The sequence below is a fragment of the Ranitomeya imitator genome, chromosome 7 (assembly GCF_032444005.1).
Source record: "Ranitomeya imitator isolate aRanImi1 chromosome 7, aRanImi1.pri, whole genome shotgun sequence".
Lineage (NCBI taxonomy): Eukaryota > Metazoa > Chordata > Amphibia > Anura > Dendrobatidae > Ranitomeya > Ranitomeya imitator.
The window spans coordinates 195,112,107-195,251,066 of record NC_091288.1 but is presented as its reverse complement, the minus strand read 5'-3'; the positions used below and the strand labels follow the sequence as shown (position 1 = coordinate 195,251,066).

Here is a 138,960-nt window from a genome sequence, read left to right as displayed (position 1 = left end):
AAATAATAACACATGGCTGTAGGCAATTTTAAATTGGTTCCAGGGGTACACGGGCAGCAGTGACCTGGTCAGTGTAGTAGTAGTTGAAAGAATGGACCGCAGACAGGCATCGAAGGCCTAAAATAAAAAAATTGGGTTGGCTGTAGGCAATTTTAAATTGGTTCCAGGGGTACACGGGCAGCAGTGACCTGGTCAGTGTAGTAGTAGTTGAAAGAATGGACCGCAGACAGGCATCGAAGGCCTAAAATAATAACACATGGCTGTAGGCAATTTTAAATTGGTTCCAGGGGTACACGGACAGCAGTGGTGTGGTCAGTGGAGGCCTAGTGGAAGGAGTGACCGCAGACAGGCATCGAAGGCCTAAAATAATAACACATGGCTGTAGGCAATTTTAAATTGGTTCCAGGGGTACACGGGCAGCAGTGACCTGGTCAGTGTAGTAGTAGTTGAAAGAATGGACCGCAGACAGGCATCGAAGGCCTAAAATAAAAAAATTGGGTTGGCTGTAGGCAATTTTAAATTGGTTCCAGGGGTACACGGGCAGCAGTGACCTGGTCAGTGTAGTAGTAGTTGAAAGAATGGACCGCAGACAGGCATCGAAGGCCTAAAATAATAACACATGGCTGTAGGCAATTTTAAATTGGTTCCAGGGGTACACGGACAGCAGTGGTGTGGTCAGTGGAGGCCTAGTGGAAGAAGTGACCGCAGACAGGCATCGAAGGCCTAAAATAATAACACATGGCTGTAGGCAATTTTAAATTGGTTCCAGGGGTACACGGGCAGCAGTGACCTGGTCAGTGTAGTAGTAGTTGAAAGAATGGACCGCAGACAGGCATCGAAGGCCTAAAATAAAAAAATTGGGTTGGCTGTAGGCAATTTTAAATTGGTTCCAGGGGTACACGGGCAGCAGTGACCTGGTCAGTGTAGTAGTAGTTGAAAGAATGGACCGCAGACAGGCATCGAAGGCCTAAAATAATAACACATGGCTGTAGGCAATTTTAAATTGGTTCCAGGGGTACACGGACAGCAGTGGTGTGGTCAGTGGAGGCCTAGTGGAAGGAGTGACCGCAGACAGGCATCGAAGGCCTAAAATAATAACACATGGCTGTAGGCAATTTTAAATTGGTTCCAGGGGTACACGGGCAGCAGTGACCTGGTCAGTGTAGTAGTAGTAGAAAGAATGGACCGCAGACAGGCATCGAAGGCCTAAAATAAAAAAATTGGGCTGGCTGTAGGCAATTTTAAATTGGTTCCAGGGGTACACGGGCAGCAGTGGTGTGGTCAGTGGAGGCCTAGTGGAAGGAGTGACCGCAGACAGGCATCGAAGGCCTAAAATAATAACACATGGCTGTAGGCAATTTTAAATTTGTTCCAGGGGTACACGGACAGCAGTGGTGTGGTCAGTGGAGGCCTAGTGGAAGGAGTGACCACAGACAGGCATCGAAGGCCTAACATAACAAAAATGTCAATACAATGGTATTGTCAGTGGCAGGCATTGAAGGATGTCAGCGCATAGACTAAACATTGGTGGAGCTGTGAGATAATTTTGCAAGTGGTAGAGCACTGTTTGAGCTGGGGTGGGGGGAAACTGTCTTGTGGCCGGCGGTACAGGCCCAGGGCCCCTCATATTACAACGGTGTGTCTGACGTTGGGTGCGCACCACCACCGCCAGAGACACTTTATTGTACTAGGAGGGACCCAGTGGCAGTGCCGTCGACCAAAAGCGGGCTCACCCACCTCTTCAGACAAACTGCACTCTCACGGGTGCTGTCGCCAAGTGTCGATACCACGGCCCCGTGTGGGGAGTTTGGCCATTTAGTGAGGTGTAAACATGTCGTATGCTGGACAATCAGGTGCTGAAAATTACGAGATTGGAAAAGGCATTCAGAATAGTCCACAGGCAAGACCTTTTCATAGGAAAGCTAGGTGTCAGCCGGGCAAGGTGGGGCAAAAGATTTCGAAATCCAGTTGTGGTTCATTTTAATGAAGGTTAGATCATCTACATTTTGGGTAGCCAGACGAGTCCTTTTTTCTGTTAGTATTGAACCTGCAGCACTGAATACTCTTTCTGATAGGACACTAGCTGCCGGGCAAGCAAGCTCCTGCAATGCATATTCTGCCAATTCTGGCCAGGTGTCTAATTTTGATGCCCAGTAATCAAATGGGAATGACGGTTGAGGGAGAACATCGATAAGGGATGAAAAATAGTTTGTAACCATACTGGACAAATGTTGTCTCCTGTCACTTTGAATTGATGCTGCAGTACCTGTCCTGTCTGCGGTCATAGCAAAATCACTCCACAACCTGGTCAGAAAACCCCTCTGGCCAACGCCACTTCTGATTTCTGCCCCTCTAACTCCTCTGGTCTGCTGGCCCCTGCAGCTCGTGTGAGAACGATCACGGGCGCTGTGTGCAGGGAATGCCAGAAGCAAACGGTCAACAAGAGTTGATTGTTTGGTTGCTAATATTAGTTCCAAGTTCTCATGTGGCATTATATTTTGCAATTTGCCTTTATAGCGAGGATCAAGGAGGCAGGCCAACCAGTAATCGTCATCATTCATCATTTTAGTTATGCGTGTGTCCCTTTTGAGGATACGTAAGGCATAATCCGCCATGTGGGCCAAAGTTCCAGTTCTCAAATCTGCGGTTGTGCTTGGTTGAGGGGCAGTTTCAGGCAAATCCACGTCACTTGTGTCCCTCAAAAAACCAGAACCCGGCCTTGCCGCGCCACCAATTTCCAGTGGCCCCGGAAAAGCTTCCTCATTAAAAATATAATCATCCCCATCATCCTCCTCGTCCTCCTCCTCCTCTTCGCCCGCTACCTCGTCCTGTACACTGCCCTGGCCAGACAATGGCTGACTGTCATCAAGGCTTTCCTCTTCCTCAGCTGCAGACGCCTGATCCTTTATGTGCGTCAAACTTTGCATCAGCAGACGCATTAGGGGGATGCTCATGCTTATTATGGCGTTGTCTGCACTAACCAGCCGTGTGCATTCCTCAAAACACTGAAGGACTTGACACATGTCTTGAATCTTCGACCACTGCACACCTGACAACTCCATGTCTGCCATCCTACTGCCTGCCCGTGTATGTGTATCCTCCCACAAAAACATAACAGCCCGCCTCTGTTCACACAGTCTCTGAAGCATGTGCAGTGTTGAGTTCCACCTTGTTGCAACGTCTATGATTAGGCGATGCTGGGGAAGGTTCAAAGAACGCTGATAGGTCTGCATACGGCTGGAGTGTACGGGCGAACGGCGGATATGTGAGCAAAGTCCACGCACTTTGAGGAGCAGGTCGGATAACCCCGGATAACTTTTCAGGAAGCACTGCACCACCAGGTTTAAGGTGTGAGCCAGGCAAGGAATGTGTTTCAGTTGGGAAAGGGAGATGGCAGCCATGAAATTCCTTCCGTTATCACTCACTACCTTGCCTGCCTCAAGATCTACAGTGCCCAGCCACGACTGCGTTTCTTTCTGCAAGAACTCGGACAGAACTTCCGCGGTGTGTCTGTTGTCGCCCAAACACTTCATAGCCAATACAGCCTGCTGACGTTTGCCAGTAGCTGCCCCATAATGGGAGACCTGGTGTGCAACAGTGGCAGCTGCGGATGGAGTGGTTGTGCGACTGCGGTCTGTGGACGAGCTCTCGCTTCTGCAGGAGGACGAAGAGGAGGAGGAGGGGGTGCGAACGGCTACAGCCAATTGTTTCCTAGACCGTGGGCTAGGCAGAACTGTCCCAAACTTGCTGTCCCCTGTGGACCCTGCATCCACCACATTTAACCAGTGTGCCGTGATGGACACGTAACGTCCCTGGCCATGCCTACTTTTCCATGCATCTGTTGTCAGGTGCACCTTTGTGCTCACAGATTGCCTGAGTGCATGGACGATGCGCTCTTTAACATGCTGGTGGAGGGCTGGGATGGCTTTTCTGGAAAAAAAGTGTTGACTGGGTAGCTCGTAGCGTGGTACAGCGTAGTCCATCAGGGCTTTGAAAGCTTCGCTTTCAACTAACCGGTAGGGCATCATCTCTAACGAGATTAGTCTAGCTATGTGTGCGTTCAAACCCTGTGTACGCGGATGCGAGGCTAAGTACTTCCTTTTTCTAACCATAGTCTCATGTAGGGTGAGCTGGACTGGAGAGCTGGAGATCGTGGAACTAGCGGGGGTGCCGGTGGACATGGCAGACTGAGAGACGGTGGGAGACGGTATTGTTGCCACCGGTGCCCTAGATGCAGTGTTTCCTACTACGAAACTGGTGATTCCCTGACCCTGACGGCTTTGGCCTGGCAAAGAAACCTGCACAGATACTGCAGGTGGTGCGGAAAATGGTGGCCCTACACTGCCGGAAGGGATGTTGCGTTGCTGACTAGCTTCATTGGCCGAGGGTGCTACAACCTTAAGGGACGTTTGGTAGTTAGTCCAGGCTTGCAAATGCATGGTGGTTAAATGTCTATGCATGCAACTTGTATTGAGACTTTTCAGATTCTGTCCTCTGCTTAAGGTAGTTGAACATTTTTGACAGATGACTTTGCGCTGATCAATTGGATGTTGTTTAAAAAAATGCCAGACTGCACTCTTTCTAGCATCGGATACCTTTTCAGGCATTGCAGACTGAGCTTTAACCGGATGGCCACGCTGTCCTCCAACAGGTTTTAGCTTTGCCACGCGTTTTGGGCAAGATACGGGCCCGGCAGATGGAACCTGTTGCGATGTTGATGCCTGCTGCGGCCCCTCCTCCTCCGCTTCAGAACTGCTGCCGCCTGCACCCTGTTCCCCCAATGGCTGCCAATCGGGGTCAAGAACTGGGTCATCTATTACCTCTTCTTGTAGCTCGTGTGCAACTTCGTCTGTGTCACCGTGGCGGTCGGTGGTATAGCGTTCGTGATGGGGCAACATAGTCTCATCAGGGTCTGATTCTTGATCAGCACCCTGCGATGGCAATGTTGTGGTCTGAGTCAAAGGACCAGGATAGTAGTCTGGCTGTGGCTGTGCATCAGTGCACTCCATGTCAGATTCAACTTGTAATGGGCATGGACTGTTAACTGCTTCACTTTCTAAGCCAGGGACGGTATGTGTAAAGAGCTCCATGGAGTAACCCGTTGTGTCGCCTGCTGCATTCTTCTCTGTTGTTGTTTTTGCTGAAGAGGACAAGGAAGCGACTTGTCCCTGACCGTGAACATCCACTAACGACGCGCTGCTTTGACATTTACCAGTTTCACGAGAGGAGGCAAAAGAGCTAGAGGCTGAGTCAGCAAGATAAGCCAAAACTTGCTCTTGCTGCTCAGACTTTAAAAGCGGTTTTCCTACTCCCAGAAAAGGGAGCGTTCGAGGCCTTGTGTAGCCAGACGACGAACCTGGCTCCACAGCTCCAGACTTAGGTGCAATATTTTTTTTCCCACGACCAGCTGATGCTCCACCACTACCACTACCCTCATTACCAGCTGACAATGAACGCCCCCGGCCACGACCTCCTCCACCAGACTTCCTCATTGTTTTAAAAACGTTACCAAACGAACGGTATTTGTTGCTGTCACACAACTTACACGGTGAGCTATAACTTCAGTATGATTTAGCTACCCCTTTACAGGTGGGTGAGACCACAACGAAAATCAGCCGCAATGTTACACACTCTGTTGTTGTTGGCAACAAATGAGATGGCACACACGCAGGACTGTCACTGAAGCGCAAATGTAAATATTTATCTCTCACTGATTTGTGTTTGTTTTTTTTAAAAGGGAGACTTCAGAAAAAAAAAAAAATTTAAAAAAAATTATTTTTTACAGAAGAATTTATAAAACAAATAAAATGAAATGATTGTTTCAGGGAGAATTTAGGAAAAAAAAAAAAAAAAAAGGCTTTGTAGGGCCCACTGAGTGAGAGAGGACGCACACAGGAGTCAGGAGTGGCACACAAGCCCAGAGGCCAATATTAATCTCCCACCGATTGATTTAGTTATTTTTTTTGGTAGATTTTGGAACCCAAATCAAGCAAAAAAATTAATAGGCTTTCTATGGCCCACAATTGGGGAGAGAGAGAGAGATGGCACACCCAGGAGTCAAGACTGGCACACAAGCAGAAGGGGCAATATGAATCTCCCATAGATTTTTTTTTTTTTTTTTTTTTTTCAGGGAGACTTGAGAGAAAAAAAAATACCAAAATAATGATTTTTTTCAGGAATAATTTAGAAACCAAAGAAAATAAAATGATTGTTTCAGGAAGAATTTAGAAAACAAATAAAACAAAAAATAGGCTTTCTAGGGCCCACTGAGTGACAGATGACGCACACAGGAGTCAGGAGTGGCACACAAGCCCAGAGGCCAATATTAATCTCCCACTGATTGATTTAGTGATTTTTTTCAGGTAGATTTTGGAACCCAAATCAAGCAAAAAAATTAATAGGCTTTCTATGGCCCACAATTGGGGAGAGAGAGAGAGATGGCACACCCAGGAGTCAAGACTGGCACACAAGCAGAAGGGGCAATATGAATCTCCCACAGATTTTTTTTTTTTTTTTTTTTCAGGTAGACTTGAGAGAAAAAAAAATACCAAAAAAATGATTTTTTTCAGGAATAATTTAGAAACCAAAGAAAACAAAATGATTGTTTCAGGGAGAATTTAGAAAACAAATAAAACAAAAAATAGGCTTTCTAGGGCCCACTGAGTGACAGATGACGCACACAGGAGTCAGGAGTGGCACACAAGCCCAGAGGCCAATATTAATCTCCCACTGATTGATTTAGTGATTTTTTTCGGTAGATTTTGGAACACAAATCAAGCAAAAAAATTAATAGGCTTTCTATGGCCCACAATTGGGGAGAGAGAGAGAGATGGCACACCCAGGAGTCAAGACTGGCACACAAGCAGAAGGGGCAATATGAATCTCCCACAGATTTTTTTTTTTTTTTTTTTTCAGGGAGACTTGAGAGAAAAAAAAATACAAAAAAAATGATTTTTTTCAGGAATAATTTAGAAACCAAAGAAAATAAAATGATTGTTTCAGGGAGAATTTAGAAAACAAATAAAACAAAAAATAGGCTTTCTAGGGCCCACTGAGTGACAGATGACGCACACAGGAGTCAGGAGTGGCACACAAGCCCAGAGGCCAATATTAATCTCCCACTGATTGATTTAGTGATTTTTGTCAGGTAGATTTTGGAACCCAAATCAAGCAAAAAAATTAATAGGCTTTCTATGGCCCACAATTGGGGAGAGAGAGAGAGATGGCACACCCAGGAGTCAAGACTGGCACACAAGCAGAAGGGGCAATATGAATCTCCCACAGATTTTTTATTTTTTTTTTTTCAGGGAGACTTGAGAGAAAAAAAAATACCAAAAAAATGATTTTTTTCAGGAATAATTTAGAAACCAAAGAAAACAAAATGATTGTTTCAGGGAGAATTTAGAAAACAAATAAAACAAAAAATAGGCTTTCTAGGGCCCACTGAGTGACAGATGACGCACACAGGAGTCAGGAGTGGCACACAAGCCCAGAGGCCAATATTAATCTCCCACTGATTGATTTAGTGATTTTTGTCAGGTAGATTTTGGAACCCAAATCAAGCAAAAAAATTAATAGGCTTTCTATGGCCCACTGAGTGAGAGATGGCACACACAGGAGTAAGGAGTGGCACACAAGCCCTGAGGCCAATATTTTTCTCCCACTGATTGATTGATTGATTTTTTCAGGTAGAATTAGGAACCCAAATCAACCCAAAAAATAAATAGGCTTTCTATGGCCCACTATTTGTGAGAGAGATGGCACGCTCAGGACTGGCACACAAGCCCAGAGGCCAATATTAATCTCCCACTTTTTTTTTTTTTCCAGGGAAAATTTATAAACCCAATAAAAAAAATAATAATAAATAGGCTTTCTATGGCCCACTATCTGAGAGAGAGAGATGGCACGCTTAGGACTGGCACACAAGCCCAAAGGCCAATATTAATCTCCCACTGATTGATTGATTGATTTTTTCAGGTAGAATTATGAACCCAAATCAACCAAAAAAATAAATAGGCTTTCTATGGCCCACTATTTGTGAGAGAGATGGCACGCTCAGGACTGGCACACAAGCCCAGAGGCCAATATTAATCTCCCACTTTTTTTTTTTTCCAGGGAAAATTTATAAACCCAATAAAATAATAAAAAAATAGGCTTTCTATGGCCCACTATCTGAGAGAGAGAGAGATGGCACGCTTAGGACTGGCACACAAGCCCAAAGGCCAATATTAATCTCCCACTGATTGATTTATTGATTTTTTCAGGTAGAATTTAGAACCCAAATCAAGCAAAAAAATTAATAGGCTTTCTATGGCCCACTGAGTGAGAGATGGCACACACAGGAGTAAGGAGTGGCACACAAGCCCTGAGGCCAATATTTTTCTCCCACTGATTGATGTTGTGATTTTTTCTGGTAGATTTTGGAACCCAAATCAAGCAAAAAAAATAAATAGGCTTTCTATGGCCCACTGAGTGAGAGATGACACAGACAGGGATGGCACTCTAGCAGAAATGTCAATCTTAATCTCCCACAAAAAAAAAAAAAAAAAAAAAGGGAACTGTCCTTCAATTACTATCTCCCTGCAGTAATCTCAGCCAGGTATGGCAGGCAGCAATAAGGAGTGGAGTGATGCACAAATTAAATAAAAAGTGTGGACAAACAAAAAAGATAGCTGTGCAGAAAGGAAGGAACAAGAGGATTTGTGCTTTGAAAAAAGCAGTTGGTTTGCACAGCGGCGTACACACAGCAATGCAGCTATCAGGGAGCCTTCTAGGGCAGCCCAATGAGCTACAGCGCTGAGGGGAAAAAAAAAAAAAAAAGGAGCTTCCACTGTCCCTGCACACCGAAGGTGGTGTTGGGCAGTGGAAATCGCTACAGAACAAGCGGTTTGGTGGTTAATGGACCCTGCCTAACGCTATCCCTGCTTCTGACGAAGCGGCAGCAACCTCTCCCTAAGCTCAGATCAGCAGCAGTAAGATGGCGGTCGGCGGGAACTCCCCTTTATAGCCCCTGTGACGCCGCAGACAGCAAGCCAATCACTGCAATGCCCTTCTCTAAGATGGTGGGGACCAGGACCTATGTCATCACGCTGCCCACACTCTGCGTTCACCTTCATTGGCTGAGAAATGGCGCTTTTCGCGTCATTGAAACGCGACTTTGGCGCGAAAGTCGCGTACCGCATGGCCGACCACGCACAGGGGTCGGATCGGGTTTCATGAAACTCGACTTCGCCAAAAGTCGGCGACTTTTGAAAATGTTCAACCCGTTTCGCTCAACCCTAGTAGTCAGCTGAGAAAGACAGATTAAAAAAAAGTTACAAACTTTCCTTTGAAGTGATGACATTCCGCCTGCTTGCAGCCACCACTAGAGGGAGCTAGATAGCTTGCTGCATACACTTCAGTCATTGAATGCAATAATAAAAGTGTATGCAGAGAATTTCTAAGCTCCCCCTAGTTGTGACCACAGGTCTACAAAATAATCTGTACGAAATCTGAACTCGTGGTACGCGGGATACAGAGAATAGAGTGGGTTGACTTAATGCCATAAAAACAGGTAAGGGCTCTCTTGGATTTTTGCTATAGGGTTCTCCTACATTTTGGGTTCATCTTATAATGCATGGAAATATATTTTCTGTGATGATGTAAATATATTAATGCGAGAAACTCCAAGGGGCACTAGATTCGTTCCTTACCTTACCAGGGGCGACAGTTGCACACATTTACGTTCCCAAATCTTTCTTTTGGTTCTGATGTTTTGGATTTAACCACATCACTTCCTGAAAAAAAAAAATATAAAAAATAATCATTGAGTCGTGCAGCTTTTAAGTTAGCAAAGCTTACCAAGAAGATAGGTTTTCTAACATTTCAATATATACCTCCGACTAATCCCCTTCGCTGCCGCATTCACGGGGTACAATCTGCGGCTTTGCAAAGTTGCGTTTCACTTGGAAGATTTTAATGAAATCCCCTTGCTTTTCCTTGCTTCCTTGCTCCCGAGAGATATCTCCCCTCTCTAGGAATACAGTTTCTTTATTTTTTTTTCCCTCATACTCAATTATTTTTAGCAAAATATAATCCAACCCAATTTTTCTTTTTTTTTTTCGCGGCACACATCTTTAAATCATGCCCCTTTTTTTTTTTTTTTACCAAAGGCTAATGCTTCAGCTAATGAAACCTGAAGATTATAACACAGAACTGTTGGAACTCTCAGCAACAATTAAGAATTTAATTAAAATACAATAAGATAGTTATTGCAGGGTAATTAAGATGGAATAATTGATAAACGTCCTATTAGCATTTAATAATTACAAATAGAACTGATAACATAAAAGTTATGAAGGAAAAATGACTCTCTTATATTCTACAGAAAATCATTTAAAAGCTAAGCTACAATAATAGATTCCCAAGAAGGTTTATAGACGCCCTTCAACGACTTGTCTGTGAGTGCATGTACGAAATAAGTGCCATGTGCTGCTAAGCCCCAGAATCGCTGCAAGGACAGTTCATTATTTCACATGGACGTTATTAACCTTGTCACTATGTCACCCCATCGGATTGTTTTGATCCTCAAAGTTTTGCTTTGTGGTTTTAAGACATATTCAAGGGGGATAGGCATGTCACGTGACTGCCAAAGACCACATGGCACGTGCAATTATACCTACTTGGCGCAATGCATAATCCAATGGCGGACATAGACAGACGAGGGCCCCTGTGCAATAACAGTGTCCAATAACTCATCATAATGCAAAATTCCACCTGTGTTGGATGTGAGAGTGGGCACCTTTACCTCTTGGGCCACTGTGCGGTTGCACCAAAGGTATGCCTGTCCCTGGCGTAATGTACATTCAGCACAGGAGCCAATAGAGGTAATCCATACTTGTCATGTCTCATTTTAGAGGTTCTTGGAAAAAGTGGAGACTGACTGGACATTGAGGAGGTTGGCAAAAGACCAACTGAACATTTAAGAGATTGTCAAGAGACCGATTGCACCTTGATGAGGTTGACAAAAGACCGACTGGACCTTGAAAGAGTTGTCAAGAAACCCATTGGATCTTGAAGAAGTTGGCAAATGACCGACTGGACCTTGAAAGAGTTGGCAATAGACCGACTGGACCTTGAAAGAGTTGGCAATAGACAGCCTGGACCTTCAAGAGGTTGGCAAGAGTCCGACTGGACCTTGAGGAGGTTGACAAAAGACCGACTGGACCTTGAAAGAGTTGTCAAGAAACCCATTGGATCTTGAAGAAGTTGGCAAATGACCGACTGGACCTTGAAAGAGTTGGCAAGAAACCGACTGGACCTTGAAGAGGTTGGCAGAAGACCGACTGGTCCTTGAAAGAGTTGTCAAGAAACCGATTGAATCTTAAAGGTGTTGGCAAAAGACTGACTGGACCTTGAAAGAGTTGGCAAGAGACCGACTGGACCTTGAAGAGGTTGGGAATAGACTGACTGGACCTTCAAGAGGTTGGCAAGAGTCCGACTGGACCTTGAGGAGGTTGGCAAAAGGCCCACTGGTCCTTGAAAGAGTTGTCATGGAACCGACGGGACCTTGAAGAGGTTGGCAATAGACCGACTAGACCTTGAAAGAGTTAGCAAGAGACTGACTAGAACTTGAAGAGGTTAGCAAGAGACCATCTGGACCTTGAAGAGATTAGCAAGAAACCGACTGGACCTTGAAGAGGTTGGCAGAAGACCGACTGGTCCTTGAAAGAGTTGTCAAGAAACCGATTGAATCCTAAAGGTGTTGGCAAAAGACAGGCTGGAGCTTGAAAGAGTTGGCAAGAGACCTACTGGACCTTGAAGAGGTTGGCAATAGTCCGACTGAACTTTGAAGTGGTTGGCAAGAGACCAACTGGACCTTGAAAGAGTTGGAAAAAACTGACTGGACTTTGAAAGAGTTGGCAAGAGACTGACTGGACCTTGAGGAGGTTGGCAAAAGACCCACTGGTCCTTGAAAGAGTTGTCAAGGAACCGACTGGACCTTGAAGAGGTTGGCAAGAGACCGACTGAACCTTCTTCATAGAAGATTACTGACACCGCTCACCTGTCTGTGTCCTGCACCCCGATTGTTGCCCCTGCACTCAATGGTATTTGTGTCTATTAGATGCTGCTGGGATCTCCAGCAGCATGCAGGCCGCTTCTGCACATATTTGGGGCTGGCTATAGTGTACATAAAAGGGCTGGCTTTATGGAACGCATGATGGGTTGGCTATGGGGGATATATAAGGGTGGTGGCTATGGGGGATGCATGTGGGGCTGGCTATGGGGGACTTATATGGGGCTGGCTATGGGGAAAGTATGGGGGACTGGCTATGGGGGACATGTAAGAGGGGTGGCTATGAGGAGCATATGTGAGGCTGGCTATGGGGGACGTATAAGTGGGGTGGATATGAGGAACGTATGTTGAGCTGGCTAGGGACACGTATGTGGGCCTGGCTATGGGTGACATATGAGAAAGTGGCTAGGGGGACACAAGAGGGGCTGGCTATGGAGGACATATGTGGGGCTGGCTATGGGGGTCATTAGAGTGGCTGGCTTTGTGTTGTGAGTTCTGTTTTTGGGCTCCCTCTGGTGGTTACTGATGGTACTGGGTGACTTGTCTTTCCTGGGTTTCTGGGTTCCACCTGTTCCATCAGCATATGGGAGTTTCCTATTTAACCTGGCCTTGCTGGCATTTCCTCGCCGGTTATCAATGTATCCAGTGTGTCTTGTTACCTCTGCTCCCTGCTCCTAGAACCTTCTGGTCAAGCTAAGTTTGGATTTTCCTGTTTTGGTGTTTTGCTTTATTTGGTTTTTAGTCCAGCCTGCAGATATGTGATTCTTGCTGCTGGTTGCTCTAGTGGGCTGAAATTGCTCCTCATGTACCATGAGTTGGCACATGAGTTCAAGTAATTTCAGGATGGTTTTTTTAAGGGTTTTTCGCTGACCGCGCAGTTCACTTTTGTATCCTCTGCTATCTAGCTTTAGCGGGCCTCATTTTGCTGAAACTGTTTTCATACTGCGTATGTGCTTTCCTCTCATTTCACCGTCAGTATATGTGGGGGGCTGCTATTTCTGTGGGGGATTTCTCTGGAGGCAAGAGAGGTCTGTGTTTCTACTAATAGGGGAAGTTAGATCTTCGGCTGGAGCGAGACGTCTAGGATCATCGTAGGCACGTTCCCCGGCTACTTTTATTTGTGTGTTAGGTTCAGGGTCGCGGTCAGCTCAGGTTCCATCGCCCTAGAGCTTGTTTGTATCTGTGCTTGTCCTTTGGTGATCCCCTGCCATTGGGATCATGACAGTATAACCGGCCCACAAAGTGTTAATTGTATTGGCTGAAGTAGGAGGATAAGTAGTCTGAGGAAGTTTTTTTTTTTTTTTTTCCTTCTCTTTCCCTCAGAGTTTGCTGCCTAGCCTTATTGCAGCCTGGCTACTTCCTCCTCCTCTTAATCTTTGAATGGCTCTGATCCCAGCTGTTTATCATGGACGTCCAGAGTTTGGCTTCCAGCCTGAATAATCTTGCCACTAAGGTTCAAAATATACAGGATTTTGTTGTACATGCTCCTATGTCTGAACCTAGAATTCCTGTCCCAGAGTTTTTTTCTGGAGATAGATCTCGTTTTCTGAATTTTAGGAACAATTGCAAGTTGTTTCTTTCTCTGAAATCTCGCTCCTCTGGAGACCCTGCTCAGCAAGTCAAGATAATTATATCTTTCCTGCGGGGTGACCCTCAGGATTGGGCATTTGCATTGGCACCAGGGGACCCTGCGTTGCTTAATGCGGATGCGTTTTTTCTGGCATTGGGTTTGCTCTATGAGGAACCTAACCAAGAGATTCAGGCTGAAAAAGCTTTGTTGGCCCTCTCTCAGGGGCAAGATGAAGCAGAAATTTATTGTCAAAAATTTCGGAAGTGGTCGGTGCTTACTCAGTGGAATGAGTGCGCTCTGGCTGCAAAGTTCAGAGATGGCCTTTCTGAGGCCATTAAAGATGTTATGGTGGGGTTCCCTGCGCCTGCTGGTCTGAATGAGTCTATGACTATGGCTGTTCAGATTGATCGGCGTTTACGGGAGCGCAAACCTGTGCATCATTTGGCGGTGTCGTCTGAACCGTCACCTGAGATAATGCAATGTGATAGAATTCAGTCCAGAAGTGAACGGCAAAAGTATAGGCGGAAAAAAGGGTTGTGCTTTTATTGTGGTGATTCAGCTCATGTTATATCAGCATGCTCTAAACGCACAAAAAAGGTTGATAAGTCTGTTGCCATTAGTACTTTACAGTCTAAGTTCATTCTGTCTGTGACTCTGATTTGTTCATTATCATCCATTTCCGTCGATGCCTATGTGGATTCAGGCGCTGCCCTGAGTCTTATGGATTGGTCATTTGCCAATCGCTGTGGGTTTAGTCTGGAGCCTCTGGAAGTCCCTATTCCTTTGAAGGGAATTGACTCTACACCTTTGGCTATGAATAAACCTCAGTACTGGACACAAGTGACCATGCGTATGACTCCCGTTCATCAGGAGGTGATTCGCTTCCTGGTACTGTATAATTTGCATGATGTTCTAGTACTTGGTCTGCCATGGTTACAAACTCATAATCCAGTCCTTGACTGGAAAAAAATGTCTGTGTTAAGCTGGGGTTGTCAGGGGGTTCATGATGATGCACCTCCGATTTCTATCGCTTCATCTACTCCTTCTGAGATTCCTGTGTTTTTGTCTGACTATCGGGATGTTTTTGAGGAGCCTAAGCTCAGTTCGCTTCCTCCTCACAGGGATTGCGATTGTGCTATAAATTTAATTCCAGGCAGTAAATTTCCTAAAGGTCGTTTGTTCAATCTGTCAGTGCCAGAGCATACTGCTATGCGGGATTATGTTAAGGAGTCCTTGGAAAAGGGACATATTCGTCCATCTTTGTCCCCTTTGGGAGCAGGTTTTTTTTTTCGTGGCCAAAAAAGATGGTTCCTTGAGGCCTTGTATAGATTATCGTCTTTTGAATAAGATTACCGTAAAATATCAGTATCCTTTGCCATTGTTGACTGATTTGTTTGCTCGCATTAAGGGGGCTAAATGGTTCACTAAGATTGATCTTCGGGGTGCGTATAATCTTATACGAATAAAGCAAGGTGATGAGTGGAAAACCGCATTTAATACGCCTGAGGGCCATTTTGAGTATTTGGTAATGCCTTTTGGACTTTCTAATGCTCCTTCAGTCTTCCAGTCCTTTATGCACGATATTTTCCGTGAATATCTGGATAAATTTATGATTGTGTATTTGGATGATATTTTGGTTTTTTCTGATGACTGGGAGTCTCATGTTCAGCAGGTCAGGAAGGTGTTTCAGGTCCTGCGGGCCAATTCCTTGTTTGTAAAAGGCTCAAAGTCTCTCTTTGGAGTCCAGAAGATTTCTTTCTTGGGGTATATTTTTTCCCCTTCTACTATTGAGATGGATCCCGTCAAGGTTCAGGCTATTTGTGACTGGACGCAGCCTACATCTCTTAAGAGTCTACAGAAGTTCTTGGGCTTTGCTAATTTCTATCGTCGTTTTATAACTAATTTTTCTAGTGTTGTTAAGCCTTTGACGGATTTGACTAAGAAGGGTGCTGATGTTGCTAATTGGTCTCCTGCGGCTGTGGAGGCCTTTCAGGAACTTAAGCGCCGGTTTTCTTCTGCTCCTGTGTTGCGTCAGCCAGATGTTTCGCTCCCTTTTCAGGTTGAGGTTGATGCTTCCGAGATTGGAGCGGGGGCGGTTTTGTCACAGAGAAGCTCCGATGGCTCAGTGATGAAGCCATGCGCGTTTTTTTCTAGAAAGTTTTCGCCGGCTGAGCGGAATTATGATGTTGGTAATCGGGAACTTTTGGCCATGAAGTGGGCATTTGAGGAGTGGCGTCATTGGCTAGAGGGTGCTAGACATCGTGTGGTGGTCTTGACTGATCACAAAAATTTGATTTACCTTGAGTCTGCCAGGCGTCTGAATCCTAGACAGGCTCGTTGGTCACTGTTTTTCTCTCGTTTCAATTTTGTGGTTTCATACCTGCCAGGTTCAAAGAATGTGAAGGCGGATGCTCTTTCTAGGAGTTTTGTGCCTGACTCCCTTGGAAATTCTGAGCCCTCTGGTATCCTTAGGGATGGGGTGATTTTGTCTGCTGTCTCCCCAGACTTGCGACGTGCTTTGCAGGAGTTTCAGGCGGGTAAACCTGATCGTTGTCCGCCTGAGAGACTGTTTGTTCCGGATAATTGGACCAGTAGAGTCATCTCCGAGGTCCATTCTTCTGCGTTGGCAGGTCATCCTGGAATATTTGGTACTAGAGACTTGGTGGCCAGGTCTTTTTGGTGGCCTTCCTTGTCGAGGGATGTGCGTTCTTTTGTGCAGTCTTGTGGGGTTTGTGCTCGGGCTAAGCCTTGCTGTTCTCGGGCCAGTGGATTGTTGTCACCTTTGCCTATCCCGAAGAGGCCTTGGACGCACATTTCCATGGACTTTATTTCGGATCTCCCTGTCTCTCAAAAAATGTCCGTCATCTGGGTTGTGTGTGATCGCTTTTCTAAAATGGTTCATCTGGTACCCTTGCCTAAGTTGCCTTCCTCCTCTGAGTTGGTCCCTCTGTTTTTTCAGAATGTGGTTCGTTTGCATGGGATTCCTGAGAACATCGTTTCTGACAGGGGATCCCAGTTTGTGTCTAGATTTTGGCGGACGTTCTGTGCTAAGATGGGCATTGATTTGTCCTTTTCGTCTGCATTCCATCCTCAGACGAATGGCCAGACTGAACGAACTAATCAGACCTTGGAAACTTATTTAAGGTGTTTTGTTTCTGCTGATCAGGATGACTGGGTTACCTTTTTGCCGCTGGCCGAGTTTGCCCTTAATAATCGGGCTAGTTCTGCTACCTTGGTTTCTCCTTTCTTTTGTAATTCGGGGTTTCATCCTCGTTTTTCCTCTGGTCAGGTGGAACCTTCTGATTGTCCTGGAGTGGACATGGTGGTGGATATATTGCACCGGATTTGGAGTCATGTGGTGGACAATTTGAAGTTGTCCCAGGAGAAGGCTCAGCAGTTTGCTAATCGCCGTCGCCGCGTGGGTCCTCGACTTCTTGTTGGTGACTTGGTGTGGTTGTCTTCTCGTTTTGTTCCTATGAAGGTCTCTTCTCCTAAGTTCAAGCCTCGGTTCATCGGTCCTTATAGGATCTTGGAAATTCTTAACCCTGTGTCGTTTCGTTTGGATCTCCCGGCATCGTTTGCTATTCATAATGTGTTCCATCGGTCGTTGTTGCGGAAGTATGAGGTACCTGTTGTTCCTTCGCTTGAGCCTCCTGCTCCAGTGCTGGTGGAGGGAGAATTGGAGTATGTTGTGGAGAAGATCTTGGATTCTCGTGTTTCCAGACGGAAACTCCAGTATTTGGTCAAGTGGAAGGGTTATGGTCAGGAGGATAATTCTTGGGTGGTTGCCTCGGATGTTCATGCTGATGATTTGGTTCGCGCTTTTCATAGGGCTCATCCTGGTCGCCCTGGTGGTTCTCGCGAGGGTTCGGTGACCCCTCCTTAAGGGGGGGGGTACTGTTGTGAGTTCTGTTTTTGGGCTCCCTCTGGTGGTTACTGATGGTACTGGGTGACTTGTCTTTCCTGGGTTTCTGGGTTCCACCTGTTCCATCAGCATATGGGAGTTTCCTATTTAACCTGGCCTTGCTGGCATTTCCTCGCCGGTTATCAATGTATCCAGTGTGTCTTGTTACCTCTGCTCCCTGCTCCTAGAACCTTCTGGTCAAGCTAAGTTTGGATTTTCCTGTTTTGGTGTTTTGCTTTATTTGGTTTTTAGTCCAGCCTGCAGATATGTGATTCTTGCTGCTGGTTGCTCTAGTGGGCTGAAATTGCTCCTCATGTACCATGAGTTGGCACATGAGTTCAAGTAATTTCAGGATGGTTTTTTGAAGGGTTTTTCGCTGACCGCGCAGTTCACTTTTGTATCCTCTGCTATCTAGCTTTAGCGGGCCTCATTTTGCTGAAACTGTTTTCATACTGCGTATGTGCTTTCCTCTCATTTCACCGTCATTATATGTGGGGGGCTGCTATTTCTGTGGGGGATTTCTCTGGAGGCAAGAGAGGTCTGTGTTTCTACTAATAGGGGAAGTTAGATCTTCGGCTGGAGCGAGACGTCTAGGATCATCGTAGGCACGTTCCCCGGCTACTTTTATTTGTGTGTTAGGTTCAGGGTCGCGGTCAGCTCAGGTTCCATCGCCCTAGAGCTTGTTTGTATCTGTGCTTGTCCTTTGGTGATCCCCTGCCATTGGGATCATGACAGCTTTGTGGGACGTATGAGTGGCTGTCTATGGGGGACGTATGTGGGGCTGACTATGAGGGACTTATAAGGAGCTGGCAATGGGTAATGTATGTGGGGCTGGCTATGGGGGACGTCTGGAGGCCTGGCTATGGGTGATGTATGTGTGGCTGGCTATGAGGACACAAGAGGGGCTGGCTGTGGGAGACATATATGGGGCTGGCTATGGGGACTTGAGAAGGGCTGGTTATCAGGGATGTTTGAAGGGCTGACAATGGGGGACATATGTGACGTTGACTATGGGGGACGTATGAAGGGCTGGATATCGAGGACATATGTAGGGCTGGCTATGGAGGATGTATGAGGGTCTGGTGATGGGAGACATACGTGGGGCTGGCTATGGGGGACATAAAAGGCGCTGGCTATGGAGGACGTATGAGGGTCTCACTATGGAGAACGTATGAGGGTCTGGCTATGGGGATGTATGAGGGTCTGGCTTTGGGGGATGTATGAGGGTGTGGCTATGGGGGATGTATGAGGGTCTGGCTATGGGGGATGTATGAGGGTCTGGCTATGGGGGATGTATGAGGGTCTGGCTATGGGGGATGTATGAGGGGCTGGCTATGGGGGATGTATGAGGGTCTGGCTATGGGGGTGTATGAGGGTCTGGCTATGGGGGATGTATGAGGGTCTGGCTATGGGGGATGTATGAGGGGCTGGCTATGGGGGATGTATGAGGGTCTGACTATGGGGGATGTATGAGGGTCTGGCTATGGGGGATGTATGAGGGGCTGGCTATGGGGGATGTATGAGGGTCTGACTATGGGGGATGTATGAGGGTCTGGCTATGGGGGATGTATGAGGGGCTGGCTTTTATTCTAAGGGTACCGTCACACAGTGGCATTTTGATCGCTATGACGGCACGATCCGTGACGCTCCAGCATCGTAACAATATCGCTCCAGCGTCGTAGACTGCTGTCACACTTTGCAATGTACGACGCTGGAGCGATAATTTCATGACGTATGTGCGATGTAGAATCTGTTGGTTACTATGCGCACATCGTATACAATATCGTGCACACCTTTGTTACACCATGCGATCATGCCGCCACAGCGGGACACTAGACGATGAAAGAAAGTTTCAAACGATCTGCTACGACGTACGATTCTCAGTGGGGTCCCTGATCGCAGGAGCGTGTCAGACACAGCGAGATCGCTGGAACGTCACGGATATATCGCTGGAACGTCACAAATCGTGCCGTGGTAGCGATCAAAATGCCACTGTGTGACGGTACCCTTAGTCATGTGGCAAAGCTCATTAAGGCTATATTCACACTTTGCGGATTTTGCTGCGGATCCGCAGCGGATTTGACCGCTGCGGATCCGCAGCAGTTTCCCATGAGTTTACATTTCAATGTAAACCTATGGGAAACAAAAAACGCTGTGCACATGCTGCAGAAAAATCCGCGCGGAAACGCTGCGGATTACATTCCGCAGCATGTCACTTCTTTTCTGCGGATTTTCAGCTGCTCCAATAGAAAACTGCAGTTGAAAATCCGCAGAAGAAAACGCAGTAAAAACCGCGATAAATCCACAGTAAAAACCGCGATGGGTTTTCACTGCGGATTTTGCAATTCCGCTGCGGAAAAATCCGCAGTGGAATCTGCAAAGTGTGCACATAGCCTAAAGGGTCGATATTGACTTTAGGATTGCTACTTGTTTATTGCAGTTTTTCACACCACTTTTGGAATGGGGCTCGTCCATATTATCCAGCAAGGCTTATATACGAAGAAGACTAATGCATACAACCCCTTTATATTTCCTATACTCCCTCCATATGTGAGGACCTCATGTAAAATCTTCCTACATACTACAGAAAACATGACGATCATGGTGATCAAAGATCACCTTGACTGGATTAGATAGTTTGCCGGTGGAAGCGAAGACACTAACTTCTTTCGTTTCACTTGCATACAATGGGCTCGGCCCACAAAGGCGCCGGCTTACAGGAATCCATTACACCGTTCCGTCTCATTAGTTATGCTGAGTGTGGACTGGGACCTGTTAATCAGTTTTGTGTAAGTTATACGGTAACTGAACCCCGGCGGTGAAATGTATACCGTCATCCGGGATGTATCATGATGCAGGTATACACTGATGATGGGAGGGGGAACATCGTCTCCAGCAAAAACAAAGTTATTTTATTGTAAGCAGTAACCTCTTCTTTTTTTTTTTTGTTTTACTCTGTTGGGTTCATACATACATTTGGGCAGCATGGTGGTTCCATGGTTAGCACTGTACGGTGGCTCAGTGGTTAGCACTGTACGGTGGCTCAGTGGTTAGCACTGTGTGGTGGCTCAGTGGTTAGCACTGTGTGGTGGCTCAGTGGTTGGCACTGTATGGTGGCTCAGTGGTTGGCACTGTATGGTGGCTCAGTGGTTAGCACTGTATGGTGGCTCAGTGGTTGGCACTGTATGGTGGCTCAGTGGTTAGCACTGTATGGTGGCTCAGTGGTTGGCACTGTATGGTGGCTCAGTGGTTAGCACTGTGTGGTGGCTCAGTGGTTGGCACTGTATGGTGGCTCAGTGGTTAGCACTGTATGGTGGCTCAGTGGTTGGCACTGTGTGGTGGCTCAGTGGTTGGCACTGTGTGGTGGCTCAGTGGTTGGCACTGTATGGTGGCTCAGTGGTTGGCACTGTATGGTGGCTCAGTGGTTAGCACTGTATGGTGGCTCAGTGGTTGGCACTGTATGGTGGCTCAGTGGTTAGCACTGTATGGTGGCTCAGTGGTTGGCACTGTATGGTGGCTCAGTGGTTAGTACTGTGTGGTGGCTCAGTGGTTGGCACTGTATGGTGGCTCAGTGGTTAGCACTGTATGGTGGCTCAGTGGTTGGCACTGTATGGTGGCTCAGTGGTTGGCACTGTATGGTGGCTCAGTGGTTAGCACTGTGTGGTGGCTCAGTGGTTAGCACTGTATGGTGGCTCAGTGGTTGGCACTGTGTGGTGGCTCAGTGGTTGGCACTGTATGGTGGCTCAGTGGTTGGCACTGTATGGTGGCTCAGTGGTTAGCACTGTGTGGTGGCTCAGTGGTTGGCACTGTGTGGTGGCTCAGTGGTTGGCACTGTATGGTGGCTCAGTGGTTAGCACTGTGTGGTGGCTCAGTGGTTATTACTGTATTGTGGCTCAGTGGTTAGCACTGTATGGTGGCTCAGTGGTTGGCACTGTATGGTGGCTCGGTGGTTATTACTGTATTGTGGCTCACTGGTTAGCACTCTATGGTGGCTCACTGGTTAGCACTGTTGCTTTGCAGAGCTGGGGTCCTGGGTACAAATCCCACCAAGGACAACATCTGCCATTAGTTTTTATGTTCTCCCCCTGTTTGCGTGGGTTTCCTCCGGGTTCGTCCCACACTCCAAAGACATATTGATAGGGAATCTAGATTGTGAGCCCCAATGGGACCAGTGATGATGATGTCTGTAAAAGTGAGAAAAATAAATAATCCATTGAATTCCCACCTGAATCATAACCAGGACACCCTTGGGTGCAGAGATAGCAGGACCATCATGCCCTGGTGCCATTGGGAATACTAGTATGAATCCAGGTGTAGTATCATAAATGGAAAAATACAGCATGTAAGTTGCTATAACTGGCATGTAGCGAGAAAATATGGGTATCATGACCTCTATTGTGACTGGCCACGTGCCCATGGGTACTGTACGTATGCCACGTAGCATCTTAGCTGGAGACGATTGGTGACATTGGCTGGAACAGAAGGACGCTGTTGGAATATGGCGAGTCCATCAGCTGGTAACGCCGGGCTAATGACCCCTTCCTGCTGTACCATTAGGGGGCGCCTCTGCCATATATCCTCGGACACTGATTTCATAAAGACAAACTGCTGCCCTATCTATCTACAGGAATGGAATACTAGTAGCCACTGCCGAGCAGACAATAGACTTGCTGATCTAATCAATTGCATGCCATAGGTATAGCCTTCAGCGAAAAATAATAATTACATTGGGACAATTATTTATATAAAAAAAACAAAAACAAATAAAAAAAAAGCAAGTTTCTACTATTTTCTATATAAATCTGGCCACCGCGGGGCGCTGTTCCATTGCAACCTAGGAGTCAATTACTACAAATATGAAAACTACACTACCCGATATTTGATGCTCGGAAATAGCACCAAATACAAATGTTAGATGGCTTTTATTTTCAGTCCTACAGCTCTGTTCAACTTTATCTTCCTGGTTCAGGAAGAGAACAGAACAGAAAGACAGTAAAGACTGACACACAGGCAGTGAAGTAGGAATAGAAGGTGTATAGCAATGCAGTATTCATGGAAAATGAGACAATGAGCCCAATAATGTCTGCCACGTCTCCTCACATCTGAATGCGATACTAAAGAAAACATGGAGATTTTTAAAGGGAATCGGTTTAAACGAACCCAAAACTTCCCCCATGACTGCAAGGCACTGGTATCACTTGTCTGCTGTTTCCTAACATCATCTCAGCTTCCTTTTACTCACTGGTCACAATACAATTGTGTCACCGCTATACAGGATGTTGGCAGTGTACGTGCTGCGGTAGCCGGTGACCCCGGGACACGGTATTCTTTTCTCTATATCATCTATATATAAATGTCAATACTGTAAAGGGGTTGTCTCAGAAAAAGGGTTATGAAGGAACTATGGAGGCTGAATTAGATAGATAATAGATAAATAATAGATAGATATAGATAGATACTAGATAGATAAATAGATAGATAGATAGATAGATAGATAGATAGATAGATAGATACAGTAGATGAACAGACAGGTCCAAGTGCAAATAGCCATAGGTCCCTTACCACCATCCATAGTTATAATACACGTTTCTGCCAATCTGACTCTTTTATTGTACCTGACATGGAGTTTGGGATGCAGTTTCTGACCATAGATCCATGATTACTTCCCTAATTCCCATGTGCTCAGTTTAGCACTACATACAGGACACTTATCATAGAATCATGGAATATTAGAGTTGGAAGGGACCTCAGTATTTCAGATGAGGCCTGACCAAGGAGATGTAGAGGGGGATAATTACTTCACATGATCTAGACTCTATGATTCTCTTAATACATCCTAGAACTCTGTTTGCCTTTTTTGCTGCTGCATCATACTGTTGACTCATGTGCAGTCTGTGATCTATTAGCATATCTAAGTCTTTTTCACACATGCTGTTGCTTAGTTCTCTTCCTCCCATTCCGTAGATGTAATTTTTGCTTTTCTTGCCCGGATGTAGAATCTTGCATTTCTCCCTGTTAAATACCATTCTATTCGTCTCTGCCCATTGTTCAAGCTTATCTAGATCCTCTGAATCATTTCTCTGTCTTCTCTAGTGTTAAGGTACCTTCACACATAACGATATTGTTAACGATATCGTTGCTATTTGTGACGTAGCAACGATATCGTTAATGAAATCGTTCTGTGTGACAGCGACCAACGATCAGGCCCCTGCTGGGAGATCGTTGGTCGCTGAATAAAGTCCAGAACTTTATTTCGTCGCTGGATCTCCCGTGGACATTGCTGGATCGGCGTGTGTGACACAGATCCAGCGATGTCTTCACTGGTAACCAGGGTAAACATCGGGTAACTAAGCGCAGGGCCGCGCTTAGTAACCCGATGTTTACCCTGGTTACCATGCTAAAAGTAAAAAAAAACAAACACTAGATACTTACCTACCGCTGTCTGTCCTCCAGCGCTGTGCTCTGCACTCCTCCTGTACTGTCTGTGAGCCGGAAAGCAGAGCGGTGACGTCACCGCTCTGCTTTCCGGCTCACAGACAGTACAGGAGGAGAGCAGAGAAGCAGAGCGCAGCGCTGGAGGACAGACAGCGGTAGGTAAGTATCTAGTGTTTGTTTTTTTTTACTTTTAGCATGGTATCCAGGGTAAACATCGGGTTACTAAGCGTGGCCCTGCGCTTAGTTACCCGATGTTTACCCTGGTTACCGGCATCGTTGGTCGCTGGAGAACGGTCTGTGTGACAGCTCTCCAGCGACCAAACAGCGACGCTGCAGCGGTCCGGATCGTTGTCGGTATCGCTGCAGCGTCGCTTAATGTGAAGGGGCCTTTAGCTATCCCTCCTAGGGAATCCTTTCGTCATGATCATGATTTTTTTTTAATGTCATGTTGCTTCTGTTGTGATTATGTATCTTATGATCAGATAGAAGCCTTCACTGGCTGATAAGTACATTACAATGACATATAGGTATTATGTAACATGCAGAACACGTTCCAAAGAGCCAACTTCTTGTGCATCAGACTAGCGATCCCCCCATGGAATATCCCCTCTAATGTAAATAACTGACTAGAAAATTTGTTAACAGCTTCTTTCATGATGCTCACCCCCCAGGGATAAAGGAACTGGAAGAACACTTCCCTCAATGAAATGTATACCTGTTTAGCAGCCACTTGTATGTTATAAAATCCCACTTTACCATGTTATTAGAAACAGTTCTAAGAAGGGTTTTATTCCCATAGGTGAGAAATCCTCTGAAGCTATGATCTATGATAATTCTATCTTAATACAATTGAGTTACTGTCTATTTCCTCCTAGTAGGTAATGGACATACCACTAATGTCGGCTCTGTGTGGCTCGCATTATTTGGGTTGCATTATTACATTTGGCAGCTGAGGGATTTGTAGTTTAGATGATCGAACATGGAAGGATTAAGTGGAAATTAGGTGTTTGTGTGTCTGCTCGTAGCACGAAGATTTAGCTGATTTATAGCTGGATGTGATATAAAGTATTGGGACACATGTCACTGAATCAATGAATGCAGGTTTTTCAATCGGTCCCATTGCCCTGGTGTATTACTTCCGGTCCCTCGACCGCTGGTGTATAAAATCCTGCCCCTCGCCCCTAGATATATAAAATCCTGCCCCTCACTCCCTGGTGTATAAAATCCTGCCCCTCATCCCCTGGGGTATAAAATCCTGCCCATCGCCCGCTGGTGTATAAAATCCTGCCTCTCACCCCCTAGTGTATAAAATCCTGCCCCTCACCCCCTGGTGTATAAAATCCTGCCCCTCATCCCCTGGGGTATAAAATCCTGCCCCTCACCCCCTGGTGTATAAAATCCTGCCCCTCACCCCCTGGTGTATAACATCCTGCCCCTCATCCCCTGGTTTATAAAATCCTGCCCCTCGCCCCCTGATGTATAAAATCCTGCCCCTCACAAACTGGTGTATAAAATCCTGCCCCTCACCCCCAAGTCTATAAAATCCTGCCCCTCACAACCTGGTGTATAAAATCCTGCCCCTCACCCCCTGGTGTATAAAATCCTGCCCCTCACCCACTGGTGTATAACTTCCGGACCCTCGCCCGCTGATTTTATAAAATCCTGCCCCTCACCCCCTGGTGTATAATATCCTGCCCCTCACCCCCTAGTGTGTGCAATCCTGCACCTCAAATACCTGGTGTATAAAATCCTGCCCCTCTCCCCCTGGTGCATAAAAACCTGCCCCTCACCCCCTAGTGTCTAAAATCCTGCCTCTCACTCCCTGGTGTATAAAATCCTCCCCCTCACCCCCGGGGTATAAAATCCTGCTCCCCACCCCCTGGTGTATAAAATCTGGCCCCCCACCTCTGGTGTATAAAATCTTGCCCCTCACCTCCGCATGTATAAAATGCCCCCCAAACACAGTATGACACCCGCACAGTGATTTCCTCCACAGTACCCTCCACATGCACGGTATGATGACCCTAGTGTACTCCACTCTCCCCCAACTCCTTTGGAAAACTATGGTGGCCGCCAACACAGTATGATGCCCCAACTGTGATTCCCACACTGCCATCCACACAGCATAATGGGCCCCACATAGTCTTCAAATTAGTATGATGGTGTTATGAACGTGTTTACACACTCACATGGGCAACGGTAGAAGGAAAGGACTTACAAAGCGAGACGCCGTACCCAAAACCCAACTGGTCCCAGTACAAACTAAGAAAGTCTCAAACTACACAACTAAAAAACATCTCCTCGGACCTGGCTTCCTTAAAGGCCATTGAGGGTTTTCTCGTACCTCCTGAGGAACCATAGGGGAGGCACAAATCCTTCAAAGGGAAAGGAGAGGGTGCAGGAGACATGAGAACCCAGGGTAAGAAACTAAACACGTACACACAGGATAGACAGGTAAAAATACACAGAATCAAAAAATAAATGGACTAAGGGAAAAACCTCCCAGGAAAACACCGGAAATGAAGCAAACCAAGAAAAGAAAAGAAAAGAAAGGACAAAAGAACCATCAGCATTTGGACTGAGACAAAACAGGCTCAGTCCGAAAGGGAAACAAACCACATGGCACAAGGTCATTGGATCGAGTCCAGAAACTGAGCCATGACAGGTGTGCTCCACATAGTATTCCATACAGTATCATGGGCCCACATGGTGCTTCATACAATATAATGGCTCCACATAGTCCATCATATAGAATAATGGGCCCCACATTGCCTTCCATACAGAATAATGTCCCCACATAGCACATAGTCCTCCATATAGTATAATGGACCCCACATAGTCCTCCATCTAGTATTATGGGCCCCACGTACTCCTCCAGACAAAATAAAGGGCCCCACATAAAAAAAATACCGCTGCTCCGGTCTTGGTAGTGAGCGCTCTAAAGTTCTTCACTGCTCGGCACATTGAGCTCGAAATAGTGACTTCGTGGTGCCCTTTGTGCTGAGACATTTGACGCAGAGGGAGAATAATTGGGGGAGGGAACAGACGGTTTCCCTTTTCCATCATTACTTTCCACTGTATCGGCATCCAGGTGCTTAGACCGTACATTTTTGTAGCTCCTATAACTATATTAATCAGATAGTTGTAACTATCCGCACATTCCTAAACCAAGAATCTGCAAAAACCCTAGTCCATACCCTCATCATCTCCCGCCTTGACTACTGTAACCTCCTGCTCTGTGGCCTCCCCTCTAACACTCTTGCACCCCTCCAATCTATTCTAAACTCTGCTGCCCGACTAATCCACCTGTCCCCCCGCTATTCCCCGGCCTCTCCCCTCTGTCAATCCCTGCACTGGCTCCCCATCACCCAGAGACTCCAGTACAAAAGCCTAACCATGACATATAAAGCCATCCACAACCTGTCTCCTCCATACATCTGTGACCTCGTCTCCCGGTACTTTCCTGCACGCAACCTCCGATCCTCACAAGATCTCCTTCTCTACTCCCCTATTATCTCCTCTTCCCACAATCGCATACAAGATTTCTCTCGTGCATCCCCCCTACTCTGGAATGCTCTACCACAACATATCAGACTCTCGCCTACCATCGAAACCTTCAAAAAGAACCTGAAGACCCACCTCTTCCGACAAGCCTACAACCTGCAGTAACCACCGATTGACCAAACCGCTGCACGGCCAGCTCTACCCTCACCTACTGTATCCTCACCCATCCCTTGTAGATTGTGAGCCCTCGCGGGCAGGGTCCTCTCTCCTCCTGTACCAGTTGTGACTTGTATTTTTCAAGATTATTGTACTTGTTTTATTATGTATACCCCTCCTCACATGTAAAGCGCCATGGAATAAATGGCGCTATAATAATAAATAATAATAATAATAATAATAACTATAAACATAGGTAGAGAACCCTTTTAGTATCTCCCAGAATAGCTCCAGTATTCTGTATGAGTAATGCCGGCTATGTACATGAAACCTTTTCTGCAGGGAAAATCCCTTCTAATGGCTTCCTATGATCATCAGTGACCAGGTGACTTGCGATGAGGAAATACTTGTGTGCTTATTTTCGAGTTTGGCAATGGCTCAGCAACAGCTGATTTCACAGTCTTGTAGTTACTAGAATTGTGTCTTCCCAGAAATAAGGAGTTGTTCCTTATTTACATGTAGGTGTCCTATACTGATGTCACATAATTCCATGTTTCACGTCTTGTTCTGCATAGTTTTTCTATGACATGCACATCGCATATCAAGGAGATATGACATTAAAGGGTCATTCCCATCATTCAAAGTAATCACCTATCCAAAGGATAGGTCTGACCACCGACCAAGAAAACGAGGCTCTAAAATGCTCCATCTGATGGTAATAGCTCCACACATTGTCTATGGGACGGCTGGACGTCCTCTCTGACGAAATATTAAGGACTAGTGATGAGCGAATATACTCGTTACTCAAGATTTCTCGAGCATGCTCGGGGGTCCTCCGAGTATCTTTTAGTGCTCGGAGATTTAGTTTTTCTTGCTGCAACTGAATGATTTACATCTGTTAGCCATCATAAGTACATGTGGGGATTCCCTAGCAACCGGGCAACCCCCACATTAACTTATGCTGGCTATCAGATGTAAATCAATCAGCTGCAGCAAGAAACACTAAATCTCCGAGCATTAAAAAATACTCGGAGGACCTCCGAGCATGCTCGAGAAATTTCGAGTAACGAGTATATTCGCTAATCACTAGTAAGGACCTGTTCACACTTGGTCTAATTTTCTTCTCATTTTTCCAGAGTAAAAAACGCAGCACATTACAGTTACAGCAAAATGAAAGAGATGGGAAATCTCGTGCACACACTGTTTATTTTTTTCCAATGCGGATTTGAACCACCAAAGCATTTCTTCAAATCTACATTGTGTCATTTCTATTAATGTTTGTTCCGTGTTTTTCAGCTATTCAAATGAATGAAAAATATAATACAAGTAAAAAAACACGTTGTAAACATTTTGGTGGAGATAAATCTGCTACAAATGCTCAATGCGTGCACGTAGTCTATGGGCTGCAGGCGACCAGCGCCGCTGATTGGCTACAGTAGACCCATGACACATGTTTTATTTTTTAATGGGGCCTGAAGTGATTAGTGATTAGTTTTTTTTCTTAAATAGCAAATAGAGCTACTCCAGAAAAAAATAAAAATAAGGATCTATGGCTATTTTTCCCCCAAAAGAAACATTAACAAAAGGTTTTTCCACTATTTTATATTGATGGCTTATCCTCAAGAAAGTGGGTCCGACACCCAGCACCGCTCCGATCAGCGTAAATAGTGTATGGAGCGGAGGACCACAAACTCTGACCAAAACATTTATTATTATTAATGGCCTTTAGCTCAATCCTGAGCCATGGCGACTTGATGGATGAACTCTCTGTAGGAAGATCGATCTTGTGCAAGTCTAGATAGGTCCACCAGGGTCTTCTCCGCTGTCTTGATAGTATCAACCCATTGGGTTGCTGGTCTTCCTCTTCGCCTTGTTCCTTCTATTCTTCCGACCATGATGTCCTTCTCCAGTCTTCGCTCTCTTCATATGATGTGTCCAAAATTGTCAAGTTGTAGCTTGGTGATCCTTGATTCCAGTGACATGTTTGGCTTGATTTGTTCCAAAATGTATATGTTTGTTCTTCTTGCCCTCCATGGTATTGATAGCATCCGTCTCCAGCACCACATTTTGAAGGCGTCAGTTCTTCTTCTGTCTTGTTTCTTTATCGTTCAGGTTTTGCATCCAAATCTTACTGCAGAAAAGATCAGACTATGCATGTACGAGCCGTGTCTTAATCGCCAGTGAAATGTTCCTCAATGTGAAGACCATGTCCAGTGACTTCATTGTTGATTTGCCCATAGCTATTGTCCTATTGACTTCCGGTGTCATCGCTGCATCTTCAATGATCATGGATCCCAGTAGCTTGAAGCCCTTTACAACTTCCAGTTCACCGCCGTCCATCTCAAATCATGTTCCTGTCATACCTGGCAGTAGTCGATATCTTTGTCTTCCTTGCATTGAGTAGGAGTCCAATGCTCGAGCTGTCCATCTTGGCTTTCTGTAATAAGTCCTTCATTCCATCTACGCTTGTTGCTATCAGTGTTATATCGTCTGTGTATTTAAGATTGTTGAAGATTCGTCCAGCAAACTTGATTCCTTCTTTTTCGGCAAGTCCAAGCTTCTTGAAAACAGTTTCTGCATATAAACCGAAGCGAAACGGTGACAGTATGTTGCCTTGTCTGCCGCCTCACTCTACTTGGAACCATGCTGCGTCGCCATGTTTTGTTCGACCGCAGCATTTATGTAGAGCAATCCCAATGGGACACTGATTTTGGAGCCCATCGCCCCTCGTCCTCCTGCTTCCACTGATGCCTTAGCAGGATGTCGATGGGTTGCCATGAAAGCCTTCTCAAGACCCCTCGTGGCCGTCATCTTTGTACTCCTCAGAAGCCTTTGCAGATTATGGCTGCCGTCACAGTAGCCGTATTTGGTCAGTATTTTACATCAGTATTTGTAAGCCAAAACCAGGAGTGGAACAATTAGAGGAAAAGTATAATAGAAACATATGCACCACTTCTGTATTTATCACACTCTCCTGGTTTTGGCTGAGAAATACTGATGTAAAATACTGACCAAATACTGATCGTGTGACGGCAGCCTATCAAATGTCACTTTATACACAATATTGAAGTTCTCCAGGACATAATACACGTGTAGGTTCACGTCCCCTATGGAGACTAAAAATAAAGTTTAAAAGAAAATAAAAGTTTGAATCGCCTCCTACTTCCAAAATAAATAAAAATAATAAAACTGCTTTCTATTTCTACATCTGTAAAAGATTCATCAAAATATATACGGTAATTATTTTTATCAAATCTTGAAAAGCAAAAAAATTCAAGAAGGAGTATTGCCATTTTTCCGTCACTACACCTCCCCCACAAGGAAAAGCAATAAAAATCGCTCACTACATTGTCTGCCCCCCACTACGGTACCAATGAAAACCATGGACTCGGCGTACAGAGAAAAAATCTTCCCTCACACGGCTACAAGGACGAATAACCCCCAAATATATATATATATATATATACATATATATATATATATATATATATATATATCATCTGATATCGCTGTAATCGGACTAATGGGGGGCAATTTTTACCTCACACTGAAAGCTGGAAAAAAAAAACCTGAAAAACAATGAAAATTTGATTCCCCCCCCATTTTCAGTACTTTATTAAAACTACAAAAAAAAAAACATAAAATCGAAAGTGTAAAAAAAAAAAAGGAAAATAAAAACTGACATGTTAATGTTTTGCTGCACACGTGCAGGCTACTTTACGGCCGTGACGTCACCAGTACGGCTATGATTACACGGAGCTTGTGCCGTGCCTAGCAACAGTCGCTAAGGAGCCGCAGTCAGTGTTTGTGGTGGGTGACGTCATCTTTATTCCCCGCCCACCGCTCTAATCCCCGCCCACAACCCACGTTCCAGCGCTGTTCTAGTGTAGCTGAAGCTTTTTCCCCGCCCACCCCGACACAAACCCCGCCCCTTGGCCGCGGACTCTGCGCCTTGGTCAGCGAGTCCTCGTCTCACACGCCGCACTCCGGGCGGACGGGCGGGAGGTGACAGCGCTTCTCCCGGGAGCCTATGGAGGACGCTGCCACATACGGGCACTGAGGAGAGCCGCGGAGAGGAGCCGTGCAGGGTGAGCTGCGGTCCCGTCTGTTGTGCCCGGTTCACACCGGAGCTCATAGACATTAACCCTTTAAGTGCAGAGACCAACATGTCTCTATATCTATACAGTGTAATGTGCTCTCTATATATTTGTGCTAAATATATATATATATATATATTTTTTTTTTTTTTTTTCTGTGTGCCTGGGTGCACTAACTTTTGCAATCCTTGATGCTGATTTGCATATCTGCCCCAAATATTTAATTTATTTCTTTATTTTCATAATGTTTGTTGCTGGCGCGTGAAGGGTTAAGGCCGCCGGGCTGCCGTCCAATATCCGCGGAGCTGCTGCTTTTATAACTTGTGGCGCTTATTACGGAGCAAAGTTCTCCCGAGTCGGCGTCTCTCCGCTTCCTGCATTGTTATTTTTTTTTTTTTCATAGGAAGGCAAAATAATTTTTTTTTTTTTATTTTTAAAAAAGTTGCCGGCGTTTTAAAAAAATGTTATTAAATGAATCAATGGTGCTGGTGGAAATCAGAAAGTTTCGTAATATATCTGATCGGAGATTTCTGCTTCTTTCTCCTCCTGGACTGATCGTTTACATTCATGAGATACGTGACGGTTGGTGCTTCTAAGATTCTATGGAGGGGGAGGAGCCGGACGCAGACATTCTGCTAGCTCCTCCCTCTCCGTAGAACCTTAGAAGCACCAACTGTCATCACATTTACAGCCCTTAAACCGCCGCCGCACCTTTTTCACAAGTGTTAGGTTTCTAAAGATGTCACTGAAATGTCTTGCGGTATAATAATAAACTTAAAGGTTCTGAATAGAGTCAAGTGGGCGTTCCCGGACCCCTGAGGGGGGTCTCATAGCCCAGAATATAAGTCGGCGTCATCAATGTATCAGGCTCATCTCCCTCTGCGCATGCGCCGGATCCCATTGGATCTGGCTCGTAATGAGGTATTGGATTTAACTTATGTGACTTCAGGGAGGACTGCATGACTACTGAAAAAGCAAGGACCGCCCACCGGACTCTTCACAGGTTGCCCTAGTTCTGAGAGGCTGTGGTTCCAATTTCTGCTTATTTTTCATCTAGAATAAATCCTAAGACCAATGCAAAACCTTTTTGTTAGTCGTTTACACTCTGCTGAATAGACAATCTTCTTCCCAAGTCCCTATAGGTCATTGGTGAACGACATTTCCTTTAATGTAGGTCTGTCAGCTGATTTCACTATACTGACTGCTTCCATTATTATATAGATCTTACGCTGATGTGTTAGCTCAGATTCAGTCCGATCTTCTAGGTTGTCCATTGGTGGATCCTCATGAGAAGGTGGGCTCTGCGGAGGTCCTATGGTGATTCAGTCCGATCTTCTAGGTTGTCCATTGGTGGATCCTCATGAGAAGGTGGGCTCTGCGGAGGTCCTATGGTGATTCAGTCCGATCTTTTAGGTTGTCCATTGGTGGATCCTCATGAGAAGGTGGGCTCTGCGGAGGTCCTATGGTGATTCAGTCCGATCTTTTTGGTTGTCCATTGGTGGATCCTCATGAGAAGGTGGGCTCTGCGGAGGTCCTATGGTGATTCAGTCCGATCTTCTAGGTTGTCCATTGGTGGATCCTCATGAGAAGGTGGGCTCTGCGGAGGTCCTATGGTGATTCAGTCCGATCTTCTAGGTTGTTCATTGGTGGGTGGATCCCATGAGAAGGTGGGCTCTGCGGAGGTCCTATGGTGATTCAGTCCGATCTTCTAGGTTGTCCATTGGTGGATCCTCATGAGAAGGTGGGCTCTGCGGAGGTCCTATGGTGATTCAGTCCGATCTTTTTGGTTGTCCATTGGTGGATCCTCATGAGAAGGTGGGCTCTGCGGAGGTCCTATGGTGATTCAGTCCGATCTTCTAGGTTGTCCATTGGTGGATCCTCATGAGAAGGTGGGCTCTGCGGAGGTCCTATGGTGATTCAGTCCGATCTTCTAGGTTGTTCATTGGTGGGTGGATCCCATGAGAAGGTGGGCTCTGCGGAGGTCCTATGGTGATTCAGTCCGATCTTCTAGGTTGTCCATTGGTGGATCCTCATGAGAAGGTGGGCTCTGCGGAGGTCCTATGGTGATTCAGTCTGATCTTCTAGGTTGTCCATTGGTGGATCCTCATGAGAAGGTGGGCTCTACAGAGGTCCTATGGTGAGTCAGTCCGATCTTGCTTTGGTTTCGTGGCACAGTTGGACTTTCTATGAAATTTCTTACGGTCTATTGGAGAGGTGTGATTCCTATTTTAGACTTTTTCGGTATATAATCGGTGTAGTGAATGTGGCCAGGCCTGACACCTACGTAGCGTAGACCTGATGTCTCTTGGGGCACCAATAACCATATTCTAAGGGCTGTCCGGTATTTTTGGTGGAATGTGAGAGGCGGATTTGAACATATCCCTTCTTGAATAATACCGGTGAATATCTCAAATTTGTCTCGTCATGATCTACAGAAGTGTAGGCTTAGCCCTCAGCTTATGTTGTCCACTACGTCTAGTTTCCGTGATTTAGGCTGACATGTCTGTGATGATCCCTGCACTTCCTCCAGTGGTGGTGAGATCCTCCTCAGCCTTTGTGTAGGTGTCATCCTAATCTTCCAGCCTGTGATCTTCTTGGAATTATCCTAATCTCCCAATTTGCTGCTGGTTCTCCACTCTTGTCATCTCTGGTCTGCCTAGACTTGTAGGACTAGGTATCTCCTGTAACCTGACCAGACACCCGCTCTTCTCCTCGTTCCTCTCTGAAGTCCTATTCTCATGTAACGTCTTCCAATTTGATCAGAAGATGAATCACTGACGTACGTGAGGACGATACATCTAGTTTAGGATGTCCTGTTTTTGTTGTGTGTCCCAATAAACCTTAGATGACTCGTCCCACCAACTTTTCTGGGATCTGTTCACACTGTGCTCATCAGATTATTGACAGGATCTACCAGTAAGTTTCCATCTTAAAGGGGTCCATTAGTCACTGCTGTGGACAGTGATTGGCTGCAGTGGTCTCATGTCCTCTACCTCCTGCTTTCTTTGTCACTTGCATGTGCCAGACCATCGGTGATGGGATCGGTGATGCCCCCACCACTGTAACGTTGCCTTAGCCGATTGCTCCTTTAGGCCATGTTCACACAGTGCGTTTTTTACCGCGGAACCGCCGCTGCGGTTCCGCAGCTGTTTTCCATGCAGGGTACAGTACACTGTACCCTATGGAAAACAGGACACACTGTGCACATGGTCCGGAAATTGTAAAAAAAAAAAGACGCGCTGAATAGCTCCCGGAAAAAAGAAGGAGCATGTCAATTCTTCTTCCTGAACCGCAGCGGTTCTGCACCCATAGACCTCCATTGTGAGGTTAAAATCGCAGTAAAACCCGCAGATCAAAAATATATCTGCGGGTTTTACTGCGATTTGATGTGCAGAACCGCTGCAGCAGGAAGTGCGGGGGAGCGGGCGGAAGTGCGTGGGCGGAGTGTGGCTGCCCCCCCGTGCTCCGATCCCGCCCCCCCGTGCTCCGATGCCCCCCCCCCGTGCTCCGATGCCCCCCCCAGTGCTCCGATGCCCCCCCCGTGCCCTAATCTCCCCCCCTTATACTTACCCGGCGTCCCGGTGTCCGTCCGGCCGTCTTCTCCCTGGGCGCCGCCATCTTGCAAAATGGCGGGCGCATGCGCAGTGCGCCCGCCGAATCTGCCGGCCGGCAGATTCGCTCCAAAGTGCATTTTGATCACTGAGATATAACCTATCTCAGTGATCAAAATAAAAAAATAGTAAATGACACCCCCCCACTTTGTCACCCCCATTGGTAGGGACAATAAAAAAAATTAAGAATTTTTTTTTTTTTTTTCACTAAGGTTAGAATAGGGGTAGGGTTAGGGGTAGGGTTAGGGTTAGGGGTAGGGGTAGGGTTAGGGGTAGGGTTAGGGGTAGGGTTAGGGGTAGGGTTAGGGTTAGGGGTAGGGTTAGGGGTAGGGTTAGGGGTAGGGTTAGGGTTAGGGTTAGGGGTAGGGTTAGGGGTAGGGTTAGGGGTAGGGTTAGGTATTTTCAGCCATTTTAGCCCTAAAAAGCTTCCTAGGAAACACACAGTAAAAAAAGGATAAAAAAACGGACAAAAAAAGGACCTGCGTTTTCTGCCAAGAGCTGCAGTTTTTTAAAAAAACTGTCCTGAAAAAAAAAGGATGGAAATCCTGAACGTGTGAACATACCCTTAAAGTTTCTTCTTTTCTTTATCATATTGTAACAATACATTTCCTTTGTGCTCCGCAGTGGCCTCCAGGATGGCCGCCATCAAGGCTCTCCAGCAGTGGTGCAAGATCCAGTGCGATGGATATCGTGACGTTAACATTACTAACATGACCACGTCATTCCGGGACGGGCTGGCGTTCTGCGCCATTCTTCATAAACACCGACCTGATCTCATGTGAGTATCTTCCAAGATCGTTGACAAACCTTGTGTTCAATACTTGTGTTGCCACAATGTAACCTCCTGGAGTCCAGACGGAATGGGTCAGAGCATCGCCCACCCTAGCACAGTGGTGCATGATGTCACGTTAAGGCCAGCCAATGGCGGGCTGCTGGCCTGTGATGTCACTAGCGCGCGCGCGCGCGCGCCTACTCCTGTGATGTGATTGGTCCTTAATTTGACCACTCAGAACTAAGGAGGAACAAATCCATTCATCAAGGGACTAGTGAAGAATGTTGTATTTCTTTATATAAAAGTCGTTCCCAAACTAGGGATTTATTATATTTGTTTATTTTCATTTTTGATTTTTACTCCCCTTATTCCAAGTGCTATAATTTGTTTTTTTTTTTTTTTTTTTTTTTTATTCCTGCCAACATAACCATATGAGGGCTTCTATTTTGCAGAATGAGTTATAGTTTTAAATGACCCCATTCATTCCAAGAGGGTGAAAGAGTGGAGAACCCAATTCCCCTCCCAATTCTGCCATTGGTTTTTACGTTTTTTTTACGTTTATTGTGCTGTAAAAATAGCCTAGCAATATGATTCTCCAGGTCAGTGCGATTACTACGATACCAAACTTCAAAGGTTTTCTATTGTTTATTATTATTATTATTATTGTTTTTATTTTTATTATTACCGGTATTTTTATTATTTTGTATTGTTTTTGTTTTTATTATTTTATTAATAATAATCGTAAAAATAATATAATATCATTATTATTTATTATACTGGTTAATACAATTGTAAATTTTGTGTCTCCATTTTGTAACTTTTATTTTACTTTTTTTTAACTAATTTTTTATTTTATTTTTTTTAAATTGATTTTTGGGATACATGCGACTTTCTGGATATTTTAGGATACGTTGCGGCGCCCAAAGAACCATCGATTCTGACATTTCAACTTTCTTTTCTAGATTTAACATTCGGTGTAAATAATTTTATATTTTGATGAATCGGACTTTAACAGACATGATACAAATATGTTTATACTTCTTAATTTTATTTTTCAACTAGGAACAGGGGGGCGGCTTTTAACCTTATAGATAATTTAATATTTAACATGTTGGTTTTTGTTGTTGTTTTTTTTTTTTCTTTTCACTTTTATTTCGTAGTCTCCCAGTTCTTTTTAAATGTCACTGTCAGCCATTGACAGCAGCCTGTAAATGATTAAATGGCAGTGATCGGAGCACGTTCCGGTCAATGCTGTAAGTGTAGATGCCTCCTGTCGGGTGCGGGCTCGCTTCCTCATCTTGCTCCCCGACGTAAGACGTACTATTACGTTCTTCTTCAAGAAGAGGATAAAGAGGATCCTGCCAGATTTCACAGCTGTATATACTATTTAACAGATCTCTTAAAGCTGATGAGGCTGGTGTACTTACTATGTAAATGTCAGAATGGCTGAAATAATCCATTGTGACACTTTCGCTAACTAATATTGAAATTAGTATTTTGTGAGTCTGTGGCTCCTGCTGGACTCATAAAATGCTCATTTTTTTAAAATGGATTTTAGTAATTACTCCAGCCTCATCAAGTCTTAAGTGCTTTTATATAATAGTTTATGCAGTTGATATTGTGAAATCTGGTGTCTGGTCCACGTTTTAGAGATTCTTGAATTCTTTTTTTTTTATCCCTGTAAAAACCCATTCAAGTTCCAATTTGTATATAATAAGGTTTCCATTCACTGACAGCAAGCTGGTAGAATTTTTTTTTTTAAATAAAGCGCTAAAGTTGTATAATATTTTATGAAGGGGTTATATAGGGTCAGAAAAAACGCGGCTACTGTGGTCCAAAGCGGAAATAAATGGGACTGAGCTGCAGTGTCACACACAGCCTGACGGCAGCTGTGGCGCTGTTATCAAGGAAGATGCCAGCATGCTTTTGGTAAAGGTATCAATGACGCTTTTTTAACATGTCGCCTGGGGAAATAAGCCATACCTTTCTGACATTGTCATTGTCACTGTTTGCCCTGAAGGAAGGGCGTCAATCGGCCTCAGAAGTAAAGTGAATGTGGCATTCATGAGTTATGATGAAAATGAACACTTTGTGTGGGCAGCGCTGGAAAATGTGAAAACAGGCTGCCATTGAGCCGAAGGATAAAGGTCCACCCTGTTACATGTTCCAGTGTATGTGTCCGGCCAAAATTCAGCTAATGAGGTCACTGATGAATATGTTCTCCGCTGATGACCTAAACACATGAGCTGGAAGTAAGGCAGGATGATAGCGGGAGTTTTATATTGTCACTTAGACGGTACTAATTCCAACATTCACCTATAAGCCCCTTCCCAGGGGATAGGAACTGTTATGGAGGTAACGATGCTACTGATCAGACTGATCGGTATTGGGCAGTTCGTTCTCCTCCGTCACAAGAAGATGCCTCTGGACTGTAAGGCTATATTCACATGTTGCATTTTTGCAGCGTTTTTTTTTTTTTCTGCAGTCAAATGCTGCTTTCAAAACGCTCATTTAACAGCGTTTTTTTTTCAGTGCGGATTACTTGTGATTTGCCTACAGTACATGTTTACCTTTTTGTAGATCAAAAACGCTAAAAGTATTGACACGCTACAGATTTAAAAAAAAACTAGCGTGAGCACTTGATTTCTGAAATCTCAAAGCTTTTGCTGGTACTGGAATAAAAAACCAGCTTTAATTTGCATAAATAAACGCAGCTAAAAGGCATCGTGTGAACGTAGCCTCAGACACTGGTTTTTAAGCAAGTTTTTTACCTTGCTAAAAAGTGCGTATTATAGTTAAAAAAAAAAAAAAAAAATACAGCAACTATTTCCTATACCTGTTGTGTAGGATGCAACATTGGTAATTGTTCTTTGTTTATTGAATAACGTTGGTTACCTTGGGGCAAGTTTAGAAATCCCTGAACATTCCTGTAAATATCACCTCTGTTTATTTAAGGAATGCTTGAAAACTTTCCCCCTAATCTTTTTTTTTTTTTTTTGCGCATAATCTCAGACCTTTTTAATAACCAACATTTTGTGCCACACAGGCTCTCTGCGGATCTATTACAGGTTTTCTGGGGATCTACTGTGTCTTTTCTAGACGATAGAATAGTTAGCATTTAAGTTTGTCATTATGTCAAGGGTTCTCAAAGTAAAGCAAGGGTTCTCCTAAAGAATAGGGGTCATGAGCGTGGTGGTCAAGCAAGTGCCCATTTAATTGTGTTGTCCATGATTGGGACAAAAGTCTACAGTCACTGTGTGACTGCTTAATCGTGACAATGTGCGGGGCACACGCTTGTTACAATTTCCCAATTGTGAGCGATCGAGATAGTATAGTGCTGTATTCAACTATCTCCGTCATACCAGAGTTACTTACAGGTGATGTTCAAGCTACCATATATACAATACTAGATCTCTTAGACCTGATGAGACTGGGATACTTGTCTTGAAACTCCATGTCAGAGTCCATGTCCATGGCTGTTTAATCTTTTATGAAACTTTATTTCCATCTCTTGTCACCCAGTTTGATTGACAGCCCCTCAATGTCCCTCCTTCCCGCTGTTCTCTCCCACTGCTCAGTACAAGCTGCAGCTGTCCGGCCGGACTGGGTGGGCAGATATTGACTGCACATGGTCTCCTGTTTTCTTTCATGTTATAGCTGGAATCTTAAAATGCTCATCAGGTCTAAACAGCGATTCTGAACGCGGATTTTCAAAGTAAATACACCAGCCTCATCAGGTATAAGAGATTGAATTAGTAATAATAATAATGCGTGCAGTATGTATCGGCCGTTATCCTCATTTGATTGGAGACTGAGTGAGACTTTCTTGGTGGATATTTAACAAGATAATTCCCCTTCAGAAAAATTCCTTCCGGTTTTCTTTCAGAGTCAGACTCCCGTCACCTGTTGATCCTTTATACACCTCCGTCTGCATAAAGTTTGTGTAGATAGTGATAGGAAGTGTTTGCTTTTTAGGTGTAGTGCATGTTGCTTGCGGACGTAGCGCACCGACGGCTGGTGATTACCTCACCTGTCACCATGCACGACTGCTGGTGATTACCTCACCTGTCACCATGCACGAGTGCAATAAATTCTTCTGCGCCATTGTCTATTGATGTATTAGACCTGTCAGTGGGAAATTCTCATGAATCATTTCTACAGTTGTTACTAGGAATCAGACTACAGGCAAGTCAGATCACCAAGGCGGATGGATGGGAGGCTTAAAGGGTTATTCCCAACATTTAGTAATCTCCAATCCCAAGATCGAGGCTCTGAAATTCCCCGTCAGAATAGCATGCGTGTCCACTGCCCTATTCCAGTGAGGCATTTTCGTGGTGGGACCAGTGAAAACATTTCCATGTTGGGAATAACCCCACGATGAGTATTTGGTAGCATTTTTTATTTCTGCACCAATTACCTAATTGAAGGTCACTTTCATGTTTTTTTTTTTTTTTTTTTTTATTGCATTTTTTGCATGAGTTTTTATGCAGCAATTACCTAACAAACAGGCAATCTCCACATGTGTTGCATCTGTCGAACAGCCGTAAGCCATGCAGCCGCGGGGACTCGGACATATTTTTTGAGCACTCCAAAGATACTCGGTATCACTCGAGCATTATCCGGTAACACCGTATCCCAGCACGTACGCTCACCACAAAAACAAAAACCTTTAAGGGCTCGTTCACACAACAGAGTTTCTCAGACGAGTGATATCTGTGGTTTTCACGGATTTCACTCTTCCCTATGATATTCTATGAGGCTGTGCACAGGTCCAATTTTTATAAAAGAATAATAAAAAAAAAATCTCAGAGTGGCCCGACGAGAAAATTTGAAAATTTTGATCCCATTGTCGGATCAACATCGGTAATACAAGTCTATGGGTCTGTGGAAAGAAAATTGGACCAATTTTCACAGAATGGAGATGTTGAACTTTTTTACAGTTTTTATTCAGGTATTTTGACAATGCACCAAAGTAAAGGGTTGTCCCATTGAAGATGTTCGATCGGTGGAAGTCCAGCCTCCAGGACTCGCTCTGATCTGTAGTAGGAAGGGTTGTCCCATTGAATAAGTGCGGTCAGTGGAGGTCCAGCCTCCAGGACTCGCTCTGATCTGTAGTAGGAAGGGTTGTCCCATTGAATAAGTGCGGTCGGTGGAGGTCCAGCCTCCAGCACTCGCTCTGATCTGTAGTAGGAAGGGTTGTCCCATTGAATATGTTTGATCAGTGGAGGTCCAGTCTCCAGGACTCGCTCTGATCTGTAGTAGGAAGGGTTGTCCCATTGAATATGTTCGATCGGTGGAGGTCCAGCCTCCAGCACTCGCTCTGATCTGTGGTAGGAAGGGTTGTCCCATTGAATATGTTCGATCGGTGGAGGTCCAGTCTCCAGGACTCGCTCTGATCTGTAGTAGGAAGGGTTGTCCCATTGAATATGTTCGATCGGTGGAGGTCCAGCCTCCAGGACTTGCTCTGATCTGTAGTAGGAAGGGTTGTCCCATTGAATATGTTCGATCGGTGGAGGTCCAGCCTCCAGGACTTGCTCTGATCTGTAGTAGGAAGGGTTGTCCCGTTGAATATCTTCGATCGGTGGAGGTCCAGCCTCCAGGACTTGCTCTGATCTGTAGGAGGAGATTTGTCCCATTGAAGATGTTCGATCGGTGGAGGTCCAGTCTCCAGGACTCGCTCTGATCTGTAGTAGGAGATTTGTCCCATTGAATATGTTCGATCAGTGGAGGTCCAGCCTCCAGGACTCGCTCTGATCTGTGGTAGGAAGGGTTGTCCCATTGAATATGTTCGATCGGTGGAGGTCCAGCCTCCAGGACTTGCTCTGATCTGTAGTAGGAAGGGTTGTCCCGTTGAATATCTTCGATCGGTGGAGGTCCAGCCTCCAGGACTTGCTCTGATCTGTAGGAGGAGATTTGTCCCATTGAAGATGTTCGATCAGTGGAGGTCCAGCCTCCAGGACTGGCTCTGATCTGTGGTAGGAAGGGTTGTGCCATTGTGCCTTCTTTCAGCCGATCAGTGGTGGTCCCGGTGATCGGATCTTATTGAGCAGGCCTTAGCATGGACCATGATTAGATACGGGCCCATTTTGCTAAGAAACTCCTTTTTTTTTTTCTTTTTTTTTTCCATGTACAGCCTATATTACAAAGAACAGTAGAGCAATAAATAGGATGGAATTAAACTCGAGTAGAAAGATATCTGGGCCCCGTCCAAATGAGGTTAAGAACCGCTGGGTCAGAAAATTGAACATACAGAGGCCCAGAGCTGGTGACGAGCGGAGAGGATGTGCGCTCTCATCCTTGTAAAGTCTGCTGTGCAGGGAAACTTCAGGAAGCCGGATGAAACAATCCTAATGCCTTCTATTTTGGGTGCGGGGGGTCTCGGAGTCACTGGGCCTTTCCTCCCGCTTTGTATTTTTTCCTGTGTCGTTCACTGAGGATGACTTGTTCTTCTACGTCTGGCTGATATCGCACAGCTGTACTCGGAGATAAAAGGATCTGTTTAGGAGATCTTCAGAAATGGTGCAAACAACAGACCCGTGGAGGAGAACATTTTGTCTGGTACAATATAGACCCGTCAGTTTTTTTGGGAGCTCGGAGAGCAGGTCTGCTTGTAGTCAAATCCTGACCCCCAAGTCCAAGAGACCTTTGCCCTACGTGGGAGGTGGGTACCAACAAGCCAGTCTGCCCTGGCCAGGACGTTGAGCTGGAGAAGGAAGGCTTAGCCACAACTTTGACATACTTACTATCAATTCCTGATATTTTGGGGCTGTTAAAATTTTCGAGACATTCTCTGATGTCTTGGGGTCAAAATGGAGCCGCGTTTCCATAAACCCCACCCAGCAAATGGGTAGTTCTGGGTGGTATTGAGGTTGGTCGCAGGTACGACCGGCGGTTAAGTCACTTTCCAGATCTCAGTTGGCCGCCGGTGAATGGAAACATGGAATTATCTTATACAGCCCATATCGACCAATCACCTGACAGCTTTCATTGTGTAAGAGCTATATATGAAATGAAAGCTGTGATGTGATTGGTTGCTATGGGCAACACAGACTTAATGTTTTTAGGCCAATTTTACAAATCTGCCCAAATTTTTTGTATGGCTAAGACTCCTGTTTATGACAGAGAAATGACGGAGGATTAGAAAAGCATGGCTGCTTTCTTCAACCACAGCGCCTCACTTGTCGATTAGGTTGTGCGCGGTATTGCATCTCTGATCCATTCACTTCAGGAGAGCTGTAATACATGACACAACCATCATCGGGAGTGGCGCGGATTCTGGATGAAAGCAGCCATTATTCTGTTCTCAGCTCAAAACCCAAGTAATGTGAGAGACTGGTGGCAAGGGATATGGTTCCTGACGACACTACTTAATATATGGTGGTTGTTAGGTAAAATATCCATAGCAACCAAGCTGTTTAGCTCCGAGCTGGAAGACGGCTGATATTCCAGTGGTGTCAGCTGTGATCCAAGTCCGTACGCTCGGTATGATGCTAACCAGATGTTGTACACAAATGTGGCGGCTGAGTCATTTACCCTTTAAATAGTTTGTGGTAACGAGGGGTCATTGGCCTGGGACTGTCGACTCGTGACAGCGCCAAGAAAGTGGAATTTGTGGTTAGTGACATATACCGCATTTACAGAGCGCCTGCCAGCAGTGATGTGGCACGCATGAGTCAACAATATTTTTTTTTTTTTTCCTAAGAAACCATTACTTTCCTACGAAAAAATGAATATTTCAGAATAAATATCCTATCCTTTTTTTCCCCCATTCTACCATTATAGAATATTTTACCAAAACATTTGATTAAATATGTGGCAAATTTACTATATATTTTTTTATTTTAATTTCTCACCATTTTGGTAATCTTCGATTGCCCTCAGTGAACCAAAATGTCATTATTTACCACCAATATGTTGTGATCGTCCATCTATAACATGTGTATAATATGTGCAAACTGTAAAGCGCTGCAGAAAACGTTAGCGCTATATAAAAATAAAGATTATTATTATAACATACAGAGGTAAATTTAAAGGGGTTGTCTCATCAGAGATGGCTCCTTGGGCGAACAGCTGATCAGCCCAATGCCGCCTTTGGCAAAAAGCTTTTTTTTTTTTTCCCCCCCTGTAGCTAATCAACCAATGGGAAATGTAGTACTAAATTGCAAAAAAATTAGATGAATGGTTATCTTGGTTAAAAAAAAAAAAATCCTTTCAGTCTAAGTATGATAAGAGGCTTCTCTTTCTGAGTGACTATCTGTTCTGGCTCGGAGACGGGAGTCCCTAGGGTTGACTAGTCGCGATCTCTCTGCTGTGTTTGATGCCCTACCCATATAGTGTCAGTCATTGCCTGCAATGTATAATGGACTTTTTAATGCAAGGAGACCATGACTAGTCACTCATCAGTTGCTTAGTAAGAAGTTTTTAGAAGAGTTTTGAATATTGGGAAGTCTGCCTAGTTGCAGGCTGTTAGACGTCCCCTGAGGAAGCATTCGGCTGCGAAACGTGTCTCCTAGTTCCAATATGGGTGAAACTTTTTTTAGTGGTGTTACTCATCTCTACATTAGTGTGATGAGTGGATTGGATTCGAGCTGCAGATAGGCGAATTGATTTAGAGTTAATGGTGCTTCATATATCACAGGAAAATTCCATTTACGGAATCCATTACTACTGTTTTGATAGGGTATAATGGTATGGTGGTATAATGGTTTAGCGCTTGTATATTGTGAAATTCCTTTTTGAGATTAATTATGATTGTGATATTGTTTTAAATATTAATTTATAATAAAGTGGATTATTTTTCCATTGATTTTAGTGGTTATTGACTATTTTGTTTGCGGCGTACCCAAGTCACATGCTGATAATCGCTCAGCTGCAATACCAGACACTGTCTATGGATAAACGTGGCGCTGTTTCTGGTAACAAAAAAAAAAATAAAATCCTAGAAATCCTGCAGAGAACTCAGAGATAAATCTGCTGTTGAAGGGTCAAATTTTCAGCTGATGAACGGAGAGGAGGAGATTATGGTATAAAGCAATGGTGGAAAGCAATATTGGTGTCCTAGTGAAGGCAAGGCAGAGGGGGAGAGGCTCCTGCTGCAGCCAGTTGTCTTACAGCCAGACGCAATAAAGTAAGGAGAAGGACCTGGTTTACTTCCTTGGACACACAGTGGAGAATTCCATGTCATTGTTTTATTTGAATTTTCATGAAATAGGTTAAAAGCAAGTGAGAAAATCAAGAGAATGACTGACTGAGGTTTTATTTTTTTTTTGTGTTCTTTTTAATGTGCGCGGCTTCTTATCGTCCCATTGTTGCATTGTTCTCCTGTCCTGTTTAATCAGCGAGGAGATCTTTATCTGTGAGCTGTGGTCCTCTCCTCTCACAGCTGGGTCCTGTCACTCCGGCATGGGGCGCTGTCATTGTGCGCGGGTTTACAGGAAGCACCGGGATTGATGATAAAGGTTAGTTCAGGATGTGACTGCGTCCACAGCAGGTTGTCTGCTCTAACAATCCCAACATGGGTAGAGGGATGGGGACATCTATATGACCTGACGGGGACGCCTATCGTTAATCACTCATCTTGTCATCACCACTGTTGTGCATCTTTATGGCACTGATTTAATGGACTGGGAAAGTATTGCTGGGAAATGTATAGGAAGGAGACCCGAGATCTAGAGCTGGTACTATCTGGTGGAAGAGCCGGTCATAGATGGTAGGATGTGTATTAGTGGTGCGTGCATGTGCCACCGCACTGCTCCTACAGGAGGTCTAATAATAAGATACATGTGTAATAACATTTGCCCCAACGTCCTGAGCATCTAATGTGCATGGTAGTGTCCTGATTGTCACCCATCAGCCGAAAGAAAAGGATCAGGCAAGTGCAATGTCAGCATCTCCATGATCTGAGGAGAGATTAGCAGCAGTGAGCGGCGTCTGGCAGTGGTTCTCCCATGCACGCTCGGCCAAGAAGAGGGTGCACGCAGATTGCGGATCTGCAAGAAATGGCGTGTATGGCCCACAGCTATCTAACGTGTATTGCCAACTCAAAGTTTTGTTAGTTTGTGGTTTCTTTTTTTTTTTTCTATTTATTCCTTGTTTCTTTTATTGTTTTTCTTTCATTCTCACTCTTTTTTTTTTTTTTTCTTTTTTTTTTTTCTTTTTTTCTTTCTACCTTTCTTTACCTTTCTTTCTTTTTCTTTCATTCTCTTTTGTTCGTTTTCTTTCTTTCTTTCTTTCTTTTTTCTCTATCTCTGTCTTTCTTTTTTTCTTTTTTTTCTTTCTTTCGTTCTTTTGTTCTTTCTCTACCTTTCTTTCTTGTTCTCTCATTCTCTTTTGTTCATTTTCTATCATTTTTTTCTTTTATTCTTTCCTCTTTTCTTTCATTTTTCTCTATCTTTCTCCTTTTCTTTCTCTTTTTCTACCTTTCTTTCTCTCTGTCTCTCTCTTTTCCTCTTTCTCTTTCTATCCCTCTTTCTTTTTCTCTCCCTCTTTCTTTCTTTTGCTCTCCCTCTTTCATTTTCTCTCTTTCTCTCTCTCTCTCCCTCTTTCCCTCTCTTTTTGTCCCTCTTTCTTTTTCTCTCCCTCTCTTTTTTTTTTTTTTTTTTTCTTCTCTTTTTCTTTCCCTCTCTCGCCCTCTCTTTACCTCTTTCTCTTTCTGTCCCTCTTTCTTTTTCTCTCCCTCTCTCTTTCTTTCTCACCCTCTTTTTTTTTTTTTTTTATTCCCTGGTAGCAAGGGATTTAAATCTAGTTTTCCCATCCCCTTTGATATTGCATTCTCTTCTGTCCTGTGTTGCGAGACCTGGTACAATAATATGGAGGGTCATTTTGGTCTTTGTGGGGTCTTCTGTTCTCTGTATGCTTCCTTCAGTTTGTTCCTGTGACGTATACCACCTGATTTATACTGGATATACTTCTTCTTTTATGTTTTATTTATAAATGAATAATGATAATAAAGTCCCTCTGTATTGGGCGCCTATTCCCTTAATGCATACTTTTCTCCAGACCTCCGATCCCCTGCCGTTACCCCTCTGATGTAGACCATCCTTTGAGAACGTGAAGCCGCTCATGGCATAGTATTACGTGAGACTTTCGCTGGGCCGTTCTCTTCTCCGGAAAGTTTTGTTTTTACATGTTTCATAAACAAACATGAACGGGCAAATCCGACAAGGCAAGAATGTGACAAGACGTTCTTCAGAAGCCTGCCTTCACTTTGGCTTTGTATTCTGCTATATGTATCTTTTCTGCGTGTGCCGATGTGTTCAGGATTGTTTGATGCCGCCGCGGTTCTTGGAACGTAACCGACAAACCTATATCACCTGCGGGTTGTTGTGCTCGGCCCTGTTCACATAACAACCCTGTCTGCCTCGCCAGCTCTGCTAATGGTGAGCAGATCGGCGTCCATCAGATAATCTGCAATTCTATACAAGGAACCTTTAAAGTCCATGATGGCCCATATTATACGTGGTACCTGCAACTACTCCAACTGGAGCTGCCCACTGAAGGGGCTTTGCCAAATAAAATGGGGTCCCGAACAAACATATTGGATGTGTTCTATCATGCCGGTTCATCTTGGTTGATCAGGCATGGGAAGTGGGCACTACGGTCAGCACAAGATGACTGTTCACACCAAGCACAGGCGCTCGGTGCACCCTCGGTGTGGTCGAGCCGTTCAGTGCACCTTCTCACCTACTTGTTTGCCTTCTAGCTCAACGCTTCCTAGCTCCCGTAAAGCCAGAGTTGTCAGTCAAGGAAGAGGATGGCAGAGATAAATGAAAAACAAGTAGTTTGGGCATGCCAAGGGTGCACCGAGAGCCTGAGCTTGGTTTGAACAGTCATATTTCCCTTTTAATACATCAGATGTTTGGAAACATCCGCCATCCCCTATAGACCTTAGAGCAGTTATCTAAAGCCCGCAGGCTTGTTTTTGTAAAATACAACTACAAAAATGAAATAATTTTTTAAGTAGGAAAAATAACATTTTTTTTTTAATCCAAACGTTTATTTGTATTTTCGCAGAAATTTCAACTCTCTTAGCAAGGAGAATATCTATGAGAACAATCACTTGGTAAGTTTATATTAATTTTTTTTCATGCCCTGCGACATTTCTGGGTGACATATAGACACCCATGTGCAATCATCCTAATCTTACGTTTGTTGGATACGTGTCTCACAATTTTTCAATATCACACATTATGTCAATTCTTGGCAATGGTGACCTTTCATTTCAATTTCCAAATGTATTAATTTGTATATCGAGTCCTCTACATACTTATATGTATATGTTAGCGGACTCAATACACAAATAAATACATCTGGAAATTGAAATATCACCATTGCCCAAAACGGGCATAACATGTGATACTGCAATATTGTGGGACACGTATGCCCCTCCTGGACTGATCTTTTATTCTCAAAATTCCCATTTCTTCAGTAAAATCTGTAATTGGTGAAGACAGATTTTCCCATTACTGAGATCGGAGATGACAGTTGGTGCCTATAAAATTCTATGGAGAACTGGCAGCAGAATGTCTGTTTCTGCTTCTATCTCCTCCCCTTACATAACATCATCAGCTCCTATCTCTGTAATGGGGAAATCTGTCTAATCTCTAATATAATAGAAGTATCTAGTTTCTCAAACCTGTTCCAGTTTTTCATTTAAAAAAACAATTACTAATTTTAATTTTTTGGGGGGATTGTCTGAGATTAGAGAAACCATGATTTACGGTACTTGTTCCAAAAACAGCACCACTTCAGTGCACAGGTCATTTGTGGAACTGCAACTAAGCCCCATTCACTTTAATCCCTTAACGGCAAACTCCCACACACGGCAGGTGCTGTATGTGTTATACAGCCGCCATTCACTGTAACGGCAGCGCACAAAGCTTCCTCTGCTCGCTGCTGATTGACAGCGGCATTTAAATAGCCAATCCGTCAAGAATAAAAATTAGGAGTCTCAAAAAAAAAAAAAAAAAAAAAAAAAAAAAGCGACCCAACTGAAAGTGGCAAAAAAAAAAAAGTTTGGTTCCTAAAGGAGTTAATAGATCGGAGCTGCAATACCGTACATGGACCGGTGGGGCGCTGTTTCTGGAAGACGGCAGTCATGTTTTTCTAATTTTCGTCCACCTCTTAAAATGTAAACTATAATTGCCGCTGCTTCTCTTATGACCAATTTTGGGTGGAAATCCTCTATAACTGGCAGTTTAATATATAGTATACGCGATTGTTAGGACAGGGATAACGTCCCTTGGAGACTCGCCTTTTACTAATATGTACAGATAAGCAGTCTCATTTGCATATATGTTAATGACTAATTTATCCAGCGGAAGAGATAACGCTGCTGATGGCGGCGGTCTTGGATAATGTCTTTACGCAGCATGCTCTTGGAGGTCCGTCCTCGTAACGTGAGGCCCGGTAATGCTGCGCTCATTGATATGATGTCTCCCGTGGGTCCCTTGTTATCCCCCATGTTACAGGCTTTCCGTGTGGCTGAGGAACAGCTTGGGATTCCTGCTCTCCTGGATGCAGAAGATATGGTCCAACTCAAGGTGCCCGACCGACTGAGCGTCCTGACTTACGTGTCCCAGTACTATAACTACTTCCATGGACGCTCGCCTAGTGAGTAACCCGCTTTAGTATCCTTCCATGTGTCGGTGATGTAGCTTTGGGTGGTGCAGAGGTAGCCATCACATACGGGCTCTTGGTTCCTTGGGGTGGAGAAATGGCCCCTCTGCAGTATCAAAAATCACCTGGTGGCTCGGAGCCAGATTCTGCCTTAGGAGCTTATGGCCATATTTCCTGTTAAGTCTTTATTTGCCTAAAGACAAATGCCGTAAGATAGGTAGAAAAAAAAAAAAGGCACAACTTACCCAATGAATTCCTTGTCGCTTCAACGCCGGTGATCTTTGGCTTTTGCCACTGTAGCGTTCCTGTGACTGCACAAAACCGCCGATGACATGTAGCTTTTGTTCTTCCCTCTACCATTGGTCAACACAACTCCATCTTCAGACGTATGCTCTCCCCATAGGGTAGGTGCTCACTTGCTGATCGGTGGGGGTCAGACCTCTAGGACTCCCACCAATTCTTGGAACAGGGCTAATTGGAGTTGAGGTCGGCCATGCACGCCTCTGCTTCATTCATTCTTGGTGGGGTGGCCAAGTACAGCCCTTAAGCTTTTTTGGGTAGCCCCTTAGAAAATGAATGGAGCCAAGGAGCACATTGTTGGCCCCGTTCTCTGGATTGGGGATTGGACCCGCCACGGATAAGCAAGTTATTACCTATCCTATAGAGAGGATAACTTCTAGTAGTGCTCTTGTTTCACCATCGCTCCAGTCAACATTTGACCAAAGTTCTCATAGATCAATAGAAGCAAAAAGAGTTGTCCACCACCCCATTCACACTGGACCCTTATTCTCATGATCAACCGGGGTCCCAGCAATCGGACTGTCACCGATCATACATGTATTACCTGTCCTGGGTTAACTACAGCAATTGTCTAACTTTCAAGATAGATTATTAAGGTTTTACTAGTGGACTTTAACCTCCTGGACCTCCATGATCTGCAGAATGGCAGCCATTGTCCTTCACTACGTGGCATGGTGACCTCAATTTGTGTTTAGCTATATTTAGCTACTGCTGCTCAGCTTTTTCCATCTGATTTCCCCATTGTGTTCGGCTAAATAAACTCCACAAACGATGCTTTCCACTTTAGCCTGTGACCCGAGTTGCGTGACCCATGTGGCCATAAAGTACCGTAAGGGACGACCAATGCAACAAATGTATTGTGGTGTGTGAAAAGTGTCATTAATTGGCCAAAACCTGACCCCTTGTAATTTCTGTCTTATATCATCTGCTGTTTTGTGTTGTTATTTATATGAAATAGTTGTTAATATAGGAAAATCCCTTGTGTTGTCGTCTTCTGATGGGGCAGGAGGCGTATCGTGGTGTTTTTACGATGTGTTTGAGGCTGTTTTCGGAGAAGGAGGCCCTGCTGCTCCCCCTCCTCTGTGGGAAAGCCCTCTTTAGTGAAAAAGGAATGAAAAGGATCAGTCTCCCGGGAGGATTGTTCAAAATGTTTTCAATCCTGCTTTTCTTATGAGGGTGAAACTTCTTTCCACTCGCAAGCGATGTGGAATGTGCCCTGATGGTAGGACCTCTGCCCCGGCTCCTTGCTTCTATACATAGAGTGTTACAAACTTCAAGTAGTTACACCATATTGAAACATCAAAAACATTGAGATAGAAACAAAAAAACAATAAAACTATATTTTCCTGTACAATTAAGTTTCAACTAAATGGGGTCTATCAGCAGAATTTCATCACCCAAGGTATTTAGATGCACATGTAGCCAGGGCCGTATTTAGAGTTTCTGCTGCCCTAGGCACCTTTAGTGCTGCCTCCCCCATTGTTGAGTATGACACTATCGGCAGTGACTTTGCCATAAATCGCTGATGTGAGAGTAGCCTTTTGCAGCAGATCCGGCAGTTTTTCCGCATCTGCCGTGTAACGGATCATTTACAGCAACACTTCGTTCGGCCTCATTCATCCCTATGGCACTTGCGGTTTTGCAGCGATCCGGCAAATGCAGTACTTACAGCAATGGAAAAAAAACGCTCCTAGCAGTGTTTTTTTTGTCTCACCGCCAGTGCAAAACCGCAAGTGCCGCACATGTCCGCAAGTAGATATCACTACCTGTCCCTGCACCTTGCTAGCTCATCCCTCCCTGACCTAAAACTACTCTATAAAGCTTTAGAAAAACAATTTATTAGCTGCCATATTCCTATGATAATGAGGGCTCCAGGCTACAGCGTAGACTGGCATGGGCAGTCTCCATTCTCTCTGTGCACACCCTCAGTCCCTGCCTCACTGCCAGTGCTGCACTGTGCACAGACCTCCCTCCACCGGACCCGGTAATCACCGCTTGCAGTAGCATGCCGGCAGAGGTGTATCTAGGGTTTCTGGCACCCGGGGCAAGAATTCATTTTGGCGCCCCCCCCAGCACATATGCGATTTTCACACTTAGTCATGTACCAACGAGCTCCTCTCCCTAATGCGCTCAATGTTCAGTGAAAACCAGAGAGAAGCAGAAGAGAAGCTCGTTGTGACAGGACCATAAGTATGAAAGTCGCATGTGAGAGAAGTGTCCATGTGATGACTACTGGAAGCTGCAGAGCTGAATCCTGACATCGCAGCTTCTGAATTCTCACAACGCATGCACTGCACACTTTCAGGATTCTCCCTTGCCGGTGGACAGTCATGTCAGCACAAGCATGTGATTTGTATACTTCTGACCACATTCCGACTAGACGTGCCCGGCCTCGCTCAGTTCATTTTCATTGGCTGAGGCCACACATGTCTAGTCAGCATGTGACCACATGTATGTAAATCGCCAGCACGAGAGAATCCTGACAGCGTGCAGTGTGCACTGTGAGAACTCAGAAGTCTGCAGTCACATAGAATGACTGCAGACTCATTACAAACCTGGACATCCCCTTTAATGCTCCGAACATAAATAAAAACATGAAAATTAGTCAGTATCACAAAAAACATTTACATCTAGGTACCTTATACATGACGTCATCTCTGGAGCTGTTCTTCTTTTCTTCATCATGAGTTTTCTCATTCACAGCCATCTCTGCAGACTTCCATCTTCTCCACTCTTTTGCAGAAAATCTCCACATGACGCCCTAAAAGATACAAGTGTCATTATAATGCTCCTGAATAAAAAATTGCCCCTCACTATATTGTCTACACAAAATATAACCCCCACACTGTCCCTCTTATGGTACATGCTCTTCACACTGACCTCTCCTTTCCATATCGGCCCTCTCTTCACACTGTCCTCTCATACTGTGTCCCCCTATAGGGCCCAGTCTCTATACTGTACTCTGTCATCACATTCCCCTCCTGGCTGTGCCCTTACACTGTCCCCCATGCTACGAACCAACTACTCAGTTTCTATTCTGTGCCCACTCACTTTTCTCCCCCCATACTGTCTCATCACACTATTCCCCTCCCTCCTCATACTGTCTCCTCTCACATCCCTCCTGTTCACCATATTGTCTCCACATATATTTACCCCCTCACTTTCTATACTGCCTGCTCATCTGACTCCCCATACTGTGTGTGTGCACACATCCCATCACCCTCACTCCCCGTACTCTGTCCACATACATTTTTCACATCGCTACTCCTAATGTGTCCGCATACATTCCCCCGTTCGCTCCTCATACTGTTTCCTCATATATGCCCCCCCATTCCCCAGTACTGTTTCCTCATACATACCCCCATTGCCCATACATGCCCCCCATTCCCCTGTACTGTTTCCCCATCTCCCCTTTGCTCTTCATTTTGTGTCCTCAAATATCCCCCCACACATTAAATCCCCCATCCCCACTCCAATTCTCCCCACACATAATAAATCCCCCTATCCTCACTCAAATTGTCCCCACACACAATAAATCTCTCCATCCCCACTCCAGTTGTCCCCACACATAATAAATCCCTCCCTCCCATCTTGTATGTATGGCTCAGCTACCCCCCCCTCCCATCTTGTATGAAAGGCTCAGCTTCCCCCCATCTTGTATGAATGGCTCACCCCCCCCCTACCATCTTGTATGAATGTCTCAGCTCCCCCCCTCTCATCTTGTATGAATGGCTCAGCTTCCCCCCCTCCCATCTTGTATGAATGACTCAGCTCCCCCCATCTTGTATGAATGGCTCAGCTTCCCTCCTGTTATGACCTGGTGGTAAGGACAATAATGGACCTGGTGGTTAAGAGCACACGGAATGACCTGATAGTTACTAATAATATAGGACGAACTCTGAGACGTGGGAACTCTGCTGACCGCAATCCCTAATCCTATCACACACACTAGAAATAGCCGTGGATTGCTCCTAACGCTCCCTATGCAACTCGATACAGCCTAAGAAACTAGCTAGCCCTAGAGATAGAAAAATAAAGCCTACCTTGCCTCAGAGAAATTCCCCAAAGGAAAAGGCAGCCCCCCACATATAATGACTGTGAGTAAAGATGAAAATTACAAACACAGAGATGAAATAGATTTAGCAAAGTGAGGCCCGACTTACTGAACAGACAGAGGATAGGAAAGGTAACTTTGCGGTCAGCACAAAAACCTACAAAAAGACCACGCAGAGGGCGCAAAAAGACCCTCCGCACCGACTCACGGTGCGGAGGCGCTCCCTCTGCGTCCCAGAGCTTCCAGCAAGCAAGACAAAAATCAAAATAGCAAGCTGGACAGAAAAATAGCAAACCAGAGAAAAACAAGCAGGAACTTAGCTTTTGCTGGGAAGACAGGTCACAAGAACGATCCAGGAGAGAACTAGACCAATACTGGAACATTGACAGGTGGCATGGAGCAAAGATCTAAGTGGAGTTAAATAGAGCAGCCAGCTAACGAATTAACCTCATCACCTGTGGAAGGAAACTCAGAAGCCGCAGCTCCACTCACAACCACCAGAGGAAGCCCACGGACAGAACCAGCCGAAGTACCATTCATGACCACAGGAGGGAGCTTGACAACAGAATTCACAACACCCCCCCTCCCATCTTGTATGTATGGCTCAGCTTCCCTCCCTCCCATCTTGTGTGTATGGCTCAGCTCCCCCCCCCCTCCCATCTTGTGTGTATGACTCAGCCTCCCCCCCATCTTGTATGAATGGCTCAGCTCCCCCCCCCCTCCCATCTTGTATGAATGACTCAGCTCCCCCCATCTTGTATGAATCGCTCAGCTTCCCCCCCTCCCATCTTGTATGTATGGCTCAGCTTCCCTCCCTCCCATCTTGTGTGTATGACTCAGCCTCCCCCCATCTTGTATGAATGGCTCAGCTCCCCCCCCCTCCCATCTTGTATGAATGGCTGAGCTTCCCTCCCATCTTGTGTATGGCTCAGTTTCCCCCCCCCTCCCATCTTGTATGTATGGCTCAGCTCCCCCCCCCACCCATCTTGTATGTATGGCTCAGCTTCCCCCCCCCTCCCATCTTGTATGTATGGCTCAGCTTCCCCCCCATCTTGTATGTATGGCTCAGCTTCCCCCCTCCCATCTTGTATGAATGGCTCAACTTCCCCCCTCCCATCTTGTATGAATGGCTCAGCTTCCCCCCTCCCATCTTGTATGAATGGCTCAGCTTCCCCCCTCCCATCTTGTATGTATGGCTCAGCTTCCCCCCCTCCCATCTTGTATGTATGGCTCAGCTTCCCCGCTCCTTTCTTGCATGCATGGCTCGCTCCCCCATCCTCCTCCCGTCCCCCCTCCGCCCTCCTTTATCCCCCCCCCCTGTCCTCCCTGGCTGTCGTACTCACCTTTCCCACACCGCGCCGAACATCCCTCCATCTCTGTCCTGATGCAGCAGCGTCTTCCTGCGTGAGTGGTCACGTGGTACCGCTCATTAAGGTAACGAATATGCGTCCATATTCATCACCTTAATGAGCGGTACCACGTGACCGCCCACACAGGAACACGCTGCAGGTGCTGAGACCAGGCATCACTGGAGTAGGGCGAGTATGATGTCCTCAAGCGGGCGGGCTCGCAGGGGGTGGGGTGAGGTTGTGGGCGGTTGAAGACCCCGGACTTTAATTTAAAAAAAAAAAAAAAAAAACAGAACAAAAAACTTGCTCAGGCGCCGCCCCCCGCATCGTCCCGCCCTAGGCACGTGCCCTCAAGTGCCTAGTGGCAAATACTGCCCTGCATGTAGCTCTTTCAAAGACAAGTCCAGCATTACCTTTACATGGCCAGTCCGTTCCTCTGTTACTGAGAAATCAACATTTGAATTGATATTCAAATGAAGCTGAAGCACTGTGGTAGATCTGAAGCCTCTGTCACTCCAGCTCTATTCCCCACCCGTTGCCGCTTCCTTCTTGACTGATGACTCGTTTTCCTGAAGTCACACAACATAGAGGCTGTCAGTTATGCAGGAGAAGGTGGCGCTGGGCCGGGAATAGAACTGGAGTGGCAGAGTCTTCAGATCTACCATAGTTCTTAAGCCTCATTTGCATATCAATTCAGACACACATTTCTCAGCTCACAACAAAAATGTAGGTCCTGAATGAAAGACCCTCATCATCAACTTTGAGCTTCCTAATGGGGAATTTGACTCTACGCTTTATATACACCCCCTTTTGAGCTTTTAAGCTTTTGCCAAAGGGCTCCTAGCTAACTCCATCCAATGTTTTTCTTAAAGCTGCTGGAACGTGAATTAGAGGTCATCCATGAGCGGTTTTGCGATAAATTGCTGCAGTTACTTTATGTAGGTTATGGGTCTTTAACTCAAGAAGATAAACAATGGAGAAATTCAGGACATGCAGTAACCCAGCAGACCTGGAAAGTGAAACCAGCTTTACCATCCACCCAGTCTGATTTAATTATCCTTGGAAAAGTCCCCGAAGTGCACAATAGTTTCACTCCCAGTTATGGGAAATATCTGGCTCTGATGATAAATGGCCACCATGCCGCTCTCATGCCCATGAGCTGGAGGCTCCTATGGCCGACACTTACGTGTGGACTCCGTTCTGCCAAACATGGCGGTGTTTTCACCGGGGTTGGAGAAATTATTATTTATTATTATTATTTATTGTTATAGCGCCATTTATTCCATGGCGCTTTACATGTGAGGAGGGGTATACATAATAAAAACAAGTACAATAATCTTAAACAATACAAGTCATAACTGGTACAGGAGGAATGAGGACCCTGCCCGCGAGGGCTCACAATCTACAAGGGATGGGTGAGAATACAGTAGGTGAGGGTAGAGCTGGTCATGCAGCGGTTTGGTCGATCGGTGGTAATAAGTCACTGCCAGACTCTAGATGAAAAATTGCCACCAATAAACATAGGGTTGGGCATGCTGATCCTTCTTTCCTTGAAAATGGCCACTGAGGGAGATTGGGGACCCAAATATACATGTTAGATTGTAGATGGTTAATGCGAATTACAACCAATATTATGGGAAACTTTTTGATATGTTATAGTCTTTTTTTGTAAGTGTTGATCGTTGGAGGGTCCATATTCTGAATCGATCTCTCAAATAAAAGGTCTAAAGCATTCAGCTTATCCTTGAACTGAGCGGTGTACCGGCTCTACGTGCATCTGAACACGGCACTCAGAAATGGTCTGAACGCTTCAGTCTCAGGACCAGAATCCCCCACTGATCAACACTAATAAACGGGTTAATACATATAAGAAAAAAAATGTCTAGTTACCCATTGGCCAGTTCTAGTCTATTAAAAGGCATTTAACCTGGCTATTTACACACAACAGCAAGCCATCGGCTGCTCAGCTAATTCTTCTAACTTTGCCATGGACATACTCTCTGCTCCAGTGGCAGCAGCTTTGGGCATGTTTCACTGCAGAAGTCTCTCTTTCGACTGTTCTTCAATAAACTATATTGATATAAAGCCTAAAAGAAGCGTTCTAATCTTCTGTCTCCAGGAGCACGTTGCCCCTCTGCCTCCTGCTTGCTGGGGGTAGTGCTCTCTTTAAATATGAGAGCTCTAACATTCTGCAAGCAGAAGCCACTTTGCCTCTGCAGCATAGGTGAAGCTCAGCGGTAACTGAAGCTGGCTTGGATCCAGCAATCCGTCCACCTTCAGAGCCGTGCTTGGAGATTGGAATGGAGACAGAGGGCGTTGTGCGCCTTATCTAGATAACCGGCCTCGCAACTTGGCGTTTAAGCGAGGCAACAAACTTTAAAACTAAAAATCCCTCAGTTCTTGAAAGTGGAGAGGATTTTTTTTAAAGAGGTAAATTGAAAAATTGCTTGTTTTGCAATTTTAACCATTTTCAGATAATCCATTAAAATCTTGACACTCCAGGACAATGTGACTATTATGGTTTGTGCATACATCTTTTTCAGGCAGTTTCACTCCAAAATCCCCCTGAAAAAGCACCTGGGAAACACTCAAAAGCCTGGACATACGTATTTCGATATAAAGATGACTTGCTGTTGTCCTTTGAGCGTCTTTTTGGTGTTTCCAAAGATGCCAAGCTGTTTATAGCAGTGAGCAGAGGATTCCCCAGGCATTTTACGCTCTATCCTTTACAATACAAGTCAACAGAAAGGCTCAAAAGAAGTCTGGTCGTCACTATTAAGTGTGTTGCCATCGTTTTTTTTGGGAAAGGATATTAGTTAGTTCATTGTTCTATGGATTTTAAAACAAAGTCCAAAAAGTGCTGTAAAAAACACTGTTAAAAAAAGAGGCTGAAAAATGGCTCCGAAAACCCCCAAAAGTGATACAATCGACGCTTTAGGGAATTTTCGCTGGTGTTTTCTGAAGAGTCTTCAAAAACTGGATGCGTTCGAAAAGACGCAATATTCATATACCCCAAAACTATTTTGAAGAGTCACAAAAAGTTGCACTGAAATCATTGCAGGATTTACCAAATTTGCCGTGTTTTTGGCTGCTATGTTTGCACTTGATTTTCTTCTGAATCGAGCTCGGGATTAAGGTGTGTTCATCAAATATTTCCCGAGTAAATACACAAGCTGTTTATATAGGAGTTGGCTGCCGTTCTGCCCTGAATCCGCCATGGAGGAGGCTTCAGCGGGTTCTGCTTAGGCTTTCCAGCAGGAGGAAAAGTTGTTTCTAAATGTGTTCCTTTCTGTTAGTTGTTTGCCCGGTAATGAAGGAAACAACATGGGTATTGTTTAGCTCCAGTCTGTAGGAAAGTCTCCTTGTGCGGTGTGATTTCATTATCCTCGTTAATGGATCGCTGGTTAGCGCTGCATACATGAATACGCTCGCTGTGATTTCTGGCTGAATAATAGAATTCATCTGTAGGGAACATTAAAGGAGCCTCATCTGCTGAAAAGATGCCAAAACCAACGTGATGCCTAAATACTCCAAGACGTAGGATCTGGGCCCCATTTATGTGATGATCAGGGACACTAGCTCACTACCTCCTGTCATTCACTTTACATTCGATTTGTTATGTTATTCCCTTCTCATGGATCTGTGGGTCCCCTACTACTTATTTATTGGGTGCGTAGTGTGGGAAAGCAGGAGACTAACTTTGGATTGTGGAGCATCACATGAATTAATAACAGGGCCATTGTGCAGGTGTCCCACGGGATGGCTTTTAGGTGGCAAAAATAAGCTGACGTATGGATGAGTTCATTTTCGACCAATTTGCTTCGGCACCCAACAACGGTACATTTTATTTAATTTCGAGCGCTGGTAGAGGGCGAAGGAGCAATCCATAAATGGACTAGATGCGGAGGGGCAGTGCCAGCCCAGATCAGCCAGGAGATCAATGTGAGACCAGGGTGTGAGGAGGAGCAATGTGAGTTCTCGTAAAAGTCAAAATCTGTTCGACCAGCCTTACTATCGCTTGCCCATCCAACAAGAACCTTGTTTTATGTTTTTTATAGCACTATAGGATTATTTGTGGTTAACACTCTTCATCTTCTTTACCAGTTGGAGGCATGGCAGGTGTGAAACGTCCACCTCCAGACACTATTGAGGAACCGGCTGGAAAGAAAGTAACCAATTATGTTCCTCAACCCACACCCATTACCAAATCGGCACATAAAGGCAGCCCAGCTGTTGTTGAGAATGCCCCAGTTAGAGCGGTAAGACCATATATGATTCAGATGCATCTGAGATCCTTCAGACCTTCACACCCTACTTCCAAAATCTGAGAAAAGGCCGATATCTAATGGCTCATTTTGTGACTTCTCGATTCTTACCCTTGGTTCTCTTTGCTAGCATTCTCGTATTCCTTACTGGTTAAGCTTTGGTATTGACAAGCGTTTCTTCTTTTACTTTTCTGTAGGGCATAAGAGAGATGAATCCTAACAATGCAGTAAACAGCATCTGTGCCATCTGCAGTCAACATGTCCACTTGGTTCAGAGACACATGGCCGATGGGAAGCTTTATCACAGGAATTGCTTCAGGTAGGTCTTGTTGACATCATGGTAGCCGAGACTGTGCATCATCTGAAGGACCTCTGTTATATTTGGACATTAAAAAAAATATTTTCAACCTTATTTTCAAGGTGTAAACGGTGTTCAAGAACATTACAGCAGGGCGGTTATAAAATAAGAGACTATCCGGGTACATTAGTCTGCACCAATCTCCATTGTAACAGTCCCTCCCCTACACCCACTAACGTTTCATTCATTGGACCAAATACGCCTATAGTAGCTTTTTCAGGAGTTAATCGGAGCAACCCTATTTCAACAAGTCAACCAAGCAGCTCCCCTCCCAGCAGATCTTGGAAAAGTACCACAAGTTCGTCTGTCCCAGAGCCAACTAACAGGACTGCTTCTGGCTTTGCCAACAAAAACACTACTGATGTCTCTAGTAAAACGGGAAAAGAGTCTGGATATAAGTCAACTTTTACTGGACAACCCACCGTCATTAAGGCTGTTCCTACTTCGCCAAACACAACCAAGCACGAATCCACAAACAGGACAGCACATGGCTTTTATGGTAGCCCAGAATTGAGAACCAATGTTTCTAGCCCATTGGGCCCCAATAAGGACAAGTTGGCTTCAAATATATCCAGCAGCCCAACAACTGGCTATTTACAGGCAAGCAAAGGGAACAAAGACATTAGTCACTCCTCTTCATCTAAGAAAGATGCCCCAAAAGATTTAGGACAGCCTGGTCAACAATCCAAAATCACTGGTGCCTCGGGAAATGTTATCACTGTGTCTTCTCTGTCTAATGGGAAATGGTCTTCCTCAGCTGCTAAAGATGACAAAAAGGAACCAAATTCCTCCTCAAAGAGTTCGGTTTCATCGACCGCCAAAAATAAGGAAGCCCGTGAGAAGTTTTTTCAGTCAAGTCCTGTTGCATCAGAGCCAACAACCAACCAATCTTCGAATGGACGAGAATCTCCAAAAATATCTGTGTCCAACGGGCCTGTAGGATCGGTGGTTGTTCACCTAACACCGCGTACATCTGAGGTCAGCACTGAAAAAGATAAAGCTAGGAACTTTCTCTTAAAAAATATTCCAGGTACAACGCCAGCTAAGTCTTCTCAACCAGCAGACACTTCCAGCAGTATATCCACTCCCCCAAAAAGGTACGTGTTCGCTTGTAAGGTCATTGGACCTGTTGACTTCCTATTGTATTTTTTGAGACTATATTGTAATTCTGCTTGGTAGGAGAATTTTTAACCAAAGACAGATGCTTGTTCGTCTGGTTTAACCAACTTTAAAGAAGACCCGTTACCAGGTCAGAAGTGGCAGACAGTTTTAGCTCTTATTTTTATTCCTGTGCTCCCCTGATTATTCAGCATTATTTCTTTCTTAAATATGCCATATGGTTCCAGAACTGTGAGCCTTTTTTTAACTCCGTGCCTAATTTTTATGATTTTTACAAGCTGATGTGGCTCACAGGATCCTCGGGGGCGTGTCTTTACGCTGCTCTACATTACCTGGTAAGCCACGCCCCATTGTGAGGACCATAAAAAGCCGCACCAAATAAAAAGTCCCATATCTCTGGAACCATCTGGTGCATTTAAAAAAAGAAAAAAGCAGAATGCTCGGGGGCAACGGGATTAAAATGAGAGCAGAAAATGAGCACTTTTTTTTTTTTTTTTTTGACCTGTTGACAGATTTTCTTTTAATGGATTTTCTGTGTTAGATGGGGATAACAGCAGGTAGGAGAAGGTTCTTAAGGCTCTGATCCAGCAGCCATGGAGTACCGGCGTGTCTGACTGACCAGGGTCCTGTTCGTTATTTTTATTTTTTTTTTTTGTTCATCTTTAGTCAGACGTGATCTTGAAAAACATGTTTTAATGTTTTTCGTCCCAATAAAAGAGGTCCACTCTGACCGCTAACCAAGCAGCCACATACAGCCAGTGATGGCCTAGGTAGGAACATATACTTAGGAGATGCCTCTGTGGTCACCAGCAATTTCTTTTTAACAATTATTTTCCAGGTCACCAGATCCACAGCCAACTATAACAGTGGTTTCTACTCCCAAAAGCGAACCTGAGAAACCTGTTCCGAAAGAAAGAAAAACTAAAGTGACAACATCCGTGTTAAGTCCCGAGCCTCCAAAAAGGACCCCATCACCGAGCATCAGCAAAGCTTCTGAAGCTCCTGTTCCAGCACCGCGTATACAACCAGCACAGCCTAGTGTGCCAAGTCCTGCCAGAGTCCCGAAGGTGGAGGAGTCTTCTTCAAAAGGTAGGTGTTCTTCCGTTACATGTCTTTAATTGGATCTCCTTGTGGGAGAGCTTTGCTGAGAACATGTTGACAACTTGGCTTCATCTGCACATTCCTTGCTCGGTGCTTTCCATCCTCCCTTCTGTATCTGATTGCTGTGAAGTCCATACCAAAGAGGTTCAACTTTTACTTTCTCTTATTTCACAATTCAGCACAACATTCTGACAATAAAGTGTCAAAATCTGAAGCTCCTGAGGACTGGAGGTCAATGCTGAAGTCTGTGGACAAGAAACCAGTGGTCAAACGGTAAGTTTCAGCAGGACGCTACTCACTGGTTGAGGGGTCTTAAGGTTAGACAAAGAGGCTTACTTTTTGCCTGAATTGGCGCCACTGTGCCTATGAGCTATTTCTTGATATTGTAATATCCACCTAAACTGCAGTACCAGATGCTTCTTATTGTCAAAAATGGTGCTAGTTATGGAATGAAAATGGACCCTGTTTTCTAACTCAGGTTACCCATTATCCATATTTTGGGTGCGTTGGTCTCATACCTTCTAACATTTACGTTTACAAAGTGGATGACACTATTGAGTACAGTTCTGGGCAAATCAGAGACAGGATTTTAAAGTGTCTCACAAGTGGGGATTTTCATGAACTTTCCCATGGTTCCCCCCACAATGGTCCAACACTAGAATTAGTTGGGAGATCTTACATAAGTTCGTATAACTTTCTTGCTTACCAGTGAGTTTGGGTGGTACCGACGCACCATAAGGAGACCAGCTGAGTATAGAGACTTATTGGCAATGCTTCATGGGGGAAAAATATGTATATTAGGACTCTATTAGAACTTTCTCTCCAGTTCCACCTATCAAAGGTGATCACCCAATAAGTCAGTGATGACTCTATAACAAGCTAGACACCATCTACAGACAATTTTTTGGGGGGTGATTGCCCTTCACCAGTGCACAGTAGAGGATTAATCATCCTTAATGCCGATTTCAAGGGACTGGCTTTCCTTAAAGAGACCAGCAGTGTACGGAAATGAATCAAGGGAAAAATATACTAATTTATTCTCTTCTCCAATAGTTCTCCTTTTTAAAGGAATTTTCATCTTCATAGATGGGGATTGTCATAGAGTTTTTGTAAAAACGAGTAGTTTTGGAACGTACCTTTTTATTAAAATGTTTCTGTTCTTGAGATATTAGCACTTTTCTTTGCCTAGGTGACCGACCACCACTGGTGCTTAGCAGCGGTGCCCCGAACATGCACATATTGTCTCTCTCCTCCAATGAGCAGCACTGGCGAGACTTTCATTTTTTTTAAATAAAAAATGGGATAATTTCATTTTTTTCCCCCCTATGGGGCATTGCCAAGACTCCTTACACATCTGGCCTTCTTAAGGAGGGACATTCCCCCATAAAAGCTACTTCCAAATCCCCGAATTTCTGGAAGAATTCTTTCCCGTCTCGCTCTCCTATATGGGCGACTTGGAATCGTTAAGACGTCTCTAAATAGAATCATTTACATGAATTACTGTGTCGCTGATTAACTCCAGGCTCCTTCCATGCAAGTGTCGGCTTTAGGATGTTTGCATGGCTTAAGACAGATGTGTGTTTACAGCGTATGCCTGGGAAAAATCCTGGGACCGCTGACCCCACTAGCTGCAGATCTGCCCCCTGCGTGCAGGAAAACACTTCATTACTAAGCCCCATTCATTCCTCTCCAGACCGCGGAGATCACACACATCTTCCCCCGGTGTCATCACTGTATATAGGCTGCTTCTAACTGCAGACGTTTCTCCATACCTTGTCATGTCTCTTATGTTCTTCCCAGGACTGTGCACGAGCCGAAGCCAACGACAAAAGAATCGGAGAGTACAACAACTCCCAAGAAACCAACAACTATCACCATCATCACTCCAAACCCTACTGACAAAGAGAATAAGCCGGTTCAGCCGCCTGCGCCCGTTACTACACCGAGCCCCGTAGTCACAGGTAAAAAAAAAAAACCCAAAACTTTATGGATAGGAGCAACACTACATAGGCACCGCTTATCTCTTCCGGCAGAGGCGGTCTGTAACGGATCATTCACCGATTTCGTAGGTTGGGGTTAAACGGCGACTGGGTCCCTGACACCGGTCACATGTTCAAAGACCACAGCGATGAGCAAGTTGGAAAAAGTCGGAATGAGTCGGACTTGCTTGTCGTGGTCGGGGCACCTTGTGAGACCCCATGCGTTATCACAGATAGAGATCTTTGGTGGCATGAACTGGGTCGCGGCCAACGTAGTCCTGTAGCCCGAACCCTTGTCTACACATGAACGTCTCTAAGAACAGGGAAAATGTGCAGATTGTAGGCAGATTCGCACCCAGGACCCCAGTGCCAGCCACCGAGTTACAAAGAGGGGAAAACCTATCACTTTGATAACCTTTACCATTGAATGGTATCAAAATTATTCGCCTGTAGGTCCCATTGACGTGAATATCCACCTCACTATTGGATTAGAAAAACATGGCTGCTCCATTCCAAAAATAACGTCTCACTTGTACAATGTGTCGTGCCTGGTGCTGCGTTACCACTCATCCCCTGTAGACAAGGGTGGCACCAATCATGGAGTGAAGTAGCCATGTTTTTCGAACCCTTTAAGTGTTATTATTGTTTTATATTCTTTGTTTTTTTACTTGCTCCATTAGGTTCTCATGCGTGAAGCTTTTAAGCCTTTGTTCGGAGGTATATAGGGAGGGTTACCCGATGTATACCGCTGTGCAGACCTGCAGCCGCTTATCTAAATTTCACAATCTCCCTTTTTTTTTTCTTTTTCTGTCCTTTTTTGACTTCTTCTCATACCTAGCTGAGAATGCAAACCGAGATCAGATCAGTTTCCCTAATGAGCAGCGCCTGTGGTGAGCCGGCCGCGCGGACCTTCGCACGGAGCGCCCCCGTCAGTGATCTGTGCATGTCCCGTGTGCCGTGCTTTGACCCTTGCATGTGTTTGCAGTTCAGCCATGTCCTACATTTCCAAGATCTGTTCCAGGAGGCCCCATAGATTGATAAACCCCGTATGTAGCATTGCGGACTGATCAGTATCACATGTTACGTCTGGAGACGATTTAAAAGGATCTCTCCGTGGAGACAACACTTTTTTAATCCCCCCTTGCTTCCCTTGAGTATTTTATATATATTTTTTCTAAATCCGCCATGTGATTCTAGAGATATGGGCTTTTTTATTTAGTGCTAATTTTTATGGTCTTTCTAAGGGGGCGTGGCTCACATGTTCCTCGGGGGCGTGTATTTAGGCAGCTCTGCATAATTACCCTTAGACACACCCCCTTAGTAAAGGCCATGAAAAGGAGCATTCATTAAAAACGCCCTTATCACTGGAACCATGTGGTGGATTTAAGAAAACAAACAAACCCAAAACTACGGATTACTCAGGGCAGCTGCAAGAATAAAACAAGAGCAAAACTGGACACTTTTAATATATCAACAGGTTCTCTTTAAAGTTGCCCGCTAGTCATTGTCGATCACTATTGGCACCCCTGAGAAACATTTTGATTCTCCCCAGTGAAGCCGAGGCCAGCCAGGCATTTCGCCTACAGCGTCCCCTGCAGGGGAAAAGTAGTATTACACGAGGAATAATCATTGATGTCCTCCATGGGTCCGTTCCTGCAGATAGGCTCTCAATTCTGTCTTGCAGAGTGGGGGTCCTGAGCGAACTAGTGCCCTAATAGTGTGTAGACAAGGGTTGACCCAGATGGGGTATATGGATTGGCGTTGTCTTCACAAGAGAGCCCCCCTTTTAAATCCACTATAACAATACTCATCCTGATCTTCCTGGTTCATAAATGCAATGCCACAGTGAAGACCGACACAAAAGAGTAAGTAGCTAGCAGGGTACACGGCTGGCAACCTGCTCGGACCATGTAATGGCAATTTATAAGTGACCCTTCCACTTGTTAGACCTTGACACAGAAACAGGCTGAGACTTTGCATCGGAGCGCGGCCATTACTCCTACACTGCGGTCAGTCTCCCAAATCACTCCTGCGTGTGACGGCATGCTCCACTTTTTACCTGGAATCCTGTTTTGACCCCTTTTTGTTTTAGGATGGCTTTTGAAAGACATGACAGCTGGCATGCCTGTGCATGAGGGCGGCCATTATGAGTGTGACGTGCCCGCAGAGCGTGGGGGTTTATCTCTACACACCACGATGGAATATATCATATCTACACAGATGTAGCAGAGTTGTTTGCGCCACAGCACATTTTCCATTGTGATATATATATATATATATATATATATATATATATATATATATATATATATATATATATATATATATATATATATATATATATATATATATATATATATAATATAATATATATTTTGTGACAGCATGTGTTATGTTTGCATCACTACAAAGGGGGATCTCGGGGGCTTAAAAAAAAAAAAAATTAAAGGGGTATTGTGGATTATAAAAACAACAAACAAAAAAAGCAAGATACATTCTAGTTCCATTAGAATTCTTTAGAATTTTTTTTCTTAATCAGTGTTTTTTTTTTTTCTTTCTGATTATGTCACAGGACCTTGTCATGTCAACATTGGAAATTGCTTAATATTTGGTGGACCGCCTATAAATTATTGGGGTCCATCAGGTGCTGTTGGTATCCATCCTGCCACGGATCCGCCAGGGCATGGAGGCGTCTAGTCAAAATGGAAACCACTAAGCAAATCTAAAAAAAAAAAGCCTAAAGGCCCCCTATACACCTTAGAGTAAAGTCAGGCAAACCCGACAATAACGGTGACATCTACCGGCGATCTAATTTGTATGGGGGTCTTCCGAATCTTCCATAGTATATATAGTAGATCCGGCATGTTGGATTTCCAGTGGCTGATCCTTTGTCTTCCAGGAGATGACCACTGCATTAGGAGAGATGGCTGTCTGCCGAACGATCCTTTAGCCGGCGGCTACTTAATGCGTATGGGCGGCCTTATAGGGGGCCATATCGCACGATGGCGGGGTCGCTGGTTTTTACCTATTGAGACTATGACCAGCTCTAATCTCTGCCATTCTTGCTGCCTTTCATTGCCCCCATTAAAGTCAATGGGGTCCATCGATGACTGTTCCATTATAACCGGAAGTTGGACTTCTTTTGCCCTATGGTGACGTCATTTCTCCGGACATCAGGGGCTTATTATTACAGAACATTTTTATATGGTTGATGTCTTGTTTTTTATCGTTTTTTTTTTTATTATTATTATTTCCCCCCCGAGTTCTTTCTTTGTATTATTTTAAGGTGATACATTTTGCATTTTCCATGACGTTCCTTGTAAGTGATTTATCTCATTGTCTGCCTAGAATCGGCTACAGTAGCGCCTGCCAAAAAGAAACTACTAGTTGCCAAAATAGACCTGATCAATGATTGGCCCAAACCTGAGCAAAAGTGGCAAGATGGCCCTGCGACCCGTGACGCGGAGGTGCCCAGTTGGCGCCCCCACTGGACATCCGACAAGACTCCTACAAATGACCCATCTGGTAAGGACGGAGTATACTGAGGGCTGGGGTGGAGAGTATTTTAGGAAAAACTACTATATTCTAGCCCTGTGGGGGCTCGGGTAAGAAACATAATGGATGTGTGACCCACCTCTCCAAGGCTCCAGAATGGTGGATTTACTCTTCCCATTATAGCAGGAGTATTTATTTTTTATCAGCATAGTTATTTTTTTATTTTATGCCTTTACATGTAGGGGTGCCTGTTCTTGTGCTGATATGAAGTACTGCCATATAGTGTGCTATACTATAGTGACAAATTGTGAAAACTCCATACAGTCATCCATCTGATAAATATCTATTGTCTAAATAATGCTGCAATAAAAGGTCCATGGTGGTCTTAGCCTATATGATGCTGCTATATGCAATCCATGGTGGTCTATGGTATAAATAATACTGTTCTACAAGATCTCTGGTCTAAATAATGCTGCTATATCAACTCCTTGGGGATCTATGGTCTAAATAATACCGCTATACAAGATCTGTGGTGGTGTTTAGTCTAAATAGTACCAGTAGACCAGATTTGTGGTGGTCTCTAGTATAAATAATGCTGCTATATCAGATCTTTGGGGTTCTAATAGCACTATACAAGATCTGTGGTGGTCTCTGGCACAAATAACTTTGCTATATTAGATCCTTGGGAGTCTGTGGTCTAAATAATACCGCTATACAAGATGTGTGGTGGTCTCTGGCATAAATAATGCTGCTATATCAGATCCTTGGGGATCTATAGTCTAAATAATACCGCTATACAAGATCTGTGGTGGTCTCTGGCATAAATAATGCTGCTATATCAGATCCTTGGGGATCTATAGTCTAAATAATTCCGCTATACAAGATCTGTGGTGGTGTTTAGTCTAAATAGTACCACTAGACCAGATTTGTGGTGGTCTCTAGTATAAATAATGCTGCTATATCAGATCTTTGGGGTTCTAATAGCACTATACAATATCTGTGGTGGTCATTGGCCTAAATGAAGCTGCTATGTCAGATCCTTGGGAGTCTATGGTCTAAATAATACCGCTATACAAGATCTGTGGTGGTCTCTGGCACAAATAACGTTGCTATATTAGATCCTTGGGAGTCTATGGTCTAAATAATACCGCTATACAAGATCTGTGGTGGTCTCTGGCATAAATAATGCTGCTATATCAGATCCTTAGGGATCTATAGTCTAAATAATACCACTATACAAGATGTGTGGTGGTCTCTGGCATAAATAATGCTGCTATATCAGATCCTTGGGGATCTATAGTCTAAATAATACCGCCATACAAGATCTGTGGTGGTCTCTGGGATATATAACGCTGCTATATTAGATCCTTGGGAGTCTATGGTCTAAATAATACCGCCATACAAGATCTGTGGTGGTCTCTGGTTTAAATAATGCTGCTATATCAGATCCTTGGGGATCTATAGTCTAAATAATACCGCTATACAAGATCTGTGGTGGTCTCTGGCATAAATAATGCTGCTATATCAGATCCTTGGGGATCTATAGTCTAAATAATACCGCTATACAAGATCTGTGGTGGTCTCTGGGATAAATAACGCTGCTATATTAGATCCTTGGGAGTCTATGGTCTAAATAATACCGCCATACAAGATCTGTGGTGGTCTCTGGTTTAAATAATGCTGCTATATCAGATCCTTGGGGATCTATGGTCTAAATAATACCGCTATACGTGATCCGTGGTTGTGTTTGGGCTAAATAATACTGCTAGGCAACAGCCGTGATGGTCTTTTTTAATGCCTATACACAAGATCCCTGGTGGTCTCTAACCTCAATGATGCCCCTTTCATCAGCACTGTTTGGCAGCACAATTCACACCAGTGTCTGGCCGCGTTTGTCACATAGGAGTTAATGTTATTTTTAACTTCCAAATGAAGCAGAATTGCTGTAAAGTTTGGGGCTTGTGAGCCGGCGATCAGTAATGTGACCAGTTGCACAAGTCTCGCCTCGCCCATATGAGTCACGTTAACGACATGGGTGGTAGGAAGTCAGTACTCCCATCAGGTGAGCACCCGGGACGCCTCCTTCCCCAGAGCTAAACTTAGAGGCAGATTTTAATGTATCCGACTTTATTAAAGGGATTAAAGGTAAACGCTCCTAATGATCCAGCAGTATGCAGCCATCTAAAAGTGCGCCCCAGTGTCCCGTGCTGGGGACGTCCTTACCATTAACCCTACTTCCTGCCTTTTAATCATTGCATCCGTTTGTCCTAGTGCAGACGTAGCAGAGCTGAAATTGTTTTTCAACACGCAAATTGTAATAACAATGACAAGCGCCAATCTGGAAATAAGGTGGTGCAGAAATAAACCTGCCAAACCGTGCCCTAGCATGACACCGCACAGCAGAAAACACTGTGGCCCGCATTCACCATTTTCAGGTTTTTTTTTTTGAGTCCCTTCTCTTTTTTTTGTCTTGGAATCTTAGTTGACATTTTTAGCACCAAATTCATCAAAATGGTGCACGGGGTTCATAAATTTGGTGTTTAAAAAAAAAAAAAAATAGTCCTTTTTTTTCCTGATTTGAACCTTTTTTTTGCAAACTTTGGGGCCAAAAAGTCATCAAAAACTGCGTCAAATATTGGACGAAGTATACCAGGGGGCGAGTGAAGTGGAGTTTGCGCCAAATTTTGAGAGATACAAAAGTTTCAATTGATATATCAGGCGAAAACATCTGGAATTGCTAAGTGCACCCACAAAGCACAAAGTAAAAAAAAACAAACAAACATGCGAGCACTTAAAAAGGGTGCAAATAGTACAATGAAATGGGTGCAAAACTAGACCAAAAAATAGGCTGTAATGATGAATCGGGGTGTGTATGAACTAGAAAAAATGCATTAAAATCTGCCCCCAAAAACTCATTAGGGGTATGTGCACACACAGACTTTTTTTTCTGAGTTTTTTTTTTTTGGAACAGAAACTGAGCGGAAAGTCAAAGTTTTTGAGGAGTTTTGGAGGGATATGTTGAGAATTTCTGCACTTTCTTGAAAAACTGTGTTTAAAATATGTAGAACAATCGCCGAGCTCAAGAAGATGGTGACCGTAATGGTTAATGATGAAGAAGAGATCAGCACGCCATCCGTTGTGGAACTACAACTCCCAGCATGTCCTGGGATATAGTGCAAATGTACTACCTGAGTGGGGGGCCTTTTAAGCACTCACAATATACGTGGGAAAATAGTGTGCCCCTTGTAAAAAAAAAATAAAATAAAAAAATAAATGAAAATTTTGGGGAGGTTTGGAAACTTCCCTCCTATCACATCAAGAGGGTAAAGGTTATAGGTCACAATAGGTCACATATGAAGGATACATGTATACCTGCTTACTGATGGTCTCCGTTTCTTCCAGGTACAAAATCCAATCCAAGTCTGTCAGAAAACAATAATGTGGCGTCTCCTAACAAGGTTTGTCATATTCAGTGACCATTATTCCCCCCAACTATTGTTGTGAGATTGTGGCGTAACCGGCTAACGGGGCAGGAGAAAGCTGTGGCCCCTCTTCCCCATTACATAGAAAAGGGGAGCGGTGTGTTGGGGCCAAACTAGCGGCGATTTTGCAGATGTTGTGCGCCACGTTCCTTTAAACTACCCAGTTCCTGCCTACTTAAAGGGGCTGTGCGCCACTCGCACCATGGCACCTTGGATCGAGTATTGGTGATAAGACTATTAATAAGAATCTGCAGTCACTGATGGGAATCGCCCCTGTGATCTGTTGCAGACCCGGCCTGAATATATTCCAGAAGAAGAGATCCAGAGGCAGCTGCAGATCATCGAGCAGGAGCTGGATTATTTGGAGCAGCAGGGAGTGGATTTGGAGAAGCAGCTGCGTAGTTGTGATGGAGGTAACTTTTTTTTTTTATAGGGATTGAGAATTTTAATTTTAAGCCTAAAACTTCTGGATCAATGAGTTTGTGGCATCTTATAGCCATAGTGAAGGCAGTGGGGCAGACTACAAAGATTTCATCATGATCGAGGCATCGCGGGTCAGTGATAAATAAGGCATAAATAAAAAGACCCGCCATCCCACCATGATAATGTCAGACTGATATGTCTGCCTATTTACCGTGGGCTGCCACTAGGGGGAGCTCACATTCAGTTCTATCTGTATAATCTACATGTTGTTAGCTCCCCCTAGTGGTGACTTTGTGTCGAGAGAAAAATATAAGTTTTAAAATACAAAAATGGGAGCTATGTAATGAATTAATGCAGAACTGAAGGCGAACAATGCTGGGATCTTCATTGATCTAGAGAATGGGGTTTAGAAGGCAACATGTCCTCTACCACTCCATTGTCTGAGACCGTCCCAGAAAGGAATAATAGTGATTTAAATTGTCGTGACTATTAAAAGTTCTGCTGCTGAGGTGGCTTGTCACAGTACCGGGGGATTCTCCAGACACAATAATGAGATCCACAGGACCCCAATTTGGAGGTGACTTTGCAGCCATACACTTACTAAAGAAATCTGGCTCCTTTTTTGCATAGACGATGGGGCCTTTAAAGGGGTTGTTTAGTGAAAACGAGTTATCACCCATCTACAGGACATTGGTGTTGGGGGGTCACACTGCTGGGACCCCACTGATCGCCAAGATGGGGCACTTTTAAGCTACTGCAAGTGGAGCAGCTCTGCTCCATTCATCCTCTATGGGGCCGAGCTCATCACTCGCAGTCCTATAGGGTATTAATAGAGCAGTAGTCGAGCATACCGCTCCACTCTAATGGGGTAATGTGGTCTGTTCTGTGCAGGTCGGACCCCCAGCGAGCTATGTTATCACCTCTCATGTGGATACAGGGGGCCATCCAGTGCATAGGAAACCTAGTAATGTCCTCCCTTATGTCTTGTAGATGAATCTGAGGACTCGCTTATGGTGGACTGGTTCAAGCTCATCCATGAGAAGCAGCTCCTGCTGAGGCAGGAGTCGGAGCTGAACTACATGTGAGTGCCGGATGCGTGACGTCCATAGTGATTTCCTCGTTCCATTGCCTCGTGCCCTGTGATGCCGATGAGACGTTTTTTTCTGTTGGCAGACGCCAGGCTTGGCAAACAAGCACTGATTGAATGATAGTAGCTCCTTCCACGCCTCAGCGTTTGCACGCGGCACACCGGCTCCTAATGGGTTTTGTCAATTCCTTCCAGATCCAAGCAGCAGGCTCTGGAGAGCGAACAGCAGGACGTGGAGACCGAGCTCCGCAACCTCATGAACAAGCCAGGTGAGACTAGGAAGTTGCAAGTCACCCATAAGATTGCCCTAAGGTGTGTGAGTCACAACGGTAAACTATTGTCAGACGGCCGGAGATAAGCGGGAAACCCCCGGGGACTAACGCTGATCTGTAGATAAGACACACCATAGAAAGGAATGGTAAGGAGCGGCCCGCAGGGTTACAGGAGCTGAATGAATGGGTGTCGGGTCGCGTGTCCCACACATGCTCCTACAATCAGCTGCTATATAAATTACAAAAAGTAGGGACAGAGATCTGTTATATCCAGTCTGTGCCTTCTATTTGTCCCTGTTACCAGCCCCAGGGCCCTTTACAAGAACTGTATCTGTAGCCCTTCTTTTCCAGTAAGAGTGACATGTTAGTGTAAGGAGACTTATAGGCCATGCAATGCTTCTCAGGGAAATTAAATATGCGAATTGCCTCTTCAGAGAGGAAGAGGACTCTAGTTACACCTATTGGAAGTAGCAATCCTAAAAGTCAATAACGACCCTTTAATGAGCTTTGCCACATGACTTTGGATAAAAGCCAAACCAGAATCTCAATTTGCAGACACAGTGTTTCGGGGTACTGCCCCTCTTCAGTGCAAAGCATGAGATCTGATTTTGCTGTATGAGAGGCCTCTGACTTGGATCTAAAGGATAACATTTCTCCTTGTGGAACGTAACATTCCTGACATCCTAGGGTAAGGAGACTTATAGGTCATGCAATGCTCTTCAAGAGAAGAGCTTCTAGAGGAGCCTTCTTATACTTTCATGTCACTCTGCACAAGGAACAACGTTACCGCTTAGACAGCAGTAATCGACCTCTCCTACAGCCAAATCAGATCTCATGCTTTACACTGAGGAGAGGTAAAGCCCCGAAACACATGTATGCAAATCAAAATCCTGGTCATGTGGCAAGGATCGTTAAAGGTCCAATAGTTTAGGATTGCTACCTCCAATAGGTGGCGCTAGTGTTCGAGGCCTCTTCTTCTCTCCAAAGGCAATGCGCATATTTAGAGAAGCATTGCATGGCCTATAAGTCTCCTTACACTAGCATGTCAGTCTCCATCCATAAGGAGAAATATTAATCCTTAGGTCCCTTGAATGGTGTCATTCAAAACTACAACTTGTCCCTCAATAAAATAAGCCCTTTTTGTCTATGTAGACAGAAGAATAAAAAAAGTATGGTTCTTGAAGAAGATGGGCGATACCTTCCGGAGTTATGAATATAACCTTACCCTGCCCAGACATCGGTGTGTCAGAAATGTCTTAGTCGCTTAGCTCATTACACAATGCTATAAACGGCCATATTTGGCTACTGCGACCAAACCGGGAAAAAGGGGTCATCTTTAGATTTTTGTCTCTTCTGATGTGGACGGCGTTCTGGCCGGATAGGATCTGCGCCTTCAGATGGTCCGTTGTCCCCTATAGTCGACCACACGTATCATCGTCTATATCCTGTACATCTTTTCAGAACATCTGAAATCTGAGCGGGAAAAAGCCAAAGAGAAGGAACTCCTGGATAAGTATCTGATCATAGTCAACGACCGGAGTGAGATTGTTGAGTGCCTGGATGAAGACCGGATACGGTAAGAAAGATGTTCCCGTATCGTCACTTACAGAGCAGGTTGTTCAGGATTAGAGAAGTTTCGCTGCTTCTTTATTAGAGGCAGCGCCGCACTTGTGCAGAGGTTGTGCCCGGGTATTGCTGCTTGGCTTCATTGAAGTCAATGGGTTCGAGCTGCATTACCACATACAACCTGTGGATAGGTGTGGTGCTGTTTCTGGAAGGAATCAACAGTTTTTGTCTATTTCTTGACAATCCCGATAACTTTATACTAATTTATAGCATGTTTTATAATACGTCCGTCCCCCATTATCTATAGAGAGGTGACTGAGTTATAGAAATCACTCCATTCGCGTCAATGGCCAACCCACCTGTGAGAGTGAAGCTGGGGAAAGATGCAGCAAAAGGCCAGGTTCAGATCCGCGTATTTCATGGTCTGACTGCAATGCCTGGCCTGATCGCGGGTCCCCAGACCCAAACTTACAACAGTGCCAGTCGTGAGATCCCCAGGTAGTCTGGGCGTTTTGATCTGTTTTGGGGCTGTGAAATACGCCTGAACTTGGCCTAAAGACCTCCAATACATAATTTGGGGGAGGCTGTCTGACATCCTATCTGTATGGGGGCCCGAATCTCCCTCCAATAGATGATGATGGAGGAAAGAAGGATCAGGAAGAGTGATGAGCGAGCGCGCTCACCGCTCAAGCGCCATGCTTTAGTCCCCGCCCTGTATGTTTTGCGGCAACACAAACCTGTCTATGGCATTAGCGTGTATGACGGGCAATCCCAGCATGTTTATTGGCTGTCTAACAGCCGCGAAACATACGGGGTGGGGACTCGGGCATGGCGTTCGAGCCCCCTGATGCATGATCGAGTGGCGAGCATGCTCGCTCATCACTAATCGGGAATGTTAGATAGCAGCAAAAATATCGGCATTGAAATTTGTCAGCGTCTTACTACCCTCTCTTTCCTGAACATATGCACTCTCAGATAAACCGAGCATACATGTGTGTGTATATAAGGGATCATTGGGGAAAAGGGCTGTCGACTGAAGCGTTTGGCCAACAACCATGGAAAGTGTATGGGCACCCAAAGGCCTGCAGAGGCGCTTCCTGTCTTTGACCCAGGAACACCCCTAAATGCCCCTTTCCGTTATACAGGGTGGGCCATGTATATGGATACACCTAAATAAAAGGGCAATGGTTGGTGATATCAACTTCTGTTTGTGGCACATTAGTATATGCGAGGAGGAAAACCTTTCAAGATGGGTGGTGACCATGGCGGCCATTTTGAAGTCGGCCATTTTTTTTATCCAACTTTTATTTTTTCCAATGGGAAGAGGGTCCCACAAACAGGAAGTCGATATCACCACCCATTCCCATATTATTTAGGTGTATCCGTATACATGGCCCACCCTGTAGTTGAGCACATACCCCACTATGCTTGTAGCATGTCCCACTTGATTATGCCATGGTTGACCATACCAAGACCAAAACAAATTCGGCACTTCTCCTCTCCGTCCCACAATTCCCTCCCAAAGAAAGGAATAACAAGTGATCACAACCCCTTATCTACCTCAAATTGGTACTAATAGACTATCAGGTCGGCACATGCAAAATAAAAAAAAAAACCCGACATTCAGTTATATTGACAGTAACATTAAAAAAGTTATGGGGTCTCAGAAAATTGCAACAAAAAAAATGAAAAATTTGAATTTCCAAAATGTAGAATTTTCTTTAGCCACTAAAATATTTCAAATGAACCCTTATATGCTCAATCGTACTGACGGAAACAATCATGCCGCCTTATCGTTGAACACCATTAAAGAACAAAATGCCCAAAAAAACAATGGCAGAATTGCTTTTTCTTTTTCAATTCCACCCCCTGACCTGTAATTTATTTCCAATTTTACCAGTATATTCTATGGAAAACTGAATGGTGTCATTTAAAACTACAACTTGTCCCTTTAAAAAAAACAATTGGTGGAAGAATTAAATAAAAAGTATGGCTTTTGGAAAAAAAAAGAAAAAAAAAAAAAAAGAAAAATTGCGCAGCTGGGAATGGGTTAGTTTTTTCCCCTTCTTTCCTGCCTGGCTCTATAACTCTCGATCCGTTTTTGATTTCTGCCCATTAAAGCGATTGTAACTGTATCCTCACGGCTGTTATGTGCCAGTGTCGTTATAAACCAGTATAAGAACGTGACCAGTAAAACCAGTAACACCAGATACCTAAAAATAGTGAGGCGGCAGATATAGGTTCTAATGCTGATCCCGGCCCTGCCGCTATTATATATCACTTACGCTGATTTTGCTTGTGATTTATAAGGGAATTGCACTTTTATCCTACTGGAGATTAAAAAAATAAATAAAAATAAATGAAAAAAAAAAAAAGATATAAAAGTAGTAGATAAAACAGAAAAAAAATTCCTTAAACAGCGCCACTCTGGTCCATAGGCGGTGTCTGGTATTGCAGCCCAGCCTCATTCACCGTAGACACTAATGGCGCAATTTTTTTTTTTTTTAAAGCCCTCTTGTCCGGTTCGATCTGACCTTAAACTAGTGCTTTATGGTGCGAAAGAGGCTATATCATTGGGATATCCTGTAGGTTCTGCATCCGGTAACCCTTTAATGGCTGGTCAGCATCGGTCCGGAAGGATTTCGTATTCTCGCCCCCCATTCTTACTCACAATACCGTCTAATTACAGGGAGAAAGAGGAGGATGAAATGATGGAAAATATGATCCGAAAACATTCTGGTAAGGTTGTTACACGCCTACGGAGGTTTTATATTTTCTTGAGTTTTCTTATTACAATCAAAATATAAAGGGTTAATAGACACCAGCCCCCGATTTTAAGAATTTTGGAATGTTCCATTCCGCTGGTTAACTCATTAACTGACCTTTTTTCCGTTTTCCATTTTTTTCCTCTCTGATTTTCAGCAGCCGTAGTTATGTTTTTTAGCTGACGTGTCTGAATGCAGCTTTGTTTTACGTGGTACAAAGTGCATTACATTTTTGCCACTTTTTTTGGGGGGGGGGAGGGTGGGTACATGTGAATTACTGTGTTTTATATGTCATTTTATTTTTTCAAAACCGAAAATAAAAAATAAATATATATAATACCAAGTGCAGTAAATTTACGGTGTTTGGTCATTGTCATGTTAAAAGATTCTATCATTTTTTTCTGTTTTAAAAATCGCCCCATTCTAGACTCTAGGTTGGGTCTGGGATTGCAGATCTGTTGCATTCGAATGAATGAAACTGAGCTGCAATACCACACATAGCCACAAGAAAAAAAAGTGGCGCTATTAAAAAAAAAAAAAAAAAAACACAAAAAAAAATGGTTGCTCTTTAAAAAAAATAAAATAATAAGCACCATAACTGTGCAAAGGTTATGAGTGGTATTGTAGCTCATCCCAATTCACGTCACTAGAGTTTGGGCTGCAGTACCAGACACAACCTGACTACAAGGGTGGTGCTGTTTATAAAAAAAAAAAAAAAGCCTTGATTTTGTGTTTTACTTTCCATTAAACCTAAACCCGTGGTTTCAGATTCCCAGCAGAAGCAGCCCAGTCCAGAGCCGAACATCAAGAGGAGATCCAGGTTCAGCTTTTCCGGCTGGTTAAAGCCGAAAGATAAGAACAAAACTTAGGAGCGTCTTGAAGGACTTGCAGTAATCCGCCATATCCCGCACGACTTCACATGCTGACCTCCTCCCCGGCGGTAGGACCAACGTTGGCCAATCTAATGCCACCATTATCTCTTTCTTCTCCGTCTTGGACCTTAGTTGTACCATCTGTCAGTGTTTTGCACTGTCCTATTATATGGAAGAAGTAAAGAACTGGTCTGGTTAGAAATTCTCAGTGTCACAGGATCTCGGTCTTCAGCCGGAGGTGGCGGTACTATACCGAATGCTTCGTGGAACGAGACTAGGTGAGAATTTCCCTCCATTGCCTCCTGATGCGGACTGTCAGCGCCACGCATTATTTATACCGCCCGCGCCATGACACTGCTGCAATCTGCACCTATTACCGGTCTACCAGGCTATGCGTAGGGATCAATAATTCCCGTCATGAAGGGCCGGGGAACCATGTCCTACAGGTGTGAAGAGCCAAATCCCTGCTGATCCAGGTCCAAAGTGCCTATCGTCTTGGGCCCGTGCGGAAAGTTTACACAGAGGACTACTAAGACTCTTCTCGGCAGTACTTGGCCGGCCCTTTGATGATTTATGTTTTTCTTTTGTTTCTTTTTTTTGTGCATATTTTGACTTTTGGAAAAAGGAGGGGGGGAAAAGCTAAAACTCCATTGTGTGCACTTGTATTTAATACGTTCCCATTTTGTAAGTAAAGTTTTGAGATGTCCTGAATAAACGTATTGTTTATTATAGGAGGGGTTGTTGTACATCTCGTCTGACCGTAATACTGTTATACAGTGACTTTTATACATTTGGTTGTCGGAAGTGGATGTGTGCTGGGCCCGTTCCCCTAGGGACCGAGGGCTTCATGTCGTCTACTAAACTTGGCAGAAAGTGATGACATATTGCTGCAACATGCTATCGCTTCATAGGGTTTAAAATTTGCCATACAATAGCAAAATTGTGATGTGTCCAAATAATACAGCCATACATTACCTAAGGAATATTGCCATACAGTGCCCAAATCAGTATATTGCTAAAGAACACTTCCCTATATTATCCAAAGAATGTAGCCATGTGCCGCTGATAAACTACTTACAAACAATAAAGCCATATACTACCTAAATAATACTAGGGCATAGAAGTACAAAGTGTTCTTTGCTCCGAGACAGGGCCGGGGTAAAGAAGGCAGAAAACGGACCACCACTGAGCAAGACACAGAAGTGCAAGGTGCTCAGAGACACGGCCGAGGTAAGGAAGGAAGAAACCGGACCACCATAGAGCAAGACACAGAAGTACAAGGTGCTCAGAGACATGGCCGAGGTAAGGAAGGATGAAACCCGACCACCACTGAGCAAGACACAGAAGTACAAGGTGCTCAGAGACATGGCCGAGGTAAGGAAGGAAGAAACCCGACCACCACTGAGCAAGACACAGAAGGACAAGATGCTCAGAGACACGGCCGAGGTAAGGAAGGATGAAACCCGACCACCACTGAGCAAGACACAGAAGTACAAGGTGCTCAGAGACATGGCCGAGGTAAGGAAGGAAGAAACCCGACCACCACTGAGCAAGACACAGAAGTACAAGGTGCTCAGAGACATGGCCGAGGTAAGGAAGGAAGAAACCCGACCACCACTGAGCAAGACACAGAAGTACAAGGTGCTCAGAGACATGGCCGAGGTAAGGAAGGAAGAAACCCGACCACCACTGAGCAAGACACAGAAGTACAAGGTGCTCAGAGACATGGCCGAGGTAAGGAAGGCAGAAACCGGACCACCACTGAGCAAGACACAGAAGTACAAGGTGCTCAGAGACATGGCCGAGGTAAGGAAGGCAGAAACCGGACCACCACTGAGCAAGACACAGAAGTACAAGGTGCTCAGAGACATGGCCGAGGTAAGGAAGGAAGAAACCCGACCACCACTGAGCAAGACACAGAAGTACAAGGTGCTCAGAGACATGGCCGAGGTAAGGAAGGCAGAAACCGGACCACCACTGAGCAAGACACAGAAGTACAAGGTGCTCAGAGACATGGCCGAGGTAAGGAAGGCAGAAACCCGACCACCACTGAGCAAGACACAGAAGTACAAGATGCTCAGAGACATGGCCGAGGTAAGGAAGGAAGAAACCCGACCACCACTGAGCAAGACACAGAAGTACAAGGTGCTCAGAGACATGGCCGAGGTAAGGAAGGAAGAAACCCGACCACCACTGAGCAAGACACAGAAGTAATAATAATAATAATAATCTTTCTTTTTATATAGCGCTAACATATTCCACAGCACTTTACAGACATTATCATCGCTGTCCCCAATGGAGCTCACAATCTAAATTCCCTATCAGTATGTCTTTGGAATGTGGGAGGAAACCGGAGAACCCGGAGGAAACCCACGCAAACACGGAGAGAACATACAAGGTGCTCAGTTCTCAGAAACACAGCCAAGGTAAAGATGGCAGAAACCCGACCACCACTGAACAAGACCAAAAAGGTGAAACGTCAAGAAATGACTAGCCTTTCAGTGGTGACTTCAATGTTGTGATGGAGCATTGTCCTACATATAAATCATGGTTTTCTTGAAACAAGCGGACTATATCCTATACTACTGCTTGTAGAAAGTGTCCTAAAAACTGGCAATAGGTTTGGGAGCTGATTTTGAGTTCGACATCAACCTGAAAAGGTCCCAGTAGCTCATCTTTACTGATACCAGCCCATAGCAATGCTCCACCTCCACCTCGCTGGCGTCTGAGTTGAAGCGGAGTATAGCTTGAGTATACGTCACTGTATAGTATTTGGTGCCTGGATAGATACCACTCCATGAACCAAATAAGGTAAAATCCGGCACTCTTGAAATTGAAAGAAAATTGTAACTTTAATGAGAAACGTAATCAAAAAAGAAAAAAGTAATATTTAGGTCAACAAAACCTTCAGACGGACAGCACTAAGGCTACGTTCACATCTGCGTTGTTGGGCGTTGCGTCGGTGACGCAACGCACAATGCATGCAAAACGCATGCAAAAACGCATTGTTTTGTGACGCATGCGTCCATTTTCGGCTTGATTTTGGACACAAAAAAAAAAGCAATATGTAGTGTCCTCTGCGCCCCGACGCTTGCGCCAAAAATGACACATGCGTCACAAAACGCAAGACAACGCATGTCCATGTGCCCCCATGTTAAATATAGGGCGCATGACGCATGCGTCGCTATGCGACGCCGAACCTGCGCCTGACGCAACGCAAATGTGAACGTAGCCTAAGATCATCGCAATAGACAAATGAAACCGCTCTCTGTTGTGCGCTCTGTGCAGCAGGCGGTGTGCGCTCTGTGCAGCAGTAGGTGTGCTCTCTGTGCAGCAGGTGGTGTGCGCTCTGTGCAGCAGTAGGTGTGCTCTCTGTGCAGCAGGCGGTGTGCGCTCTGTGCAGCAGTAGGTGTGCTCTCTGTGCAGCAGGTGGTGTGCGCTCTGTGCGGCAGGAGGTGTGCGCTCTGTGCGGCAGGAGGTGTGCGCTCTGTGCGGCAGGAGGTGTGCGCTCTGTGCGTCAGGAGGTGTGCGCTCTGTGCGGCAGGAGGTGTGCGCTCTGTGCGGCAGGCGGTGTGCGCTCTGTGCGTCTGGAGGTGTGCGCTCTGTGCGGCAGGAGGTGTGCGCTCTGTGCGTCAGGAGGTGTGCGCTCTGTGCGGCAGGAGGTGTGCTCTCTGTGCAGCAGGTGGTGTGCGCTCTGTGCGGCAGGAGGTGTGCGCTCTGTGCTGCAGGAGGTGTGCGCTCTGTGCGGCAGGAGGTGTGCGCTCTGTGCGGCAGGAGGTGTGCGCTCTGTGCGGCAGGAGGTGTGCGCTCTGTGCGGCAGGAGGTGTGCGCTCTGTGCGGCAGGCGGTGTGCGCTCTGTGCGTCAGGAGGTGTGCGCTCTGTGCGTCAGGAGGTGTGCGCTCTGTGCGTCAGGAGGTGTGCGCTCTGTGCGTCAGGAGGTGTGCGCTCTGTGCGTCAGGAGGTGTGCGCTCTGTGCGTCAGGAGGTGTGCGCTCTGTGCGGCAGGAGGTGTGCGCTCTGTGCGGCAGGGGGTGTGCGCTGTGTCGTTACTGATCCAGCCACGGCCCTTCCATCTGCTCCTCCAAGAATAACTCTAAAGGTACCTTCACACTGAGCGACTTTAGAACGATGGCGATCCGTGACGTTGCAGCGTCCTGGATAGCGATATCGTTGTGTTTGACACGCAGCAGCGATCAGGATCCTGCTGTGAGATCGTTGGTCGGAGCTAGAAGGCCAGAACTTTATTTCGCCGCTGGATCACCCGCTGACATCGCTGAGTCGGCGTGTGACGCCGATTCAGCGATGTCTTCACTTGTAACCAGGGTAAACATTGGGTTACTAAGCGCAGGGCCGCGCTTAGTAACACTATGTTTACCCTGGTTACCATTGTAAACGTTAAAAAAAAACACAGCATACTCACATTCCGATGTCTGTCACGTCCCCCTGCGTCAGCTTCCCTGCACTGACTGTCAGCGCCGGCCGTAAAGCAGAGCACAGCAGTGACGTCACCGATCTGCTTTACGGTCGGCGCTTACACAGTGCAGGGAAGCTGACGCCGGGGGACATGACAGACACCGGAATGTGAGTATGTAGTGTTTTTTTTTTACTTTTACAATGGTAGCCAGGGTAAATATCGGGTTACTAAGCGCGGCCCTGCACTTAGTAACCCGATGTTTACCCTGGTTACCTGGGGACTTCGGCATCGTTGAAGACAGTTTCAACGATGCCGAAGTCTTTCCCCTGATCGTTGGTCGCTGGAGAGAGCCGTCAGTGTGACAGCTCCCCAGCAACCACACAACAACTTGCCAACGATCACGGCCAGGTCGTATCGCTGGTCGTGATCGTTGTTAAATCGTTTAGTGTAACGGTACCTTTAGTCCAGTCTTGACATTTCATCTTGTCTCTTGTTCAGTGGTGGTCAGGTTTTGTTCGTTCTTCTCAAATCTTGGGCAGTCAGTGTGCCCCCAAAAGGCCACAACTGATCCCTTTTAGTACAGTAGGGACCAGTGCTGCGGCCATATCTCAAGTCTTCCTGGAGCAGTTTTTCAACATGACAACATCAGGTCACATGTTGCTGTTGCTACTGTGAGCAGCCTGCATGGCGTAGACATGCTACCATGGTCTACCGCATCTCTGGACTTGTTTCCCATCGAACACATGTAGCGTCCTGTCCTTTTGTCAATTCCAAAAGTAGCTGCCAGCAGCGGATCTTGATAATTTAACACGGTTAATTCAGCACGGCAGGACATTCAACAGACGACCGTTAATGACCTCTCTGATGACAACCAAGACTGTAAGTGCGGGGATTTCTGCGTGCAACACTCACACTCAATGGTGAAGAAATTGAATTTTTTTTTAAACATTTTTTTTTCTTCATCATTTTACAAATCGTTAACATGTCAACCCATCTTGGGATTTTCATAATTTCATAACCATCCCTTCTTGGTGTAATTTCAGAGTTGTTGAGGGTGTTCTAATGGGGTAGTACTATGTGCCAGAATGAGGTCGGGCAGGAACCCTCAGCCCCCTTGTGTTCAGTGACCGGATTCCTCAGCCCTTCCTCTTACATTTTATAATATTTCTTGGTTATAAAACACTTTCCATTTTACTTCCTTTCCCATTCAGCTAAATGCAACTTATTTTTCTGCTATTTCCTTAGTTCTCTTTGCAGTAAATTATTACAGTGCTCCTGACGGGTGCGTATATGAGACGTGACGTAGCCATCCAAATATGCTGAGAATCTAAGGAAATAATTTTTTTTTTTTTAAATATTTCAGGGCAATGCTTCCTGGGAAAAATTTATGCAAAATAGGTCTCTTCCTGCTGGAAGAAAACTCTTAGCGCCCCCTACTGGTGCCTAACCTGTAAGCCAATACCTCACAAGCTTTTGTTTGCATGCATTGATTCCAATCATTAGCAAAATTTAAGGTTTCCTTAAAGGGGTGTTCCAATCTCCCCAAGATCCTACCCCAACATGTAGTAGGAGTAATAATATTAGTACCTTCAATTAAAGATGTAGTATAATTTTTTTTATTTGTCTTTCCTCATGTGCAGGCATTGCAGGACCTTAGGTATCCATGGTTACGTCCACTGATATTATGACAGCTAGTTTCTACTGGTCGTAACCATGGATACCTAAGGTCCTGCAATGCCTGCGCATGAGGAAAGAGACATAGCGAATCAGAAGATCTATACTATCTAATTGGAGGTATTTGCTAATATTATTATTGCTCCTATTACATATTGGGATAGGTTCTTGGAGGTGTGAGTACCCCTTTAAGGAGGACCTGTCACTTGCCTTAACTGTGTCATTTTTCCCTGGTCTAAATGCCGCTGTTCTCCTGAATCCGGCGATGTTTTTCTTTTGTCGCTGCTCCTCCATTCCTGCGATATGGCCATCTTCTTTCCTATATATGTATTTAGTCAACTGGGTGTGGTCCTCAACAAGATGTCCATAGGCAAGAGTGGATAACCACACCCACTTAGAAACACCTGTGTCCCCAGGTGTTAGTTTTTTTTTATTTATTTTTTTAAAAAGGTTTATTTGCTGTCTCCATTGCTGCTCCCAGTGTCTGTTATTATTGTCTGCAGCGCTGAAATCACGTTGACACCGCTGCAGCCAACCAGTGCGCTCGGCGGCACTGAACGGTTTGTGCTGCTCACTAGGGCAGAGCTCAGAGATTGGCTGCAGTGCTGTGTGACAGACAGCGGGAGCAGCGGCAGAGCCTCAGTGCCGGACCTGGGGACGGTGAGTAAAGCACATGTTTTTTTTGTGTTTTTTTTAAACTGCAGCTGTTGAACGGGGTTTGTCTGAAACGGGGACAATCCCTTTAATATTGGGTGTTTCTTTAGTTGGAGTAGTAGTCAACAAGTTTATATCTCCGACATACGGGAGCTGTGAGTAATTTGATGACCCCCCAGGATAAGTAGGGGTGTCATAACTATTTGTGGAGTCCAAAAGCAAATTTTGCAATGGGGCCTCGATCCGTCAGGACATGAGATCTGTCCGTCAGACAAGTCCTGACGTGATTATAGTACGTTGGTATTTTGCGACTGCATAAGGTCACTTGTATATATAGTATAAAAAAAACCCAGTCATGTTGACCATGTTACACTGTAAGCTGGGAATTTAACGGTTAACACTAGAACTTGCACTCCTATAGAACCATTGAGTATTCACCTGGGTCACTTTACAGAAGCCAGAAGAGACTGATGGTAGCATGCAAACGTGGACCCACAGGGCATGCTGGGGGTTGTAGTTTTGCCACCAATTACACTTTAATCCTTTGCAGTGTATCCGCTCTCATTATCTTGTATTATGACAAAAGCCTGCCCCCTTGTGGCCACTATTGAGTAAGGCAGAAGATGGATTGTATTTCACCAGGTGCACAGTAAATAAATGCTGGAAAAAAAAAGTGCCATATTTAAAGCTAATTAATGAGATGAGGTAATTAAATGATCACACCCACTCAGTAATACACCTGTGTTCAGTCAAAAATAACTGCAACTGTGACATTCTGCTTGTAGGGGATTGACGCTGCTAAAAGTTTTAGGAAATCCATTGTATTGGAAATCTATTAACAATACTCGGAGATTCTAAGGTAGACCGATCATATCCGAAATTGTCTGACAGCCAATTTTCCCAATATTTAGATCACATCGTACAAAAATGTGTCCACTTTGCCAACCTTTATCAATGACGCAAAACAAGGGTATATCCATTGGGAACCACATTACATTATGGGGCCACTGGACATATCGTCTCACACTATATATATATATATATATATATATATATATATATATATATATATATATATATATATATATATATATATATATATATATATATATATATATATATATATATATATATATATATTTATATATATATATTTATAAATAAAATTATTTTAGTTTAAATTTTACTTTAACCACCGGAACCACATCCATTACCTTTCTGGACATTACAGTATTTATCGATGGAAACTATCCCGAGAGGACAATTTTTCAGTATTGCAAGAAATTGTACAAAAGAGGAAGATTATAATGAAGAATCACCAAAAATGATTGATAAGTTTGTCTTAAAAGGATATAATCAGGCCAAGTTAAAAAACAAATAAAAAAAAAAAAAATACAAAAATTAGACCCTACAGTGATTAGGGATACATGCACAGCAAAAACTAACTTAATGCAAAATAATGTTTTTTCTTTCCCTTGTCAAAACAGTACAGTGTGCAGAGTAATAATAATTAAAAAAATCATAATCCGATACATGTGCTTGAGACCCCATAGGGGGCATTTAGAATAAAACCCCCATATAACGTGCTACACTAAAGGAGTCACATTCTGTATAAAGTGCCAGTGCCAGAAATATTATATAGGCAGAACAAAGCGTGAACTACAAGTAAGAATTACAGAACATATTTATAATATCAAATGATAGTTCTCAGGGCACTGATTATCATATCATTATAAGATAACACATAATGGCAAATTAGTGGGATGTTCTTTCGGGGGGATAGAAAATGTAAAAAAAAGATTTGAAGGGAGGTGATTATATGCATCAAATGTCTAGAGCAGAAAGTAAAGGATATTCACACTAAATATATTGAGATCAGGGGTCTCAATAGTGAAATAGGCTTGTTTTACATGGTCGAATCAAGGCTGAAACACCTGGTCCTGTTCTCTTCTACGGGACTCAACGTGTTCTATGATAATGTAAGTTTGGTTCAGCAGAACTATGGACGGAGCTAGGGTTATGGACCTTAAAATGTGGCTTTCTCACGGCCATGTTAAATAGGGAAATAGGAAGGTGTGCTAGTCCCAGGTTAGGTGACCAAGTCCAATTTGTTTCTTGCTATGATCCCATCTATTTCTCTAGAAGGAAACCTCTCCAGCATTATCTCCAGCAGGGCACCAGCTGTGCAATTGAATGGCTGGGATGCATGGAATTGTGCTTCCCCTGAACCTTAAGCGCCTTTTAAATGCCCCTGTAATTTATTGACAGCAGCATTTAAGTGGTTGACAGCAGCATTTAAGTGGTTGATGGCAGCAATTGGAGCTCAGCTCTGATCCCTGCTGTTACAGGCAGATACTGACTGTATAACACAGACTGCATTTGCTGAGTATGGTGCATTCTCCGCTTCCAAGCCTGCCTCATAAATCAACAGTCATTGGAAGTAGCAGTATATCCAAAATCAGTAAGGGGTTAAGGTTTATTCAACACCTTCTATGGAAATTCAGTTTAATCTCTTATAATAGAAACCACAAGTCCAAAGAGTGTACTGTGACATCGGCATGTTGATCACAATGTCATCTGGTTCATATTCTATACTTCGCATCTCTATTCTTCTGCAAGGAGACATTCAGCTCATCTGTAAATTATATAAAAATTGAGCAATGATGGCATCTGTACAAATACTTGCACATGCGCCATCTTCCTGAGAACAGTTTGCAGACATCCTGATGTAGAAAAATACGTTAATGACAGCAAAAGCACGTACAGAACAATACTAAACAGTAATTATCCAGATGTAAATTCAGTAAGCCAGGATGAATAGACTGTTATCTATATGTTGACTTTTCAATTTATGCATTTGTTCTTCAGTTGGTCAAGAACCATACACTGTTGTCATATGAGTCTTAAACGCTGATTTTTTTATATTTTTGGCTGATGTTTGCCTCTTATATCAGATCCTACAGCTTATTGTTTGTTGTTTTTGCAAGACAGTGATGCAGGGCCATTGAACAATGGATGTTTGCATAATAGGTTAATTGACCATTGTTTGGGTCCTGTGGCTTGTTGACTTGCAAAACAGAGGAAGAACGCTATGCAAATTGGTTACATACTCAAACAAGGCAAGTTAATCTGACCACCCTTTCCCCTTGACCTGTTGATGATGGCTTGAAAGACAACAGTAGCAAACCATATAAAGGGGATTTGCCTCTGTAACAAGACATCCAAGATATCCAAAGAATCAGAGACTCTTTATAAAACCACAGCCAGGAACACTGCAGGATAGCTGCCAGATCATGGCTCCATGACGAAGGACACAGATTTCACATTCTACAGGATGTCCGCTTAGGGGACCACAGCTCCATCTGAAAAAATACAGATCTACTCCATTTTCCATCACTGAACCATGGATATGTCTGGGGAATCCTGGATTTGGACCCACCGTTCACCTGAGCCCCAAGAAACTCCAAGCACTGTTTAGACAAAAATGGGCGGTCATCAGTGAGGGTTTGGCCCAGAGGCTGATCTCCAGCTGCCAGAGGGTGAAGGGCAGAAGTCTTGGAAAATAAGGATCAATGGTGTAAATATTGAGTCTTTGCGTAAACTTGTGACCTATTTGGCAATAAAAATGTAATAACTTATGACATGCTGATAATTGTACTTCAGTAACATAGAAAAATCCAACTAAAAGAACTAAGAACACTGAAGCAGCAAAGAGTGAAAACAGAGACCATTGGGACCAGAGTGATGAAGGCTTAGAGGGGTGACAAATGTTTATTTTTGTTTATTACATCCTCTGCCTTTAGCCCTTTAAAAGACTGGACGATTTTTCTTTTTTGCACTTTAATTTTTTCCTACTCTTCTTCCAAGATCCGTAACTTTTTTTTTCTTCTCATGGGGATATAGTGACATGGCCTTATGAAGCCTTGTTTTTTTGCAAGGTGATTGTTTAGAATAGCACCATTCACTTTACTATATAAAGTATTAAAAAAAAGCCAAGTGGGTTGAAATGGAGAAAGAAAAATTACATTCCGCAATTGTTTTGTGGGTTCTGTTTTTACATATTACATTATGCCGCGAAAATCAACCAGATTCTTCAGGTCACAGAAATCCAAAACTTGTAAGGTTTTTTTTTTAAATATATTTTAGTGGTTACAAAAAAATTCAGCATTTTGTGAAGAAAAAAATTTGACTTGTGTCGCTATTTTCTAACACTCGTCACCATCTTTTTTTGCATTTATGAGGCTGTGTGCACACGTTGCGTTTTTTGTTGTTGTGAAAACACTTAAACGCTTACAAAACGCTTCCCATTATTTTTCATGGCATTTCACATCGTTCCCATGCAGCGTTTTTTTTCCATGAAAAAAACGCATTGCGAAAAAAATGCTGCATGTTCATTAATTTTGCGGAATTTTGGCAGATTTGCCGCTATATTATTGTATTGGGAAGCTCTGGAAAAAAACGCAAAAAAACACGAACGGATTTCCTGCGAAAGGAGTCTGGCTTTTATCAGGAAAATTCTGCAAACATTCTGCAATGTGGGCACATAGCCTTAGAGGACTGACAACAAGAAAATGGCAATTTTCAAATTTTTTTTTGCTTAACGACATATGCCATAAAATTATATTTTCATAGATTGGACTTTAAGGACACAATGATGCCAACTTTTTTTGGACATGTCTTTATATTAGAATTGGGAGAAGGGGGTGAAGTAAACTTTCATATTTTTTTACTATTATATTTTAAAAAAATGTCTTAAATATTTTTGAGTAAATAAGGCAGCACACTGCAGCGCTAAAACATGCAATCTTGAAAACACGAAATTTGAACTGCATTACTGCACTAGAAATATGAAAAATTAGAGCTTTTAGCGCATAAAAATGGCCAATTTTATGTGTACCTGGTAGCCCCTTTACGGCATCTCTCTACCTCGCTGAGAATAAACGTTTATTCTCAGCGAGGTAAGGCAAGCGTAGGACCTGGTATAAGAGAGATGCCGTAAAGAGGCTACCAGGTACACATAAAATTGGCCATTTTTATGCGCTAAAAGCTCTCATTTTTCATATTTCTATTGCAGTAATGCAGTTCAAATTTCGTGTTTTCAAGATTGCATGTTTTAGCACTGCAGTGTGCTGCCTTATTTACTTAACTATTTACGAGTTGGCGACTCTAGGTTCAGCACCTGTTCACACTGAGTCTATGTTTGGATGTGCAGGTCAGGTTTTTGAAATGTTAAATATTTTTGAAACCATTTTTATTTTTCAATTCCCACTTAAGCCTGCAATCATTTGATGGCTTGTACTTCGCCTGAGCAAGTGGCACAAAACGCGCGTTGGGGTGAGGGACATGGGACACGACGACACTTTTCTCGTTTTGGATTAAAATCTTGGTACCGTAATTATACATTTAATATAGACTATATAACTCCCGTAACAAGAACCTTACAAGTGTTCACTAGTTTTTTAAATGTCTGTGTCTCCTGAGTAAAATAAGAAAAGCTTGTACTAATTTAAGATAGGGTTGTCCAAGTAGTCTATGAAGATGGGTGTGGATATTAAAGGATATCTAGAGGTTACAGATTACGCACTGGGGTCCCGGATCATCAGGTGAGACCTCTGATCACTTCCTGACCGGATCTGCTAATAGTAATCCATATGAACACCTTAAATTTACACTTTTTGACAGAAATCCTAATAAATGGGTAAATCCTACACGTGATAAAATGTTATTAAAACCAGGAACCGTCTCCATTATTACTTACAGATTCCTATAACCAGGGTTCCTATCCGGGGAATGATCTCTGCGTAGCCTGAGGCGCCCACCCATGAAACCCCTCTACTATAATGTACATTAGGAGATAAATAGTTTATCATTATGGGACCTACCAATAATTTCAGAATGAAGAAACAGAATTTATGGCAGCCAATATAAGGCATGTTTTATTAATTATTCCAAACATTTTGATGACCCATCCCCCCCCCCTCCAATCTCGCTGGTTGAGTAAGCGTCCCCATTTTGACTTATTATGGAACATCTCCTGTCCCCGTGGACAAATTAGCATGAAAAATACCTATTTCTTCGGCTTTACCAAGCAATAACCTCTCGAGGAGCACAGTCAACAAAACATTTTCTTAATATAATGCCTCTCTCAAGGAAATTATACGCTGTTTATAAGGAGAGTGGATTTTCATGTGACTTTTTATGACCGTTCATTCGCAGACATATGAGGCATTAGACGCTGAAAAACTATTTACTCGTGTTAATATTTACTGGAATAAATGACTGATAAAACGGGCTCCTCTGAAGAAAATATCTACTACACTGTTACCGTTCCCCCATAAACAAATAAGAAAAAAATTAATAAAAAATGTGACTAGGCCCAAGGCAAAAGGACCAGTAAACCCCTATCAGGAAGGATTCCATGTACTAGGCCTCAGCCTGCCGTAGTAGTAGTGTGTGTTGCTGGCTTATGTTCTCTCCTCAGGCCCTGCCACTTCCTTCCTTGGCAATTGCCCATCTTTGCCCTCCCTGTTTATCATTTCTGTCTGCCCACTCTATCCCGACAGGCCACACTCTGCTCCTGTCCCCTAAACATGGCCTTTGGACAGCAGAATTTGTCGTCACGGTGATGAAAAGAAGTTTATGGGGGGCACCACTTTCTGTGTAGCTTCTGCGGCACTGGGGAGATTTGTCAATATTTCGAGAGTTTATCCTTTTTCTAGGACATATAAGGAGAGTTGAGAATGGCGGCGTAGCATGGGGATAGGCACAAGGGGGGGCAAAATATAAAAAACAAAGTAACCGAAGCATTACTAGCTCTGAAGATTTGGGGCAATGCACATATCCCGGACTTAAGAGTAACCATCGTTTCAATTTTTATTTCATAAATCAATAGTACACACAAAAATAAGCAACTTTTATCAGAAAAATGTGCTTCTTTCTCCTCCAGGACTGATCTTTCATTCTCAATTTAGGTGTAAAAATCTATAAAGTCAGATTTTCCCATTTCTGTGATAGATGACAGTTGTTGATTTTACAATTCTATGGAAAAGGACGGGGCTACGTCTCGCTGATAACATTAGTCAACGACAACTATATTGCGTTCCAAAATCAGGGAAAAAACTGGGAAACTGCATTTTCAGCTTTTGTCCAGCAGGTGGCAGCATAACACTCATATTTAGCATATGGATGTGATTTTATTCACCCCCCCCCCCCCCCTTCCCTGTGCAATTCAGCATTAAGTTGTTGCTATTACATAACATCCCAGATTGATCAGAAGTGTAACAAAGGCTATCGGTAATGTAAATACTAATCGTTAATTATATTTAAAGACTATTACGTGACTCGTGTAAGTTTGCTCCATTGGTCAGAGAGAGTATCCTTTTTTTTTTTTTTTTCCAAGAAAAATATAACATTAAAATATTACATTCTCAAAATCGGAATTAAAAAAAAAAGAAGAAACTATATAAATCTAAAAACAAAAGCATATGGAGTCCAACTATCAAAAGCCATCAAGATCAGTATTATATAAACATGCCTGTCTTCCTGAAATATAATAGATAAGAATAAAGTGTAAGAAAAGTGGAAATCAGATAATAATGGAGCATCAAATACATATCTAAGATTCTAATTAACGAGGTGGAATAAAAGGCAAAGAAAAACGTGAGTCCAGTAAAGTTTGTATAGCTTACATTACCAGGGTAGTTGACAAATTAAAGATCCCTGTGGAGAAAGCGTTTCGCCACAATCTGGCTTCTTCAGTGGTCTGGACGATACTCTGCTGGTTCTATGTGTTAATTAATTAAAAATGATTACATTTTCATTGGAATGTGCCAATGTGTTACATAGTATCTTTTTTCTTTTGGGAACAGGAATGGATTTTTAACTATGTTCTACCCTATGCACTAAGCACTCATTTCTTACTGATGTGTGCCCACTTACAAATTATTTTCAATGTATTCCAAGGGTCAGTCCCTTTAAAAAAGGCTACTTGAAAGAAAGAATTCAATGGAGATCTAAAGACAGGACAGGCTCGGACTGACCCGCTGGGGAACAGGTGAAATCCCCGGTGGGCCCCTGTGCAGGAATAAGCCACTTACCCCCCAACAAGAGCAGTAGTTGGCACAATACATTTGATTTGCTATGTACAGACAAAAGCAGCATCTCATATTCATTCATTCATCAAACTACCCAGTGTATTATAATATAGAAGAAAAATAAGTTTGTAAGGGAGGACAATGTAATATCTGCATGTGGTTGAACAGTGCCCCCTCCCCAATAATCCGTGTTACTGTTGGGCCCTTGCCACCTTAGATTAACACTGACCACAAATAGTAAATAAAAAAAAAATAATAAAAAAGGTCTTCTACTCACTTGTAGGCTGCAAGCATCAGCTGCTTCCAGGTCTTTGGTTTCTGGTGCCACCGCACATGGATCAGGGGACTCCCAGTTCGTTTTAACACACAGAAGTTTACTCGATAGTTCAACTCGGCATCAAGTGCATCATTTCAGCAAAACACTCTCCGTTTCTTGTTTCCATGGAAATTCCAATGGAATTTGGGTGTACTACGGCGCTGGACTGGGAAATCCTGGGGCTGAGAGGATCAGTGAACGTAGGGATAGTCCAAGTAGTATGGAAATAAAGGTGAGAAATGTACATTCTCACCTTTATTTCCATACTACTTGGACTATCCCTACGTTCACTGATCCTCTCAGCCCCAGGATTTCCTCGCCTTTATTTCCATACTACTTGGACTATCCCTACGTTCACTGATCCTCTCAGCCCCAGGATTTCCTCGCTTTTATTTCCATACTACTTGGACTATCCCTACATTCACTGATCCTCTCAGCCCCAGGATTTCCTCGCTTTTATTTCCATACTACTTGGACTATCCCTACGTTCACTGATCCTCTCAGCCCCAGGATTTCCTCACCTTTATTTCCATACTACTTGGACTATCCCTATGTTCACTGATCCTCTCAGCCCCAGGAATTCCTCGCCTTTATTTCCATACTACTTGGACTATCCCTACGTTCACTGATCCTCTCAGCCGCAGGATTTCCCAGCCCAGCGCCGTAGTACGCCCAAATTCCATTACCCCTCCCTGACGCGGTTCCACATCCATTTTCCTCTGTTCGAAGGAGGTTGAGGAGCTTGTCATGGGACCTGAATCAAGCCTTGAGCTCCGGAACGTCCGCAGGGAATTTTGAAAGGCCTCGTACTGCCAAGAACAATATGTACTCGCCAATTCTATCAGTTCAACTGCACCTTGAACTTGACCTTATCTTTCTCTTTGACGAAGACCCTCGAACAGAAAGCAGTGTCCTTTTTACTGGCACTTTCCCCTACCTCTATGGGCCAATCCCAAACATTAACTCTTCCCATTCTGTTGTCATCATCTAACAACAGTCGCTATCTTATGTTCTAAATCCCAATCTATGTCTTACCGTATACTTATTTTACACTGTGCACTACCCACATTCTGCATTACCTTTACACTATGCATATTACCATATCACAGTCTACATTACCCTACATTGTAATTCACATTATATCACATAACTACATAATATATAAAAGACGTATTACACTATTCACATGACGCGACTGGTGTCTTCAGGGGGCAGGAACGCTACGGTAAGGTCTATGCCCTTACACTTATTTGAATATAAAGTATTGATATCTGTGCAAATCATGTAATTATACCTAACGGCCATAGTACATTCATGCATCCATGAATTGGGTGTGGTGCCATGAAAAAAGGGATCCAAGAAAATAAACCGATCACAAATGATCACTTCTATAACCTACAGTGATAAGTATTTAATCTCTCCACAGTGCCGCCACTGGCAAAATAAAGCATTGCACTCTGTCTGTGTAATGCATGGAGGTACTAGGTCCTCCAAGTCACTTGGGTTTTGAATAGTGTGCCTCATAGCAAATTTGGACATGTGTTTTCTAAGCTAGACAACTAATGTAGGGTCAGTGTAATCCAGAAAACCATCTTCGCGTGGAAGAAAAAAAAATAGAAGAATCAAATCCAAGCATAGTGGGTGCAGGGGTGACCGTCGCTCGCGGTCCCTTCAGCCTAGATGGACCCAAAAGGTCCTTTTGACCTTCTAATAAGATCAATATTAATAAGATCTGTGATAGCTGGGGGCTCCGTTGGACAATTCTTCATTGGGGCTACATTATCCGATACGTTTCGGCCTGCTCTGAAGAGATAGCTTTTTACAGAATAAATAGTAGTACATGGTAGGAACGGCACAATATACAGCAGGAGGATTTGATTCCACATAGATTTCCTCGGTGCTGAATGACTGAGCACAAACACTTGTGAATGATAATTAATTAAGGCAATAACATTTGGAATAATAAGCTTCTTCATTGATTATAATAGATCAACTTAAACTCCCTTTCTTGATTCCTCTTCAGCAGACAGTAACTACTCTTCTGGCTAATTGCTTGTTTTCTATTTCCATTTTTTTTTTCTTTCACCCGAGCGGTACATAATTTCCAGTATAATAAAATCATTCTAGAGCCCGCTTTGTATATTCAGGCTCTACTACTGGGGGCATAATGTAAAGCTCATGGGCCCCGGTGCAGAATCAGGGGCCACCACCTCAATGTGCGATTCTCCCCCTTCATAGCTATGGTCCTGACCCATATTCCAAGGGTGCAAGGTGTTCACCGTCTCACCAAAGATACGTATATAGGTAGCCTTGTAAGCATGCTCAGTGTGTATGGACAGGGGCGTAACTATAATAGGTGCAGGGTTACAATCTCATCCGGGCCCTGGAGCCTAGGGGACCCAAAAAGTTCCTTTGGCCCATATGAAAAGGCCATTACTATACATTACAATACCATAGTTGGGGGCCCTGTTGAAGTTTTTGGATTGGGGCTTAAAAGCTTCAAGTTACGCCTGGCTTGGTAATGGCCCACCAGTAATACTGACTCCTGGAGCCCACTGTTCACCATGCAAAAATAAATAACTTGACCCTAGTACACAAATTTATGTTTGCTTCTATATAATATTCCTTTAGCTAGCTTGTTTAATGAATGATTAGATACCTTTTTATGCAGTGTAATAGCAATCCTGCACAGGGGCGGCCTACCGGAGGATTCTCCTGTACTCCTGTGGGCCAGTCCGGGCCTGCCTCTGTGTATGGATGTATATGTAGTATATCTAGGACAGTAATATCCTAAATTGCAAGCGGGTTATTGTGATAAGATCCTGCCTCCGGTTCATCAGTTTTGGCCAAAAGTCTGACATCAAACTGTTTGAAAATGTTGGGACTGTTGAAGTTTTTACACCATTCCGGGCCACCTTCGACAAACTTATTTTGCTTTGCGTAAGAGGGTATTATTGAAAGTGGCCTAAATTTCTACAGAAATGTACTCCAGCCCCCGACTATAGCATATTTCTTGCTGAAAGATGAGCCAAATTGCACACCGCTTAATGAATTTGGTGCATTTTGTTTCTGTGCACTGTTCAAAATGCCAGCCTTGATGACTAGGGGTCTAGTTGTCTTGCGGCCCATGTAAGGAGATGGACATATTGCCCAAGTTCCCTCTTGAAGAATATGTAAATTAATATAATGTGTAATGTGAACTGTGACATGCATTAGCAATGTTGCTATTGTGTTATGCTCAACAATAGGGAGAGTGAAAGTTAATGATTGGGACTAGCCCAGAGTAGGAAGGGCTAAACTGAAGGGAAAGTGGCAGTTTTCTGTTGGAACATTAGAAAGGGCCTTGATTGTATAGTAAGAGAACCTAAGATCCAGTGTGAGCAGTGTCGCAGTTTGTGGGTGTTCCCTAGTCGTGAGAGGACACCAAAAAAAAAAAAAGGATAGCGTAACAAGGAGCAGAAACGGGGAAAGTGACTGAGAGACAAAGTGAATTAATTGAGATGGGTCCTGGCAGGTTACGCCTAGCATTATGGCCAAGAGTCTGCAACTCGTAAAGATGGTGTAAGATTGGTGGACCGCTGCGGTCACGTTCATGCCCCTGAAGACCCCAATCGCATCAATATGATGTAAAGTGTTATGTGAATTGTGCCTTGCGTCTTAAGTAAATATTGTGTAATGTGAATTGTATGGTATTGTGATGTTTGCCTGTGTAATATTTAGTGTGTAGTTGACTATGGAGTGAGTTTACAGGTAATGTTTGGGACTAGCCCATAGTGGGAGATGCCAGTTTTAGGGAGACTCCTTCCAGCTAGGAAGGCAGATAGCGTGTGGAATGCTGAAGCAGCAGTACTGTTTACAAGCATGACTCTAAATGAGAAGAGACCGAGCAGGAGGCACAGCTAGGTCCTGAAGATAAGTGACTAAGAGAGACAGAGTGGCCTTCTGGAGATGGGTCCTAGGAGAGGACACCTAGCCACGAGACCATGGGCTTGTAACGCTTAGAGGTAAGAGGCCTAATCAGGACTGAGTATGCGGGACTAGTGAAGTGTCCCGAGTGGACGTTCCATGGTGCCAGTAGTGGAATAAATAGGATGCGGAACCACTGAACAAATAAAGGAGACTTGTTGATCAGGATTGTAGCTTTAAAGCTGGTATCTTTGTATATAAGTTTTAGCAAATTGCCGTTTAGTAAAGCGTTTCTTCTGGTTTCCTTCAATGAACTATAAGACATCTGGTCCTGGCAAACCAGCAACATTGCTTGCATGCAACCTGCAAGGGCGTAATGCCCTTTCAACACAAGTTCACACACCCAACCAGAACTTCACTTTCATGTAACGTGTCGCGGCACCTCAGAAGATTGTCTCGCCTGCGGCTACCACCCTGTGACGTGTTACAAAGGTAACAGGCCAGGACAGAGTACGTGGGATGAAAAGAATGCCCTAGGCAGGTGTTCCAGAGTGTCAGAGAGGAGATAAGTGTAAGTACTCGGGCAGAAATCCGAGAGTGGACCCTCTGGGTCGTGACTCTAGAGCCCCCGGGGTCGAGCGGACCAGATGGAATCACCCCCTATACAGGGAGTGTTAGGAGCAGGACCTCGAGGGAATGGAGACACAACAGCTAGAGCCAAAGGGGCGACCCAAGATAAAGAAGGAAACCACAGGCTATAAGGATGGCAGGGAATAATAGGAAAACAAGACTTAACTGAAAATGACCGGAACACGGAACGGCAGAACACAGCAAGAACACAGACTGGCAGGGTACTGCAGGAACACGGACTGGCAGGACACAGCAGGAACACGGACTGGCAGGACACAGCAGGAACACGGACTGGCAGGATACAGCAGGAACACGGACTGGCAGGAACTGGCAGGATACAGCAGGAACACGGACAGGCAGGATACAGCAGGAACACGGGCTGGCAGGACACAGCAGGAACACGGACTGGCAGAACACAGCAGGAACACGGACTGGCAGGATACAGCAGGAACACGGACTGGCAGGATACAGCAGGAACACGGACAGGCAGGATACAGCAGGAACACGGGCTGGCAGGACACAGCAGGAACACGGACAGGCAGGACACAGCAGGAACACGGACAGGCAGGACACAGCAGGAACACGGACTGGCAGGATACTGAGACAAAGTAAAGACTGGGCTGAGAAAAGACACTGGTACAGGGGAGCCTAGGGCATAGGGACACTGACGGCAGACAGTGCACCTACAAAGCAAAGGCGTCTTACCTAGGAAGACGCCGGGAAGAAATAGCCGATGGGCGCGCCATGTTGGGACGGAGCTATCGGGTCGCGACCTCCCAGAGGGCTCAGCACTGGAGGAGACGCGACCGCGCATGCGCAAAGACGCTGGACGCCGGGAGCCAGAGAAAGAAGCAGCAGAGCGGCGAGGAACGGGATCGCGAGTGCGCCGCTGGATGGAAGAAGATGGGTAAGTATGTGCGGGCGTGACAGTACCCCCCTCCTTAGTCCCCCTTTTTTTAAGGCTAGAAAGGAATCTTTTCATGATAAGGGGAGCATTGATGTTCTCTCGAGGCTCCCAGGACCTCTCCTCAGGACCAAATCCCTCCCAATCAATCAAAAAATAAGTTTTACCCCTAACTACCTTTTTGGCAAGAATATCTTTAACGTTAAAGATTCCATCAGAAGTACAGAGCTGAGGAGAGGGAGAGGTAGCGGAGTGAAAACGATTAAAGACTGCGGGTTTGAGAAGAGACACATGGAAGGCATTGGGAATGCGCAAAGAGGCAGGTAGCTTCAACTTATAAGAGACATCATTAATGCGACTCAAGATAGGAAACGGACCAATATAGCGAGGACCCAGTTTGCAAGAGGGAATTTTAAGCTTGATATAGCGAGAGGAGAGCCAAACTTTATCACCCGGAGAATATGGCGGAGCATCCAAACGCTTCTTGTCAGCAAACTTTTTCATATTAAGGCTAGCTTTCTCAAGAGCCACTTTGGTCTCATTCCAAATTGTAGAGAATTCCCGGGACAAGAAATCCGCTGCCGGTACCCCCGAGGAGAGAGAAACAGGAAGAGGAATGTTCGGATGTTGACCATAGACTACAAAAAAGGGAGATTTGGAGGAAGACTCGCTGGGAAGATTGTTGTAAGAGAATTCAGCCCAGGGGAGAAGAGAGACCCAGTCATCTTGGTGTGCATTGGAGAAATGTTGCAGATATGTAGTCAGAACTTGATTAACTCGCTCCACTTGTCCGTTGGACTGAGGGGGATAGGCGGAAGAGAAGTCCAAGTTAACCTTAAATAGACTGCAGGGAGCTCTCCAAAAACGTGAGGTAAATTGTACTCCACGGTTAGAGACGATATGATGTGGGAAACCATGAAGACGGAAGACTTGGTGTAAAAAGATCTTTGCCAACTCAGGAGCGGAAGGCAGACCAGGCAATGCGATGAAGTGAGCCATTTTAGAGAACCGATCTACAACAACCAAGATGACAGAACAATTCGAGGAACAAGGTAGATCAGTGATGAAGTCCATAGCTATAAAACTCCAAGGAACGGAAGGTACAGGCAGAGGATGCAGGAGACCGGAAGGAGGCTGCCTAGGAACTTTATTTTTAGCACAAGAAGGACAAGAAGCGATGAATTTGGTGACGTCTTGTCGGAGAGATGGCCACCAGTAGTGCCGAGAGATATGAGAAAGTGTTTTCTTGACTCCTACATGTCCTGCAATTTTGGAGGAGTGACCCCAACGTAAAACTCTCTCCTTGTCTTGATTAGCCACAAGAGTCTTGCCAGGAGGAGTTGAAATCACTCTTAGAGGAGCAAGAGTGACGATCTTCGTAGGATCAATGATGTGAGCCGGAGAATCCTCAATGTCCTGAGGCTGAAAGGATCTCGAAAGAGCATCTGCTTTGACATTCTTATTTCCGGGTCGGAAATGAAGCTCAAACTCAAATCGTCCGAAGAATAAAGACCATCTGGCTTGTCGTGGATTTAGTCTTTGGGCTGACTGAATATAGGCCAGATTCTTGTGGTCTGTGTAAATGGTGAATGGATGAAGAGACCCCTCAAGAAGATAACGCCATTCCTCCAAGGCTAGCTTGATAGCCAGTAGTTCCTTATCCCCTATAGAGTAGTTACGCTCAGGAGCGGAAAAAGTTTTAGAAAAGAAACCACAGGTCACCAAACGTCCGGACGAAGATCTTTGCAAAAGTACTGCTCCAGCTCCAATAGAGGATGCGTCGACCTCAAGGACAAATGGTCTATTAGCATCAGGACGATGAAGCACAGGGGCCGTAGCGAAACTTTGTTTAAGGGACAGAAAGGACTCTTCAGCCTCAGGGGTCCAAAGACCGGAATTGACTCCCTTGCGAACTAGGGCAGAGATAGGCTTGGTCATGGAAGAAAAATGAGGAATAAATTGTCTATAGTAATTGGCAAAGCCAAGAAAACGTTGGATTGCTTTTGTTCCAAGAGGACGAGGCCAATTCAGGACAGCCGAGACCTTCTCTGGATCCATCTCTAAGCCACATCTTGAGACAATATACCCAAGGAAGGGAAGAGAAGATTGTTCAAAGACGCACTTCTCAATCTTAGCGAACAGATGATTCTCTCTTAGCCTTTGCAGAACTCGGCGGACATCTCGCCTGTGAGTGGAGAGATCCGGAGAAAAGATGAGAATGTCGTCAAGGTAAACCACGACTGAGGAGTAGAGAAGATCCTGAAATACATCGTTCACAAATTCCTGGAAAACCGCGGGGGCGTTGCAGAGACCAAACGGCATAACCAAGTATTCGTAGTGACCGTCACGAGTATTGAAGGCAGTCTTCCACTCGTCGCCTGCACGAATACGAACCAGATTGTATGCGCCACGTAGATCTAATTTGGTAAAAATTTGCGCACCCCGCAGACGGTCGAAGAGTTCCGGAATGAGTGGCAGAGGATATTTGTTCTTCACCGTGATGTTGTTTAAGCCTCGATAATCAATGCAGGGGCGGAGAGAACCGTCTTTCTTCTTCACGAAAAAAAACTCTGTTCCAGCCGGTGAAGAAGACTTGCGAATGAATCCTTTAGCAAGATTTTCTTGAATGTACTCAGACATAGCTTGAGTCTCAGCAGGAGAGAGAGGATAGATTCTGCCCCTGGGCGGATTAGTTCCTGGCACGAGATCTATGGGACAATCATAGAGACGGTGAGGCGGAAGGCCCTCAGCCTCCTTCTTGTTGAAGACATCAGAAAAAGCGCTGTAGACACAGGGTAAAGCGGGAAGAGAAGAGGAAGGAGAAGAATTAGAGGAAGACCCCACAGGACGCACCGGCAGCAGACAACGTTCCCGACAAAGCTCACCCCAGCGCAAGATATTGCCATTGCGCCAATCTAAAACGGGCTCGTGGAACCGTAACCAAGGAAGACCTAAGAGCATAGGATGAGAAAGACCCGCTAAAACATAAAATGCAATTCTCTCCTTGTGCAGAGCCCCAACTTGAAGTTCCACCTCAAGTGTTACTTGAGTAATGGTCTCTTGTAAAGGTTTACCATCCACAGATGCAAGAACCACAGGAGCCTCTAAGGTTTTGACTGGAATGGAAAATTTCAAAACCTCTTCCAACCTGATAAAATTCCCTGCTGCGCCCGAATCCACATACGCATCTAGACAAATGCCCTTGCCCGCAATATGCAAAAGAACGGACAAAGTAAGGGGTTGAGAGGAATCACATACACCTAGGGAGGCCTCTCTTACCTGACCTAGGCGGAGGAGTTTTCTGGACGTTCAGGGCAAGAGCGCAATAAATGAGCAGAACTTCCGCAGTAAAAACATAACCCCTGAGTGCGCCTCTCTTTACGACGTTGTTCGGACATCTTAAGACGGTCCACTTGCATAGGTTCTGGTGCGGACGCCTGAGAGGAGGTTCTAGGCTGAGGACTGAGTGGCTTACGGGTGGCAGAAGAAGGGCGAAGAGATCTCCGCTCGCGGGCGCGTTCTTGGAACCGAAGGTCAATACGGGTAGCTAAGGAAATTAATTCCTCCAAAACAGTAGGGGTGTCCCGACCAGCTAACTCATCTTTTATGCGCCCAGAGAGCCCCCGCCAGAAAGCACCCACCAACGCCTCATTGTTCCAGCCCAAGTCAGAGGAGAGGGTGCGGAACTGAATAGCGTACTGGCCTACGGATAACGATCCCTGATGGAGAGAAAATAGAGCTTCAGTTGTAGAGGCCAGACGTCCAGGTTCGTCAAAGACAAGACGGGAAGTCTCCAAAAATTTAGACAACCGGGAGACTAGGGGATCGTCTCTCTCCCAGAGTGGGTTAACCCATGCCAAGGCGTCACCCTCCAGATGGGAAATACTTTGGACCGATCCGTCGGGTAATGCTGGGGCAGAAGCTCAAAGTGAAGACGGCATTGGTTTAGAAATCCTCGGCAGGACTTAGGATCCCCATTGTACCGAGGCGGTTTAGCCAAGCGGGGTGGAGGATGGGACGCAGGAACAGACGTAGAAGCGGCTGTCTGGATGGAAAGCAGCCGGTCGTCAATAGAAGACATATAACTAAGTATATGGGCCTGGGTGTCACGCTGCTGAGCTAACTCTTGCTGTAAGCCAACGAGTAGAGCGGCGTTGCCAGGATCGGAGGACTGGAGCGTGGACAAGCGAGAATCCATAGCTTTCATGAAAGACATCATGCGGGACTGATTCTCTCGCAAAAAGAGTAGCTCTTTCTGCGCAGCAGAGGCCCCAGCGGGGTTCATGGCCTTTGCTTACTGTAAGTACTCGGGCAGAAATCCGAGAGTGGACCCTCTGGGTCGTGGCAGGGAATAATAGGAAAACAAGACTTAACTGAAAATGACTGGAACACGGAACGGCAGAACACAGCAAGAACACGGACTGGCAGGGTACTGCAGGAACACGGACTGGCAGGACACAGCAGGAACACGGACTGGCAGGATACAGCAGGAACACGGACTGGCAGGATACAGCAGGAACACGGACAGGCAGGATACAGCAGGAACACGGGCTGGCAGGACACAGCAGGAACACAGACTTGCAGGGTACAGCAGGAACACGGACAGGCAGGACACAGCAGGAACACGGACAGGCAGGACACAGCAGGAACACGGACTGGCAGGATACTGAGACAAAGTAAAGACTGGGCTGAGAAAAGACACTGGTACAGGGGAGCCTAGGGCATAGGGACACTGACGGCAGACAGTGCACCTACAAAGCAAAGGCGTCTTACCTAGGAAGACGCCGGGAAGAAATAGCCGATGGGCGCGCCATGTTGGGACGGAGCTATCGGGTCGCGACCTCCCAGAGGGCTCAGCGCTGGAGGAGACACGACCGCGCATGCGCAAAGACGCTGGACGCCGGGAGCCAGAGAAAGAAGCAGCAGAGCGGCGTGGAACGGGATCGCGAGTGCGCCGCTGGATGGAAGAAGATGGGTAAGTATGTGCGGGCGTGACAATAAGTATCGGCCATACTAGCATCATAATTCCAACGAGGGGGAAAAAGACGTTGACCATGGGTTGAGTAAAGGACTGAAAGTTTGTGAGGAAAATGCTGCATATTGTGAAAGAAACGATTCTCAAGATCTGTGCCCGCTATCTCCTGTATATAATCCCTTCCCAGCTATCATTGAGTAAAACATTTATTTTCAACTAGTGGTCTCCCTCTTTGAACTGTCCATCACCTGGCCCTGGCAAACCAACATCATTGGTTACATGCTGCCTGCATGGGTGTAGCGCCCTCGCGCCCGTCCAGGACCCCAACCTTCATGTAACGTGTCAGGAGGTAAGACACCAGTACCTCCCCACGGCTACTGCCCCATGCCACTTTATACCCAGTGTTAGTTGAGGCGGAGAATAAAGCAAGCACCCTAAAGTCCTGGCCTGATGATCGGTGTGTTGTGCAATATTTGTAGTGAACCCAAAATGCAAAGCATTTTACCTTTATGGAGCATCCATTGACCCCAATGCCTTAAAATACAAATACCTCTTGGATACTGTTCCTACAGAACCCCGAGATAATTAAATTAGTTATAGCCCTTTAAATTTTCCACTAGTATTTTGCCACTAGCTGGATTCCATCACATCGCAGCTAACCAAAAATATAATTTGCAGCTAGTATTGTATGGAGACTATTAAAAGGACTGGCTTTCCAGGTGGTGTGCAAAGTTTTCTAATTCAGATCTAGGATACAGTTGAGCAAAAAGAGTCACAGGACCCTGACCCAGCGGCCAAGTCAGTAGTCTGTGGCCACTGAACCAGAACGCTGTGAACCTTCTAACTGTGGCATCTCCTGACTTTCTCAGGCTACTGGTTCCATGGCCACAGCTAGCGAAAGACCAGAATCCTTAAAATCTTTTTGGCAACCTCTGCGTAGGACTAGTCCGGAGCATTAACTGATGCCAAAATTATTCCATAGAAGTCATGTTTTCATGATACAACCCTTTGAATAGGCATCCTGCATGGCTCTTGGTCTTGCAGAGAGCATAATTGCCAATTCTCCCGGATTTCCTTGAACTCTTGGCCCGAAATGGGTAGGGTTTATGCAAGCCCCGAACAAAACTGGGCATTCCGAGTTGAGCCAAGGGGTATTACCAAGAGGGGAAGGAGAGTTGAACTGGCCTGCACCCATCAATTGTGGGTTAGCAATTCCAATTTGGTTAGGAACTCCAGTTTGTGTCTTGGTTCAAGCTTCAGAACTTGCAAAATATGGCTATTTTCCATCAGAAAAAACACCAACCCGGACAATGGGCTTGTCTGGTATAGCCACTAACACATTGAACTGAAAAAGGCTGCCCTGCAATTGTCACAACCCATTGTCAGGAGTGGTGCTGTTCTTGAAAGAAAGCGCCCATGTTTTTCCTAACCATAGAAGATCTTTTGAAAGAGGTTTTTTTTTCCAAGATATGAAATTATAACCATAGAATAGGAAAAAATTTGCTGATCACTGGTGTTCAACCGCTAGGACCCCCATCGATCCTGAGAAAGGGACTCTGCAAAACTCCATTTCAGTGGATTGGATATCAAGAGCATACACTACGCTCTCTTCATCATCTGCAGATGGTCTAATACAGTTTTCTCCAGTCTTCGGCAGTCCCAAAGACAATGGACAATGCAGGATGCAGATATAGCTAACGCTTGAGGCGAATGTATCCATCAATGGTTAATCGCCATCTCAATGCTCTGGGCCTCTTGTGCGAAACGCGCATTGGGGCACTGACCATTGAGTTTTAGAGGGTTACGATAGAGGAGGCTAAATTACAAATTTGCCAGATATAAATTCCCCTATATAATTAGGACCATCTTGTCATCCAGATTTTTCAGGAACCGGAATGACATGAATTTTTTTTTATATGTTTTATGAATGATATTTTTTAGCCAATGTAAAAATATAGGAAAACAATTCATGTGAGGCGACGCCAGAGAATATTAGCTTTGATAAGCGGTGAGATGCCTGGATCAATAAAAGCTATTATCTAATTGGAAGCTATAGATTATAGCATCTTTGCTGTTGTTACACAATTAGTTGAGCCGCTTTGTCTCATTGTCTTACGGTCTCGCTGTGACAGCAAACAATAATGTGACATGATAGTCTTCCATCGTGTTAATCTTTGACACCCTAACGGAATGCAGTGGAAATAAAAATAAAGGTTATTTATATTGTATTAATGTTATTTTTTTCTTACTGAAAGGTAAAAATTTGACTCTAGAAAAATCTCAAAAAAAGTTCAAGATTTTCTGAATGCAATTGTAATTTATAAAGGAGTTTTTCACTTCCTGCACAATTAGTTTCTCCAATTTTTCTTTAAAAGAAGATTTCATGCTTATGGGATGTCTCTTAACCACTTCGGGTTTCCAAGGGATAAAAAAAAAGCGAGCGGGCTATTCTTCGGGTGATTTCCTCTTGGAAGACGCTCTATACTTTATGATAGAAGTCAATGAGAAGATTCAAAACTCGCGCGGTGTGAAAATTTTGCCACCGTCTTTGCTTGAAAAAGTGCTAACGGGTTCTTCATTATTGAATGGAGTTAAAAAAAAAAAAAACGAAAGGAAGATGCCAGTTAATTTCTGGAAAAAATGTTAACAAAAAATGCCAGGCAATGAAAACGTCAAAAAAGAGCTCAAGAAAAGCAATAAAAAAGTAACTAAAAAGACACTTCAGGAACAAAATAAGCTGTTGGGTTCGCATACGTGGAGACGATGTATGCATGTAATGATACCCTATGAGTGCCCCCTCCAAAAGTAATAATTTAAATGTTTGACATCCTTCTCAAGAAATAGCTTATCTTCCCCCAACCCATGCTATGGAAGTCACTTTGACTTTACACCCAGGGGGCCGATATCGGCAGCACAACGTAGTGACATCATTGCACCGCCTGCGTTGGGACATTGATGTCTTGTAGACCATAATCCTACAGATCAGGCAATGGGGGGCCGGAAGTTATGGCTCCAACCAGTTTGGCATCATGTTGATTCGAGTCCGTTTGACTGACATTTGTTTAATGTGTATGGGTGCTCTAAAGGAATTTTCCAGTTTCAGAAAACCCTTGTCCCCTGGCTGCATTTTGTTTTTTTAAAAAAAACAAACAAACTGTGATTTACGAACCCTTCCCCGTCCAGCACTCAGTTTATACAGTAGCACTGCTCCTGATGTCTGTTATTGTCTGCGGCGCCATCAGTGAGCTCGGTGGCTCTGGGTGGTTGTGCCATCATCTCGGGCAGAGCTGATGCGCTTAGTTGTTGGCTACAGTGCTGTGCACCCCAGTCTGTACTTGGACTGTGATAAAGGAATGTTGAAGGATTGTATCCGAAACGCGCGTCGGGGTGCGCTGTGCTTGGAGGAACGGACTCCTTAAGGTATATATCATACATCTAATTAATATATATTTTTCACTTGGAGCCTGGCGTTCATTACATGTGCTTTGGGAGCACAAAGTATTAAAATCTATGTGAACACTGCCGATTATAGTAGTTTTTGGCACATATATATATATATACATATATATATATATATATATATATATATATATATATATATATCTTTTTTGCACTTATGCACTTTTTTTGCAGTTTGCACACATATATGTTTTTATGTAATATATATATATATATATATATATATATATATATATATATAATTTTTTTTTTACACATGGTCACTTATATATACTTTTTATACATCTACACCTTGCTTGCACTATTTGCTTATTAGTATCATTTTTGCACATTTATATATGCCCCTTAGTGCATAGCTATATACACCATTAGATTTCTATTGTGTTGGCGGCTTATCTTTATTCGCATACATATATGTGCCCCTATATGCATGGTTGCACGCATCATGGTCCAAGTGATTACCGGTAATTGTTTTTTCCTACGATATAATTTTTTCTAATTTCCCCTTTTTGTGTCCGTTCTCCTTTGTGCTATATATTTTTATATTAAAATATTTTCCTACATATTTAGATAATTAATTGTCTTTATAGCACAAATTTGGCATCTTTTCTCCAAGTACAGGCACACTTTGTAGTGCCACTTTTTTTACCAATTATATTTAATAAAGGTATTTTACAATTAAATATTAATTGTCTCTCCCATTTTTTTTATATATCTGTATATATATCTCCTTTATATATAATTTTTGATCTCCATATATTTGGTTTTTTGGTTTTTACTCTGTGATAAAGGAATGTCTGAATTCAGCCTTATAAAGGGCACATTGTAGGTGGGTGCCTTGTGGTAGATTTTGTACTGGGAACCAGTGGCTTGCTTTCCATGTGCATCCATGTTGTTACTGTCAAGTTCGGAGTGATGTGAACAGGGAAGCACGGATAAAAGATTAATATCTAGTAGAGCTCATCAGTGTGCTGCTTACAGGGAAAACGAGTGTTAAAGACAATGCCGCCTCTGAAGGCCCCACTGCTGTTACAGAAGTTTCCCCAGACTCCTCCTCTCTGACTTCCCGGCTGCAGAGCTTCTTAATTATGTGGCACCCCTAGGGGTATTTGCCACAAAAATAGTTACTGACAGTAAATGCAAATACTAAAATAGCAAGACTGCACTACCACCTCCGGCCAGAAGGGGGAGCTCCAGAGACTCCCCTTGATCCATTCTGGTCTGAGAGAAGAACTGGCAGTTGGGCTAAGGAGCTGAAAGTGAGAGATCATACAGTTGAATCTCTAACAGCCCTGTGACTGTTACCAGGCCTAAATCACCGGCCTGAAGAGAAGAGGGATAGAGAAAAAGGACATTGTGAGAACCGGGTAGCATTAATCACTACCCAGAACAGGCGCAAAGACGGATACCGGATCCGTGGCTGTATTCATTACATATAATACAGCAACCGGAAAAACGTGAGGTGATATCAGCTTCACTAGGGTCGGACGCAGCAACAGACACAGAGTTCAGCGGTACTCCTGGAGGGGGTAAGCCGATAAAAGGACTCGGGTTGCCCGTCAAACCAGGACCCGGAGGGGACAGATTGGGCCGGCAGCCAGTTCACATACAGCAGCAGGGCCACACAGATATTGCGTACAATAAGAGGCGAAGACCCCGGTAGGGTCAAAGTAACTCAGAGTTCCCATACAGACTCCGGTGACAGGACTGGTTATAAATCCTTTTATGTTAAAGTAGACTGGTTAAACGTTTCAGTGCCTCAGTCTTTCATTTGGACAATAGCCATCTATCCAGGATTGGGATCATCACCGCTGGGAGAACCTGCTGCTGATCAAGTAAGTGCCTGTTCCCTCACGATACCCTTTACACTGTGCATTGTCTGAGGCCACAGCACCGGGTCAAGCCACCTGTGACACCCCCCTCAAGAGACAGACCCCATTGGTCCGGTGCTGGGTACCCCGGTCTCTTGGGCGTCACAATTACGTTCCCAGAGGAACCTTGTAAAAGATCATTAAAGGTGCACAATAAACAAGGGTCATGCACCAAGTAATGTGCCAAAAACACAAAGTAAGTAACCATGGATGATGAAAGGAGCTTTTCCTCTAGGGTTACGCACCAACTTTGTGATGCAGATTCACTTCTTGTATCTTACATGTATATTTATTCATAGGTGTAGGTATGATTGGCGTGGTGGCACAGTGTGATATACAGTAGGCTGGCACAGAATTATGACCGTTCTACAGGAATTTTACAAATTCTGCATAAAGGAACTGATATACTCTTCTAGACGCATTTCCAGGCCTAAGGGGCAAAGAATGGGGCAGGAGCCCAAAGCACTCCATGCAAAAAAATCTATGAGTAAAGCTTCACACCCTAAGGTCCTGCACCTGGCAAATATAGTATAGTATAGGACTTTTATAGCATTTCCATTTTAGGCATTTTATCGCCCTATTAGGGTCTTTATAATAGACTCCTCCAATAGCTCTAGTCTTTGGCACAATAAAGGACCTGGGCTCCATAGGACAAGTAGCTGACAACCCTATTTGGAGTCCATCACTTATAATTAGGGTTTATTTCTTATTTACTGATGTATTAATTACTTATTAGATCATAAAGTGAAAATTGTGCATTAGCAACAAATATGATGATATAAGGTGCTGCCTAGGGATGAGCCAATATTCCAAAATTTGTTTTGGGTAGATTTGCTTGAATCGGCTGGGATATTTGATATTTTCTGAATATAATTTGGTCCTAATCGAATCTGACCCTTAATTTTTTTGTATTATTCTCTAAGGACTCTCGAAATCCCACAAAACGTTGAATGCAGGGCTATGCTCACCTGCTCAATTCTCTAGGCCCACCTTTCGCCTCATCAGTATTCAGTCCAGCGCTGGGGTCATGCGGGGCGCAACGCACTGCCAAAGACTAAACATAAGCCGGGGTTCTAGAAGAGGCTGTGGTTGCACGGCTGAAGTGAGGACTGAACCTAGGACACATTAGTATAATATTTTATGAATTTTAAACTCTTCCCAGCCCTATCCACAATCCAGGAAGATGGCTGCCAACATTTCGCTGGATTCATGCAAATCGAATTCCCAAATTCAAATTTTTCAGGAAATTTTAAACAAATTAGATTTGTTCCGAATCAATTTGTTAAATTCTAGTGGCGTCTATATTATGTTTTTGGGTGTAAACTTCTATTAGGAAATTTCCCCTGATATCATATGTTTATCTCCACTTCTGGTTTATGCTGAATATACGGTAATTTTTCCTGTGTTGGTATGTAGCAGATGCATAGGCAGAGAAGGGGGCTGGCTTAGTTATTGAAATGAATCAGTCAGCTGTAAGGGGGTGTTGACTGGGCTATCGCAGTCCTACCCCTGAAGACACCAATCACGTAATGTGAATAATGTCATCTGTCTTTTCCATAAATTGTGTCATTTGAAGTGTAAACTAGGTCCTGCGATTTTTGATATGATAATGTAAAGGTAATACATAATGTGCATAGTGAACATACAGTAAAGTGTAAGTATAGGGTAAGACATAGGTTAGGGTTTAGGTCATAAGATAGTGACTGTAGTTAGATGATGACAGTAGGGTACGAATGTGTTAACTTTCAGGACTAGCCCATAGTGGGAAGGGCAAATATCTGTAAAAATGACACTGCATTCTGGTTACTAGAGAGTTTGTTAGAGAAAAAAAATAAGGATCAAGTTGAAGGTGCATTTGGGCATACAGCAAGCATAAGTTCATATTGTTGTGGGCAGTACGAGGCCTTACAAAATTCCATGTGGACATTCCTGCAACATCCAGAGCTCAATGTCCAATTCGAGTGCTATGGCAAGCACCACAACCACTTCCATACAGAGGAAGATGGACATGGAATCCCATGTGGGAACAGTAACGGACCTCGAGCGAACTGCGGACCTGAACTGGGAATCCCTGGAGCTGACAGGATCAGTGAACATCGGAATAGTCAAGGTAGAACGGAAAGGAATGCTGGAAATGTACTGTACTATGGAAACAAGAAATGGAGAGTGTTGTTCCCGAAACTGAGCATTACAATTTGACGCACTTAAACTATTGAGTAAATTTCTGAGTGTTAAAATGAACTGGGTGTCCCCTGATTCAGGTGAGGCGCCTCCTGTAATGGACGTTTTGGAGAAGGCCGAGGCCTGCGGCCTACAATGAGTCACCCTATAAATGACAGCGCATTTGAACTGGGACACAATGTTCCTGTAAAGTGCCAGGGTCATGGAGTAGCTGCTTGCCCATGACTAGCACCCTCTGGTACATTACACAGTTAGCCCCTTTTACAGACAGAACTAGTCTTTAGCCAAAACAGGTGAAGGGGGGCTCAGGGCCTGTGCTGTGGGCCAGTTCTGACTTCTCTTCACCCTGAAACCCCTCTTCTAAATGGGAACCTGACATGTGTTGAGCTGTAGGATCCATTCTGTACTCACTTGCAATTTGGGAGTCCTTTTTACCTCCCTGTCCATGGAGCCGGATACAGCTACATACATAACAGGAGACCTTTGGTCCCGTACAACAGGTCCGGTATTACTGGAAAGTTCAGGTGCATTCGGCTGTGGCATAAAATATGACACAGAGTCCCTTTTGATACATGTTCTCTTTGCCTGGTGTACTAACAGTCCTTGCCTCTGTTCTGACCGACCTACCCCCAACTCAACAGCTCCTGTTGGTACCGGGGACTCCCTGTTCAGCAACCCAGCATTCCTGAGGCTCGCCACCATTTTCTATGCCTCTTCCCTGATCGACCCCTTCTTCATAGGAGAGAACGAGACATGCACTTCAATGCCTCTTTTGGCCCTAGACTCCAGACCAACCTGGTATATATGCTAGACTCTCGGTGCACCATGGCATCGTGTCCTTGAACTTGAACCTTCACACTGTCTGAGACTCTCACTGACAACCTGACTGAACTCTCTCTCAACTTGACTGACTAGAAGCAGATCCCCTTCTGATCTAACCCCTCCCCATATGTGGTCAAGTCCCAAATGTTAACTATACCCAAACTGCTGCAACTATATCCATATGCCCTGCAATGGTTCCCCTATGGGCAGACCTCACCAATCCCCAGGAAAGGCCTTGAGGTAGAACCTCCAGGAAAGCCGAGACACAAACTGAGCTTAAGGATAAAATGCAAAAACTTTATAAAACATGTAGCCATAAAAACATTCATATTCATTACTGTTCATATTAACTTTTCTTGACTTGGCATCTTATTCTACCTTCCTACACAGGAAACTCCTTGTGTTTGACGATCCCTTAGAAAAGTAGACATGCACACATTCTGCAAAGATGTGAGCAGAACTCCAGCCTAACCAACCACCAAACTGATGGTCCCTGAAGTGTATAGAATGATACCGGCTCCTTATCTTGACACTTGAGGATGAAAATAATCAGATAAAAATACATAAACCTTTACAATGACAATTTTACAGCTACCATACTTGGCAATTTCTTGTATTACAAAAAAAAAGGGTTGTTTATTGCAGATGTTGCAGATCTGGGCCCATCCCTGTGTACTAGGGAGAGTTAGTAACTGTCATCTCTCCATTCCATCAAAAATTTGATGTACTGTGCATGATATTAGAGTAGCGACAACCTAACAAAACTGACTGTCTTAATTTTTCTCACTGATAAAGGATCATGATGAATTGATAATGATTCAACTCAAAATTACATTTTCAGTACCTAGAAATTTCTCAGACCATTTTTTTTGTGCTCCTGGACAAAACTGTTTTAGCAAATATAAACCCCTGTGTATTAAGGAGAGTTAGTAACTATGTCCTCTCACCATCAAAAAAAGAGTGAATAACTGACCATAAAAATAAAAAATATTTATTGAAAAATCAGTGTTTCGGCTACATCTTCATCAGGTGTCTAGAGATTAGTCAATAAAACAAGTGTGTATGTGTATATATATATATATATATATATATATATATATATATATATATATATGTAACTACGTCTTTATGATTAAGTAGGTGGAGCTAATGTTCAACAGTTACACGAAAGATGTAACAAAGATATAAAAACATGCACAAAATATTAGTTCCACAAGACAACGGCATCCACCCTCTGATATATAACATTAAGTAAGCAATATATTTTGGACTGTTGTAGAACAAATCCATCAAAAAGTTGATGTACAAGACATTTTGGAAAGTAGATGTAACCTAAGAAAACAATATTGTTTTCATCTTCCTTTCTAACGAAGAATCACATATTACGCAATTAATTTTCAGTCCACAGGAAATTCTCAGCAAAGCTCCCTAATACCCTTGGGTGTCATGGTGCATCTAAGGAGCTTGTGGAGCCAAGGTGACTTGTTCAGATGATGAAACTTTAAGAACAGATTACATGTATGTAAAGAATATAATATAATTGTGTGTTACTCTCTTTCTTTTACTATATGAATGCTTGGGTTATATAATGGTATTGTATACATGTGTATTACTTGATCATCAAATACAAGAAAGAAAAAAATAGAGTAAAGAATTTATGACTTATTTAATTAAGTATGTCGTTCTGCACTTCACTTAATGAACATGTGTATGTAATAGAGTCTTGTAGGATACTGGGTATTATGTATTCTATTAAATACTTGCTAAATCCAGGGTGAGCAGCTCTGGTCATATAAATTATGCATTGCACTTATGAATACATTAGTTAGTGCAGGACCTTCAGTTTTATTTGTTTTGCTAAGACTTCTGTGTATTATACTCATTTTCCAGCCGTGGGAATAAATACAGGTTAATAGCAGGAGCGTTAATGCTTGAAGATTATAATTGGGATGTAGGTATATTTTTAGGGCGTGTGCAGACCCCACATTTGTCCAAAAAGAACATTTACTGTTGGTAACGAGCAACAAGCTGAGAGCAGTTTTAGGGGCTGATACAAATAGATTATAGGAGGGGGGTGCTGTTTATGTTTTTTCATGTGCCCCTTATATGTCACTATTAATAAAAATATTTGATTTGATCTATTTTCTTAATGTATCTAACACCTCCTGTAAAGATTTAATATAATTTCAGCCTTTAAAAAATTCTGTATTCCTGTTATTTTTGTGCAAATAATTCCATGAATGACTACTATATGCATAAGTATGAATTAAAAAAAAAAAAAAGATCCTTTGTCAAAATCCCATAAACGACCACTGGAAAAGTTGGCAGGTATGGCATATACTTTAGCCCCAGTGGCTACTTGCATTATAATGTACAGTAGCTGATTTTTCTATAGGAAAAGTTTCAAAATTGCCGTTCACAAAATGCCTAGAGAGTCTGCAACTTCTAGAGCGTACACTGCCAAGAGTTAGTAAAACATGGAGGCTTCAATTTTGCCCTCTGGGTTCCATTGCGGGGTTGAGTTTTCTGTTAGTAATACCCAATTTCAGTCCAGAATATGTCTGAATTTGCTCCCCAACAGTTTGGATATGTTGGCTATTTCGACTTGGTATTCAATGTTTCAGCCAGTCATTCCATGTCCGATCTCTTTTTTTCTGCATTCTAAATGCAACCACCAAGGAGCAACTTAAAGTTCTGATCATGAGGGGCTTAAAAGGACTATATCAGCACATTTTTATATCCAGAAGTAATGGCACGGCTGTGTACGTCTCTGTTCCCCAATAAAAATAATGCTATTTTTGTTCAGATCAGAAGTCCCAGTCATGAGAAATCTAGCGCTGAAGATATATGCAAATCAGACTGGAGGCGGGACAACTCGCTGAGACTACTTCTACCAAGCGCATTGAAATGCCCTCAGTACATTTGGCATCTACTTTAGGTTTCTCATTACTGGCACATCAGATTTTTACAAAAAAGGTATCATTTTTATCGGGAGAGAAGAGCCTATACAGCCATACTACTACTTTTAAAAATGTCTTGAAAGGTTACCATTTAAAGAATGGGAATGTAAAACTTCTTGGTTTAGTGTCCACCACACAAATTATGCAGAACATGGTGGCCATTCTACAAATTCTTTCAAGAAATCAAAGCACTTTTCCTACTCGCATGAGTCAATGCTTTAAACCCCACCAGCCATTTCCCGATGGACCACACCATAGTCCTAATGTCACTTTACTTGCCACAATCAACTTTCTATCCTTCTACTTTGCAACCACACAATGAAGAGTTAAGCCCACTGGCAAATTCTTTAAATAATGTGTGACTTGTTCTCCTATGTACTCATACATGAAGATCCGATTCCACTTCAGTGCACAGGCCCCATCTGCATGTCCCTATCTGATGACTTGTGTCAGCATCCCTCCGTCACAGCATCTTGCAGCATGAGCATCCATTCAGGATGTTTACACTTGTCAAAGAATCAAGTTAATGTTGTTTTATGCCTGATAATGCTGTGTATCGCTGGAGTGCGGAAACAGAGTATTTCTGGGATTTTTTTTATTAACCCAGCAGGTCATATATTTGGAAGCTGTAAGCAGATGCTGGAATTGTGCTGTAATGCTTAAAGTATACCCATTGCTTACACAGACAAGAAATCTATGATGAACCCATATTCTGTATAAAAACAAAACAAAAAGTTAAATTAACAAAGAAATCATACTTGCCAAATCTCTTGGAAAACAAAACAGAGAAACTTCCCAGACTCTCGGAAGAGTTCCCAAATCTCTTGGGAGTTGCTGAAAACGTGCCAGAAGAAGCTGTGTATTTCTCGGAGATGCTTCATCGTCAAACTAAGGCTGGGTGCAGACGACCGTACATTCTCTCATCTGAGAAAATCGGCCCCATTATGCAAATCACAATTTGATCAAACTCTTCTCCATTCTGTTAATCCGAGGATATCGGACTGCTCTCAAATGTTTTGAGTGTAGTCCAATGTTTGCCACTGACTCATTGAGTTGCATATCAGATCAGACTCCGGCATGCAGCGATAGTTTCCTCGGACTTCCTTGATTCAAGGAAAAAAATCTGACGTGTACAACCTCATAGAATAACATTGGTCCGAGTGCTTGACGATACTTTGGAGGACGATACCCAGACCCTTTTTTCCTCTGTGCAGGTGTAAGGGGGAGAAACTAACCAGGTTTGCCTCATCCGTAACGGGCCCGGAACCGTCGGGTCTGTTACCTAGGATACAGGGGGAGAACTTGGGGTGTCCCTGTGCTCAAGAGTCGGGGGCATGGCTAAGCAGACAGTTAATGCGCGTGCAGAAATTCAAACAGTTCAGGTGGGAACGGTGCGCGCGAGCGTCCTGTCAGAGTAGATTAGCTGTGAGGAGTCGGGGCGGCGCTGACTGGAGCCAGGGACGAGAGGACGCGCTGACAGGAAACAACCGACGGGGTCCCGCTGAGACACCACAGATAACACTGTCCTCGCTAACACCGCTGTCCCAGCTTACATCGCGGACCTTTAAGAGACTGCTGACTCAGCCGACGACGCTGACAAGACCCCCGGCCGGGAGTACTGACTGTGAGAGGCAAGGTCTGTGTATGGGATACAGGCGCTCATCGGTACGGCACAGCGGACCGAGCTGGCCATTATAGAGTGTGTCGGTACAGGGTCACAGGGTCCGGCAGTGTAGGGACTCTCACCGCTGAGGGAAGAGACTATTCCTCCTTCCTCCCTTCATCCGTTGGGGCCAGTGCCCGTGATAATACCACAGACTATCACTGCCATTGCCAGGTTCACCAGAGGACACCGTCATCATCAGGACCACAGGAGGACACCGTTAATGCCAGAGAAGTTTCCCCCATATTTTTCACAGAACTGTGACAGATCCTTTTTTTTTGTCACGTAATCTAAACGTCCTCAGTCACGGGCAGAAGCACACCCATGGCTGATGCCCAAAGTGTTAAGAGTATTATTTGTATTATTCTCCCCTGTTCGTTAAAAAGCCTTCCCCCATTAGTTCTCTCTGTATTAGGTATAACCTTGCTCCTTGTGTACATATCTCCCTGTGAAGAGTAACTACTGTTTATTAAACCCCTTGTTAACCCTTGATCTGCCTCCTGTCCGTCACTGCATCCCGCAACCTGCTTATACTGGCTCTATCTCTAATTTGCAATCTACTCTGAGCTGGTGGGAGGAGACAAGCTGCAGTGATCTCTACAATACGCGGTTCAGCACAATATAGCATAGTACACAGAGATTCCTCTTCTCTTCCACTCTGCTCTGTTAATGTGGCGTGACTGCCGATGTCATGCTGATTGACACTCAGCTCCCCTCTGCATAACTGTGGGGAACCAATTGTCAATCAGCATGATATCGGCAGTCACACCCCATCAAAAGAGCAGCTCAGAAGATGAAGAGCAGCTGAAGGAGCGGTCAGTAACTGCTTTGAGCCAGTGCCGGGTAGAACAGACAGATTTAGTTATTAACTACCTGCCTATTAGTTTTTTAGCTCATAGAAAAAAAAATAATATACTCATGGATATTTAACTCAAGCACATTCAGGGGGTTGAAAATAGGGTGTGGAAGGGACATGTCCTCTGAAAGGGACCTGGAATGTGATAAAAAAAATTCAGGATGAAAGTACAGTATGCGTGTGCACATCTGAGTTTCTGCAAAACTTTTTTAAAAAGTTGAAATTGAAATTTGCTGCAACTCCTTCACGATTCCCCTTAAATAGTTTTGTGAATGGGGCTGTGCTGCACAACCCTGTATATGTCACGCACAGTGTGGAAAGATTATGTGCAGCACAAGGGGAATAGGGGAGGAAGCCCAAATGCTAGGAAAAGGGGGAATGAAGACCTCTAGGCAGATCTAATAGCACCCTGCCTCCCCTACTGTCCCTATATTGATTCCACACCAATCGCTGAGCAGGAACCTAAGCCCTTAATATCCCTAGAGCTAAGCTCTGAATAGGGAAGGGGGGATAAGCACTGGTCAGTCCCCACTGTACCCTAAAGAGAAGGGAGACAAACAAGGGGGAAGCAACTTAGCTTAAGCAGACTCAGAGAGGTAACACCAAACGTCCTCCAACACTCCAACAGCACCAGAGAGGAAGAAGGCCAACTGCTATAGCTCCAAGCCTGCACAAGGGAAAATGTGAATATCACCGGCAACTGAGAGTCTATAAATACCCAGGTCCAGGTGTGTGAGTTAGAGCTGGAGGGAGGTTGCCACTGGGTCCAAAAGTCAGAAGGATTAAGAAGGCGTCTGCAATGCTACACGCAGAGACCTTATGCAGCCAGATGTATAGCGACTGTCTGTAACATCTGACACACCTGTGACAGTATAGCTAAGGCCCCCAGCACAAGGGAGTTGCAAGGCAAAAGTTTGAAGAGGACCTTTTGAGGATCAGATTTTCAAGGTGTTCTTCCCCCAACAATCAGAAAGTGATGACACATCCTAATGATATGGTAACAAAAATACCATTTTTGTCAAAATTTTCCATGGTCACATTCCCTCCATAGAAAGAATGAAAGTTCGACAACAAGAAGAACCCCATCAAACAGCTTCTTATATCTCAGCTACGTGGACTCTGAGTGTCTCATGGGATTATTTTCTGTTCGGTGGCATACATTCACACCAGAGTTTTTGTAGTTCTCAGATCCATTTTTTTGTCTAGTTTTCCGCTTTTACTTTCCAGGAGCAATTGGTATTATTTACACTACGAGCGAACGAGTTAAAATGATTTGAAGAAACAAATCTGCAACATATAAATGAATTAACATGTAAATGAGGACACTTGCCATACACAGTTTAATATAGCCTGCAGCTGTAAATAATTCTAGGAACGGGATCAGAATAAAAACAAACAACACAATTTCTGTTCGAGAAGCGGCGGCCGCTCCTCGGCTGTGTTTACAACAACCATTCTGTATCAGTGAAGAAATTTACGGACACAAATCCCGTTAAGAAGTGCGCTTTTTTATAGCTCGGTCTATACGCCCAAATGTTTTTCCTTTTTTATGCTTATTTTGTGAAACTTTCAATAAACACATTGATTTATTCCTCTAATGTCCTTTTCCAAATTACCTTTCACGGAGTCTTGAAGCATCGCTGTAATGTGTACAATGCCTACAAGATAAAAGCGGATCATTCACAAACCATAGGACAGTGGTAGAGCTTTGCCCATCCTGCGCCTCAACGCTGTCATTGACTTTCCAAATTGGGCCACAGTGGGGCCTCAACCCAGTCCTGAACTTGGTTCAGGATGGTTCACAAACCATGATATTATGGTAAAGTTCTGCCTGTCCAGCTTCGCAATGATGCTATAGACTCTCTAACGTCTATCTCTCAGAGTGGGCTATTAGGTAGTGAGGATCTCAATCCTGTTCTAAAATTAGCTCCTTGTGTTTGATGACACAGGCTGTTCCTTGAATTCCACTTCCATTCCCTTTTGGCTTGATAAACTTCCTATGCAGAATGATTTCCTCTCTAATTCAACACCAGAAATCCAAAAACCCCTTCTTCATTTTAAATCACTGCACAGTACCCCTTTACCGAGATGCTCTTGTCTTCTTTCTTGAAGAACTGCCCACTTCTCTAATGACCCTCTTAATTGAGACATGGTGCTCCTCCGAGCTCAATACTAAGGCTAGGGTCACATTGCGTTAGGGCAGTCCGTTTAGCGCATAGCGCTACGGACTGCGCTAACGCAATGTCCCAAAAGGGATCGCGTTAGCCGATCCCGCTAGCGCAGATCCCCGAATGTTCGCGGTCCATCACTCAAATAACGGCACATGGCTAGCGCACGCCCAATTTGGGTGTGCGCTAGCGATGCGTTCGCCATAGACAGTAATGGCGACGTTAACGGACTACGTTACACCGCGTTATGCCGCGGTGTAACGTAGTCCGTAAAACGTACCGCCATAACGCAGTGTGACCCTAGCCTTTAAACGTACTGCCATAACACAGTGTGACCCTAGCCTTTAAAGGGAACCTGTCACCTGAATTTGGCGGGACTGGTTTTGGGTCATATGGGCGGAGTTTTCGGGTGTTTGATTCACCCTTTCCTTACCCGCTGGCTGCATGCTGGCTGCAATATTGGATTGAAGTTCATTCTCTGTCCTCTATAGTACACGCCTGCACAAGGTAAGGAAAGGGTGAATCAAACACCCGAAAACTCCGCCCATATGACCCAAAACCAGTCCCGCCAAATTCAGGTGACAGAGTCCCTTTAAGGCCTCAAGTAGTAATTCTCATACTGCCCCAATGAGACCTAGTCTCCATGGGCCAGAACCTATTTGTCTGCTCGCCCAGTGGCTCCATTGGGTCCCTGCTAAGCTTGAAGGGGTCAGAATTACCTAGGGCAGTGTTCCCCAACTCCGGTCCTCAAGAGCCACCAACAGGTCATGTTTTGAGGATTTCCTTAGTATTGCACAGGTCATTGAATGCTTGCTTGTCGAGGTGATGCAATTATCGCCTGTGCAATACTAAGGAAATCCTGAAAACATGACCTGTTGGTGGCTCTTGAGGACCGGACTTGGGGAACACTGACCTAGGGCATGAATTCAGTTGCCCAAATTAGATGATCACTGCAGGTTAGGCTTAATAAAACCCTGGTGATTTCCCCTACAGTGTCCACTACAGAGGAAATCTATCATCACATACTCGCCATTCCAATGTTTGTTTGAGGATCTCCACTCTGGCTAACAAAGTGGGATACAAAGCAGGGGGTCCCTGCTCTCCTTTGTTATGCCGGCCACTCACATGCCTTCTAAGTGCCGCTCTACTCACTGTGCGCTTCGCTCTGCTCCATCCAGTACCTGACCATCACTATGAGTTGCCTTGTGCTGGTTGTGAGTCATAGGAGGCTGCAGGCAAACTCTGCAGATATTTGTATCCACCCAGTCCTATAGAGATTTGCTTCCCAGCCCATTGCCTGTGATACATCAGGCAACTCCACCCTCCATTCCTCGCCAGAACGTTGGTTCCTAGCCTGCTCGCACCCATTTATGCATTCTTCCATATTATGTCTCACATTATCGACCTGGCTTGTTTACTTATCCTGTATGACCTCTCTGCTCCTGACCTCGGCTACGTGTTTTGAAACGGTCCTGTCTACCTTGACCCTGGATAATCTGACCACTTCTTTTTCTCTGCCCTCCTGTACCTTGTACGAGTACCTTTGACCCTCTGGTCAGCTGCTGAAGTCCTGAGGGGCTGCCCTGGTATGGTAACTGGTGTCTCCCGGCAGCCCAGCCTATCCTCACCATCAGAGGCTCTAGTGAAGACCCGGTAGACACTTAGTCACGCCCCTCCAGGTTAAGCCTAGCCCTTGGCTCAGGAAGTCCGCACCTTTCAGCATTACCTCCTCCTCTCCATATGCATGTAGGCTCTGCTGAGCTGAGCTTGCATGTGCATGGGTTGAGGCTCGGAAGAGTTGACTGTCTGCCAAACGAGCATTCAGCCGGCAGCTATCCAATGTGTATGGCCTCTTTTAGCAATAACTCTAGTCTATAAAGAATCCATGATGTACCAATAAATAAACTATAGATCCAATTTTCGTAAGCAAAGTTGTTTTTTCCCCCTTGTGCATAACCACTTGGGCAAATAATTTTTAAAAACTTATTTTTTTTTTTAATTTGTGAATGTCTCCATCCTGCACTGCGTATGCTAATTGGCTAAATCTATGCAGAAAAAAAAGCATCCCTACCTGCAGGCTGAGTACACGCTGCCAAGTTCTAGGAGCGCAATCTGGGATCTTGGCTGGCGAGTGTTTATTTTTGGATATTTTTGCATAAAAAATGGTGAGTGGTAACATAATTGTTATTGAACAAATAATCTACGCCATATCTATTGACAAGGCTTTTTTACAATTAATTAAGTTGCGTGTAAAGGTATGAAAGGCTCATTACTGACATTAAGGATGCAATTGTCTTGACTAATGATCTGATGCTGAATGCGTTTGCCAGCAATTAGTAGCTGGTAATAAACATACCTTAAGGATGATGTTAAAAACAGTTTGATAAACAGTGATAATACCTTGCTCTTTGTAGGGCGTATAGATAAGGATTTTAATTAATGCTTGCCATTGTTTTATTAACAGATGTTCCATAATTGACTCCTGGTAACAAAAAGGGAATACATACACCTGAACAGAGGTAAGGTGAATTCTTTTTTTCTGGCCAGCTCTGGGTCAACGCTGGAGCCATAATGTTATAATGAATTTCCAGGCTTAACATATTGATAACCTATCCTTGGTATAGGTCATTAATACCAGATCATTGGGGGTTTGACATCCGAAACCCTCCCCGATCAGCGAATTTCAGCGGGACGTAAATGTAACACCCCAGGAAACTGGTTGTTACAATGGTGTTGCCTTCCTTTCGGGGAGAGTGATGCCATGTCTGGGAGCGAGGAAGGTCCCTTTAACAGGTGGTACATACACGCAACATGTTCTGATTCCAGGTCAGAAGGGGGAGCTCAGAACCCAGTTTCAGGGGAGCTTCCCAAGATACAGTACAGACCAAAAGTTTGGACACACCTTCTCATTTAAAGATTTTTCTGTATTTTCATGACTATGAAAATTGTAAATTCACACTGAAGGCATCAAAACTATGAATTAACACATGTGGAATTATATACTTAACAAAAAAGTGTGAAACAACTGAAAATACTGTACGTCTTATATTCTAGGTTCTTCAAAGTAGCCACCTTTTGCTTTGATGACTGCTTTGCACACTCTTGGCATTCTCTTGATGAGCTTCAAGAGGTAGTCACCGGGAATGGTTTTCACTTCACAGGTGTGCCCTGTCAGGTTTAATAAGTGGGATTTCTTGCCTTATAAATGGAGTTGGGACCATCAGTTGTGTTGTGCAGAAGTCTGGTGGATACACAGCTGATAGTCCTACTGAATAGACTGTTAGAATTTGTATTATGGCAAGAAAAAGCAGCTAAGTAAAGAAAAACGAGTGGCCATCATTACTTTAAGAAATTAAGGTCAGTCAGTCCGAAAAATTGAGAAACTTTGAAAGTGCAGTTGCAAAAACCATCAAACGCTACAAAGAAACTGGCTCACATAAGGACAACCCCAGGAAAGGAAGACCAAGAGTCACCTTTGCTTCTGAGGATAAGTTTATCCGAGTCACCAGCCTCAGAAATCGCAGGTTAACAGCAGCTCAGATTAGAGACCAGGTCAATGCTACACAGAGTTCTAGCAGCAGACACATCTCTGCAACAACTGTTAAGAGGAGACTTTTTGCAGCAGACCTTCATGGTAAAATAGCTGCTAGGAAACCACTGCTAAGGACAGGCAACAAGCAGAAGAGACTGGTTTGGGCTAAAGAACACAAGGAATGGACATTAGACCAGTGGAAATCTGTGCTTTGGTCTGATGAGTCCAAATTTGAGATCTTTGGTTCCAACCACCGTGTCTTTGTGCGACGCAGAAAAGGTGAACGGATGGACTCTACATGCCTGGTTCCCACCGTGAAGCATGGAGGAGGAGGTGTGATGGTGTGGGGGTGCTTTGCTGGTGACACTGTTGGGGATTTATTCAAAACTGAAGGTATACTGAACCAGCATGGCTACCACAGCATCTTGCAGCGACATGCTATTCCATCCGGTTTTCGTTTAGTTGGACCATCATATATTTTTCAGCAGGACAATGACCCCAAACACCTCCAGGCTGTGTAAGGGCTATTTGACCAAGAAGGAGAGTGATGGGGTGCTACGCCAGATGACCTGGCCTCCACAGTCACCAGACCTGAACCCAATCAAGATGGTTTGGGGTGAGCTGGACCGCAGAGTGAAGGCAAAAGGGCCAACAAGTGCTAAGCATCTCTGGGAACTCCTTCAAGATTGTTGGAAGACCATTCCCGGTGACTACCTCTTGAAGCTCATCAAGAGAATGCCAAGAGTGTGCAAAGCAATCATCAAAGCAAAAGGTGGCTACTTTGAAGAACCTAGAACATAAGACATAATTTCAGTTGTTTCACGTTTTTTTGTTAAATATATAATTCCACATGTGTTAATTCATAGTTTTGATGCCTTCAGTGTGAATGTACAATTTTCATACTCATGAAAATACAGAAAAATCTTTACATGAGAAGGTGTGTCCAAACTTTTGGTCTGTACTGTACATCAGCCTCATCAGGCCTGAGGTGTGCATTTATGATTATATTCACCCTGTTTTGCAAAATCCGGTGACAGAATAGACTGATAGTTACTAATCACTTAAAGCAAGTGAAGCCGTACACTTTTTCAACGTATCAAGACTTTCTACTTAATGAGCGGAATGGAAATCGTCTGCAGATTAATCACTTGAGAAGGTAAACTATTTAAGCCCAACATCTGATGAATTAAAGGTGAAAACAAACCACGACGTTACCGAATTGGCTGATTTGTGTGCCTATAGCGAGGGAGGGAGGGTGGAAAGCCGATAACTCTTTCCTCTTATCAGATCCTTCTACACGTGATGAATCTCCCGCTTCCGAGACTCATCATAGTCAGTTTCAGGTGCTGCGCTAACTACATCTCCCCGGTGGACGGAATCATTGATGAAGACAGATAGACTGAACACAAGTCCATTAAATTGTTAATAAAGAAAATTACACCTATACCTTAATCCGCGGCTCGCCTGACACTTTATGAAGTACATTAGAATGTAATCCAATTGCATCCTCACTATCAGGAACATCTTATCTCCGCCACAAATTGAAATTATATCATATTCCTCATTTCTTAAATTAAAAAGCTAAAACCTTTTAGTTTGCTCTCATATGCTTGTGTAGAACTTAATCAGGGCTTGTAACAACATTATTTTTCAATATGGGCCACTTCTTCCCTCATTTATTTACCAGGGAGAACTTCCTGGTAGAAGGTTTGATTCAATTTTGGAGAGGATACATCAAGCACTTAAGGATTTCGCAAGGATTGATTGATTATTTATCATGTAATATTGCCTGAAGTACTTTAATGTAGTTTTATGTGCCGGGCTATTTGGATAGTGAATTAGTCCAGTGGAAGAATGATGTAGAGCAAAGGCATTAACAAAATAACTTTTCTTAAAGGGGAAATGACAGCGTATGCACGGCTGAGGTTAAGGCTGTATTCACACGTGTGAAATGTCTGCCCATTGAGTTAATTGATCTATTTAAATGATGGATCCGAGAATGACATCCGTCCTTTTCTCATCCGATCCGGAGCTTTAGAATAAGACCTATTTCATGGGTCTGATAAAAAATAAATAAATCGGGCAGCACACCGACACTTCACATGGATGTGTGAATATGGCCTACAGGGAAAGTATCATCAGAAAATGTCCCTTTTTAAACACTTTTGGGAATGTTCTTTTTCTTATATCATGATGTTTATAAAAGGGGTTGTCCACCTGTTGTCCTCCAGCTGTGCATATAGGTGTCACCTGTCATTATACCATAATCCTAATGGAGGGGTAGGGTCTTAGAATGAGAAGACCGCCAACGAGAAAAGTGCAGTACTAGTTCGGCGCATGTTACATCTCCCCCTTTGATGTTGGCTGCGGCGCTGAGCCCGCATCAAAGCCGGGACATGTCAGCTGTTTTGAACAGCTGACATGTGCCCACAATAGCGGCGGGTGGAATCACGATTCATCCGCTGCTATTAACTAGTTAAATGCCGCTGTCAATCTCTGACAGCGGCATTTAACCAGCGCTTCCGGCCATCTGGCCGGAAATGCGCGCATCGCTGACCCCGTCACATGATAGGGGGTCAATGATGCGTCAGCATGACAACCAGAGGTCTCTTGAAGACCTCTATGCTTGTTGATGCCGGATTGCTGTGAGCGCCACCCCGTGGTCGGCGCTCATAGCAATGCAGCAATTCTACTACATAGGAGCGATCTATGCATCGCTCCTATGTAGCAGAGCCGATCGAGTTGTGCCAGTTTCTAGCCTCCCATGGAGGCTATTGAAGCACGGCAAAAGTAAAAAAAAATAATAAAAAAAATATGAAAAAAATTAAAAAATATAAAAGTTTAAATCACCCCCCTTTTGCCCCATTCAAAATAAAACAATAAAAAAATTAAACTTACACATATTTGGTATCACCACTTTCAGAATCGTCCGATCTATCAATAAAAAAAGGATTAAACTGATCGTTAAGCGGCGTGGCGAGAAAAGTCAAAACGCCAGAATTATGTTTTTTTTGTCGCCGCGACATTGCATTAAAATGCAATAACTGGCGATCAAAAGAACGTATCTGCAACAAAATGGTATAATTAAAAACGTCATCTCGGCAGGTAAAAAGTAAGTCTTCACCCGACCCCAGATCCCGAAAAGTGAATCTCGGAAAATTGCACAAATTTGTTTTTTTTAGCAAAGTTTGGATTTTTTTTTCACCACTTAGATAAAAAAGAACCTAGACATGTTTGGTGTCTATGAACTTGTAATGACCTGGAGAATTATAATAACAGGTCAGTTTTTGCATTAAGTGAACCTAGCAAAAAAGCCAAACAAAAAACAAGCGTGTGATTGCACTTTTTTTGCAATTTCACTACACTTGAATTTTTTTCCCTTTTCTAGTACACGACATGCTAAAACCAATGGTGTCGTTCAAAAAGACAACTTGTTCCGCAAAAATGTTCCCTCACATGGCCATATTGATGGAAAAATAAAAAAATTATGGCTCTGGGAAGGAGGGGAGCGAAAAACGAAAACGCAAAAACGAAAAAGGGCTGTGACTTGAAGGGGTTAAAATTGTATAATTCTCATTTGGGAAAAAAAATATTTCATTACATACTAAGAGTTTACCAGGGGTCATGGGGGCGGGGCTGGAACCTGCAGAGTCACAGTGTCATAGCACTTATTCTTGCCCATGACACTACATTTTAGGCCAGTCTCACACGTCCAGATAATTCCGGTACCGGAAAAATCGGTACCGGAATTATCCGTGTCCATGTGCTCCCGTGGTACATCAGTGTGGCACACGTGCGGCACACGTGTGCCGACTGGGTACCACACGGAGCGTGCAGGAGACAGCGCTTGTCATAAGTGCTGTCCCCTGCATCTGGTGCTGAAGCCGCCATTCATATCTTCTTTCCAGCAGTGTTCACTGGAAAGAAGATATGAAAAATCCTTTTTTTTTTTGTCCTCATGTTTAAAATAAACATCCCTGTCAGTAATGAATATGCGGCTCCACCCCTATGGGAGGTGGAGCCGCATATTTATGACTGTAATCGGCGGCACCACGTGACTGCTCATACAGGAGAAGGTGCGGCAAGGACAGGACGCTGCGAGGGAGCTAGGTGAGTATTTTAGTAACAGCAGGGGGGCGCACAGGGGGTGGGAGGGGGTAGGTGGCGACAGGGATCTTTATTTTAAACATGAGGACAAAAAAAAAGGATTTTTCATATCTTCTTTCCAGCGAACGCTGCTGGAAAGAAGATATGAATGGCCGCTTCAGCACCACGTGGGGTGGACAGCGCTCACAGTAGCGCTGTATCCTGCACGGCACACGGACTGCACACGGACAGCGTCCGTGTGCGGTACGTGTTTTACATTGACACATTGACTTTAATGGGTCCGTGTAATCCGTGCGCTCCCACGAACACTGACATGTCTCCGTGTTTTGCACACGGACACACGGTCCGTGAAAACATGCTGGCATGTGCAGTGACACATTGCTTTCAATGTGTCTACGTGAGTCAGTGTCTCCGGTACGTGAGGAAACTGTCACCTCACGTACCGGAGCCACTGACGTGTGAAACCGGCCCTAGGCAAAGTTGGGGGCTTTTTTCCACACAAATATTAGATTATCACATGTTGACAGCTGTAATCTTTAAAGAAATCCAGCAGCAAGTGAGCAATTCTTCTGCAGCACCTCCACAGGGAAAATTAGGTATTACAGGGTGCCCATTGTAATTGCTGTATTGAAGGGGAATGCTGGGATCTTTGGAGCTCTTTGTTAATGTTCTCCACTCTGACCATTTGAGAAAGAACTAAAATTAGCAATTTATTTCTGTCTCCCCGTCGTTTTTTGTGGCAGCTCAATCGTCGGCATCTTTTTTGTCCGGATTAGACTTTTAATAGCTGTCAAAATTGGTCATGTCTCTGATATTTTACGCAGACCTCTCAGTCCAAGGAAAAATCAGACATGTGCACAACCCATAGAATGTCATAGGTACGAGTGCTATCCGAGACAACCATGGATGACAGTCGTAAACTCGAGAAAATTCTATCTGTGAACGAGCCGAGACCTTTGCAATGACAAAGACAAGTTATTTGTTTACACAGTTTACTAAAACATTATTAAATTGCTTAAAAAATGCACTATGAATGGCCATAGGAAAAATAAAAAAAAATCCAAAGACATCTGAATAAATTTTATAAAACATTTTGCTGTAAAAATAGTTTTTTCAATATAAAAGTACGGTACCTTTACTTATGTGTTAGAAAAATCTAAAATAATATGATCACTGTAGACCAAAGAACAAAATGATACAAATAAATGAACAAGCTAGAATATAGGTACTCCAATACACCGCCTTGACATGGTAGGCCTGGCTTGTCACTCTCTACAAGGAGAAACATTACCCTTTAGATCCAAGTCTTAAGCCTCTCACCCATCCAAATCAGATCTCATACTTTGCACTGGTGAGGGGCATCACCCCAAAACACCATGTCTGCAAACTGAGATTCTGGTTTGGCTTTTATCCTACATCATGTGGCATAGGGTCAATATTGACTTTTAGGATCACTATTTCCAATACATAGCACTAGAATTTCAGTCCTCTTCTTCTCTGAATTTACATATTTAATTCCCCAGAGGAGCATGCATGGCGCATAAGTCTCCTCACGCTGACATGCCAGGCCTGACTTGTCACTCTCCACAAGGGGAAACGTTACCCCTTAGATCCCAGTGCCTTGAAGAAAACAGCTCATGCCACAAAAAAAGCAAAAAAAATGAACACTGAACCATTATTTTGACGAAAAATTTAAAAAAAAAGTTTGGGCTGAAATATAACAATGAAACAACAACAACAATAATAATAATAATAATAATAATAATAATAATAATAATAATAAATCTTTGTCCTCAAGTCACAAAGGCTAAAATTTGCTAAGTTGCACACAATTAATTTGAACCAATCTTGTTGTGTAATTCGGCCTTTGTTCTCACATTTAAAAATGAATTGTTCCTTCTAATAAGTTTGAAATTAATTTATTCCGAGATTTTTCGATTAATAAAATTTTCTCTCCTCCACTTATTTCTTTACTTGTTGAAGACGCCAATTAGTATCTTAAATTCTAAAAAAAAAAAAAAAAATGTTTTCCAGTCCGCTACATGTTATCACACCTTCGAAGGCGATGAGAATGAGTATGTTCAATTAACGCAGAACAGAATGCCTCATTTGAAGTTCCTGCACAGGCGCGGTATTCAAAGCTACTTTCTGTCTTGTGCCAGACACCAAATTCTCACTTTGACTGACTTCGCTAGTTACATACGAGAAAGGGTCTATTTAGTTTGGCGCCGTTCCAGACAAGCTCAGGTAAATTGTTTTTTTTTTTTCTTCCCAAGAACCAATCCAGAAAATCGTTTCTCCGAAATACCGCAATCATGTGACCCATCACCTGACAAAACAGGATGACTCAGCCGGCAGCTGTCGGCTTCCGAAAATAATGACAAAAACAATTAGCAATCCAAGCAGTAGCCTCTCCTTAATTATCTCCTCCGAGTTTAATTAACTAGCTAAATTATCAGCAGTAATGTAGGCATTAATTATGTCAAATTACAGTGTAAAAATCACAGAGTGTGGAAAATGTCAATTCAGCTGTGTTCACCTGCCGGGATGAAATGCCAGCGAGTGTGTATGTTTGCGTCCATATGACAGACATGGCTGCGGAATTGAAGTGCCCGTGAATTGGGGCGTTCACTGGTTCACCACGGAACTGTATGTCGATTGGATTCATAGAACAGTTGCGGGAGGTGGAGGGGGTTGGTGGTGGTTTCTCCACTTTTTTTTATTTTATTTAAAGCCACGTGGGATAAGCTTCATTTGTGCAGACAGGGGAGGGTTGAATTTTTTTGGCTCATAGAATGCAAAGGAAAGGTACAGCAGTCCCTAGACCAGATGGCGTGAATGCTGAATTATTAAATTATGAATATTAATACAAATCATACACGGAAGAGGTAATAATTTTGCTGCCCTGCAGAAATAATTAGCATAATTTTGATAAATTATGTGGTAACAGGATCTCAAAATTAAGGTAGATTTATCTTAATTAATATCTTGGATTGGATTCGGACGGTAAGACGATTGCGCCTGGGAACGGAAAAGGGCTATTTTGGGCAATGTTTTCGGAAGTTGTGTTTGACCCTATTCGTCTAGCCTTCATGTAGTTTCGGCAAATTGAACAGATGATCGCAGCTATTAACCGCAGTGAATGGCAGGGCGAGTAATTGTGGTGTACCAAAGGTTAGGAAGAAACCGCATATTATTAGAAAGGCATCACAAAATACAGACTTTATGGTAATTTCTAAACATTTTAGGCAGTCAATATTGTTTTAACTACTTCCAGACCACCCACAGACTTTAAACATCTGGGTGGTCCCCATTATACTCTGCAGTGACATTCCAAAAAGTCACTGCATAGCATAGCACCTACACAACATCATGCAGCTGGGGGAGCTGGGATCCGGCCAACAGACACAGCCAGACTCCTCATAGAGATGGCAGAAAGGGTTTATTACCATCTTTGCCTTCCTGTTCACTTTATACCCAGCATTGAGCAAATGCTGTGTTTACAGTATGGAAAACACTGACAGGTCTTCCTTCCTTAGACCCTGTAATTATGTGATCACCGTGTGTATGCACTGAGCAAGAGCTGCTAGGTTTTTGGAGACCCAATTAGCTCTGCTATGCCGCCAGGAGCCTGAATTCTCCCTGTAACTGGGGCTAATATACCAGACCAAATTACAGGGGAAATCAGAAAAAAAAGTATTTCAATGTTGAAATGCCCACCAAAGGTCCTTTATGACCTTATAAGTGTGAAATAAATAAATAAGAAATAAAAAGATACATTGAAAAAATTAAAACAAAATAAAAGTGTCCGATATATAAAAACAATTGTTGTGGAAACATGATTATGTGACACCCCAGGGTCCTGGTCGTCAGTGTCATTGCTTTCCTCACGGGGAGAGTGATGTCACGCTTGGAAGCAAAGGAAGATCTCTTTTATCAGGTAACCACAATGCATACGACATGTTCACACTCCAGGCCACAAGGGGGAGCCCTGATCCAGTTTATGGATGGCTTCCCTAGATATACAGTACAGACCAAAATTTTGGACACACCTTCTAAATTAAAGATTTTTCTGTATTTTTATGACTATGAAAATTGTACATTCACACTGAAGGCATCAAAACTATGAATTAACACACGTGAAATTATATACTTAATTTCAGCTGTTTCACACTTTTTTGTTATGTCTTATATTCAAGGTTCTTCAAAGTAGCCACCTTTTGCTTTGATGACTGCTTTGCACACTCTTGGCATTCTCTTGATGAGCTTCCAGAGGTAGTCACCGGGAATGGTCTTCCAACAATCTTGAAGGAGTTCCCAGAGATGCTTAGCACTTGTTGGCCCTTTTGCCTTCACTCTGCGGTCCAGCTCACCCCAAACCATCTCGATTGGGTTCAGGTCTGGTGACTGTGGAGGCCAGGTCATCTGGTGTAGCACCCCATCACTCTCCTTCTTGGTCAAATAGCCCTTACACAGCCTGGAGGTGTGTTTGGGGTCATTGTCCTTTTGAAAAATATATGATGGTCCAACTAAACGCAAACCGAATGGAATAGCATGCCGCTGCAAGATGCTGTGGTAGCCATGCTGGTTCAGTATGCCTTCAATTTTTAATAAATCCCCAACAGTGTCACCAGCAAAGCAGCCCCACACCATCACACCTCCTCCTCGCTTCACGGTGGGAACCAGGCATGTAGAGTCCATTCGTTCACCTTTTCTGCGTCGCAAAAAGACACGGTGGTTGGAACCAAAGATCTCAAATTTGGACTCATCAGACCAAAGCACAGATTTCCACTGGTCTAATGTCCATTCCTTGTGTTCTTTAGCCCAAACAAGTCTCTTCTGCTTGTTGCCTGTCCTTAGCAGTGTTTCCTAGCAGGTATTTTACCATGAAGGCCTGCTGCACAAAGTCTCCTCTTAACAGTTGTTGTAGAGATGTGTCTGCTGCTAGAACTCTGTGTGGCATTGACCTGGTCTCTAATCTGAGCTGCTGTTAACCTGCGATTTCTGAGGCTGGTGACTCGGATAAACTTATCCTCAGAAGCAGAGGGGACTCTTGGTCTTCCTTTCCTTGGGCGATCCTCATGTGAGCCAGTTTCTTTGTAGCGCTTGATGGTTTTTGCCACTGCACTTGGGGACACTTTCAAAGTTTTCCCAATTTTTCAGACTGACTGACCTTCATTTCTTAAAGTAATGATGGCCACTCATTTTTCTTTACTTAGCTGCTTTTTTCTTGCCATAATACAAATTCTAACAGTCTATTCAGTAGGAGGTTCAGCTGTGTATCCACCAGACTTCTCCACAACACAACTGATGGTCCCAACACCATTTATAAGGCAAGAAATCCCACTTATTAAACCTGACAGGGCACACCTGTGAAGTGAAAACCATTCCCGGTGACTACCTCTTGAAGCTCATCAAGAGAATGCCAAGAGTGTGCAAAGCAGTCATCAAAGCAAAAGGTGGCTACTTTGAAGAACCTAGAATATAAGACATAATTTCAGTCGTTTCACACTTTTTTGTTAAGTATATAATTCCACATCTGTTAATTCATAGTTTTGATGCCTTGAGTGTGAATGTACAATTTTCATAGTCATGAAAATACAGAAAAATCTTTAAATGAGAAGGTGTGTCCAAACTTTTGGTCTGTACTTTGGAGGGAAAGAGAGTTAGTTCCTGTCAGAGAGACAGAGGGGAAGGAAGCAGAGGAACTGTGCAGCCACGAGGAGGTGCTGCAGTTCCTGGATCGTGATATACTGAAGGAAGAGCAGTGTTTAGTGAGCGTGCAGGAGAGAGGCACAGGCGAGTAACAACAGGGGAGGACACCTGCGACTGGGCTACCTCCCTGGAGAGTGCAGATACCGGTAGCCGGAAGACCGAGGTTGTGTCGGGCTCTAAGTGGCAGAGCACAAACTGGCAGGACAGCAGACTACACATAACCTGTCTGCCATAACACCCAGGAGACACAGTGGCATATAGAGCCCGGGTCGTGATAGAGACCCTACAAAAAGACTCAAGCCACCTGTCATACGGGTTTTGTGTCCCACTTCTATGAAGGACAGAGAGAGAACAGTGAGAACCTTGCCAGAAGCCATAGGCAGTAAGGGACTACAACATCACCGTGCTAATAGGAAGGCTTCTAACTCCACCTAGTAAAGGGGACTCTGAATTTGCTTCCAAGCCGGCCGGACTCTGCCTGTACTTGTGATCTGGTGCCCTGGACTGCGGTTGCCTGAAGCCTACAGTAAACCAGGTAAAGAGACTGCAAACCTGTGTCCTCCATTCTTTACTGCACCAGTCATCATCTCCATCTACACACAGGAGCCCTGGGGACCTACTTCACCTGTGGGAAGTTATACCATCTAGCTGCCATACCATCACCCCAGAGGACCCCTTTAATCAGTGTCGGTCCCTACTGACCGAATACCACAGGTGGCGCCACAAGCAAACTTTATTCTCAAAACCCCTTTAAAGACTGTCCCTTTAACATGGGCACCCAGGACCACGGACCGGGTCGCCGCCACTGTGACACTCCCCTTTGAGCCGACCGGACCTGGTATCGAGTACCCCACGGCCCTAGCGGGCGACTCAATTACATTTTAACATGTATTTTAGTGGTCCTTTATGGTTGTAAAAAAAATCTGAAAAGCTGGCATGTTTTTTTTTTTTATTTTCCCAAAAAATAAAAAAGAGAGTATGAGAACAACATGAAAATTAGGGTTCCATGTATCACGAAACGAAGATGCAAAAACGATTTGAATATCCAAACGATAAAAAATGTTACAGCACTTTAAACCGCATGTACGAGAAAAAAAACGAAAAATGTGTCTGGTCAGGAAGTGGGATAAATGTCCCAGTCTTGAAGTGATTCAAATTGATCTCTTATCTACATACAACTGTTGCAGTTGGATGCAATTTGGGCATAATAGCCAAGCTGGACAGGCCACCAGAGGACCCATGTGTTCTGCAATTGGCCATGGTCTTAGGTCATTAAGGTACATAATTTAAAGACCAAGATTGACTTAGAAATGATGACTTAACCGCCACTGATGGCATATGCCAGGCCTGCACAACATACAGTCCGCGATCCACATGCGATCCGCTAAAGTGTGTTGTGTGGCCCGCGGAGCTATCCAGGAGTTGCCACATCTTTCAGACGCGAATACGTTTCAACACTGTGGCACCATGACTGAGGCAGAGATGCGCGCATCAATCCCAGCCCCGATGTGTAGCACCATGATGAAGTCAGTACGCTTCCGACATCATCTCACTGCTGCCTGCACCTCAGCCCTGAAGCGCCGTAGAAGAGAAAAGATGACGTGGCCAATAACATGGCCGCTCCATGAAGGATCCGAAGATTGAATTTCTTATCATTGTGGATGAGAGGAGAGGAGGCTAATGTTACAGTGAGGGCATATAATGGGGGTGACAATTGTGAAAGGAGGCATAGTTTTGAAAGAGGCAGTGGTGGTGGTGTGGTACTTTATTCTGAGGGACAGTGTGCAGGGGGAGGGTATTTTGGAGAGGGACAGTGGGCGGAGGACATTTTGTAGACAAACGGTGTACGGGGAGGGGATATTTTGGAGAGGGTCATTGTGCAGGGGAGGGGATATTTTGGAGAGGGGCAGTGTGGCGGACATTTCAGAGAGGAACAGGATAAGGGAAGGGGATATTTTGGAGAGGGGTGGTGAGTGGTGGATATTTTTCAGAGGAGCAGTGTGCGGGGGTGGATATTTTGCAGAGTGAGAGGGGTAAAATTTGAAGTAGGGCAGTGTGCGGGGAGATATTTTAGATAGAGGCAGTATGCGGGGGGAATATTTTGGAGAATGTCATTGTGCAGGGGAGGGGATATTTTGGAGAGAGGCAGTATGCAGAAGACATTTTGGAGAAGAACAGTGTGTGGGGGAGGGGATATTTTGAAGAGGCGCAGTGAGTGGGGAATAGTTTGCAGGGGGCAGTGTGAAGGGAAATATTTTGCAGAGCAGTGTGTGAGGGGATATTTTGTAGAGGGGCAGTGTGTGAGGGGATATTTTGTAGAGGGGCAGTGAGAGGTGGATGTTTTGCAGAGTGGTAGTGTGTAGGGGTATAATTTGAAGTAGAGCAGTGGGGGATTTTTGGAGAGGGTCAGTGTACGGGAGTGAAACTTCATCATGGCACCTGTGCTGCATGGAGTCAAAATGGATGGAAACAACTTCAATCAGAGAAGATGTCACGTATAAGGTTCCTGGATGTAAATGTCTATTTGTGATACTGACTCCGTCTCATCAGTGCTGTGGTTCCTGTATGGTCTACTGTTAACAACAACTTCTAGTTTCTCCTTACCATTGTTAAAGACATACTGAGAGTTGTAGGTTCATGTGATACAATTGTATTTGGAGCTGAACTGACAATGCAATTGATCGCTGTACTAAGCATGGTGATTTATTAATTTACTGATAGTCGTTCTGGCACTGCATTCCTGTACTGATTGTGGTTTTGTAGCTGAATTTATGTACAGATGATGGATCTGGTACTGCATTCATGTACTGACAGTAATTCTGGAGTTGCATTCCCTGACCTGACAATGGCTCTGATCTTGTACACATGTAACAACCCAAAATGTTCTTCATAGCTATGGTATGCTAAAAGTTAAAAGTCCTCAAAACTTAGAGTTTTGAGATGAAGATGAGGATTTTGCAAGATTCAGCTCAGTTTCTGCTCCAAAAACTCAGTGTAAAGCCTCCTTCACACGTCCATTTTTGTGTACGTATGTAGTCTGTTTCTTAAGGGCCGCAAATACGGACACATGCACACCCATTGTATTCAATGGTGGTGCACACATGTCAGGGTTTTCACACGGACCGTGTGTCCATGTGAAAAACTCACAGACATGGCAGTTTTTTGGGGCAGAATGGACAAAATGCATGCTGCATACATGCAGAATGATGACAGATAGATGACATCCACTCCGGTTAATAACGGGGGCATCTTATAAAAGCCCCTCCATTACTAATGCCTTGGCTTAATGTCACCTGGCAGTTAAAAGTGACATCAACCCCAACCCTATGACCCCACTTTCACAGGACAAGTGGGAAGAGCAAGCCTAAGCGCCAGATTTGGCGCACATTTTGGATGCCCAGTGTCTGGGGCGGCTGAGGGCTGATGTTGGTAGCCTGGGGAGGGGGATGGTGGAAATATCTGAGCCCTTCCCAAACGATTAATATTAACTCACAGCTGTCTGTTTAGCCTTTGCTTGTTTGAATTTATAGGGGGATCCTATGCCACTTTTTTCTGGGGTCCCCAGGAAAGGCTAAGAAAACAGCTGTGAACTGTTATTAATAGCCTGGGAACCTTATGGAATATTGCCCCTTGCATAAATTTAAATAAGGGCAAAGAGAAAAATAAGTTTTTATCTTAGTTCTTGGCTATTTTTTGTGAACATTTGCCAACATTTTGCATGCATACCAATTTGCCCTGTGCCGGTGGCAAGTGGGCTAATATTTGTAGGTTTGATGTCAACTTTGCATTGTTAGGTGACATCAAGCCATGGAGTTATGCCGGCGTCACACTGGCGTTTTAAAAGGCCGAGTGCAATGCGATAAAAAATTGCATTGCACTCGGACCAATGTTAAGCTATGGGGCAGCTCCCAGCAGCCGACTTTCTGTCGGCCTTTTTCCTCGGTCCGAGACAATCGCAGCATGCTACGATTGTCTCGGACCGAGGAAAACTCTCTGCTCACTCGCACCCATATAAGCCTATGGGTGCGAGTGAGACAGCGCACACCACTCGGATATCATCCGAGTGCTGTGCGTTATAAGCGGACCCCAGCAATGGTGGAGATGGAGAAATTAATTTCTCCGCCTCCTCCGCAGCTGTGCTCCGATCCTCCCTGTGCGAGAGAATCGGAGCACAGACGCATGACACACGGCTCCTGCTCTGCTGCGAGCAGGAGCCAGTGTCATTAGCATATCGCATCCGATGCTCTCTCATCGGATGCAATACGCCAGTGTGACGCCGGCCTTAGTAATGAAGAGGCATCTATAAGACACCTATCCATTACTAACCCCATAGTCACATTGTAAATAAAAAACACAGAGAATAAAGTCATTTAAATAAAGTCAAATTAAATAAAGTAATTAAAAATCCTCACCATTTTACAAATTTATTTAATAATTACAAAGTTATACTCACCTTACGCCCATTCCATTGAAGCCCTTGTCACCTGTAAAAAAAAAAACAGAAAATAATAAACAACCATGATATTCACCTTACAACCATTCCATTGAAGCACATGTCCCCTGTAGAAAATAAACATAATAAACAACCGTATCCATCACCTGTCCGAAGTGATGATAATCCAGAATGTCCCACTATAATTCAGATGTTTTGGAGAGCAGTCACATCAGTCACCGTTCTCCCTGTCATCTGGTTTACACTGACAGGAGTAGCGTAATCGCTCATGTCAGTGTCTATTGTTCAGCTCCCGTGAGAAAATACATCGGAGTTCATAGCTGAACCCCGGTGAACTTACTTATTGCAACGTTTGCTGCGTGAGAAAGCCCACAATATTTGTTTGGTACGAACCCCAAACTTTACTGTTTGGGTACGGCCATCACTAATGGTGACGATGGCTGGAAGGTTGTACGAATGCATGATCTTATCTGGGTTGCATGAAATACATTTGCTGTTGTTGGTAACTGACCCATTCATGGGAAATAAGCTGCCACCAGTAATCATATCTGCAGATTATCATTCCTGTTCTCAAGTGTGTGACCGTAAAAGCAATAATTATTTTCATTGTCAATTGCACTAATTCAAACCAACGAAAACCCAGAAAACATGGTCTTTGGGGGCTTACAGCGAGAGTGCAGAAGTGATTACTGATACCAGTCCTTAGAGGCTACTAACAGGTCAGGTGTCAATTTAATCTCCGCATGAGCCCAGGTGGTCCAATTATAACGGCTGTACTTATGTGAAGGTATCCTTAAAGGCAAAGTGGCCTAAAATTAGTCTCCTGGGCCATATGTAATCAGACACCAAGGAAGGACAGTTATCTTTCAGAAATCCATTGTATTAGGTTTAGGTTTTTATCAGAGGCAGACGGAAGGAATAGGGTTTTATAGAGCATATGAAGCTGAGTTGCAAAACCAGCCACAGGTGTAGGAGAGTTGTAAACCACAAGGAAGCAGAAGAGACTCAACGATGAGGAATCGAGCTAAGTCACATAGGAGGTTTTTCTGGTGAGGTTGGATTAGAGGTGTAGTAGAGTAAAGTCAGTGATGTAGCAGAGTTAAGTTTGTTATACAGTCCAATGCAGAGATGGGAGCAGTATAGCAGAGTTCAATTAATGATTTAACAGAGCTAAATTTGTCAAGGAGTCCAATGCAGAGGTAGCAGGGTTACTGCAGATTTGACACAGTGGTATAGCAGAACTGAGGAGCCCAACGTAGCAGAGCCGATCAGCATTATACTAAAGCTCGGATTGTCAGAAAGTCCAGTATAGCAGAGCTGGTTAACGGATGTGCAGAGTTGGGTTTGTCAGGTGGCCACTACATATTGTGGCAGGGAAGCAGTGCACAGTGCACAGCTGT

The 138,960-nt window shown here is 44.1% G+C and overlaps 1 protein-coding gene across 1 annotated transcript; it reads left to right on the top strand.

Moving 5' to 3' along the window:
- Window positions 1-31,530: 31,530 nt before the first annotated feature.
- Window positions 31,531-78,939, top strand: MICALL2 (MICAL like 2). The gene is made up of 18 exons (XM_069734318.1): window positions 31,531-31,712; window positions 35,957-36,110; window positions 48,117-48,165; window positions 49,574-49,715; window positions 59,529-59,683; window positions 59,887-60,008; window positions 60,110-61,144; window positions 62,005-62,255; window positions 62,447-62,540; window positions 64,068-64,228; window positions 67,595-67,771; window positions 71,144-71,199; window positions 71,513-71,636; window positions 72,637-72,727; window positions 72,929-73,002; window positions 74,467-74,581; window positions 77,261-77,310; window positions 78,105-78,939. Exons 2-18 carry the CDS (start codon window positions 35,968-35,970, stop codon window positions 78,203-78,205), a joined length of 2,940 nt encoding a protein of 979 aa, XP_069590419.1. The 5' UTR covers window positions 31,531-31,712; window positions 35,957-35,967; the 3' UTR covers window positions 78,206-78,939.
- The last annotated feature ends 60,021 nt before the right edge of the window (window positions 78,940-138,960 follow it).

Excerpts from the sequence above, each read along its gene's own strand:
- MICALL2 (XM_069734318.1), top strand. The coding sequence starts at position 35,968 with ATGGCCGCCATCAAGGCTCTCCAGCAGTGGTGCAAGATCCAGTGCGAT. Across the intron at positions 48,166-49,573 it reads TCTATGAGAACAATCACTTG|GCTTTCCGTGTGGCTGAGGA; the intron begins GTAAGTTTATAT and ends CCCATGTTACAG. Across the intron at positions 74,582-77,260 it reads CTGGATGAAGACCGGATACG|GGAGAAAGAGGAGGATGAAA; the intron begins GTAAGAAAGATG and ends GTCTAATTACAG.